The following is a 144179-nucleotide window of genomic DNA, read 5'->3' as shown; positions in this document are numbered from 1 at the left end:
TACGGTGGAGCCGAGATGGGGCCAGTTTTGGAGGATGCATTTGCCAAGTAAGGAGGGAGATTTTCTGGCAGGAAGAATAATAAGAGGCAGATTTCTCTCTATCCCAACACCACTCTCAATGCCAACCCTTTTGGTGCAAATCTTTCTAAGAGATTTTAAATCCAGCTTGCGTGCGTACGGTAAGACAGCAGTTCCTCCAGGACGGAGCTCCGGTTTGGGACCATCCGTGCATCTTGCTTCTTCCCTCTTCCTCCTGTGTGTGATCTGGTCGCTCATTCCCCCAGGCTGAAAGGACGGAGGGAAGATGGAATCTGAGCCAGTCCGTTTTGCTGCTTGTTCGTGGTGCTGGTCAAATGCTTGCGGGGTGGAAAGATGGAAATAAATGTGGGGGCGGGGGGAGGGTTTCTGAGCGCTACGGATTTCATTTTCTCAAGTCAGCTCTGCTTCCATTAGCACGGATAATTCAGAGTTGGCTGCGTGGGTTTCCGTGGAATCGGATCATCTGTAGGGAGATGAGAATTTGATTCCCGCGTGTCTCTATTTAGACGCTAAGAAACAGCCTCCTTGGAAGCTTCGTGTTGCTTAATTCCGAGCAAACTGGAAGTGGAAATGAGAGGCGCTAATGAAGACATTCGTTAGTTCATTATGGAGGAAATCTCAGTTAACAGAGAACTGAAAGAAGGCAATTTTCCTGGTCTCAGGGAAGACCCCAGGAGAAAGCAGGATGCATTTGCATGCGAACGTAGGAAACATTAAAAGCATAAATCAAGCATGAGATTCGTTTACAACCTATTCAATAATGTTTAATAACTTAGGGTCTTACTCTCCTCACTTCCCAGGAACCATAGGAAGACGTATGGTACCATATGCCCGAGAACTCGGTGAATGAAGATGGCCTGTATTTGTGAATTCACACTCTGCTTGTGCCTGAGAAATTACCCTGAATGACTGTAATGCGTGACCACCATCATGTATTAGGGGTGTGGGGACCTGCGCTGTATTCTCTGTACCGAGGGCAAGCACCTCAGTGACCTTGAACGCGCTGTGCTATTTCCCAGGGGTCAGACCCCCCGCAAAGGTGTCCGTGAGATTCTCACCGTCCCCTGGATGTACTCCGGACACTCTCCACCCAGAAGGAGGCCATCCCTCTCCTTCTCGACAGCCACACGGCTCAGAATAAAGTGACTACGATGGTCCTGCCTGCGGGAAACGTCTCCGAGTCCATCCCAGCGTCCCACGGATGTGGCAGGCCAGCCGGGCCACCTGGAACACAGACCGGGTCATCGCCAGCCAATCCAGAATAGGGGGGATCAGAAAGCGGTGCTTCCTCCCAGGAGATAAAGGAAGAAAAGAGGAACAGACAAAACGGCAGGCGTCACCAAATCATGGTTACAGTCGCTAAGACCTCCAGCAGCCTAAACAGTCTGTGAATTTATGGATAAGAAGAAGAAATAAGAATACACATATGGGCTTCCCTGGTGGCGCAGTGGTTGGGAGTCCGCCTGCCGATGCAGGGCACACGGGTTCGCGCCCCGGTCCGGGAAGATCCCACGTGCCACGGAGCGGCTGGGCCCGTGAGCCATGGCCGATGAGCCTGCGCGTCCGGAGCCTGTGCTCCGCAACGGGAGAGGCCACAACAGTGAGAGGCCCACGTACCGCAAGAAAAAAAAAAAAAAAGAATACACATATATTTATATATATATGCATAAGTCAAGTCTTTTAAAGATAGTGAGAGGGAGTTCCCTGGCAGTCCAGTGGTTAAGACCCCGTGCTTCTACTGCAGGGGGTGCGGGTTCCATCCCTGGTTGGAGAGCTAAGATCCCACATGCCTTGCGGCCAAAAAGGAAAGAGAGAAAGAGAGTGAGAAAAAACAAGAGCAGTGACATTATTATTTAGGGGGCAACATAGCACAGCTGGTTAGGCTGACGTGATGGCTTCTTTCAATCACCGGCTGCCACACAGAGGGCCATCCCCTCACAGCCCCCGCTACACCCTGCCTGAGCCAACCTCTCTGTCCTAAGCTGACCCTGAAGCTGCAGTTAGTCGAGGCCCTTCTCACCCTCATCTTCCGTAGGGCAGCTCTGGCCATCGTGCCCAGCATCACACAGGTCTGCCTACAGATCCCGCAGAAGCCACTGGATTCTCCCCCTCTCCCCCCATCCACTATCCACAAGAGAAGGGACGGTCACGGGCTGGGGAGAAAGTGGAGGGTAAAGCCTGGAGCTGGAGACTCAGGTCTCAGCCCTGCTTGTCATCCACGAACGGTGGTGATAAGCCCGTGTCACGCGGGGCCGTCTGAGATTCTAAAGCGGAACTTTACGAGCTGGAAATATATATACAAATCGCACATATAGCACTTGTGTAATTGCACTGACTCATCCAGAATGCGTCCCCACAGGACTTCGTTGTAATGACTACATCATGACGTGGTTCTCACTGTCAGGCTGTGAAGACCTGGGGGTCGGGACCACCCCGTGTTTGCTTGTGTTTCCCCAGAGCTCCGCGTGGCCCAATGGAGGGGATCAGAGCCTATCGTGTAAATGAGCCCAGGGGACTTGCTGACGTGTGTGCCCTTCTTCAACGAGACAGTCTCGTGCATCAGCTTTGACTTCCCAGAGTTTTCAAATAGGCTCCTGGGGCCGTGACTCAGCCGGCGAGGGGGACACACAGCCAAACCCCAGGAGTTCCTGAGTTCCTGTCCCCCCAGCCATCACAGACACGAGGGCTCCAGCGCGTCTACACCACTGTGGAGAAGCTCACGGCTCGTCTTCTCTGGGGGCCATGCCCACGGGATGAAGGGAAACTGGAAACTTACCAGTGTAAGGCATCAGACCCTTGTGGTTAAGTGGTGTTGTTGACGGTTTTAATCTCAGGGATGTGTTTACACTTTGAGCATTCTGCGTCTACCCCCGTGGGACATGGTAAGGCATAGACGTTTGGCCCTCATTGCCAATTCCTGGCCTGGGACCCCTAAGACCCTTGGAACTGCCTGAGTGATGGGGGGAGGGGCGTCTGGTGTTCATAACAAGCCCCTCTCACCACCCTGAGTCTGTGCCGATGAGGGGAGTCCCACGGGGCCCAGGAGAGGAGCTCAGGACCGGCGGGGGCCAGAGGGATGCGTGCGATTAGAGGGTCGGAGCTTTCAGCCCCAGCCCTGACCCTGGGGAAAAGAGGGGGCTGGGGACTGGGTTCATCCCCGACAGTCACAAAGGCGCTGGAGGGTCTCCTGGTTGGTGGCCACTGGAGGTGCAGGGGGGAAGTGCACCCAGGGGGCAGGGAAGCTCCCGGCCCTCCCGCCCCCTCGCTCTGTGCATCTCTGTTCCCGGGTTGTGTCCTGTCTAATAAACTGGTAAATGTAAGTGTTTCCCTGAGTTCTGTGAACCATTCTAGCAAATGACCAAATCCCAGGATGGGGCCGTGTGAACCCCTATTTATAGCCCACCAGTCAGAGGTACCGGAGCCCTGGACCTGTGATGGGTGTGATGGGTGTGACCCTTCACCGGTGGGTCCGCACCAACCCCAGGCGATCAGTGTCAGAACTGAGTTAAATTGTGGGACACCCAGTTGGTGTCCACTGAGAACCAGAGAACTGCTTGGTGTTTCCTTCACCGTCTTCTCTCCACGACGGTGTCAGGGCAGGACTTCCTGGGTCTCTGTGTGTGACACGGCTCACCCCTCCACACCTTGGCTCCCTCACCACAACACGGGGCAGGACAAAGGGTTGTCAGCCCTCGTCCAAGCCCATGGACACCCCTTCCTGTGACGGGGTCAGCTGCCCACACGCCCAGGGAACTTGTTAGTCACTCAGCTGCAAGGACAGGATGGGACCCACTAGATGCCCCGGGGCCCCTGCCCCTGCTCCCCCCTCAGGAGCTCCATGCAGGACCCTCCATCTGCAGGGCTCAGAGCCCCCCCACCCCGGACAGAGGCGAGGACACCAGGTGGACAGAGTACCTGCCTGAGAGAAGCTCAAGGAAGAGAAGACCAGATACATTTGTGCAGACTCACCAGGCGGACCACACCCGGAGGGGCTCTTGTGTGCACTGTGGACTCGGGTGAGGCTCCACCCACTGTCACATGCACATCGGTGGGGATGTTGACGGTGGGGCAGGCTGTGGCCGTTAGGTATACCGTTAGGTATCCTGGCTTCTGGGATCACTGAGGACAGGAAAAGATTAACCGAAATCCTGCTCTGTTTCACAGCAACAATGGCCAGAGAGGAGAGAATTTACATAGTTGGTTCCTTTGGAAGGTCCAGAGAGGTAAGGAACCACAAAATAGATAACACCATCAAACCTCACTGAATCCAACCTCCGTTTTTATTTAAAAACAAACAAACAAACAAAACAGCTTTGGGATGCACAAAAGTCCACTCTGCCACACACCCCCTAGAGGTGAGATGGGAGACCCCCATCACCCCAATTCCCCATCCTGAGCTCCCCCCATGAAAGCAAGTGGATTTTCCAGGAGTTTGTGAGTCAATTTATAACCCATTTTGTTTTCAAAGCAGAGCACATAAAAGTGGAGATCAAGGGTGCTGCCTGGTATCCGATATGAGGACAGGAAAGCCGCCAGAAGCAGCACTGCCTAGGAAGCGTCATCGTTCTTCTGATGTTTATTCTCTCTGTAAGATTTTTTTTTTAATCCTTTGCATAGGCTCTAACGAGAAACGCGTAGTTTTTAATTTCTGACTTCTTTAAGCTTCGTTTGAAAAGACTAACTGAAAAAGATCAAGTCCTTTTAAGTGACACGTCTGTGTCTGTATGATTTTGCTCCGTCTTAATTACAACAGGCAAGGGTGTCAGAACTAAAAAAAAAAAATGCAGCTTAATTCTTTCCGTTGCTTAAATTTTTTATCTACGAAACTCATTGAGAATGTTTTATTTCCATAACTGATCAATGTACTCAATCTCACATGAAATAAAGGCATTCTCATCGATTTGCTTAGAAAACTTTTAAAAGGCAGCCAGAGCTGGCTGAGTGATGTCCAAACCAGCAAAGGACCAAAACGGTGCTTCAGAGTCATAAACTGGCCACACTGGGAAAGTTTCATTTCCATAATGGATCAGCTGACTGATTAATCTCAAATTATATAAATGCCTTCGAATTGATTTGTAAAATCTTTAGAAAACCTGAGCTGCAAGAGTGATTTCAAAATCAACAAAGTGCTTGGTATGCGTAGAAATATTACCTGGAGGCACAGAATCACTAAGAGTAGAAGGAAAGGGGATTTTCAGAGCCTTCTTCTTTACTGCCCTTAACCCAGGAGAATTTAGTTAAGAACCCTCTCCAGAGTGGATCCTGTCCCCTTGAATTAGCTCATCCCGTGCTGGTGATAACGCTGGAGAGATGCAGTGAGCAGAAGGAGAGTGCAGGGCACCTGGAACTGCACCAACCCTTGGCTGAAGGCACTCCCAGCACAGCGGTGAGAATAAAACCCATCTCACGCGACTGTGGGAAGGAAGGATCACAGGAAACCAAGCATGCGAAAGCCTCCTGTACAAGAGCTGAAACCCTTGGAAACAGCACAAACAAAATGAGAAGAAAACCAGTAAGTTGCACAAATGCCTGTGTATGTATAGAGTATATACATGCATATGTGTGTTTAACACATATGAAAATATTACACGGGTCATACCATGAATATGCAAATCGTGAGTACAGATCTGTAAGAAAATATTATTATAAAGTAGTCAGCGAAATGTATGGCCAAGGACAATCAAATATTTTTTGTTGTTGTTGGTTTTGTTTTTGTTTTTGTTTTTTGTTTTTTTGTGGTACGCAGGCCTCTCGCTGCTGTGGCCTCTCCCGTTGCGGAGCACAGGCTCCGGATGCGCAGGCTCAGCGGCCATGGCCCACGGGCCCAGCTGCTCCGTGGCATGCGGGATCTTCCCGGACCGGGGCACGAACCCGCGTCCCCTGCATCGGCAGGCGGACTCTCAGCCACTGTGCCACCAGGGAAGCCCTGTCAAATATTTTTGATGATAAAACACCATGAACAATCCAAATGCCCAAGAGCAGAGAAATGGTTAAGAAGCAGGCATATTTGATCCATAGAAGAAATATTATGCCACTCAATGCGGCACTGCTGAGGACTACTAATAACATAGAAAAATTCTCATAAAGTGAAATGGAAAGAGAACATAAAACTAGGGAAACCATCTCTATGATTCTGGTCTACACACGACACATAGCAACAACTTTAGTTATTTCAACTTTTCATGTCCATTTATAGAATGGAATAACCTAAGCACCTATATACATATATTTTTAAAAGATGATTTAGTAGGAACAAGGATAACAGTGAAGATGTAGAAATCTAGGAAATTGTTTTTATGTTCATCAAAATAGGATAATATTGGTCTAACACGGGACAAAGGGAATGTCATATTACAAAATCCTACCTTCAGTCATTCTGGACCTGCAAAATTCTGTTTTGTTTATCATTAAAAACATTTGAGGGGCTTCCCCGGTGGCACAGTGGTTGAGAGTCCGCCTGCTGATGCAGGGGACACGGGTTCGTGCCCCGGTCCGGGAAGATCCCACATGCTGCGGAGCGGCTCGGCCCGTGAGCCATGGCCGCTGAGCCTGCGCTTCCAGAGCCTGTGCTCCGCAACAGGAGAGGCCACAGCAGTGAGAGGCCCGCGTACTGTAAAAAAAAAAAAAAAAAAAAAAAAAAATTTGAGGTTTTTCTTTCTCTGGGTATTGGTAAAATGTTTGAAAATTTGCTCTGCAACGTACCTTTGGGTGGAGGAGAAGACAGACCAGGAAGTTTAGTGTGTCTGCCACATGCCAAGTGAGATGCGTCTGGACAAACAACAGCCCAGAGGCTGCAGCGCCGGCAGCCGCCCAAAGGGCGTGGTCGGCAGAATTGGGCCCATTCTTAGATTACAGCTTAAAGAAATTCCAAACGCACAGAGGTTTTACCCGAGATCCTCAACATGGTTGGGAGAAGGGGCTAGATTTCACATGCACAGCATGTCAAATAGAACTTCAAGATGGGAGACATTTGTCAATGCCATCTTATCTCATTCTCCAAATGACATAATACTAGGTCAAAGGGTCAACTACCCCTACTTTATACAGGGCTAGTAAGACAAAGTTACTAAAACTGGAAAAAGTGACCCCAATTGCCATATTATAATTATTTTAAACATTCTCACTAGGAGATCTCTTTCACCTTGGAGAATCCTTTCCAGCTGTGCTCATTTCCAGCCGAATTTTAAAGAGGTTCCATTGCTCTTATCTAATACTTTTTTTAAAAATGTTTAAATGCTTTTCTGCTTCTCTAGAATCTGGAGCCTAAATCATAATGAACTAGGAATCAGAGATCCTCACAGATTCAGGACATAAGGCAGGATAAAATCTGCATCTCTTAAAAAATTAAGCAATAGTATAAAGAATTAAAATTAAGCAATAGTATAAAAAAGTATAAAAAAAAAAAATTAAGCAATAGCCTTTACCAGTGACTAGTAACCCGGAAAGGTCGTGACTTGGCCTCATCTGGAAACGCCCAGCTTCAGAGGGGCCCTTTTGGTGGTCGGTCCTCCTAGCTGTCCTTCCTCAGCCGTCTCTGACGGAACGACCCTGTGGAATTTCTCTTAGGAAAGCTGCTCCAAATACCCTTTAGTTGAATCATAACCGGATTTACAGCCTTTTCAATCTACCGTGGTTTAGGAGTAGGTATTTTCACCAAACAATTTTTTTTCCCTTAATACTGAGCTTACCTACTGGATAAGCAAAAGAGATACTACTGATGAAATGCTCTTGCAGTGCCTCAGCTTGCATTTGTCAGCTCAGTCGATAGTTGATGCCCCAGGGCCAAATAAAAAGAGTGAAATTTTCAAGTTTTTAGAGACTATCAAACTCTGAACGGTCAGCTCCTCCCGATAGAAATCTATTTTCATTTCAGTTTCTTCTGAGACACTTAGCTTCCAAACTGCCGTACTGAAAGTAAAAAGGAGGATAGAAGAGGGCGTATTGATGAAACACAACACAAATAATTCAAAAGCGCAAATGATTATACAGTCCCTGGCCAGTGGGATGGGAAGATGCTCAGTATACTTTCGCCTTGGCAAACGAGTCCCTGTCTCTACGTTGTCATTGCCCCATTTCTATTTTCTATAGGAAGTTTTGCATTAAGTCGTTGTGATGTTTCCATGCATCCTTGAAAACAGAGATTTATCTTACTGGTTAATTACAGATCAATACAGGTGAGAAATCACAGGCTTGTTGCTGGGTTACAATAGTCTCTCTGTTCCTGCCTCACAGTCTTTTGTGATCTCTCCTCAGTCAACACGGGATAAATACGCTTCCTGTCTGGAGAGTCAGACGGGCAGCCCGAGGAAATCCCAGTCACGCTGTCTCGGTGACAGGAAATCTCAAAAGGACGGTTATTCATGGTAGTTCTGTGCTACGAAGGCCCCACGAACACTGAACTAGCAAATACCTAATCATGGCTCATAGGGGAAACACGGGTCACAACATTTTCATCAGTCAGTCCATACAGAACCTGGTTTTATGTGGGCCTCTATTCAAAGACATCCTACTTAATACATAGCGTTGATTCATTAACGTGAAATCTCCGCTAACAGCACCATAAGCCGTGACCAGAGCAAGCTTCTCTGATGCGTGTTTCCCTGTGAGGCCCGTCGCAGCCTTCTTGTCCTAAGGGGCGCCGGCCAGCCCTGCAGCACGGGCCTCGGGGGCCACTGTAACCAGTGACATCTCCCCCAAAAGCACAAAAATGCACGGAAACTTGGCACTAAATAGACCACGAAAAGAACGGTTTACGGGATGAGCACCGCGAGTACTGAGTTTGGCGTCGCAAATGAATGTCGGCAATTAGGCTGGTGTGGAAAAGCGGAATCTGTGAATAATGGGGGTCAACCGTAGGTAACAAGGAAGTCAAGACACTCTCATGAAGACGCCTGCAAATGTGAGGGTAAACTACAGGTGTAAAAAGTATTAATGATGCTTTTCGATAATCCTTCTGGATCAAATCTACATATGATGCGTAAACCAAGACTTGGGTGGTTTCATTAGCGAAAGCAAAATGTGCCCCATTTTCTTCAATTAGTCATATGCATTGGGTCTCCTAAGTGGATCTGAGGCCTTTACAAAAGAAAGGAAGAACTCAAAATAACAATTTAGATCTAAAACAGGACAGGGACTATCAGAGAGAAGCAGAAGACATGGCTGTTAGGGGGAGCCCAAGTGAGTTTGTTGAGGAATAGGCAACGTGGACCTTGGAACGTGGTGATGGTAGCACAGGTGTATGCATGGGTCCATACCAAGCTGTTCATGTTCATTATGGGCAGGTCTTTATATGCCAAATTATACCTCAACAAAGCTGGAAGGAAAGCCGTAATCCTGTCATTCCCACGGTGTCTCTCCACAACACTGTGACACACGTACCCTAGAAACAAACCAAGAGCTCCAGTCTCTGAAACCCAAAACTGGGATTCTTTCCCAGCTTTCACAGAGGTGGGAAGGGAAAGCTATAGAAAGAATTATCTTATTTTCCCTCATCTTTGACATCTGTTCCTTTTTATCTAGTATTAAAGATTAATATCAAAATAAGTCACAAAGAAATATCACCCCCAAAATGTGAAGATCTACCATCATTCGTGATTCTGTAGCTTGTTTTCATTTTTTGTCTTTGTTTGTTGGGACTGTGTGCTCATACTGTTTATTTTGTATATATATGTGTGTGTGTGTGTACGTGTGTGTGTGTGTATCTCACCGAGTGGAAAAGTTTTCCCTTACTTGAAAATGCAGTTAAATACATCATTATTTCATGGCATCCAGCAAAAAGCAGCTACTTTCCAGTTACAATACTCCTTGAGTACTTTCAGAAAATGCTGATCTAATCCAGCTTTTCACTATACATTTAGAGGAAATATGCCCCCAAAAGTTAAATCACAATCACTAACCATTAAAGAACCTACTTCCATTCCTTCATTTTGAGCACTTTTTATGTTCTAGGGACTGGACTAGCTTTCAACAGAGAGAAGTGAAACCAAACTTACTCTTGACTACACTGCAGACCTTTCAATCTCCTGGGACTTAGTATAAAATAACTTCAGATAGGGTTTTGGAATCGTTTTCTATCAATTGTCTTTAAAGTGTGATTTAATAATATTCACTCATGACTCAATACTTTTATGAGCAATACAGATTATATTATCTAGGAATTTAGTTTTCTGCCAAGAAGAGTTAGTAGATCAGCAACTGATATCAACCAGGTGATGGAACAAGATCCAGTCTTGAATTCCCCACAATGTAAGTGGAAATTTCCATCACTCTGACTTTGCTTCCATCCTCCTCTCAGCCAGCAAGCCTCTGTCTCCAATCCATCCTCCCAGCTGTTCCAAGGCTGAGTTTCTGCGTCACTTCCTCTGGAAGCGCGGGCGGGGGGGGGGGGGGGGGGGGTGGCTTGTTGGGACGCCGCAAACCCTCAGGCAGGCAGGACCTTCTCAATGCCTGGGCGACACTCCGGGGGGTCAGTTGTGCAGGTGCACTAAGAACAATGCAGAGGCCTCATGGTACTTATTTGTTGATTTCTTTGTTGACACTGAGCTCCTTAAAGGCAGGGCTGGCATATTAACGGTTAACCCATGCAGAAAACAATAGCTGATTCATGTGAGCGCTTAGTGAGTGTTTCAAAATGGAATTAAACCGTGATGCTATTTACAGCATCAAAAAGTTGGCCTCCTAAGATAGCAGTTAAGATGTGGGCTAAACTGTCATCCACTGGGCACGTTAGTGATCATCTTTCTACTGGAAAGTTGGATGGAATTCCCCTCTAGCACACATTAACGCACATGTGGCCAACAGAGAGACGAACAGGTGGAAAAATCTGATTTTCTAAAAGGGCTCAGATGACCTCAGACGCTTCCAAAGTGCTCCGGAGAGACCTCTGCTCTCTGAGTAATGCCCTTGCCTTCATCTGAGCACCAGGTCTGACGCCCCTCCCTCCCCCACCTTCCCTGAGGCCCAGGAAGCCATCCTGACTTCCAGGCATGTTTGGGAGCCTCCTGTTTATCTGCAGGAGCAGAGGCAGCACCTCAGGCGATCTGCTTCCACTGGCCTCCTCCAGCCTTGGTCCCCCAGCAGCAGGTCCTCCTCAAAGACCTAATTCCTGCCATTATGCCTCCTTCACCACCTGCGGATAGGGTCCCCATTATTTGGTTTGAGGACGGCAGGAAGGGCAAGAGCAGGCTTTGTGGGGGTCTTGAAAGCCTCCAAAATCCCCGTTGCGGTGGCCCCGGTGGCTGGGTTGACACAGCATCTGTGTCCTGGAGTGTCAATAGTTGGCGACTCAGGTGCACGTCAGTGCTATTCAGCTTGTGAGTCCTCTGACCCCATACCCACCTGGAAGGTCCTTATCCTTTATCTCGATGGTCTAAGACACCTGACTGAAGATCCCTTCATCTCCATCCATCCTACTGGTCACAGAGCTGGAAAGCATTGTTTCCAGGGCACCGGCCGCAATGCTCAGCAGTAGCTTCCTGTTCCTCTCATTGTCCTGTACAGTAATAAACCTGAAACAGTGACGAGCTTAGATAATAAACACACACGGGTCTAGGACTCAAGTGCAAACAGCTGTCAGGCACATCCAGGGAAAGGTCTCAGTGTAATTGTATACTATCTACTATGGCAAGCAAGGAAGACGTGACTCTACCCCAAATTCTCTCACGGAAAGCGCCACCTCATCCCAAGAGGGAGGCTATTTTGGTCCCTGTGGATTCTGACTCCAGGTATAACTGAGTTTTGAGGTGGGGAAGATGTCACCCTAAAATCTAAACTGACTCTTTGGTTGGCAGGCAGGAAAGATATTTATAAGGTGGGGGAGAGGGCAACTCTAGTCTCCACACACCATCCCACAGGGGCAGTCCCAGTTACCCCAGGGACCAAAACAGGACAGTTTTCTAAAGAACAGGGGAACTGCCTGACCTGAAGTCGGCCTCGATGTTCAAGCTGGTATTTCTTAATTAGAGTGTATGGTAAACACGTCTAGTAGAAAACCTACACGGTATCTGTGCTCCAAAGAGACCCCAATCAGGGGGCTCCATTAATCTGCCCAAATGCCGGAGGCGTGCAGACCTTCACTGCAATGTTATCAAATAAGCACCCAGGTTTCAATGAAGGTTTTAAAAATGCGCACAGCAAAGCCCAGCCACTCTTACTGAGACTCTTGTACTGAGCACGTGTTTGTTAATCAGCGTGAAGCAGCCTTTGGTCAGCCTTCACACCCAGACTACATGTAGTCATTGTTTTTAGCTGGATTTTACACTCGGCACTGGTCCTTGGGGCCGGTGTGTTGGGAAAGTCCGTCTGTGCTGGGCTTGCCGTTACCATTTGGAAAAAGGGAAATCTAAGAGCAAGCTGAGGGAACCCAGGCTTGAGTCTGAAAGACGCCATGGGTTTAAATCAGCAGATGCATTACTGAGATGCCTCCCCTGGTGAGGTGCAATGCTCTCACCCTTCTCCTCTCTCAGCAGCATCTTTCTCACTCCCTGTAGAAACCAGAAGAGCTCAGGCCATGATGCTGTACGAAGCTGGCAGCAGATCCAGAACCTGAGTTCAGATCCACTCCATGGGGCGGGGGAGCTGGCAGCGTCAGAGCGAGATCCTCAGCTAATGTGCACCGTGGGCCATGGGCAGTGATGCAAAATCACCTTCATTCCAAGAACAAAACGTGCTTATCAAGGACCATCCTATATCTTCCCCCCATGCCAGCCCCCTCCTTCCCGCCCTGAACAAGACATCGGCAGAGTCTCTTGCTCTAAAAGCCTGAACCCCACTAGGCATCACCACACCTGTCACCTGCTTGGGGGACTTTAAACAAGAGTGGAGTGTGAGCCTGACACTCTCCACGCTTGTGAAACTGGGCAAATAGAGGCCGGGGTTCCCTGGTGACAAACACACAGGGCCAATCCCCGTGCAGGTCAGCCGGGCAGCAAGACACCTCCACAGATGTAGCTGATCTCAGCCCCCGGTGGCTATTTTATTTGCCCGGGCTGTGCAAGCTTCAAGGGGAAATTTAGACAATTTCCCAGAGTTTTCTTATGTCTCAGACACAGACTTGGACAGAATCACTCCATATCACTAAACAAATAACCTGTTAGCTTGTATTTCCTTTAATGACTTCAAGGGGCAATTTGACAGGACCAACTAAACCCGTGGGCTTCATCACGATCAGGAATTCTTCCCGCTCCCCTGAAATGTATCAAAGTGTTGCTCTCTGGGCGGGATTCCTATAAAATTAGCTCCATAAGCTCATCCTTGTCACTCAAAATGGTTTCAGGTTAAATCTAGGAGGAGATTAATTTGTTCACAGTAATGTTACAGATCTAATATACGAGAAGAGAGGTTCCAGAAGATGCTGAGGGGAAAAGGCTTAAAATGAGGATTGAATGACTTAGTGCAGGGTCTCACCGGCATGCCTCCCCTTGCCATGCATTTACGGGAGCGAAGTAATATGCTGCTGAAGGGCTCCTGCGCGTTCAGGCGTACGTCTGAAGGTATAGGGTGATCATTTTGCCTCTCTGGGGAAATGTGATGGTGTCATGGTCCCCATTTTGTAAAGGATAAAGGCAGCCTGATTGACAAAGCGATTTCCACGTTTCCAAGAAGCAGGGAAATCCCAGTGCTGGACCGTAGCCTCCATCCCTCAGAACTGTCGTGCAGAAGTGTTTGCAAGGGCGCTCACCTCTGAAACAGACATGATTGCTCGGAAATTGAGGTCACACTCGCTGAAATTGCCAGTGGATGTTCATCCTGTGAGAAGTGTCATTAAAGCAGTTGGGAGGCAGGAAGGCTGGAACGGGGTTGACACTCAGGCGGGATGCAGGACCTGACAGAGGAAGAGCTCGCTGTCTCTGACCCTCTACGTATCCCTTCCTCCAGGGAGAACACGTGATCCTAATTGCCAGATAAAAGGCGTGTTTCGTTTGTAAATTTTGTTTTTGAAAACAAGTGCTGAATGGTGTCGATGTTGATATTTCACTTATTTATATCACATGCATCATGCCTTTCGATTCCCCAAGAACCTTGCGAAGCAGGAAAGAAAAGTGTCTTCCCTCCCATCACACAATTAACGAATCTGGGTCTCAGACATTCTAAGTTCCCGGCACAACTCCACTGTGGTGAGCAGGACCCCAGGAGGGACCCGGCCACACGAAGGCAGCATCTGTGGACAGTCCCCTCGTGCTCCGCCAGAGGGACCACTTGCTGGGTGACTGTCCCCTGGACGACAGAGGACACTCAACGGGCAAAGGGCTGCTTGCGCCCATCTGAGCTGACCCCGGGTGGGGACACCGGAGCGTGACCGCGGCCGCCCATCCAAGTGGAGGGTGAGGGTCTGCACGGCCAGGAGATGAGGGGCGACCCGCTCCCCAGCGCACAGTGGCCCCGTCCCTCCCCCAGTCCCGCGTGTGGGGCTGAGATACACGTGGTTGAAGCACTTGCAGTTGCAGGAGCCGCCTCGCTAGGTCCCCGGCTATGACGGTAATTCTCTGTGTCACCTGGACGGGGCTGAGGGACGCCCAGAGGGTTGGGGAAACGGCACGTCTGGGCCAGGTCTGTGAGGGTGTGTCTGGAAGAGATCAGCATTCGAATCTGGGGACAGTAAATAGGATCAGCCTCCCCAGTGTGGGCGGCGGGAGGAAGGTAGAACTCTATCCCTGTCTTTTCTTGAGCTGGGATGTCCATCTTCTGACTGCGTCCTGGGGCCTTAGGATTTAGGCTGAGTTGCATCACCGCCTTTGCTGGTTTCTGGTTTGCAGACAGCGTATCTCAGCGTCCATAATCACGAGAGCCGATATTCTCCTAACAAATGTCCTCTTGTATCTCAGTCATCTATCTGTCTATATCTATCTGTCTCTACCACCTATCTAACTATCCATCCATCTATCCATCCATCCATCTTATTACTTCTGTTTTTTTGGAGAACCCAAGATGCTGGCCCTTGGTGTAAAGGTGACCACAGTGAAGAGGCCAAATGGGAAACTTTGAAACTACCCACAAGCCCTGGCCAAGATGTCAAATCAAAACCATTGTCACACCGGGGAACGGGGAGGGGAGTGGAGCTTAGGGCCCTAATTAAAGACGTAAAGTGGGAGCAGGCGCACCTCTCCTGTGGACAGTCAGACCGCACGTATGTCAGGTTTTGCAGACACCACGTCTCTGTGGCCACTGCTCAGCTCTGCACCCCAGAGATGCATAAACCCCATGAGGGCTGGGCTCACACAGAGCACTGATAGAACGGATGTGGGCTAGGTGGGGTCCAGTGGGCTGTCAGGTGCGCCCGGGGGGTGCAGGGTGGTGGTCCCCGCCCCACCCCCCTTAGCTTGCTGGGGACGGCTGTATGCAGGCCAACGTCTGTGGACCAGCCCGGTGTCACCAGGTAGCACCCAGCCCAAGTGCTGTTTCCACAGCAGATTCCTGAGGCCCTGGCCAGAAGGTGTGTGGCCATCGATTTGCTGAAGGCGTTCTTCCTCCTTCCAATTAGAAAAGAGGACGAAAATGGATTCACAAGGGACATACAATAATCATTTAGAGTCCTGCCTCAGGGCTAGGCTTCCTTGCCCATCCTCTCCCACATCACAGACCAGCCCTGTCCCTGGGAAACCCGACAGGAGCCACACAGGTGACTCTAAATCTTCCAGCAGCCACATTTTAAAAAGCAAAGTGTTAAATTAATTTTCACAATGTCTCTTACTTAGCCCAATACATTTAGGATATTATTTAACATGCAATCAATATAAAAATTATGAACATGGTATTTTACAACTTTGTTTTCATACTAAATCTTGAAAAACCAGGGTGTCCTTTGTCCTCAGAGCACCCCTCAGTTTAGACCAGCCTCGTGTCAAGTGCAGGATGGACCCGGGAGGCTAGTGGCCACCACTTGGACACTGACGCTGTGGTCTAATGGGGTCTGGACCAGCGGGGCAGCCCAGAGAACCCGCGACCCGCAGCACCGATGGCATCGTGCTGACCAGAGGGGACAGGATGCACACACTCTGGGGGAGGGACTGACCTCTGGGCCTCAGTTTCCTCTGACAATAATTGTGACACCTCGCCGTGGGTCATCATGGAAAGTAAATGACTTCATGTGTATCAAGTGCTGAGAACAGCACCCGGCACATTCTAACGTTCGCAAGTTCTTTCCATCGTTAACTGTGTAAAACGACAGGTTGATGAAAGAAGAAATATACTAATAAACAATTTTAAAGGGAAAAAAAAGTGAGACTCAAGCACTTTCATGTAACCCGAATCTGTCTGTTGCCCTTAACACCAGAGAATGAAAAGGTGAGGCTTGTGGGTATTTTCAAACTCAGCAACATTTACACAGCCGCACTTACTAGTTTACGATGCTTGGGCTGAGCTGTTCCCACCTACGTGGAAATACATTTCACACCAGTCAGTAATCCCAGTATCCCCACAAAACCACCTTCTCAGCCCCACAAACCATCTTAGGGGAAGTGGCCCAAGTGGGCCTGTGAGTCTCCAAACAAGCGTTACTTGGAAATAGAAGATCCCAGAGGCCCCCCGGAACCTGGGAAAGGCCTGGAATCAATTACAGCGAGGGAGAGGGAGAGGGGATCCGCTCTGGTGTTTATACAGGGCAGGAATTCAGCAGTGCCTTTGATTAACTGCCTAAGTAAAGACCAGGCTTAATATATTCTGGATCTGAAATAGAAAGGAGCTCAGCCTGACAGGGGATAATAAACCAACGCGAGCCATATAATGGTCTGTAACAGCCTTCCGAGTTCTCGGCACAGATCTGAAAGCTGGAGTCAAGTGAAAAGGAGCTTACATTTAGCGCTCAGAGGAGCCAGACGCAGGCAGGCACTGAGGGGCTGCAGAGCCGGGATGCTGCGGCCCGGGGCGCGTGGATGGGACTCTGTGGACCGGGCTTTGTCTTGGGTTTTCCGAAGAGGGTGAATGGGGAACTGATTGAAATCTCATCGTGCGTCTCCGCCTTCACACATCACTCCCACTCCGTGCCGAGCCTTCTGGAAACTTCCACTGACACAGTCTAAGGCCCCAGAAAGGTCCTATGTAAAGGAAACGGAGCACCTCTCCCCACTTTTGCTGATTTCATATTAGTTAACCACATAAGAACTTAGTAAGCATCCCACCTACTTCACTTCTGGGAGTGCCGTGGTCCAGCAGCCAAGGCCACGGGTCTACGGGAATCAGATGACTCTGAGCTGTTGGACCCTGTTGTCCATCACGGCACCCTGTCTCTGTGCTGCCCTCAGCCCTGCACCCCGGGACCCAATGCCTGCCGTCACCCTCAGGTTTCCAGATGCGGTGACTGTGGTTCCCTCTGTGAAGCCTGGCCTGCAGAGTAAACCACTGCCTGCATGCTAAGGTAGGTAATTAGAAATTTTGATATCAATACACATACCCCATCCATTCCCCATGAATGCCAGTGGATTTAGGGGTTAGAGGGAGAGAGAAAAGGCAAGCAAAAAATGCATGAAAAAATACAGCATGTGTAACATGAATCTATCCATATAAAATTGCGTTTGTGCCCACGTGGGTGCGCAGAAATTTGGGGATAGATAGGGCTCTCTAACGATATAATGCTAAAAGGAGAATAAACTTACTATACAATGTATATAGTATTTTGTTACACATTCAAGATTTTGTTAAAAATTTAAAAATGGATAAAACCCATCTCCATGCCTATATCTGGAAAAATGCTGTGTATCTCCAGTTTGATGTGATGAGGCTTAGTTATGATTCATCACCTAATGCATCCTTCAGGAATTATTAGCATAACGATTTTTCAGAGTACAAATAAGCAAACAAAGAAGAGAAAACACAGATAATTACTAAGTTATAAACAAAGCACTGGGATTTCCCTGGTGGTCCAGTGGTAAAGAATCTGCCTTACAATGCAGGGAACACGGGTTCGATCCCTGGTCGGGGAACTAAGATCCCACATGCGGCAGAACAACTGAGCCCGCATGCCACAACTACTGAGCTCACGCGCCACAACTACTGAGCTTACGCGCCACAACTACTGAGCTCACGCGCCTCAACTAGAGCCCATGTACTGCAAACTACAGAGCCCACGCGCCCTGGAGCCTGTATGCCACAGCTAGAGAGGGAAAACCCGCACACCACAGCTAGAGAAGCCCGTGCACCACAACAAAGAGCCCACGTGACGCAACTAAGACCCGACACAGCCAAAAATAAATAAAATAAATAATAAATCTTAAAAAAAAAAAAAACGCTATTTAAGGAGCACCTCTGTGCAAAGTTAGCTGCTGGCACCGGGACTCCAGATTGCACAGTTGTCGTATTCTGCAACTTTCATCCATATGTTTATCCACCCCCTTTTATTTATTCTTTTCTGTCATGAATATGCATCAGTTTCTCCTCAATCACACTCAGCTTGCTTAAGTGTAGCTACTCCTTTGAGATTTATGCTCATTTTCCGAGCGCCGAGCGAGGAGAACCTGCAGGAAAAATCACGCTACATGATTCATATCCTATCATAGAATTCAGATTATAGCCATAAAAATCACATCCCTGATTTGAATGCCATAATCTCAGCCAAATTTGAACAGATCACATCTGTTATCTACAGAAATAACCATGAATTACCTCTCAAAACAATTTTTCACATTCTCAAAGATACCACTTCTCTTCCTATTTATAGATATTTTTGCCATGAGATATTGGGGTATGCGCTGGGCAGCTAGGTTGATGGAGAAAATAATTTTTTTCCTGAATTTAATTAAACAGAAATGGATTGAGTCCGTACTGTGTGCTTGACCCATACTGTGAGCTGCAGGAAATACATTCCGGCCCATACGGGCTCCTCCCTCCTGCTCACCTGCCACGGTCACAACACCTGCTCTGCATCCCCTGTGCTATCACCAGTGCAGGCTGGTTGGGTTAAGTGATCTCAGGGACATTCTGAGTCCCACGAGATACCGCTCAGAGGTCACCCGGCCCAACATGAAAGCATGTGGGAAATCACAGAGAATAACAACCAGGGATATCTCTTTACTCCAGAGGATTCAGGGATCCCACCTTCACTGCATGAATCTTGACCCACAAGGGATGGCTAAGATCTCATGCTTAGCTGTTTGTGTCATGTTGTTTGGTAGCCCTTTTGGGGTTCACCACTGGGTATATGTTTCTGAATGCGATGACCTCTAAACAGAGCAGAGTTCTGCAGTGAAGCTTCTTTCCCACTGAGTGCCTTTTATGGTCTTTTAAAAAAATATCAAGATATCAGACTGCATCTACCAAAATATACGTAATTCAAGCTTTAATCGGAGGGAGACTAATTACTCCCACTTAGATTGTAAGGATAATGCACTATGTGTGCTGCCCTTCCTTAAAATGAAAGATTTATAGATCATTTTAAAGGCATTTTAATCATTTTCTTCTTTTTTTAATTCAGCATATTAATTTGCACGGACATACTGACAGCATTTAAAGTCTCCACGAACTTAGAGGGAAACACAAAACAGGCACTTTGATAATTCATTACGCTGAACGAGGTAGCTGGGGTGACGGAACGGGATGTATGTGCCTATAACATGGAAATGCCCTTAATTATATCAGGGGTCGCCAAACAAGCAGCTTGACAGTGAGACTAATTCTTATCTATTAAAAGAAAGGAGGGGGTCCGGTGAGGATTTCACCAAATTCATTTCACGTGGGCTCTCCAGCATTCCGTGACAGAGCTGCATGTGTGTTTGCTGTTTGTTTCGACTTTGCAGAAATGATACATTGAGCGCTGAGAAATGCACAAACGAAGAAAAAGAAAACTTAACTGGCTTAGGAGGAGGAGATGAAATCAATCTTTGGAGACTCTGCAGTGACCTTGAGCCGTTCTGGTGGGAGACGCTTTCCCCGGGTGAACTTCCCAGGAAGGACCGGGAGTGAAAGGAAGGGCTCCACGTGGCAGAGCAAGGGGTTGAAATGCCTCTCCTGTGCCCTCAGACTCTTTCCCCGGGTGAACTTCCCAGGAAGGACCGGGAGTGAAAGGAAGGGCTCCACGTGGCAGAGCAAGGGGTTGAAATGCCTCTCCTGTGCCCTCAGCCCTTCGCAAAGTGTGAGTCTTTATCTGTAAAGTGACCGTTCTTCCTCCCTGAGTTTTGTGGGTGTAAAGAAATGATTATTTGTGGATGGTCCCCCGTCTAACTACAAAGTGATGTGGGAAGAGGGGATGGAGGGGACTCCCCACTTCCCTTCCTTCCTCCCCTCCCTCTGCAGGAGAGGCTTCTGAGGGACAGAGGGGACCAGGGGGCTGTGAGCCCAGCTCTGGGGGAGGCTGACATGGCCCCTCCCCTCAGGAAGGTGCTGTTCGCATCTGCTACAGACTGACCAGTGGAGAATGCAGCTCTGACATCACCTCGCCTGAAGCAGCCCCTTGTGCCATGTCACCTAGCAGCTCTGGGCCAGTTCCCATCTGCACTTCAGCAAACAGCATCCTTCAGCCACATGGAACCAAAAGTAACCCAGCCCTTTCCCTGTGTCTTAAATTTGAGGAACCACACTTACTACTCACACCTCTGGCAGGATTAGTGTAGCCACCTTGTGCTAAAACTGTTCAACTTTTTTTAATGAAAATGCCCCTTTGGCTGATGGGAAGTAATTTAAATTCAAGATGGGAGTGAGTAAATAAAAACTATTGGGGGGAAATCCCTTACTAGCAAAATAAATAAACAAAAATTCTCCTTGAGGCTGTAAGAGGGAGCAAGGTTACATCCAGACAAGCCCATCTGTTTTACAGGTCGGCTTGATAAATGAAATCAGAGAAGGTTAACAATAATGTGATCACAAGTGTTCAGTCCTTCCCGAGAAGTGTTCACCACACAGCACGCTGCAATAAGCTAATTAATGACAATTCTTTTTATCTGTTGATGCATCAAAATGCATAGCCATTGCCTGTTTTTAAAAATAAAACGTTGATTCTGTGGGGCCTTTAGGGACTTTCCACCCCCTCACTTGTTCCCGTAAACCAACCTCTTGCGCCACTCCTTCTCCCTATCGAAACCAATTCTTCTCCCAATCGAAACCAATTCTTCTCCCTATCGAAACCAATTCTTGCGCCACTCCTTCTCCCTATCGAAACCAATTCTTGGAGTTTTTCAGTTGACGGGGACTTTCCAGCCAGCGGGTAATTTTCCAGTTGCCCGTGACAGGTATACGCCCTAACCGCCACAATGAACAAACAACTGTAACGGCCAGAAGGTGGGGCAAAAGTTCCTAAGCCAATGAATTCAAAAGTCACCACATTTACCCAATCATTGTGAGAATATACCCGCCCTATGAGTAAATAAACCTATAAAAAGTATGTGATTCCGCTTTTAGGGGTTCCCCATCGGCCTCCTGCGTGAGGTTCAGGGAACCCCGGTGCATCGGCTCCTAATAAACCTCTTGCGTGTTGCAACGGCTCTCGACTCTTGGCGGTTCTTGGGCGAGTTGGAATCCCTCGTAGACCGTTTGGGTCTAACAATTCTTCAACAAGAAAAATAACAGGAAATCAGCTGCTACAGAAGGTCCTACATGAGCATCGCTGCCCAGCACACTCCACACAGCCACTTCCTCCCCAGAGGCAGACACCCCCCAGCCCTGAAAGTGCACCCCTCTCCTTAGTAAGCCACCTTCTCATCCAGGTATCCACCCAGGGTCTGGGACCATTCCTGTCCCCGGGGAGGGGGAAGTGGGATGGAAAAGCCAGGGGTCCTTACTCAGGGATCCCAGCTTGGTCACGGTCCTTGCCGTTGTGCCCCAGGCATATTAAATGGGTCATAGCTTTGTCCTTGTGTCCTGAACAAACCATCATTCCATGTTTCAGCTCCTCCCATGGGCACTCCTGTGATTTCCTCATCTCCCACCCAGGAATCCTGACATCTCCTGGCCCATCTGTTTGCTATGATCCACCTGCCCACCTGTATCTCTCAACAGCCCCGCTCCCGGGTGGCCCCTGCAGAAGCCCTGGTGGACATTTCTGATGCTGAATGCTTCCCAGGCCTCACCTGCCCACATGGCCACCTGTTCTGGTTATAAAAGTTATCCTGATTTGACAGGGTCCCTTCCTCAGCACTTGAAGGGCTATGTTCTACTTTGGTAGAAATAGGACTGAATTGATGCCCTGCCATTAGGCCGTAGCGCTGCTAGGATTGCATCGATCTTCCTGTTTGTACTGTTTGTAACTATGGCCCCATCTTAAGTATTCCTAATTGAAAAACAAAGCCTCAGGAAACCGAAACTTAACCAGCCGCTCTCGCTTCTGTAACTATGCTTGCTGAACCCCCTTTTGCAACCATCCAACCAATCAGACGGTGACTAGTGTCTTTGTTTAAAAGTTAACCAATCAGTGACTAGTGTCTTTGTTTAAAAGTTAGCCAATCAGTACCCCCCACCCCTGAAGGTCGCGAGCTTGTTTGTACCTGTCTATAAAAGAGCTGTACTAAACTCCATCGGGACCTCTTAGCGTCACCGGCAACGAGTGCGCGGAGGTCCAGGTTCGAACCTGCAATAAATGACCCTTGCCGTTTGGCTTTGACTCTTGTGGTCTTGTGGAGGGGTCTCGTGACCGTAGGCATTTCACACTCAGCTCTGTTCCTACAATAGGAGGATGAACACTGAATCCCAGTTCTTTTCTTTTATTTTTTTTTTTTATTTTTTTTTTTTTGCGGTACGCGGGCCTCTCACTGTTGTGGTCTCTCTCGTTGCGGAGCGCAGGCTCAGCGGCCATGGCTCACGGGCCCAGCCGCTCCGCGGCATGTGTGATCTTCCCAGACCAGGGCACGAACCCGTGTCCCCTGCATCGGCAGGCGGACTCTCAACCACTGCGCCACCGGGGAAGCCCTCCCAGCTCTTTTCACTTGGCCCAGTACTCGCAGGTAATTCATTCCTTCACGCCTGGCAAGATCACAAACTATACTACAGACGGATTTCAGGAAGTCCATTTTTTGCATGTTTTGACATATCCTCTCATAAAATTTGCAAGGTTGGCAGGGGAGTAGAAAAGGAGATCCACGCGTCACATCACTAAATATAGTAAAGTGAAAGTCAAGCTACCTAGCAGTGAAGTAGAATGCTTTGGGGCCACTCCCCTTTACAGATACACTTTCATGAAATCCAGGAAGGGCTGGTTCTACCTGACAACTTGTTACCGAGTCCAAGCTCACTCTGCCAGCTGCACGACAAGCCAATATATCGGGAGACGGGGTGTTGAGGTAAGGAATACAGCTTTATTTGGAAAGCCAGCAGACTAGTGTCTCTGAAAAACCATCTTATCGGGCCCTGGAGGCCAGTTTCTTTTAGAGAACAGAGAAGAGGAGGTGAGTCAGTAAAGTAAAAAGGCCACTTATCTTGCAAAACATCTCTGTGGCCAGCATCAGGGAGGGGATGTGTTAATTTCTTCCTCTCTGCAGCCATTCACAGGTGGGCAGGGTCAGATTGTCTCCTGGTGAGCTGAACAAAGGCACTTTAGTTTAACATTCTGGCAGAGGGGCAGGGTTCCCTGAGGCAGGCCATTATGTATGATTATAATAACAAAAGCAAAGATTAAAGTCAAAGGAACAGATCCAAGATGGAGTCAAAATTGTCTCTTCCCTGTTACAAACTGTTGGTTTTCTAAGAGCTCCACCTGGATGGGGGGTGAGCTGCAAGGAGGGCTGGGCCCCGGCCCTACCACACCCTGGGCTTCTCACCCCAGGGTACTCCCACGATGCAAGTGGCATCACACACACACACACACACACACACACACACACACACACACACACGTGTCGATACCCAGGCTCTGTCCACCTGCAAATGGGTGCCTCTTGGCTGCAAACTGATGAAGAGATGTGTCCCTCAGCCAAGGGACCTAGGGAAGGAGCCCAAGAACCCCTAGAATCAAGGCCAATCTCCAGGGCATCTAAGGCCCCATGGGCACATCCCCTGGACCCCACCAGTCAGAACACAGCCTGAGAGGGTCACATCAGGGGTCAGGGTGGCTCCTGTCTGGACCAAGGACAGAACTGCTCTCAGAGACCCAGAGTTCGCCATCAAGAGAGGTGCTAGGACCACTGCCAGTGTCTCTTGCCTCCATCCTCCTACAGAGAGGGGCACCCTGGACCACCTACCACCTCTGCGTCACCCAGCGGTAACTTCCATCTGAAGGACGGTCCAAGTAACCATCGGACCAGAGGAGGGAAGCTGCCGTATTCAGAGGGCGCAAGGCGGGGGCAGAATGACCTTGTGCTCAGTCTTCATCCTGTCCTTGGTCCCAAGGGCTCCAGGGGGAGCATCGGAGCTGGAAAGAACAGAAGGACCCCCCGAAACACTGCAACCACGGGAACCTGGAGTGGGGGAACACCCTGGGGAAGCTGGCAGGGAGGGGGCACCCCTCCCGCAGGTGGCTCAGCGGGGCTCGGCTCAGGGACACCGGCTTTTCCAGGTCGGCAGCACTGGTCCTTGGACTGTAAACTCCACCACCGAGCGCACCTAGGAAATAGGGACTGCGGACGGGACTGCGGACTGGCCTGATCTCAGGGTCCCCTCCCCACCAGGGCGGAGGTCAGAACAGCTTCCTAGACCCTGGACGGCATGAGCTGGCAGGTATCGGAACAATTCGGGGCCGGGAGAAGTCCTGAGTGGGCTGTGCTGGGTGCACACGGGATAATATACTCACATATTCATACAGCACCGGCTTGTAAACCCTCGGGGAAGCAGCCGTTCCTGCACAGATACACACTTTTCGTTCTTTGGGTGTGTTTCATCAGAGGCCTCAAAGTCAGATAAATTACACCTGACCTTGGGAATGTATGCACTGCGCGTGGGTCTCGCTGAGCTGCATGCTTTTTGGAAGCTTGGGGGTTTTTCCTTTTCTTTTCTTTTCTGATACTTGACCTCTCACACAGAGGGCAGGCATCCTCTCACTCAGTGCCCGGTAGCATCACCAGCTGTGAAGCCCCGGGGGAGAACCCTCCAGGACCACTGCCCAGCCACCTGCCTGTCACCTGCGATTTTGCACGGAAGCCTCTGGTGGACGACTTACTCAGGCTGAGTGCCAGGCCTCCTGATGCCACCTGAAAAGATGCTTTTCAAGAACCAAGAAGAAATGAACGCATGTTTATAAACAGATAAAAAGAACTGCTTGGTGCACCAAGGGAGCTGGGAAAACCGGAGCTTTCACTGTTATTTTATGTTTCTGTTGCCATTTCACTCAGGACATACTTTTGGGCACTTAGCACATGTTTCAGGGGAATCACAGCCTGATGGTTTTATTCTTTTTTAATTTAATTAAACATATATGAAAACTTTTAAGATCGAAGCTATTTTCCCTTTTGTTACCTTTCCCAGTACATCAAAGAACTCGGCACCCAGAGAATCACTTCAGTGTTTTCTGAAGTCTTACTCAGGTTTCCTCATTGTCTTTGGACACTACTGAGCTCAGAGATAAATTATTTCCATATTCAATCGTCCGGTAAGTTCTCACCTCCGCATGAATTTCTGTGTGTTAATTTTTTAATCTTAATACTCCCTTTTAATTTTCTCTTTGACTTAACTTCCCCTCACCTTGTGTCACTGTGCTGTACATATTGAGAATTATTTCTAAACACTTTTGAAATGAGGGGCAGGATGGGTTGACTGACCAGATGAATGGATGAATAGACAGAAGGTAGATAAATAGGGTAGATGGATACAGAGGTGATAGACACCTAGACAGATGATAGATAAGTACATACATACATAGATGATAGATAGGATAATTTAAGATGTTATTAATCCTCTACACCCACGTGGAAGAACAGAAATAAAATTCTTAGCTCTGATGACGTGGTTTGAGAGGTAAGGAAAGGAGCACAAAAGAGGAAACTGGAATAAAAATGAGCAAGGATTTATTTTCCTTTTACCACTTTCCAGTATTTTTTTTTTACGATGAGCACTTATTACTTTCAATAGTTTAAAAAAGCAGAACATTAGACATATACATACTCTATAAAAATAAATGCTACATAGATAAAATATTAGAAATATAAAACCAATATAGGGTTGAAATGTAATATATCTTTGGGTTGAAATGTAATATATCTTTAAATTCTACATGTAAAATGCCACAAAGGCTGCACCAATTTACATCCCCACCAACAGTGCACAAGTGTTCCCTTTTCTCCACACCTTCACCAGCACTTGTTGATAATCTAATTTCTGATCTATTCTAAATTACCTCAGAAGACACCTTCACTATATACTCACTCATGTATATGTATATATATATTTCCCGCCCCCCCCCCCCGCTTTGGCCATGCCACCAGGTATGTGGGATCTTAGTTCCCTGACCAGGGTTCAAACCTGTGCCCCTTGCAGTGGAAGCGTGGAGTCCTAACCACTGGACCACCTGGGAAGTCGCTACTCACTTTATATTTGGAAGATAGAAGCACAAATGGATTATCTAAGATTGGAGACAGAGCAAACAGAGACCTACACTGATGTTTAATTCACTCTCCACAAAAGAGTTGAGAGACATGTATTTTCCAGCGAATTTATAGCAGAATATTAACAGTGTAATCATGGACTGTTTTCATTAAATGATTTTATTTGTGTTTGCTTAGTAGATAAGATTTATTGTAAATTAAATAAGGCCCATGAGATTTTTAAAATTAAATATATTAATCATTTAGAAATAGACATGTTTATGTATTTGGTGGGTACTTTTCTTTTTAAATAATGAAAAATAATGAAATCCAGAGGAAAATTTTGATCCACACAACAAAACATTAACCTAAAAATGGTACACACGCACATATATACGCACACATACACACACATACACACACATATACACACACATATATACACACACAAACACACACTTCTCATTTGCTTATTTTTTCCTAATTTCTCCACTTTCCCCTACTTTGACACAAATTTCATGGATAAAATTTATTTTTAAATATTATTTTAATTTTAATAATATTAATGATACTAAATGCTATTTTAAAGATTTTTTTTTTTTTTTTACAGCAGCTAAACAACCTGTCAACACCATACTTTAAGGAACAGGAATTATACTGCGTTGCAAAGGGCAACACAGGAGAAAGAGGCATTTGACTTTTAAAGGATGATTTTCCTGAAGTTCTGAGGCCAGAGGCCACGTCCAGACATGCTGGCTGAGATGACCTTGAACTTGGGAGTATTTATAGCCTGTTGAGTTACATAAGCCACACAAGCCTGCACTTCATCAGGCAAGAGCGCTGACGGGCACATTCCTTCAGGAGAACAAGCACGACAGCTGGTGTGTGTGGATCGTCTGTTGCTTAAGTTCCTGCTAAAACTGTCAGCCACACCCTCACCCTCTCCGCCGCCGCCGCCGGCAGAAAGTTGGCACAAATTGTTCCATAGACAGCAGTCTCTTCATTATCCTTTAGAGCAGCCCAGGACGGTGGCTGCTCTAAAAATAAAGCTTTTCCCCTCCTCGTTCTGAAATATGCAACGACAACACTGGATAAAAATGGCTAACGTTTTCAAAAAGACAGAAATCATGCTCCCTTTCAAAAGGATGGATGTCTGCTCCATCCTTTTTCCATGTCTGACTTGGAAAATTGGATTAAGAAGATGTCAGCTCACTGCTAAGTCTCAATTTCTTAGAAATGCAGGTAGCAGAGCTCAGGGAGAGGAAGTTAAATCACTGTTAAATCTGAAGTTGACAAAGTTTGAATATTCGCACGTGGTGACGTCTCTGTGAACCAAAGACTGAGGGGAGAAGCCATCAGTTTCAAGATCACGAGGCCCCGTATCTGCTCTGTTCACAGGGCAAGTTGTTTTTCAATCTCATAATAACCCTGCAAAGAGTTACTGTCTTGATTTTACAAATGGAGAGAGGACTCCAGAGAGAACAGAGGTGATTTTCTTCAAGACCCTGGCACCTCGATGAGGCAACGATGGTCATTTTTATTATCAACACATATTGTGATGAAAACAAACAAGGGATTAGTGATTCCCACTGAACTCTCAACATCTGGCACTTGAAACAGTAAACAGCAGGTGAGAGCAGCAATTAGTCAACTGGGATCACGTTCCCTCCACCAGCCAACAAGATGTTGACAAGGTGAAGACAAACCACAGTGTTTTAGAAGGTTCTAGAAACAGTCCACCCCAACTGGAGACAAATAGCTCCTGCACACCGAGTAGAACAATTGAGGAGAGCCACCTCCTTACAGCATCACTACATAACCTTTCCTACCATCCCCCAAAGATGAGATACAGGAGAGTTCGATGGTCGGGGACCCCTTCCAAAGGGCGTCAGCACATCATTATTAATAATCATTGCTTTATGTTAAAAAGGAAGTAAATAAAAGAGCATTTCCTGAATTTTCAACCTGTGCCAAAATTTCTCCTTTTTCAGCTACACTTGCCACCTCTCCGGTGTTCCATCCACCTCCTACCTGACAAACCAACCTCTCGTCGCTCAGGGGCTGCGTCCCTCGTAGACGCCCGAGGAGGCTCCCTGCCACCTGCACCTACGCTCCTAGGGCGCTGATTTTGCAGCCGGCTTTGCACACCTTACCTGCCTCCCCTGCTGGATAGAAAGGCTCTGCTGTCCTGAATAAATGACAAGAACTTCAAACCACAACAAAGGACCACGGATAAGGTAGAATGCACCGTAGCACTGATGCTCTAAAAGCTACAGCCCACCGTAGGACACAGGTGTGCCTGGGCTGGAGGAAGGCTAGAGGCTGTGAGCCCAGGAGGTGAAGGTGAAGTGGCCTCTATTCTCCCTGCTCCCTGAGTACCACTGGGAGGAGAGGCAGCGGGAAGGGATGGGAGATCCAGGGTCCTGGGAGCTTGGCAAGTGTCTTGTTCCTGCAACTTGCGATGTGGCCAGCAGCCTGTGAGCTCAAGAGGTCCCCTCTCCCTGGACTTGGGGGGCTGGCAGTGGGCACTGCACTGGACTTGTTCTACAACATTCTGTACACACCCCTGGGGAAATCCGTGCACTCTGAGGAAGTAGGACCTCCAGGGGCGTCGGCCAGTTTGGGCACAAGTACCCACAAGACCTTGAAGCTGCTGTGTTTGTGGACATACACACTGGACATTCCTCGGCTTGTGACCAGCGTCGTCAGTGGCCATGCGTGGTGGACATGCTGACCTCTGTGTTCAGCCTGTACTTTATGGTTTGAGTTTATGTTTCTCTTCAGAAAAGTGTTTCCCCTGTTGGTACCTGCTTGCCCAATTTAGCCTTTGCTAATTGGGTCTCCACCATTTAGTGTTAAAGAAATAGGATAAATCGGCTTGTTAGAAAGAAGATTATAAACAGGAGAGAGATAATTATAAGGTATCCATTGTTAGCTGACAAGGTTAACTGTTCCTAATGGTTTTTCATCGAGTTTTAATTACACACAATCGGAAGGTGGTCTGCCTGGTGGTGGGTGAAGTAACCACAGGGAAAGATTCTGCAAGCCCCTTAAAATCAGGAACAGAAAACTTCAAGAAGCCAAATTTACGTGGCAAAGCCACGCATCAGATGTTTGAAAGGAGAGGTGGTGGGTCCAGGAAGAGGGAGCCTGCCTGGGGCCACCTGGAGGCCTGTGGCTGCAGGACAGGGCTGCATCCTGGGGAGACAGACTCGGAATTCCCTCAGGACACTCCCAAGGCGTCATCATCCTGCATCTTCCAGCTTGAGGGCACATTCCCAGGGGCCAAGGTACCACATAGTCTCACAGTTTTTCAGTGAGTTGTAGATTCAGCAAACAAAACCTTTTTTTATTTACTCACTGTTCTCAAAGGGTTTACAAATGTTTATTAAATTGAAATCTCACAAACTTGAACAGGTGAGCAGTTCCATGGAACTGGAAATTAAATTGTTGAAATTGACAGGTAACGAAGCTCCTGCCTGAGTATTCTTCTCATTGGAGATACAGAGCGTGTCAAGGGGAGATGACGAGCTAGCTGAGACTCAAAGCTCTGCTGGGCTAGTGAGGGTTTCCTGTCTCTGAATAGATGTGGTGCATTTCATGTCCTCCTTCATCCTTCTGCCTCTGAGAGGATGTGAGGTGGCAGCTACATCTTCATCGTGCTTCCACAATCCTGCTTGTGGACCTGCTGGTTCGTAAATCAGAGAAACTGAGTGTGAGTCCATCCCCTTTCCTGGGCAGCCTCCATTTCACATGATTATTCAAGTTACCATCAGGTTCCTGGTTCCCACACGGCACTGGACCACCACTTGGGAGCACCCATCTCTCCGTCCCACAGGTGAGGTCTCCAAGGTCCCCAGCACATAGCTCACGTGCTGCCCACATTGGACTCAAGACCTCAGACCCCAAAGCCTCTGCACTGCGTCCCTGCCTTCACGGAGGACGGAACCTCAACAACGAAAACACGAACGTGGGAAATGCTCACTTATACCATCTCACTCAAACACTTTGGGGCCGCTTTCCTGTTTTGATGTGAAGAACAGCGTCTTTCGAAAGAAGAAAAAGAAGATAAAACTTATTTTATCCTTTGTTTCTCAGTGAGTGGCACCTCCACTGACGATGATAAAATCATTAAGTGATCAAGTTTTCTCATTTAGTCAAAAAACCATATCCAAACAAGGGGCAATACGTAGGTTATGGTATTTGGTTGAAGTAATCAGAGGAAATACCGCAAAGGCTGTATTTTTCCGTCCATGGAATGGGGAGATTCTAAGCGGCTTTCTTGTGCCTGTAGATATGGTGTTTTGTTGCTGGTGGTGGTTGTATTTTGCTTTCTTTCTGTTAACCCAGGCGATTCAACCCCGGCAAAGGCACCTGCAGCACCCGCCTTGGGCCCAAGACCCTGCTCATCACCTTCACATGATTTTACTATAAGAAAAGGCGAGATTCATCTGCTCTTTTTTCCCTTGATGGACAAAAAAAAAAAAAGGTAAGGTTTTATTTTCAACTTAGTTACAGCAGGGAACAGCATTACCTCACCTGTTTCTTTTCCCCTGGTAAAAACTACAAGAAAACAAACCTTTTTTTTCTTTAACCCTTAGGGCAAATCTGTGTCCAGGTTAGTAATAGCTGTCTGGGGGAGATCCCCTTCCTACAATCGAAAAGGGAAACGTGATTCGCTATTTCTCTTATGCGACAAATCGATGTTAAGAATAACATACCAGGGAACATATTTTATTTACATTAGTTTAAGAAATCTGTCCCAGATCAGCTCAAATGCCTGCAATGATCCATTTCCATGAGGCAGCGGCAGGCAGTTTTACTCCGAGGGCAGGGGTCTGACTTCACAGCCCTCATACACCTGCCGCCCATGAGTGCCTGTTTATAATCAGGAGCCCAAGGCCAAAGAAGGGGTCACTGACCCTCATCTAGCTAAGAAGTGGGGTCCAAACTAAAGCGGATACCTGCCCTCATTCCCGGAGAACGGCTGTTTTCGGTAGGTTCCACCTCCTTGATTTATTTGATTGTTTTGTGGTCTGTACACGATTCATATCTTTTAAGCCAAGTTAAGAGGGAATTTCCGCTGCAAATAAACACAAGCTGAATTGAGGGTGATGGAGAATCGGGCTAAGGGGACCAGGGACCCCGTCCGCCCCTCCCAGCCCAGCAAGGACCAGCCAGCGGCTGCTTGCCTTTCTGGAAACCTGTCCAGAGAATGCGTGCTGTGTGTCTGTAGCTGAAACGTGAGGCAGAATAGCAAAGAACAGCAAAGAGGTCTGTCTCCTGAGGCTCCAGAGTAAGTGGTAAACTCACAAGTTAAAGACGCCTTGTGAGTCTGAGTTGAGGGCAGATGGCACATCGATGGAGCAGCAGAGACACAACGATGCTCAATGCTGATAGCAGAACAACTAATTAATCCCGGAGGACGATGCTCTCCAGCTCCCCCAGGGAGTACAATTTAGCTCCAAGCTGCCGTTTTCCATTACTCCGCAGTATCACTGAGAAACATTAAGGTACATTTTCTGTTTGTTACACCAGACGTTATACAAGCAATTTTCTCAATGTTGCCATACGTGTTAAGATTGAGTCTGGTTCGTGTAACCACACTGATCACGTAGAAGCTTTGGACCAGCAGACCTGGTTGATCTGTCAGACTGTTTATCATTTGATTTTTATTTCTTGTCCTCACAAACTATAACGACTTCATCAAACTTAAAATATATTTATTCCTTCAAAGAAGAGTCCCAATTTAACCATTATTACCAAAAAATTGTGTAAACAAATAAACAACAAAATTGAGGTAAATTTTGGAAAAGAGGGCAGAAGAAAAATAAACGCTATCAAGAGAAGAGCTCCTATTCAGCGTGTCTGTCTTAAAGATCATGTGAACTTGATCTGGGTGGAAAGGTCAACACTGAGGTTCTAGCGCCTAATTCTTCTTCTTTTTCCAGGTACAACTGACGAAAAGTATACATATGAAAGATGTACAACGTGATGATTTGATACTACATATGCAGGGTGAAATCATCACCACAGTCAAGCTAATTTAACACATCCATCCCCCATGCAGTTACCTCTTTTTTCCTTTCTTTCTTTGTAATTCTTGAGGTTCAAATGGTTGTTTATGTATAAAGAAATCAATGTCTGTGTTACCACACTGATAGGCCTCAAGGGAACCCTTAGCTGCAATTTTGGAAAAAAACCCCATTTTCTTGACTAGATTCAATTGAGACCACATCATTGTAAAAATGATGCTGATTGGCTGAACACAGAAATAGAAAAAGTCAATTCTCAAAAAATTATTTGTAACAGTGTATAGAAGGAAGTGGGAGTGAAACCTCAGGAAAATAGATCAGAAAACGTAATAAGCCACAGATCCGGAAAGAACGGTGTCCGCCACACCACCAGCTGGGAGCCAATAGGGAGTGAAGTAATGGGCACAGATAGAATCGACATGAATTCTAAGATTCTGGAAGGGCTGGGGTGGCCCTCTAACTGGGGATCTTTTTCAGGTGGGAATTCCAGCAACATTATGTAGATGCCCCTGCGAGGAAGTATGACCCAGCCAAAGCCGTTCAGGTGAGGGGCCAAAAGAGTGGGCTTGCGGGAGGGGTCCCTGTGGGGCTTACATCTTCCAGAATGAGAAAAGCGCGGAGGCTCCGACAGGTTCCCAGCAGCTATGGGCCCAGATAGAATTGAATAAGAATAAGAATGTGGGATGAAACAGAATGTTCAGGAAAGGGAACACAAACAGTATTAGAGGGATGAGAATATGTGCTTCCTTCCGGGGATCAAGAATCCATTAACATGGGAAATAAGGTACACGACCAGCGCTGTACCATCAGACTCAACACACCTCATAGAAAATACGAGCAAACACTGGTTCCAGGAAGAGGTGATGGTATAAAGTGGCTTCCAGCTCTTAGAAGAATCGAAAAACGGCTCCATGGACAAGGCATGATGTGAGGGCTCCTCTGATAAATGGAAGAAGGGAGAAATAGAGGAGAGGGGCATTTGGGAGACAGAGCAGCTGGAGGGAGCTCCAGCAGAGAAGAGGGTTAGGACCGACGAAGGGCAGACGCTCTTCTCCAGAACAGAGGTGGAGTGTCAGGGCAGCCCTGACAGACGGGCAGGGCTCCTCTAGACCACGTGTGTGCAGAACGACACAGTGTGTTATATCAAATGAAAGGCAGGCTGAGGATCTGCAGAAACAGGGAGTCGTGTAAAGAGATTTGAACAGTTGCTTTCTTTCTTTTGTTGGGTATGATTCCATTTTTTTAAATTGAAGTCTAGTTGATGTACAATAGTATATAAATTACAGGTGTAGAGCATAGTGAATCACAGTTTTTAAAGATTATACTCCATTTATAGCTATAAAATATTTGCTATACTCCCTGTACTGTACAGTATAACTGTGTAGCTTACTTTATACATAGTAGTTTGGACCTCTTACTTCCCTTCCCCTGTCGTGCCCCTCCCCCTTCACTCCCCCCACCCCCACTGGTAACCACTAGTTTGTTCTCTACATCTGTGAATCTGTTTCCTTTTTGTTATAGTCACTAGTTTGTTGCATTTTTTTTAGATTCCACATATAAGTGAGATCAGACAATATTTGTCTTTCTCTGTCTGGCTTATTTAACGTGGCATAATGCCCTCCAGGCCCATCAACTTTGCCGCAAATGGCAACATTTCCTTCTTGTTTATGGCCGAGTAGAACAGAAACTTTCTTTATCAATGCTTTGCTTCCGGTGATTAATTGTGCAACAGGAGGTTTTGGGAGGAGTCGGAGGATGAGGGCCCAGGGAGGAAGCCAGGGAGAGTCTTGGTCAGAGGGATGAAAGGCTTGAACTGTAAGGGCACAAAAAGATGGGAAAAGGGAGTGTCAATTATAAATGATGAGATGTTCACATTGCTCCTGCTCTCTCACCTGCCCCTCAGCCAAGGCCACTCTCCATTCCGGAATCCGTCACAGCCTCAAGGAAGAGAAGAGCCTCTCAAGGATGGTCTACATCAACATTCAAGTAAATACCAAGATGTAGGCTGACTATCAAGTGAAATCATTTAGTTAAAGAACATGACATTTGGTAAGTTAAGAGATCATCTCTCTGGGGTATTCCCGGTGGCACAGTGGTTAAGAATCCGCCTGCCAATGCAGGGGACATGGGTTCGAGCCCTGGTCCGGGAAGATCCCACATGCCGCGGAGCAACAAAGCCCGTGCACCACAACTACTGAGCCCGCATGCCACAACTACTGAAGCCCACATGCCTAGAGCCCGTGCTCCACAACAAGAGAAACCACCGCAGTGAGAAGCCCGCGCGCCACAACGAAGAGTGGCCCCCGCTCGCTGCAACTTGAGAAAGCCCGTGCACAGCAACAAACACCCAACGCAGCCAAAAATAAATAAATAAAATTTAAAAAAAAAGAAAAGAAATCATCTCTCTGCAGAAACTCCCACTCATCTTTAAGTAGTGTCCCAGACAGAAAGCTCGTAGCAGACAGCACTACGAGAAATCACGTCTGTGGCCTAGAACATAATCTAAGATGGACTGGACGGCCAGAAACGCTGCGACCCACATGAAGGGATCCGCATGTGTGAGAGCCCATGTCCCCTGCGTTACCCTTTAAGGCTGGGACTTAATTAAAACACGTCCTCACCTGCCATCTTTATACTCACACTCCCTAAGAGTGCCTTTCCGAGAAACATGGCAGACAAGGGTAATGCAGAAAAACTCCTCCTACAGATACCCAGAAGTGCTGTTACTACAATTTTTTTTCATATGTAAAGGACTGTGAAGCCCCTGGTGGCAGGAGCAGAGGGCCTGGAAACGTGGCCTAGGCCGGGGTCCCCAGGCCTCAGACGGCGGCTAAGACGCACTGCCAGCTGAACACGGGAACTTCAGGCCTAAGGAGTGAATTCTTGCTGGAAAAATGCAACGTTCGCCGCCTCCATTGCTTCATGCAAAGCCGTAATGAGCAGCGATCACATGAACTGACCGCTGCGCGGTGGGGGGCGCGGGGCTGGGTGGTCCCAGCGCTCCCGGGGTGAGGGGCGAATGAGCGGGTGACGAGCGAGCACATGGCTGGAGCCCGACAGATCATTTTCTCAAAAGACCATAAGGCAGGTAGCAGTGGCGTAGGAGTGGGAAATACTTAAGCATCCCTTTACTTAGGTAGCCTAGTTGATAAACAGGAGCACTTGCTTTTTTTTTCTTCTTTTAATCTTTAGAAGGGAAAACAAGGAGACATATTGCCCGGGCGTTTTCTTCCAGTGGTCAAAAGAACTGGGGCATCTAAAGTCACTCTAACCACCAGATGACAGCCTTGAGCGGGGTCTTGAAGGGGTGGGGGCCCCAAGGCCCCGGCCACCAGGTATAGCAAGCACCACGCCCACCCACCGGCTGGAGCAAGCGCCGCCCACTTGTAGGAAAGGCCCCACCCACCTTCTGGAGAAGCCCCACCCACCGGCTGGAGCAGGCTCCCCCACAGCAGCCCTTCCTTTCCCAGCATGGGCCGCCCTGGGGCTCCCGCCTCCGTTCACCCAGAGCGCTGAGCTGTCTGGGGCCTGAATGCTCAGAAGCTTTGTCCCTGGATTCCAGGTCCCTTCTAGCCCCTTTGCTGTCCCCAGGGTCCTGACTCCCTGCCTGGTTAATGAACGCCCTGCTGAACTTAAGGCGTCCTCCATCCCTTCAGAGCCGGCTTCCTGCAGGTGGCAGGTGGTCTCAAAGGCGACCTGCTTCTCTGTTTCTCACCTGGTGGTCTCCGGGGGTCAGCCATCCTTTACCACGTTGTGATCTGGTTCTTTAAACGCTCTCCGTGGTTCAACTAGGACATGGGAACAAAGCCAAAAGCATGGACATCCTGGACGAAGGAGCCGTCCCTGAAACCAGAGAACTTGCTGGAGCCCAGATTCCACCACGCCTCCGGCAGCACTGCAGGTGTGTTTGCCCAGCCCACCTGTGCCTGCACTGCATCCGCCCTCCGCGCGCCCACTGGCTGGCAGCTGAGGTCTTGAACTGACTCCTCGTCAAAACGACAGACAGAGAAGCTGCTGTCCTAAAATTCAGATCTGAGAAGTACTTTAGGCAACTTTTGAACTGCCTGAAAAATCCCAAGAACCTGTTGAAAAGGAGTCTTCTGGAGAGTCCCGCATACGAGACGAAAGCTGAGCGTCATGCTGGCGGGGCCCGAAGTGTGCTGGGGAGCTGGTGATGCAGTGACACCCCTGTGGTACGTGGATGGAGCTCAGCTGGAGAACTGCTGGCCCCACGTTTACAGATTAGGAAACTGAGGCACAGAAAGATAAAGAAGATTTGCCCAAGGTTGCTGTGCAGCTGGGTTCCGACAGAGCCAGGACTAAATACTGAGCTCTCCCTGCGATGCTGTGTTCACCGCTTTTCTACGGCAATGTATTAAAAACAACGAAAGAAACGACGTTTGCATTACCGGAGAAGCGGAGGAACATCTTTAATAAAATAAAAGCAGATACATTAGTGTGGCTGGGGAGTGAGAGCTGGAGTAGGGAGCGGAGTGATGAACAGGAAGCAGAGGAGCAGACATGGTGTGGCCTTGGCGTCATAAAGCTGCTTTGAGTGGGGACTGTTTATCTTCATTTTCGTTTTTAATATACCCCTTTTATATGCCCCCTTTGTTTAAAATATACCATCATAATTCTATGCAAAAATGAGGTTTAAATGGATTTTCAACTATCTTAAGCCAGAAAAAAATAAAAAAAGAGATTGTTATGTGTAATCTTTTGTTCCATTTCTTATTTAACTATACGTCCAAGGGGCAATAAAAATTAAAAGGGATCCCTCAAACTAACCATGTTTGTTCACCATGAGACAAAAGGTGATAGGGATTGCTAATGCCCCCTGGCAGCCTCCTCTCCCAAACATGCATTGTGAAAAAGTCCTTTGAAAAATCGAGAAGCAGGGCAACCATTGAGAAAGTACTCAAGGACAAACAAGGGCACCTGGGAGATCACAGCTCCCCGAAGATCCAGAAACTCCTCTGGTTCAGATCCCACCCCCTCACCCGATAGCTCCGCAGCATCATTTGCTTCCCATCATCTTGGGAAAAATTCCAATGCTGTAATTTACTGCTTTGAAAAATGAGGGCGCCTGCTGCGTTTGACGTGCCTCTTTGAAACACGGAATATTTAAAATTCATACCCCAAACTTAATGTATAGATAGATCACATCTTTTTATGACTTCACTGATGTAATGAGAGCCTTGTAATATCTCACAAGGTATGTTTCATTCCTTCTAATGTGTCTCACGTGAAGATTAAGAGGCTGTATTATTGCCTTCACAATGCCCTGCTATTTCCTGGACACAGTAATTGACCGGACCTGTCCATGTCACTGGGATAAGCATAATGCCTTTAATAATTTTCCATTCACTAAGCGATGTGTTTGCATCAAAAAGATGGATCTGGTTTGCCCGTGCAGGCAGGCGTTCGGTACCTGTTCTCCGAGTGCCATCTAGAGGTTTCAGGGCCCCGAGCACAGGAACTGACTGGGAGAGCTTTCTCCACGTTCATTAATTTAGCACTGAGAGCTTGTTCCCGAGGCTGAGAACTAGTATCTCTAAGAGCTGGGTTGTCTCATCACTTCACTCCAAGCGGGCACTGTGGGAATGCAGCCGAGAGAATGCCGGCAGAAAGGGGCTGAACCTGGGTCTGGGGCAGATTCGCACTGAGGACAAAGAAACCCTTTGAAGCCGCCAGTACTCATCTGAGCTTAAAACCCAGCGCCGCGGAGAAGCGGGCCTTGGAAAGGCTGTTATATTGAGTTCTTTTTCCAGCAAACAAGATGCACATCAAAGGTGATGCGAGGAAAGCAAAGGCTTTTATGAAAACCCTGCCGGTAGTGCATCCTTTCAGCCCACCTGCCTTCTGAGTGACCGGCCACCATCCTGTCCCCCTGCCCGCGGGCGGCCGTGCTGCGTCTCTGAGCTGCAGCCCGAGGGGTCACAGGTCACGGGAGCTCCCGTGCCATCGGCTGCCACTGCCCGGAGGGACCACGGTCGCCAGGCTGGTGTGTGAGGCTGATCCTGCCGTGTGTTTGCGTGTGACGTGGCACCAAGTGGAGAGAAGTGTGAGGCCAGGCGTGGCGCACTGCTTCACACCAGAGCCACAGTGTGACCTGCAGTGGCCTGCGAACGTCCGTGATGGAGAGGTAAGCGTGACCCATGTCGCTATGGAACTATTGCCACGAATTACCCACAATCCCCTCTTCTACTGCTGAGGCAGCAAACCCACCATTTTGAAGGAAAGGAGGTACGAGCCCAGCATCCCCAAGCAACGCCTTAGTTTGAAACGAACGCTTAGGGATCGTGGGGACAGAGAGGCAGACACCCTCCTGCGGCTCCGCAGCTGCACGCAAGCAGCCGTGAGGGCGGGGACGGGCCCCGACTCGTGGGAAACTTCCCTGAAGAGAAATGGTGAAGAGCGGCCTCAGATTTGACATAAAATCACAGAAAAGATGGTTGAGAAAAAGCAACAAAGTGTGGATGAGGAAAAAGAGGAAAAAAAGCCAAGAGGAAAGTAATCTGGCTTAAATACTAAACGTTACTATTAAATAGTCACACAGTGATGGTCGTAATGAGAGCAAGCACGTTCGCAGCACTTGCTGTGCACCGGGCACCGGCCCCAGCGCCTTCTCTGTGCTCGTCACGTGACCACCAAGCTTCATCCGGAGCCTGGGGGTCAGGTTCACCACTGTCCCCGCTTTACAGCAGACGGAGGAGGACCTGAGTCGGTGACTGTGCCCAGCGCCCAGAGCGAGGGTGGCAGAGGCAGTGTCCTCAGAGCTCAGGCGTCTGGGCCCTCTGGCCCCTCGGTGCAGAGGCGCTGGGAGCTTAAACAGGGACATGGTGGGGGGATGGGGAAGGGAGGGCGGAAGAGTTGGGGCGGGGAAAGAGGGATGCTTATCTCTAAAGAATAAACTAACCGGCGGCAAATCTGACCTGAACTCCCCGGGCTGTGGTTGCCACTGGGAGACGCCTGGAGTGACGCTCTGGCGCCCACAGAGACTGGGAGACGGGGGCCCTGTCCTCCTGATGGTCGCATCGCAGAGGGGCTCCAGGGCCCAGGCTGTGAAACCGGCAGAGGGGAAGGCTTCCCTGCATCTCTGAGGGAGTCACAGGTTCAAGTCGAGTCGGCGGGGTGGGGGTGGGGGGGAAGCCTGCCTAAGGTCACCAAACGGAGGGCAGCCGTAGGGCCGTCTGGGTCAGAGTCTGGAAATTTCCAGACGGTTTAAAGAGAAGACGCTTTGGAACTGGTGGGCCGTCGGCTGGCCACGGTGGACGGGATCAGTCCAGCGATGAGACCACAAAGTGGCTTCATGAAATTACTGTGACTTCTGCCATCTTCCCACTGGTTTCTCATAACTGTCCAACAATCACATAATAGCCAGTAAGTCAGTTAAAAAATAACCAAAACACAGAACACAAAGTGGGACCTTCCTCTCTTGACACTGCCTGACCATCTGCTGAGGACCTCCTTTCCCAACATCCAGCTTGGAAAGGTGAGCTGAGGTCAGGCCCCGCCAGGCCTAGGCTCCCCCGTTCCTGAAGAAAATAAGGAGAACCGCGCTGGTCTGACCTCCATAGACGGCCCCCCTTACCTCTCCCCCCTGAGAATGCGAAGGCATCCCAACTTCCCAGTGTCCTTGATCACATTCCTAATGCAGCTCTCACCCTTGCTGGGAGCCCACCTTAACAGAACCCCAACTTCTCTCAAGCACTAGCCCAGAACCCCAAACGTGAGAAACAACTTTCTGTGAAGTAGAAACAAAGCCTTCACTCTCCGGTTACCGACTTTTTCCCCCCGTCGACAGACACACAAACGGACCTTCACTTAGTTAAAAAATTGTTTGAATCCATTTTTTAAAAAACACTTTCATAAGTATCCAACCACTAACGAGACACTCTCAGATATGTCACAAATGTACGTCTGCTCATTTGTTTCATGCCATCGTTAATGCGAGTGTACTTTTTATGAAATTTCTCAATCTATTTATGGTTTTTAATTTTCTAAGTCATTGACGTTCGCATGTGGATTCCCACTGCACTTCTGGGTGAAAACGTTTCATGGGAAAAAAACCACACGTTGTACTGAAAGCAGCACGTTTGTCACGGGCTGAATGAGGCAGACGTATGAAATACAAGCCCTAGTAATGGCGTCATTCACACTGTCCACCATAGGGGTAACTATCCAGCACGGCCTCCTTTTCTGAAAACGGAAATGCAGGTGGGATCAGCATAAGGAATGGGCTTCATTTTCATGTTTATTGACTAAAGAAAGTGGCAGATCCTTTTAGGAAGGGCGCTGGTGTCCAGGATTCACCTGACAGAAGGTGAGGGGGACGGAATCCTATGCAATCAGGACCCGCCCTGGTCCTGGGCGCTCTGACTGCAGGAAGCTCTGCTTTGGCCCAAAAGCCCTTCCAAAGCTTGAAAAGCGAGCCACGCAGCTTCCTTCTGGCCAGGCCCGAGGGCAGAGAGGTGAACGTGAATGAGGTAACTTCAAAATTATTGCTTAAAAATAGGATATGGGCAATCTCAATGCCCAGTTTGAGAAGATGCAAAATCTCTGTATTTCCCACGTGAGTTGAACAAGATAACACAGACGTTTCCCCTGGGTGTATTGAAATATGACTGACGTATAACATTGCATGAGTTTCAGATGTAGGATGATTTGACACGTGTGTCTGCTGTAAAACGGTGACCCCGCCATAGCCTCAAATCACATAGTTACTCTTTCTTTTTCGTGGTGAGGACATTTGAGATTTGATCTCTTAGCAACTTTCCAGTATGCAATGGAGTATGATTAACTATAGTTGCCATGCCGTGCGTTAGACCCCCAGAACTTACTCATCTTGTAACTGGAGGCTTGTGCCCTTTGACCAACATCTCCCCATTCACCCCCCAGCCCCTGGTAACCACCATCCTGCTCTCTGTTGCTGAGTTCAGCTTCTTTAAATTTCATGTGGGAGATCATTGAGTGTGTGTCTTTATCTGCCTGGCTCTTTCATTGAGCATAACGCCCTAGACATCCATCCATGTCGTTGCAAATGGCAACATGTTATTCTCTTTTATGGCTGAGCAGTATTCCACTGTGTGTGTGTGTGTGTGTGTGTGTGTGTTCACAAATATGCATCACATCTTCCTTCTCCACTCACCCTTGGTGGGCACCCAGGTTGTTGCCATGTCTTGTCTATTGTGAATAACGCTGCAGGGAGCATGGAGGTGCAGGTATCTCTTCAAGACAGTGATTTCACTCCCTTTGAACATACACCCAGAAGCAGTGACATATTCTTTGGGCGATAAGCAGCTAGTAGGAATGTTTAAGCTACAAAACAATGTTTCGGTCTGTGGTCCCCTTAGTAGGTCCTGTCTCAGCTCTGGAAGCTGACGTCTGGTAACATCATCAGTTTGGTAAAGCGTCATTTTTACAAATGCCGAGTCACACTTCAATCCTTTACGTTCCCACCTGCTCAACCTGTTCTCCTCCCAGATGAAGTCTTCTTCCATGGTTGATTCATATGCATTTATACCTAACAATTCTCATGAGGTGGCCAGAGAACTAGACATTTTTAACTGATGGTTGATTTCTTTAAAAGCCCCCATTCCACCCTCACCTACCACATTTCATAATCATGAATCTGAAATTCACTCTTTCTATAACTGAGCTATCAGAATGCATATCACACTCGCTCGTAAAAGGCATCATTTCCCTCCATTTTTGTAGATACAAGAAAACAAGACTTAAAATAATCCAAGTGTGTGGGGGGGCGGTGGGACGAACTGGGAGATTGGGATTGACATGTATACACCAATATGTATAAAATAGGTAACTAATAAGAAGCTGGTGTATAAAAAAATGTACACCATTTATGATAGGATTGCAAAAAAAAAGAAAAGGTACATGGGAGGGTATTTTCATCTGTCTGTATCTGATTGTGTTTTATGTTTTTATTAAACCTTTACTCTACCTTAAAAAAAAAAAAGAGTACCTTATGCTATGATAATTAAATATTATGTTTTCCAAAAAAAAAGAATCCAAATGACTTGCCCGTAGTAAAAAGCCGGCCGCTCACTGAGCTGGAACTCGGTGCTGGACCTGGGCTCCAAGCACTGCGTTTCTGCAAGGAGTCGTCCTTACCAAGGCCTGAGGTCGTGAAACAGAGGCAGATGTGTCTCATCACGAGCTTTCATACCGAGGCAGGAGTGAACATGAAGCCACATGTGAACCTGACACCTGCGGTATTAGGGGACAAAGGTCACCGCAAACTTCAAATGACCAGGAGGAAAGTCCTCACAAGATTCCAGCCTGCGGATGCTGAGAGGTCGGAGGTACGGGTGACACCCAGACAAAACCCCCAGAAAGGGGACTCCCCACACCAGGTGCCAAACACAGAACATGGTATTCAAGCTGAATTTGGACAATTTGGGAATAAGAAAAAATAAGGACAGTAAAATATTACAATCCACTGAATAAAACAGGAACCCGTAGGTCCAATCTGAGGATGATAGATAAATACAGACATTCACATAGACATAAACACAACACATAAACCCACGCCTGACGGGGAGGGGACCCTTGCTCAGAGCCGGATGCTGAGTAAGAAGCCTGGAGGGTGCAGCTGTCGGAAGCATCACCCTCCTCAACCATGGGAACGAAGATGGATTCAGACGAGACTTATCAGTGGGCGCTAAAATCCGGTGGGGAAGCGCCGAGGAGCGGGGTGTTTACATGGTCCTAAAGGGCCCCCGCAGATGGTGGCCTGTGAGCCGCACGGGGACACAGAGCGGCTGCCCCGGGTCGCACGATGGAATTCAACTTCCAGTGAAGGACGGTGGGATACTGTGCTTCTGGACGTGCCCCCCGGGAGGCCACCGCACCCTGTGGTAGCGGGCTGGCTGATTTTGTGTGTCACCTGGGCAGGGCTGAGGGATACCCAGAGAGCTGGGAAAACAGTGTTTCTGGGCGTGTCTGTGAGGTCGTGTGTCTGGACGAGATCAGCGTCTGAACCTGCAGACTGAGTGAAGGCCATCCTCAGTGTGTGCGGCCTCATCCAATCCACTGAGAGCCCGGACAGAACAAAGAAGCCGGGAAAGGGAATTCGATGTCGGTCTGCGCCCGCCCTCGACTTCGGAGCGCCTTTTTCTCAGGTTCTGAACTCAGACCAGGAACCCCATCCGCCCCAGATTCTCAGGGCTTGGGACCCAGAGGGAATTTTACCACGGCTAAACAGAAATGACTACTTAAACTAAAAAATAAGCAAGTTCTTTCTAACTCAATAAAGGTCAAATATAGAGAAATCTGCCTGGGTCTACCCTTGCCAACGATGTTCTCGGAAACACTGGTGGGCTTTGCAGTAATAAGAAACTCAGCTAAAGATCACCTGTACAACAGGAGAGGTCAAAATGATTTTAAAAATTCGTATCGAGACTCACAGAAGCCTGCTCAGCTGGCTGGCATTATGAGGGACGTACTTACATTTCAGGATTTCTTTGATTACCTTAGAAAAATATAATCCAATGTCATAGAGCTTGGATTGGCCTTAATGACACAGAGAGAGAATATTCTGGACTCTCAAAGCTTTCTCTGTTACGGAGCAGTATGTTTAATACAAAACTAAAATACGGAGATAGGATTTTTACGCCAGAGGAATTTCAGCCTCTTTCCAAAAAAGGGAAAAAGTTCAAAGAAAGGATATGTTCATCCCACACATTTTTAAATCTTCACCAAGAGATCTTCTGTAAACAGCCAAGTTTCACTTTTCCCCCCATGACCACTACTGTGGTTGTTTCAAATGAGTTTTCTTCCCTTCGAAATGCCTTAATGAACACACTCAAAAAGGATGCGGCCCTCTATGTATTGTGTTTTCCTGACAGTGATTTTACATCCAGTGGACATTTCTAAGCCCGCATAAGACGTAACCTTCCCAGTCCAGTAGCCTCGGGCCCAAGTCCTGACGGGGAAGCTGCTGAGGGTAGCGGGCTGTGCTGGGAGTCTGGTCCCCGCCCCAGGCTCCCGGCTTGGGGTGCATCACCTGCTTGCTGTGAAGCTGCACCGTGACCCGTAATTAAACAAGCCAGAGGGGAGCAGGCAGATGTGCCGGGGACGCGATGGTACAGGAGAGACACCGCAAGTTGCCTTTTAAAGTTTTATTCACCTGAAGCAAGAGAGAGCTGAGAGTATGGAGGCACACACGCTATCCCACCAGCATTTCAGAGCCCCTAGGCCTGAGGGCACTAGAGGGCACGACCCCAGCACAACGTCAGCTCACCTCCAACCCACCCCGTCCAGCGCCTGCAGACACAGTGGTGCAGCCTCCCGGAAAACATCCACGTTTCAGCTTAGAAGGACAGAAACCCCTAATCGCCAAACATGAAGACTAAAACCGTAACGCACGATTGACTATCAAGCCACGCTGGACGCCGCGGGCCCTTGTCACCTGCTGGGAACAAGCACCTGTGCCGTCTGTCTCCTGGGCCGCCCCTCACTGGGTGGGCGAGGACGCGGACGCGGGGATGAGCTTGGGCTTGGCCTGCTGGGGCAGCACCACCTCAGGGATCTTCTCCCCGTGCTTGTATACGCTGACCGTCACGTCGATCTTCTCGCCCCCGTACTTGTTCTTGACATGGATGCTGTACTTGCCCGAGTCCTCGGAGGTCACGCCCTTGATGGTCATGCTGACATACTTGGCCTGCTCCACCTTGACCAAGAAGTGGTCGCTCAGCTCGATGTCCCTGTCGTTCTTGAACCACATCACGTCTGGGTCCGGGTTCCCGAACACCGTGCAGGTCAGGTTCAAGGTCTTGGGGGGAAGGTGGGCAGAGAAGGGAGAGTTAGAAAAAGAAAAGCCTGGCGGCCTCCGAGCAGCCTGGGCCCTCCACCCACTCAGCTATTGATCTGCCCTTCAGGACATTTATTTAGTCAACACGCTCTTTATGTATGTAGGCACCACACTAGACACCAGGGATCCAAAAAGAGCAGGAAGTTCACAGCTTCCTGGGGCAGCTGGAGAGAAAACTCAAAGGTAACCTTTTCTATTTATTCCCAAATCTAATCCATGTGTAAGTTGAATAAAGAATTTGAAGGCAATCAAGCTCTGGGTTTTTCAGTAGATATTTTTAGCCTGGTTCTAAATTTCCTTTATATTCAGACTCATGGGTTCCCTTTACCAGTTCTTCTGGCAAATCCAGAAACTGCGTTGTCTTATGATAAACTGCATTGTGGACACTTAGCAAAGCATGCTTTCGGTCCAGGATAAAGTAAAAACTAGTGCTAAATCCTCAATCCATGACCTGCAGGTACAGCTCGCCAGGTTTCCCTCAGCTGCTAACGAAAAGGGCTCTACATTTTCGTGTTTTGGCCTAATAAAACTTCTCTCAAGTAGCTATGTCCCCATGACACTGAGATGGAATCACTCAAGCACCCAGAGAAGTACCAATTAGATATCAGTAATTCCAGTGACAGGTGACCGACGGTAACTCCAATAAATGGTTTCCCTTATACACCCCAAATGACCTTGACAACTGGAGCGGAGATTGCTCTTTTTATTTCACACTTGACAAGGCGGCTCCCGCCTTCACACGAGGCGGGTGGGTCGCGTGGGCGAGGGTGTGGGTGGGGCCCACCTGCCCCTTCATTCGCGCCCTCGGCCGGCCCCCGGGGACCCGTGGCGTCAGAGCCAGGTGGACACCGGGGCTGGAAACACCGGGTGTCACAAACACACCATGTAATGTATCTCCCCATGGTGGGAAAGGTGCTCTGTGTGCATTTGGAGGGTTAGACTATTCCCTCCTTTGAGGACACAAGTTTCCCAGAGGCAGCCTGGGCCCAGCAGGACCCAGGACGCCCCCCTCCACACCGGCTGCTGGCACTGGGCCTGCCGTGGGGACCCCCCACTTCGGCCGCCCTCCCTGGGCACCCCGTTGCCTGCCCTCACCTTTCCCTCCATTATGGTCACCACGTCGGGTAAGCCGCCGAGCACCTTGCCGCGATCTGCAAAAGCAAAGCGACTCTGCTGAGAAAACCGTCCACGGGGACGATCCTGGGGGTCGGGCCCTGGGCTGAGCATCGAGGCGCACAACAGGAGCTGGGAGGAGAGCGCTGGCCCGGGAGAGGACACGGGGCAAGGCACACCGTAGCGGGGACCCGTGCTAAGGTGCAGGGTGGGAGCAGGGGGTAAGTGACTCCGAGCACGGGGGTCGTGAAGCGGTCGAGAGGAAACGCGGCCGTGAGCCAGGCATGAGGAGGAAAGTCTCACCAGGGGCTCAACACAGGGCAAGCCCCGTCCTTCTGTAATTTAGTCGGGAACTGGGGGCCTGGCCTCTAGAGAGGGGATTTTGCAGGGGGATGTACTGCAGGTATATTTTCATTTTCTGTCTACTGTGATGCTCTGACATCGTAAGTCCCGCCTGGCTGGGCAGAGACAACCCCCCCCCGTCAGCCAAGGGCCCAGCCAGGAGCCCGCCTGGGACCTATGCCGACAGCCCGGCCAGGCCCGGCCTCCTCCGCCTGCCCCGCCCCCGGGGAGGTGGCCCACCTCTGCCCGAAACACCCGGGCCGGGTGCCCGGAGGCTCGGGGCAGCCCTGTCGCCCAAAGCCCGGCAAAATCACTAAAAGCAGCCAATCGTACGTGTTCCCTCCGCCCCGCCTGCCTTTCCTCTGGAAACCCCAGTAAAGGCCGTGGCCTCAGTCTTCCCTCCGTCCTGTCCTCTGCCCCCTGACCCCCTGGCCATCCTCCCACGTGCCCGGAGTGGCCCGGCCTCTAGGACCCGAGAGCCCAACAAACCGTCCTTCCTGGGCCTGTCCTGAGCCTCCTCCGGCGGCCGCTCCTGACTGACCAGCTCGTGAAAGGACACAGAACAGGTGGTGGAAGGTGAAGGCAGAAAGGAGGCCGGGGGGGGGAGGGGGTGGCAGAGCTGGAAGGTGGGCTGTGGGGAAGCTGGGGATGAGCAGCTGAGAGCAGCAGGGGCTGTGGACAGTCCTGAGGGTTCCCAAGCGGGCAACAGGGTTTGCTGTCTATTATTTAATGCATAAAATGAACACCCTTAAGTACAGACCCTCTGCCCCACCCAAAATAATGTTTTGTGCTTGTTATAATCTAACATGTACTTACTTTTCTCTGCAAAAGCAGCTGCCCTGAAAATTAAAGGGGGGCAGAGAACAGAGAATAAAAGAGTCATGAGCAAATGCTATCAACCAAAAGCATCACACATTTCAGAGGTTTCTTAGAGATTAAAGCAAAATGAACAAGGAAACGTGTTTGCTTCTCCTAGAAGAACACATTCGGGTCACAGGGTCTGAGGACCCGTATGGATGTACTTTTCCTGCCATTTCCCACTGCCCTGTCTTCCAGCTGATAAAACTCACAGAAAAGTTTCTTTTTTCGCCAGATTACATTGGAGATTTTTAGATATTTTTGAAAATGTTGGTATTTGATTTACCTAAATCGTCCATTCATCCATTCAACAAATATTTACTGAATAACCTAGTATGAGACAAAGACTGTTCTCCGTGTCGGATGCTCTAAACTTTACACACATGTTTAGAAATCCCCAGTTATTCTTTAAAAAGTTGCTCTAAACACTGGGATATTGTTCAGCTAAAAAGAAATGAGAATTTTCTGTACCTTCCTCTCAATTTTGCTGTGAACCTAAAACTGCCCTAGAAATATAAAGTCTTAAAAAAGAACCTAAATATATAACATTAAAAAATTGCTCTGTGTGATGTGTTGCTATAATTATACCTATTTCAGAAATTCAGCATTTAAATTCATTTAAATTAACCCAGGGTTGGGATTCCCTGGTGGTGCAGTGGTTGAGAGTCAGTCTGCCGATGCAGGGGACGCGGGTTTGTGCCCCGGTCCGGGAAGATCCCACATGCCGCGGAGCGGCTAGGCCCGTGAGCCATGGCCGCTGAGCCTGCGCGTCTGGAGCCTGTGCTCCGCAGCAGGAGAGGCCACAACAGTGAGAGACCCGCGTACCGCAAAAGCAAACAAACAAAAAAAACCCCAGGGTTATTATAACTCTAAAATTAATTGATAGATGCATTTACAGTTTAGAAGAATGCCTTCTTCTAAACACGGAATGGCTTAAATTGTTATTTTTAATCCCAGTTCCTAGGAAGATCACATTCCTTGGGTCAGCTAGGCGTCCACAGATGTTCCCACACTCAGCCAAGATGACACCACGTCATCTGGACCCCAGACGGAAACATAATAGCCAAGCATGCAAATCTTACTTGAGCTGCTGGAATTCGGCAAACGCTTCATCAAAAGCTGCAAGGAAATATTTTGTACATTAGTAACCGTTGGAACGTGCTCGGCTTTTACTCATTCCCTTAGCTGCTCTGCTCGTGACTTGTTTGCTTAATGACTCAGCCAAAGGAATAAAGTAATGTTCTCTGAATGAAAGTGGTAAAATCAGATAGCTTCCCTCTCAGCATCCTTGATCACTAAGCTAATCCCTAAGTACAAAATTACTAGGTGCTAAAGAATAATGATCTTACCTTGACCGGACAAGTCAAGTGACCGTTGATGGGTATCTTGGCCGTCAAAAATCTCGAAGGTGTATTTCCCTTTATCCTTCTCGGTGGGCTCGCAGATCTTCAGCCAGGCCATCTCCTCACTCCCACCAACTCTCATGTGCTCACCTGATGCAATCTTAGCATCCCTTTGAAAAAGTCACGGGGACATACTCAATTTAGAATCCCATATTATATGTACAATACCTGTGGGGCAATATTACACATCTTTCAGGGAGAGCCTCCTCTAACTGGCTGGAGCTGGTGTCATCATAGATTTTTCTGGATATTATACATTTACTAACTACATCAGCAGCTCAGCTCTGAAAACCTTCTGAAATTAAATCTGATACTTAGTTTTTAAAGATACCTTGTGGTTTAACATATGTTTATTGATAATAGGTAATAGACTCAAATACTCTAGACTGTATGGCATTTTTCTGCTCAAAAAGTTAAAAATAGAGTCACCACGTGATCCAGTGGACGCACACCCAAAAGAATTGACGGCAGGGGCTCGAACAAATATTCGTACACTCACGTTCATAACAGCGCGACTCACAGTAGCCAAAAGGTAGAAACAACCCAAGTGTCCATCGACAGATGATGGATAAACCAACTGTGGTCCATCCATATAATAGAATATTATTCAGCCTTAAAAATGGAGGAAATTCTGACACCTGCTACAACACGGATGGGCCTGGAGGACATTATGCTGAGTGAAAGAATCCAGTCACAGAAGGAGAATGACCGCGGCATGGGCTCAGCCAGGACGAGGGGTGAACGCTGAACTAGAGGGGGAGTCCACCAAACGCCAAACCACACACAACCCGCTGGGCGCCCTTCTCAGAGCCCTAACCCCACCTGGGCTCTAGCGCAGAAGCCCACGGCCCCCTGAGCCAGCATGTGCACCGCCTGGCGCGTGACCCTGAGCTCAGCTCCAGAAAGGAGCCACCCGCCTTCCATCCTAAGCCCTGACCTGAGTTCTGACCCTGCCTCTGTCACAGCCACGACGCCTTGCTGGACTGGGCACAAATGCTGTTCCCAGACACCATGTGAAGCCACCCGCCAGCAGAGGGCCGGCAGCAGACCCCCCCGCCCACCTGGCTCCCCCTCCCAGCTCAGAGCCCCCAGCCTGGCTCCACCCCTGGAGTGAATTCCAGAACCCTCTCTGATCAGCAGTCCCACCCTCACCCTACACCCGCTAAGGCTGGCTTCTGCTGAATTAGCCAACTTATAAGAAGGCAAACAAGTCCTGGTAGCAAAGCACAGCTGCTGGCTGCACTGAATTTGTTATCACTGTTACCCCCTAGACAGTGACTTTGGCTAGAAGGACTATTTGTTTGTTATTGTTTTGGGACTTAAATGGGCCAAGTTGGATAAAACCTCTTCCTTGGTTTTATTATTGGATCACAAAACATGCCCAAATCCCTTCACTCCCAACTAAATTTAAAACATCTTACGTTAAGGTAAGAAAGAGGAGGATGGAAGAAAGCCTAGGTGTGTCTGCTCGTTTGTGCGAAAGAAACCCAGGAGATGGATCCCTGCAGGGTGTGGGGAGGGGCTGGAGGAGAGGGTGGGGAGGGGTGGTGGGCAGCCCCGCATCTCCCCTCCCGCAGGGAGCTCCAGGCTTCACTGAGATTTCAGGGGCCTCTGCATGTGAAATTTCCTGGTTGAATTAAAATCCAAAGCGTTTTCTTCTATAAAGAGGCCACGCGGCATCTTCAGCGGCTGTGATGCTTCTAAGTCTTCAGTGGTCCATACTTAGCAATTGGAGGTCTAGCCCTTTCTCGATGACAGAGTAATTTCACCTTCGAGCAAGAGAACAAAATCCTTTTGCGAAGGGATCTGCTGAGTTCCCCTTCGTATGCTTCTAACTTGTTTGAGACAGGTTTCAGCATTTCTTCTAAGTGGTCCTCGATGTCTTTTTTTTTTTTTTTTTTTTTTTTTTTGCGGTACGCGGGCCTCTCACTGCTGTGGCCTCTCCAGTTGCAGAGCACAGGCTCCGGATGCGCAGGCCCAGCGGCCATGGCTCACGGGCCCAGCCGCTCCGCGGCATGTGGGATCTTCCCTGACCGGGGCACGAACCCGTGTCCCCTGCGTCGGCAAGCGGACTCTCAACCACTGCGCCACCAGGGAAGCCCGGCCCTCGATGTCTTACTCAGCATTTCGTCAAAGAACAATCGGCCTTGCTGACGCCCACATTTCCCCAAATCCTCACCATTCTCTACTGATTTCTCGCCACCCACTGGCACAGAATGTTCAGGTCCACAGCTTGAGTCTCCCTTGGGCGTCCCTGACTCTGTTAGGTGGGCCATTTAGCATCCAGCAGCACATTGTATTTCTTTCTTTTTTAAAAAATAAATTCCATTATTTATTTTTGGCTGTGTTGGGTCCTCGTTGCTGCACGCGGGCTTTCTCTAGCTGCGGCGAGCGGGGGCTACTCTTCGTTGTGGTGCACAGGCTTCTCCTTGTGGAGGCTTCTCTTGTTGTGGAGCACGGGTTCTAGGCACGTGGGCTTCAGTAGTTGTGGCACGCGGGCTTCAGTAGTTGTGGCACACAGGCTCAGTAGTTGTGGCTCCTGGGCTCTAGAGCGCAGATTCAGTAGCTGTGGCGCACGGGCTTAGCTGCTCCACGGCATGTGGGATCTTCCCGGACCAGGGCTCGAACCTGTGTCCCCTGCATTGGCAGGCGGATTCTTAACCGCTGTGCCACCAGGGAGTTCCCGCAGATTGTTATTTCAACAAATGTGTTATATTATTCTCTATTTTTCCAAGTATTGCCTCACAAGAACTTACTTAATAGTCAAATAGTGAAAAGTAACCAAGGTTATATTTCGGTGATAGAATATAACTATAAAATAAAGTTTAACATAGCATTGAATACTATGTAATAGTCAAGTAGTAAAAAATAACTAAAGGTTATATTTTAGTTATTAAAGAACTGAAGAAATACTTGTGTTGATTCTGCTTGGAGAAGAGAAGGCATGGCAACAACCACACTCAGGAGTCCGTGGAAATCTGCAACACGACCGCGAGCTCTGTTGGTCTCTAGGGATGGTTTCTTCTGATACAACTTTTTTGATGAGGCAGACGTGTGATCCGAGCCCTTATCTCTCAGTCTGTCTGTCGGCCTGCAATCAGTCCCCTCCTTTCAGCTGGATGGCCCTCAGCACCGTAGTGGCCAGAATCAGACCAACTAGTGTTCGATCCCTGCTCTTTCACTTACTAGTTGTGTGACTTTGAACAAATGATTTATCTTCCGCTTGCAAAACCTCAGTTTTCACATCTATAAAATGTAAGTATTAACACCAAGCTCATGGGGCTTTTGTGAGGGTTAAATGAAATCATGGGTGTGAAGTGTATAACACACGGTAACACAACATACATGTACCCGCGTGCCCGGGGACGTGTTCCCGCGGGATGTGGCATGTATTTAAACTCTGCACGCCCGGCACCCAGCACAGAGCGAGCCGTGCCCTGGGAGGCAAAGCTGGAGAAGCAGTAGCCTCCTGCAGGGGACAGACGCGTTTACCAGGGAAGATAAGACCCTTATCACAGCTGCACACAACTTACTGAAAGATGATAGGCTGTAAATAACAAAGAAGCCCAGAGAAGGAAGTGATTCATTCTCCATTTCCAGGAGAAGGTCTGATTCAGCTAGAAATAGACATTTACTCATTGGTTTTAAAAAATATATCCTTATCAACAATTACATCACAAAACTACACCAGAGTTTCAATCTTCAAAGCTCCTGTTATTGGAATCCTCTAGAAAAAGCCACTTCCCCACAAACCCCTTAGTATGGGACCTGCAGTGACTGTACCCGATACAGATTTCCATACTAACGACCAAAAACAGAGATGCAGGATTCCAAACACAGATGCGCTAAGACGTCAGTACATCTTCTTAGTTTATGCTTCTGATCATAACTAACAGCTAAGACAAAAGCATAGCACGTCAAAATGTAAATAGGGAAAAGATATCCCAAGGCATTTATCCATTCAGCACTTCGGTTTACTCACGAATAGATTGACCTCAATAATGCTTTTACAAGTAAAGTAGTCATAAGCATGAAGTTTGCCTTTTGAAATGTTAATTAGGGAAAATAACATCTAAAGGCACGATGTGGATGCTCTGAGGTCCCAGTCCACGGAGGAGCAGATGACTTTGGTATATGGACATCACTGAAAACTTGGCCTGCAAGTGTTGCCCATGTCCTCAGGTTAGAGACAGACACCACAGTCCCCGTTCCCCCTCTGACGGGGTGCATTAGAGATAACCCTGGGGGGATGGTCGGAAAGGCAGACCCCTGGGGGCTGGGGGCAGGCACTCGTCCACACGCTGTGACCATAATGAGAGTCTCCAGTGTTTTAGTAGCGAACATGCCCACCTGGACAGGCAACCAGCAGCAGACATGAAATACAGAGAAAACCTGCTGTTTGTACAGGGTTTCATCCCTCTCGCTTTCTTCTTTTACGTACAATTAAGTTTGTTTTGGTCCTTTTCTCTTTAATCAATCTAGTGAGAAACCAACAGACTGGAAATCTGGAGCACCTTTTCCAAATATTATTTTTCTATTAGCTCTGCTGGATTCCAGACAAAATGTGTGTCACCAGTAATTATCTTTCTCCTTCTCCACCCCCCACCCCCTGCCCCCCCAGTTTCTGTGATGGTCCCGCCCCGAGCCCAAGGCTGTCATCATTTCTCAAAACTACAAAGTCTTGAGCAGACTTGGCTATGAACACGTGTCCCAGCCGTGAGCCCTGGGCACCGCCCCATGGATGGCATGGCCACAGTCCACGGCACATGGACACTTACTTGTGGTACCAGTTCACTTTCATTTCTTCAGTGAAATATTTCATGAAACACTGAAGTCTTATTTCTTCTGAGGTGCAGAGTATCTTCAGTGGAGAAGCAGAGGCTCCTGCAGAAAATAAAACATACTCAGCTCTGAGGAAAGCCGTCTGTGCTGTGTGAGGATGGACAAGCCCTGTGGCCAGGTTACATCCTGCTGTAAATGCATCCTCACGCATATATTCTAACATCCGTCAGCCACAAATCCTTACAATTTGCCCAGGCCATGTTCATTCATTAAATAAGCTTTTGCCACACCAAAATTATCTGAAAATCTCTTTGACGACAGCATCAAGGAACTCAAATGGCCCCAAGAAAATATTCCCTAAGGCACTTCTCACATCCCTGACCACTTCCATCCAGTCATTACCACAGGAATCAACTTATAAATTAGACCACACACAAGCTTCCCACATAGATGAGATTCCAAACTGACGGGGTCTGCCCTGTCTGCAAGATTGCACCCACCTTCTTGCATCTCCCCACTCCTTCTTCCTGGCATTTGCTAAAATAACCTTTCCCCTGAAGGGAATGGAGCCTCTAGGCACTCAATCCCTTATAGAACTTTCTGGAAAATCCATGTAAATGATGCAGGGATGGGAATCCCCTCATGGAGCTCCGTGGCTGGAGCCTGTCTAGCTGAATGCCCCACCTCCGTGGCCTCTGGCGTCCTCTTTCTCTCTACTCCTGCCCAGAGAGAAAGGCAGAAAATGATTTTTCCGAACCCATTCCTCCGCTTTGCTTCTCCCTACATGGGGGAGGGCAGTGGGCTGACCAGATGCAGAGGGTAACAAGCTGCACATCCCTGAGCACAAAAATACGGAAATGTTGCAGTCTTAAAGAGGCCAAATAGCTTCAAGTCGAGGGTCATTTTTCAGACTACACTCGCAGTCGATAAATGATCACGAGCCCACAAGGTTTTCCAATCAAGTGGGGAGGAGGGAAAGGTACCATCCATGAAACAGACAGACAGAAGGAGAGCAGTTCTCAGCTCAAATGCAAGGATGGTGTCTGGCACTTTCCCTAAATACTGAGAATCAAGCCCTGCACACAGAATTAAACGCTACCCCACAGAACCAGATGGGTTTCATTTCAGCTAGAAAATCAACAGATAATTAACTTCGCCCACCACAGGGAGGAAAGGATGGCAGGATGCATGTTCCAAGTAATCAGATTACAGGAGCCTGATTTCCAAGAATGATGCTGACCAGGGCAACGTGACCTAGGAAGCTGTATCCCTATTTTCTGATTTTATATCCGCTGCTTCCTTACTGAGCCTTGATTTTGAAGGCTTAAGGGGCATTTGTATCTTATTAGACAAAATTTAACCAGATAGGTATTTAATCTACACAGTCGCCACACCAAAAGTAAGTTCTGCCATTGGTGTTTTCTGTTTCACAACTGATTCTTAAAGTTATTTGATTAGACATTTCAGAGTTCTATAAATATTAAAAATGAAGGTATACAGTTTAAGCTTGGCCCCTTTTAGGCAAAATACACCTTAGACATTTTTGTAAAATTGAAGGATTGCCAACGTTAAAGAGCTGGGTGGGTAATGTCTTAGAATACACATCTCGTGATGGGGGGGAGTTCCGAAGTGCCATAGAAGGAAGGCTGGACTCCTAATCTAGGGACACGAGAATACTCTGCTAGTGGTTAACTGAGTGACCCAGGACAAATCACACAACTTCTCGGTAACCAGAGTCCTCATCTAGATAATGTGGGTCTCTTCCAAGGTTCTGCAAAAATACAAAGAGTCCCTCAGCACGTCTTGTCAGATACAGTTAATGGAGATGCCGAAAACCTAACCAAGGACTTTGAGTCTCCAATTGTGCCTTCTCCATCTCAAAAGTCAGCATGGAAATGAAGAGAAATGTCAAAGGCATGCACACACATACACATAAAGCATCATCCATGCAGAGAACTGTAACTTTGGCATCGACTTTTATAACGGGTTTGTTTGCAGCCAGAGAATTACAGAACTTTACATCTGGATGAGAACTTGGATGTCACCTTGTCCAAATTCCTTATTATAAGGATGAAGAGGTTGAGGAAACCTAACTCCCTCTATAACAGCAGGTTTGCTTCGCAGCCAAGCACAGCCTTTAACCTTCGGGACACGAAGAACAAACAGTTCTGTTCTGTGGGCTGCTAGCTGACCCGGCAGGAAAGCCTCCTACACTCTGCCACCCACAAGTCACTGCAGGATCCTCTCTGTGGGATCAGGGTCGGGAAGGAGGAAGCCCGGGAGGCTGACGTGAGGATCCCATATTTATCCAAAGCCTCTAGTTGGCCCTGAAATTCGAACAAAATTTGGGGGGGGTCCCCAAGAAGAGCCACTGATTGCTTCCCAACATGCAAACCCCAGAGGCTGTTTGGTCTTAGAAGCTCCGGGAACACTATCTCCCCACACCCCGCCCCCACAAGCTGTGAAGGGAAATTTGGTTTAAAAGCCAAGAAAACGAATAGGGAAATGTTTCTGTGCTCCAGGAAACAGGATCACTGTTTTGACAGCTCTCTACTTGAAAATTCAGAAGTACTCCTTACATCAGCCCAGTATTACACCTGGTGGAGCTACAGAATTTGACCTAAAATGCCTCTCCCGGGTGGAGCTGGACCCTCGTTCAACAGGCAGAGGCCACCAGGCACCCAACACGCATGGCGAGACCGTGACTCACGTCACAGCGTCCAAGTGACTGTGAGCAGAGCACGGGGGACGCGTACCCATCTTCACTCCGGTTGTTTCAGGAGCGGCGCGCTCAGCGCTGTCTGCTATCGGTTAGACCAACTCGGGGCTGCATTAGGTCTAAAAAGCCACTGATTGCAGGTGACAAGAGCCAACTTGGAACCCGCGCAGGAATCATGGCGTCTTCGAGGATTAAGAATATTCCTGGGCGGCGGGGGGCAGGTGGAGGAGAAGTGAGGGTGTGTGTACATGTGAGCATGTCTGAGTGTGTGCCTGGGCTTCAGCACCCCCAAGGGCTCTCAGAAGACACAGAAGAGGCAGAGGCACAGCTTCCCTGAGGTCAGAGGTCAGAGGACAGAGGACGGAGGTGACCGAGGTCCCTGATGGATGCAGCAAGGGGACGTGGGAACCACAGACGTCACACCCGGACCGACACCCCAGGCGGCCACGACACCTCAGGGCTGCGGGGAAAGCCCACTGCAGCCTGAGCGGGACGGCCGGGAAGACGGGGCAGCTCTGGGATAATGGGCCACGTGCGTGGGCTGCTGCGGAGAAGCCCCCGCTTGCTACTAACACATCCACCTCGTAGATCGAGTAACGCTTGCTCTGCTCCTTTCCGGCTGCAACAGCACTGAACATGCAGCGTCCAGCAGACCCAGGGCCTGGCTCCTCGGGAGGACAGAGGCTGAAACGTGATGCCGTGTGTCCCGTGCCTTCTCTCTGCCCACCACACTCACTCTCAGTAAGACGCACGTGGTCCTTCCAGGCTCGGGCATCTGGGACCCAAGATCACGAGAATACAATAGGAAACTACCTTCTGTGTTGCTCTGTGCCCTTCACTGGTCCCTTCACTTTTTCAAGACACCACGACCATGCGCACCACCAATGTTACAGGTCACGTGACGCTTTAATGCAAGGTCATCCCATGGAGCATAAGCGTGAAGCCGCCTTTCAAGCGGCTTAATGTACCTTCGCAAAGTGGCGTGTACACCATGGAGCGGCATTCGGCCCATTAATAGTATCAGCAGTAAAACTCATTCAAAATGTGGTCACCTACGCGACAAGCAAAAGCAAAGAGCGACAGTCTACCTTACGGGGACGTTTCGAGAGAGTGATGAAAAAATAAACGTCAGAAGTTTTCCAGAAGAATGACCAAAAACCCTTACGGGGCAGCAGCTGAGCTCAGACCTGGGAGAGATGTGAGCTTCTGGTCCTGACTCTAGCTGCCAGAGCCCCGTGGTTAAGCCACCTAACTGCTCCGGGCCTTAGGTGCCTGATCTGATGACATCAATTAGGTCACCTCTAGAAAGCCCACAGCCGTAAAGTTTTATAATCAGCAGAAAGCCCTCTACAAATATAAGCTATTATTATCAAATTAATAACCAACATCTTTGTTCTCACAGTTTCCATGGAAGGGTAAATAGAGAGGAAGAATTTATCTGCAAAGCTAAGAAGTGGTTTAGTATGTATTAAACCAGACACAAAACCAGAGGCTTCAAAATTCATCATCGCTATTCAGCATTTGTAACGCAGACGCTGAGAGCAATTATGGACAAAGCATCACGAAGTGGCTAATTAGGGAGTCCAAACTGAGTTTGTTTTGTCTCTCTTCATATTTTTTTTTAAGAAAAACATATTCTGCATATAATGCCGAAAACCCCTTTAAAAAGCATCACCGAGGTGGTCAGATAACTGTTCTGCCGTTGAATCTGGGGCCTGTTCACAGGAGATGCACTGTGGTTCCATTAGCTGTGGAAAATGCCCTTCTCGGGAAATAGCAATTTTAGCACCAAAATGACTTGAAAGTTAGAAGGCATTTACTTACCACAGACTCTACTCATGGCCAAAATCATATCCTCGTACACTGAAAGGAAGAAGGAAACGTATCATTACGATGTCTAATTTTATCAGCAGCATTTTCATGTTTAATTAAATTGGTACGGGAAATCAGGATGTTCATTTGAAAAATGAAACATTAAAATGGCGATAGTTATCCATAAAAGGCTCATGTGTGGCGATAAATCCTTCTAATCTATTCACTTTTTAAACAAGGAACATTTTGCTCGACATAAATCCGACCATACATTTAATTGAACCTCTTCATCACTGTTTTGATCACTTTAATACATTTGTCACAAGATAGAACTTGGCTCCTGAAGGTGAACTAAGACAGCATTTCATTGAAGCCCAGAGTAATATCATACCTTGTTCTAAAACACTCAAACAGCTTTGAATGCAACTCAAGTACAAATCTATTTTCTCTTCCTGTGTCCCCACTTAAGAAACAATATGTACTAAGGATACAGATGCTGTGCCTTTATCACACAGTTCATCCTGCTGGCGAAGTGGATTTCCTTTTAGTAGAAGGAAGAAGGTTTTATTCTACCTTTGCCAGCTATCTCAAGGACAGACACATCTTGACCTCTCTCGTCTTTCAAGGTTGCCTTATATTCACCATGGTCCTTCTTTGACAACTGCAAATAAAACACATCCCATATGTACATAAAACTGACGCCATGATACAAAATGTAATACAGGCTGATACATTCTCTTTGCAAACCATGTTAATTTAGGAGGCAAACTGGGAGATAATGCAGAATTCACAGGTTGTTTGAGAGAACTTTCTTATCTTGTTTCTATCTCTTTTCTTTAACACAATGTACCTTTGGTAGTAACAGCTCACAGACCCCCTTCTCCAGATCAGGCAACTTTTCCGTTTCATACAGAGCATCATCCTTTAGCCATTTGAAAACGGTTTCCTTCTTGGTGTTCGCAACCTACAAGACAGGAATCTTACGTTGAGTATGTGAATCGCTGTGGCTCATGAGAAAAAAGTCTACTCTGATTGGAAATCACAGACCTAAAAAAAACCAATTTTTATTATGGACAGTCTCAGACAAATGCACATGGGAAAGCTGTCGGTTCTAATAATAGCAAATACATTTCTAAATTTCAGCTTCTCAAATAATTAAGCCCTGACAGTTCCATTCGGAAGAACAAATGATTCCTCTTTGTGCTAACCCATGAAATTAGATGGTGCAAGGTTTTTTGGTTCATGTGAGATGTCAATAATAAAGACAAGATGTAAGCAGTGTATTTTAAATTTATAAATAATATAAAATATCATTACTGGTCTATAAAACTGTTGAGTGACTGCTTTTTTGGCAACATGACATTGCGGACACACAGACGCAGGGGAAAGAAAGTTTAACACAAAACGAGCCCACTGGGCACGAGGACTTTCCTGCTACTAAAATCCCTCGAAATTCAATCTCTGTCATAAGCCTGAACTCGAAACTCAGCTTTGCAGAATTCCAAAGATGAGTAAGCGTCTCAAGTCGCATGCTCTGACCTACACGTCCCACGAAGAAGAATTATTCTGGCTCTGTTGGAGCGGAACGTACTGATCACATCGAATTGTGTGACACGGACCATTCTGCATTCACATCCCATACAGACTCAACAACAGAGATGTCAGCGACAAAAAACAAATTAAAAACATTGAGAGCACGTGATTAGTTCCGAGAGTGTAGCAGTGCAACGTATTTTAGACTTCCCGTAGCAGCTACGTCAGCTGCTGTCGTTGGTGACAGCCCTGGGGGACAATCCCCAGACGGCAGGGCTCCGCACTGGCACACGGGGCACAGCAGCATGCCCGATATGGAGAATAATTCCATAAATGTTTCAGAGTAAGTGCAGGGCTGTCTCCCGCTGGTCTGGGAGCTAGGCTCTTCCTCCTGAAGCCAGGACCACGTGGTGACAGTCAGGATGGAGCGAAGCTAAACAATCCCAGCAGACGATGTCCTTTGTCCTAACACCTCAAAATCTCCCTTGTGTCCGTTTCCACGCCAAGCCAATCCCCGACTCTCCCCCACCTTAATTCAGCACTGCTGCCTCTTACTCTCATTTTCCAAGATACTTACACTGTCGGTCCTTGGGTGCTAAATAAAAACCTTTCCAATGACCTTCAGCCTCTGTTCTCTAAAACCTATATCCTCAGTTACTTTATTTGTCCTGTAGCTCGGGGTGCAGGTGGCGGGGAGGAGGGGGGGGTGTCTTCTGTCTCCAAATAACTCATTTGTCGCTTCTCTGAACTCTCTGCAATGTCTCTACCACTTTTTCTTTTTCTTTTCTTCCCTCCTTCCTTCCTTCCTCCCTCCCTCCCTCCCTCCCTCTCTTTCTTTTCGGCTGCATTGGGTCTTCGTTGCTGCGCGAGGGCTTTCTCTAGTTGCGGCGAGCGGGGGCTACTCTTCGTTGCAGTGCGTGGGCTTCTCATTGTGGTGGCTTCTCTTGTTGCGGAGCACGGGCTCTAGGCACGCACGCTCAGTAGTTGTGGTTCACGGGCTCAGTAGTTGTGGCACGCAGGCTTCAGTAGTTGTGGCGCACAGGCTTAGTTGCCCCGTGGCATGTAGGATCTTCTCGGACCAGGGCTCAAACCTGTGTCCCCTGCGTTGGCAGGCAGATTCCTAATCGCTGCGCCACCAGGGAAGTCCTCTACCACTTTTTCAATACGCGCACCTCACATGCACGTAAGTATCTAGGAAAAGGTCACAACAGTATCACTCCTGAGACCCGGGGCCCTGCCCGACTCTCACGGTGTCTGAGTGTGCCCTCCCCAAAGTTTTACTGGAGGTGTGTGAGAAATCTCTCTCCCAGATTTCCTTCCGTTCATGACTGAGGTTTCTCTTGCCTTAAACTTTTCTTTTAAAAGATGGTTTTCTGTAAAGTTATAATATGAATACGTCCACACATTGATTTTTCTCCATGTGTTTTGTTATGTAAGTAAATAGAACAATAACCACCTGCCAAAGTATTATTAGGCAGAAACCTATGTGGAAGAAGGGTTCACGGAACCCCAGGAGTGGTGGGACATGAGTATGCAGGCTAGGTGGGTTAAATTGCAAAAGGCTCACCTCTCAAGCAATAGTTATTCAGTTTCTCCAATGTCTGTGTTCAAAGACATATGACTCACTTTGATCAGGGAACTTAAAATATTATCAAATATTCACAGGAGGGCCTACACCGTGTCAGAGCACATGGGGAGCCTATTTGTCCCACCGCCCTTGTGAGCATGTACTCAGGACACCCTTGTCAGAAAAAAGGCCAACTGACCACAACATAGCCGCTGCCTTAGCTGACATTTACCACCGTGTATGTTTAAGGTGTACAATGTACACAACTTGATACACGTATACGTTGCAAAAATGGTTCCCACAATGAGGTTAACACATCCTTCACCTCACATGGTTACCACTGTGCGTGTGTGAGCGGTGAGAACACGCAAGGTCACTCTCTCAGCAACCTTCAAGTATATAATACAGTGTTATTAGCGCCAGTCACCACGCTGGGCATTAGACCCCAGAACTTACTCATTTCATAACTGGTAGCTTGTACCCTTTCACCAACATCTCCCCCACCCCTTAGCAACCACCGCTTGTTTCTATGAGTTTGGCTGTTTTTAGATTCCACCTATAAGTGAAATCATGTCGTGTCTGTCTTTCTCTGCCTGACTTACTTCACTGAGCTTATTTCCCTCAAGATCCATCCATATTGTTACAAATGGCAGAATGTCCATCTTTTTTATGACTGAATAATATTCCTCTGTGTGTGTGTGTGTGTGTGTGTGTGTGTGTGTGTGTGTGTCACATCTTCTTTAGCCATTCATTCGTCAGCAGACCCTTGGTTGTGTCTTCGTCTTGGCCATTGTGAGCAATGCTGCTACGAACACATGGTGCAGGTGTCTCTCCACAACAGTGACATCACTTCCTTGAGATGGACTCCCAGAGCTGGGATCGCTGGATCGTATGGTAGCTCTATTTTTTTTTTTTTTTTTTTTTTTTTTGCGGTACGCGGGCCTCTCACTGTTGTGGCCTCTCCCGTTGCGGAGCACAGGCTCTGGATGCGCAGGCTCAGCGGCCATGGCTCACGGGCCCAGCCGCTCCGCGGCATGTGGGATCTTCCCGGACCGGGGCACGAACCCGTGTCCCCTGCATCGGCAGGCGGACTCTCAACCACTGCGCCACCAGGGAAGCCCTGGTAGCTCTATTTTTAATCTTTTGAGAACCTCCGTACCGTTTTCCCACAGTGGCTGCACTGATTTACATTCCCACCAACAGTGCATGAGGGCTCCCTTTCCTCCACAGTTTTGCCAACATTTGTCATTTCTTGTCTTTTTGATGATGGCCATTCTGACAGGTGGCCTTCACCCTTGATTTGTCTTCTGTTTTCCTGCTCAGCGTCTAAACATGATTGAATGTCCCCATCCAGCCAGCAGGGAGAGAAGGACTTGACCCCCACGTCCATGACCCACTGGGACTCCCAGGGTGTGATGGGCTCAGCTCAGTCTCCACCCATCTTCCATCCCATCAGCCAGCGCCATTCAGACTCCCAGCCCCCGGCCACCAGCCCACCCGGACAGGCGGCAGGCCCCGCGTCAGCCCTCGCCTCACTCAGGGCGCCGCTGTGCGGTCTTCACTCCTTGAACTCCTCACCTTCCTCATTCCATGAAGCCACTTCTTGTTTCTCCTCTTACTTCTCTGAGGACTTCCCCTCGGTAATTCCCTTAAAAACCCTTCTCTCCTGTTCTACTCTGACAACATGATATTTTCCAAAATTCTCCAAGTTTCCGTTATCTTTCTGTCTCCAAAGGCTGACCTTCAGCAAACCTGACCCACGGGCGTCGTGCTCACCGCCACGCGTGTCCTGCTACCTCATAAGCCTCCACAGCAGAGCTTCAGCTTGCTGTGAGGGTCGGGCTCACGGTGCGCTGGTTATACCATATCGCCTGTGCTACAGGCGTAACCGACGAAGTACTTGCAAAACTGAATTTATCCTCAAAATCCTCAGACTTGGTCCCGCCCCTGCAGTGCCGGTTAGTATCACAGCACCACCTGGTCTCCAAGACAGAGACCTAAGATCGTCCAAGACACTGTCCTCGCTCACATCCAATTACTCACCGACTCCTGCTGGAACCATAGCTCCCCAACAGTCTTCCAGTGTATCTCCCACTCTGTGCACGTGACCACTATGCTCGTCTGAGTTCCCATCTCTCATTGAGTCTCTTGGGCAGCCTCCCCTCCGGCCTTAAGAAACAGCCAGAGTCATCACGTTCCTGAAAACCCCAAAGGCAGGCTCCCCGCCGTCTGCAGACCAGAGTCCACCTCTGCCCTGCTGGATGCCCTCTGGTCCAGCCCCCAGCTGTCTTACCAACCTTATGTATTTCTTATTGTGGTAAAATACAGATGACATAAAATTTACCATCTTCACCATTTTTAAGTGTACGTTTCTGTGGCATTACGCACATTCGCGTTGCTGTGTAACCATCACCACCGACCATCTCCAGAACTTTCTCGTCTTCCCAACCTGATACTCTGTCCCCATTAAACACTGACTCCCTACCCCCATCCTTCAGCCCCTGGCCCCCTCCATCCTACTCTCTATGAGTTTGACTGCTCTAGGGACCTCACGTAAGTGGAATCATACAGGGTCTGTCCTTTCGGGTCTGCCTTATTTCACCCAAGGATCATCCGTGTTGTAGCAGGTAACAGGATTTCCTTCCTTTTTAAAAGGCTGAATGACAGTCCGCGAATTTACCACATTTGTTTATCCATCCATCGATGGGCACTTGGGCCACCTCCACGCTGGGTTATTGTGAATCGCACGGCCACCACCATGGTGCACACGTATCTGTCTGAGGCTGGATCGTATCGTAATTCCACCCATTACTTCTGAGGAGCTGCCATACTGCTCTCCACAGCGGCCGACTCATAATTCACCCTCTAATGCTGCGGCTCCTAGTTTCCCACGTGGCTGTTTCACAGTTCAGCCTGTGGGAGCAGTTTCCACCCTCGCCGGCCTGTATCCTTCCCAGTCATCCCCCCGCACTCACTTCAGGACCACCCTCGTCGACCTGTATCCTTCCCAGTCATCCCCCACACTCAGCTCAGGATTCACCGCTTTGTTGACTTGTCTGCTTGTTTTCCTCTCTTGTCTGTGAGTAGCTTGGGAACAGAAATGATGCACGACCGAGCTTTCCCCACAGCCTCTTCTTCTACAGAGACAGCCGTGTAGCAGGGGCTCGTTAACTTAAAGTCTGTTCCCCAAAATGCAGGTTTTTATAGTTAGTAGTGATTCAGGCTTACTTTATTACTGAATTGCTCAAACAAAAACTTAAAAGCATCTTATCCCCCAAACATGCCTTTTATTTCCTAAAGAAATCATATGAGCAGCATAGAAATTACCAGATACATTTCACCATAGCATTCTTTCCCATATGTTCACTTACTGAAATCTTAAATAAGTATTTTATAAACTACCTCCTTGAATCTTCGTTCCGTTGCCCCTGTAATCTGTTGACAGAGACCACAGACGAGACTGAAAGTCTGAGTACCACCCCGCCCCTAATCCAACCCCCTGCGCTTCACCACCAGTGCGATCTGAATGTAGCTGCTCCCTGACTGTCTCCACTGTCACGAGAATGGGAGTCTCACTCTCTCCTGGCTAGAACCGACTCCTCACCTTACAGACCAGCCGGACTTCACAATCTTCTGTAACATCCCAGTGCAGATACTCAGCGAAATGAGGGCCTGGCAGGGAAAAGGGAAAAAAGTTTAAATAAAGGAAAAAAATGTATACATATACACACACACATACAAATGCATTTTGGGCGGAAGAAAGTAGCTGTTCAGTCTGAAACCAAGATAATTTAATAAAACTAATTTTCAGGGCTCCGCAGTCAGGGTGTTCAATACCGATACTGAAATCTCTATTTCTAGCTGGGTGATGCTGTCTGATCTCTCCTTCTCGGTGATGTCTAATAGCTATTGCTCTTTAGCAGGAAGAATAATGAAATATTATATTTTTTTCTCAAGACGTGTGTTTAACAACATCCAACAGCATGGTATAAAAAAACGTTAAAATAGGAGAACTAATTGAGGTAAGATGAAGAAAAAGCCGTTTGACCTAGCAAGTATGTCAACAAATGATATTTATATAGCATTTGAAATCAAAGATTAATTTATATATCTTTCAAAAATATCATTTTTACTTAATATAAATGCAGAAGTCATATGCTAATAATACATTCAACACAAAAATACAAAGCAGTTTTAGAAAGTATTTATTGATTTCTTCCATATAAATACATCCTACAAAGTTGTAGGAATCACATTGTAGAAAAAAGATCATATTGTAGAAATGAGTAAAATAAATATTTTTGACTACTAAAAATAACTTAAAACAATAAAAATAATGTCTTCATTTATATTTTAAAAGCTGTATTCTAACTTCTTTTCAAAAACTATAGAAATCCCATATAAAAAATCTTTTTCAAATAAACCCTTGGGTTGTAGTTCAGTTTCTAAAATGTATCCATTTTCCTTTGTATCTAGTTAATATGCATTTTTATTTTTTACTTATTTATTTATTTTTAATATGCATTTTTAAAACGATATATTTTAAAAGTATTGTTTGTAATTAAAGTGAAAACATCTAAAAGTTGAAAAGTTCACACACTTTTAAGTAAAATAACAAGCTCCTGGCTATTGGAACTGGGTCTACTGCCCTCTCTCCGTTTCTCCTAATAATCCCCCCAACTCACCCACCCCCATTCTTTATTCCTTTTTGTCACAATCACTGGACTCCATCTGGATGTGTAATGGAGGCACCCTTTCCTTATCACTGCAGGAAAATACCAACACTCAACAATAGATTCCAGGGCTTTTCAAGGTAGAGGCAAGAGAAAATACCGATGAAATAATGGGAAAGGTCAAAGAACAGAAGAAAATCCAAACTTCTACAGCTAAGAAGTGGTCTGACTTCTCGATCACTTAAAATCGAAGCTAGAGTCATTGGGCATTAAGTAGGATCTGCTCCAAGCAAATGCTCAAATCCTAAACCTTTGTCTTGTGCTAGTGGTGGGGAAGCCAGCCAACCACCTACCTTGCTTCCTGAGAAATTCCTTTCTTTGAAATTCAGCCTCTTCTAGGACAGCCTTGAATGCTAAATCCAATATTTGAGGGGAAACAAATAGAAATGAAATACATTTGCTTCTCTCTGGTTGAAAGAATTTGCTTTGAATTTTCCTTTACAGACACACGAAGACCTTCCACACAGCATACCGTCTCCGATGAGAACCAGAGAAGACTGACTTTTTGCTTTTCCGTCATGAATCTGCACAGTGTAGGTGCCTTCGTTTTCAAAGGAAAACTGATCCATCACCATCTCGATGAGGCCAGTTGACTTGTCACACTTGATTCTGTGTGTCTGGGAGCACAGAAGGAAGGGGAGAATTCCACCATGAAATTCCTCCCTCCAGTTTTCTCGCTGGCACCTAACGGTTGCATCAACTATTGTATCTTAAGGGATCATGGTGCCCCAAAAACACACAAAAAGAAATTTCAGCCACTGAACCTCTCGGTGAACCAAAGAGCAAACGAGGGACCTCTTGGTGAACCAAAGATCAAACGAGGGACATTCGGCGATGAAGCCCTAGGTCTGCGTGCGGAGTGACCTGCACACGAAGAACCCAGCAGAAACTCTGCACACTCCTCGGGAATGTGCACCTGACGTGAGATAACTCAGCACACGGGGGAAAGAGAACGGGGCGCCCTTGGCCATGCCCGATCACAAAACCACAGGCAACAACCAACCATCTCCACAGCCGCGAGGGCTTCAGTCTCGGGGACTCTGGGGACACGGGCGCCACGACTGGTCGCCCCCACTCAACACCGCCACCAGCACCAGGGTTGAAGGTGCCCAGGCTCTGCATCCCCCATCCGGGCAGCCTCCAATGGGGACCCTTTCCCGGTGCCGCCCGTCCAGAGCTCACGCCTCCCTCAGACTCTGCTCTCATCGCTTGTGATGAGCTACAGAGACTGACGTGTCGTTGCGAATGGACCATGTCTTGTTATTCCACCCTTGGATACGACATCTGCAATCAAGCAGGGGTCAGGGAGGCAGAAGGAGCACATCCAAAGAATGACTCGTCTTCGATGCAGCCATCATTCAGGGCAAGGACAGCACAGGGACCGGGGCTCCCCTCAGGAACACGACTCACACCACCACAGAAGGGCTGCTTCCTCTGGCCTTGACCTCCCCAACGCTACGCCCAGAATGAACAAAAGCATGACAACCTTTGCTGGTGACCTTTCCTGCAGGCATTCCTGCTTCCTTCCAGAGGAGCCCAGCTGGGATTTATGCAAAGGCTTTCCAGCCTGAGTAATGAGCCGTCCCAGGAAGGTGGGGCTGTGGGGTGAGATGAGCGAGTCATCGCCAGTAACCTGTGGTCAGCAGCCAACAAACAGGACGAGAGGGAGGAAAGGCCACTCCTTGCCCCGAGAGCCTGCACTCCTTCTACAGCCCTTACCTTGATGAGACTATCACAAAGAACTCCTGTCTGCGGGTAACTAACAGAAAATGTGTGAGATCGGCCTTTTTCTGACACATCGTGTGTATTTATTTTCACAATGCTCTTCTTTCTCTTTCAGGTGACATTTATATTTTGGATTCCAAATGCCAGTGTCACAAGAGAGCTGAGAAGATGGATATTAGCAAAATAGCACCTTTGTTCGACATCCCTAAGCCCGTTTCCCTCAGCGTCGGGCATCGTTTCTAAACCCTCCTGCCTGACGTTGGAAGCCGCACCTCTGCTGTCTGACCCCTTCCGCTTAATCCAAGTGTATTTCCAAGATGCCCTGTGGCCACTCCCCTGGTCAGCCCACCCTCCTCGCCCCCCGGCCCCCCACCTTGCTAGCTCTCGCGTGTGCAAGCTGCAGGGCCCACCTGTTCCGGGGCCCATTTTCTGCGTTCCTCCTCCGAAGGAGAACCCAGGAATCCACTGCTCTTGAAATCTCCCCTAACTACTCCAGCCTCTCCACACCCCCACCTTCTCTGAATCGGTGCTCGCTGTACTGTTTTAACACGCTCTCCATTCTGTATTTTTTCTATATCATTCTCTGATTGAAGCTGTATTTCTTCAACTCTGGGATAAGCTCCAGGAGGGCAAGTTTACGTCTCATTTTTCTAGGCTACGGCGGACAATCAAAAACCACCTGCAGACTATAAGCTGCCGTCCACAGGGAAAGGAAGATGCGCGTCTGAGGTCCCAAGGGTTAACGTGATGCCTGAGGTTCTGTTTGATCAAATATGACTTTCAGGTTTTAAGTGAATAAAGCCCACCCCTGCCCACAGGCCCTGACTTCCAGGAAACATAAAAAAATCACCTGGAAATCGGAAACTCCAATATTGTTTCAAGTAAGTAAAGCATACACTGTGTACTTGTACAACATCGCTTAGATTTTTTTCTCGATGGGAACTTGGTGTATATAAAGTGAGACAGAGAGAGCAATGAACGAGAAGGCGTGAGCTCAGGAGATTACATTTTGAGAGAGAGAGGCCATTTCAGGAGGCGGTGCCGATTACAGGAAGCCACGGCAGCAGGACACTGCTCCCTCCCCGGAGACTCCGGTAGTTCTCGGGGGCTGGGCAAAGAACAGCAGTCTGAGGGCTGCAACAGGTGTACCTCGCCGGGGTCCTTGAGTTTCTTTGCAGTTCTGAGTATTTGCTTTTGAATACGGGGAGCAAATTTCAAGTTGATCAGACAACGGTGCTGCTCTGGGTCTGTAAGACGCTCGCCCCCATCAAACATCTGTGAGTAGAGGCCTCTAGGAACCTGCTCTAATCAGGTCTGAGAAGTGAGAAGGAACCACGCTCACCAGCCGGATTCTTAACAATCCAGAGCCTTCTCCATTTTCTCAGCTTCTGCACCGCAGGCTCTGGGCAGGTTTGAGCAAAGAATCAGGCTTTTGGCGATCGCCGTTATGCAGCGAGATGATGGTCAATGATTTTAAGGGGGCCATAAATACAGGCTATTACGTGACTTTCACAAAATAGCATCAATCCCCACGTGGAAAAGTCACCTGTGGATTGCTAATTAAGGAAGGAAATAGTACAGCCGTATTCCAAACGATGAGCCAGGTAGCAAAGACATCCGTATTTAAAGCAAGCTCTCCACAGCAGGTAGGGCTGTTAATCAAAAGATGTTCTACAAATAAAGTGCAATTACACTAAATTCCATTGCATTCCGTAGCATGATCTCTGCTCAAAGAAAATTGTCTCCGATTACCTCGATCATGCGATGCTCTTCCATACACCGTATCCATACTGTGGGCTTTTTCTGCAGCCAGGAGGAAACTGCATGCTTTCTACTTACTAGCCAGCTCCCCAATTTGTACGGTTCTCCAAGGATGCCATCATTCTCATGGGGAAGATGGACTGGATAAGAAAACTCACGTAACCTTTCTCCATACACGATTTCTGCCCAAGGGAGGTTCGTCTAACTAGGCTTTACTAAAAGCCCGTCAGACACAGAGGCCAGACTAGGGATGAGGTGCCCAGCTCATAGGGAGAGTGAGCGGGCCGCGCACCTGGCGTGAGCAACCCCTACATCTCAACCATCCCGTTAATATCCATGCAGCAGACACGCCGCTGAGGCACTGAGGACTCAGTGGGATAGCTAAATAGACACGATGCACTGGGTATCAAGGGAAAAGAGAGCGGAGGGGGTAAAGATGGTGGGATGTGAGAGACCCCAAGGGCACCGCTGAACAACAAAGAAAGGCTCCATCAAACAGGTCGTCTTTTAACTGGGTTCCCAGTTGCGCTGTAATAATTAGACAAGAGGACATATATGGAGACACAATGTGCCACAGGCAAAAAAGGAATCCTCGTAATATCTGTCAGCTTCATTCTACACAATTAAAAGTAGAAGAAGGGCAAAGTGTCTGTATCATAGCATCCTACACATTTTTCTCTGTTCAGATTTGCCAGGCCAAGGGGGCAGCCTAAAAGCTCAGGGAAGGTGCAGAAACTAATTTCCCAGCCGACGCCTTCCATGGGCAGCTCTCAGTGGGAGGGGGGGCCTAGGGAGGCATTGCTCACATCAGGGCAAAAATATACCCCTTCAAAACTGTCATCAAGAGTGAATAAACTGATCCATTGAGGATAACCGCCACCCCACATAACCTGAACCTTTTCATAACACCGCGTCTCTAAACGTAGTTGGTCATTTTTTAATTCCAACAGGCTTGGATTTAAAGGCCTCCTGATCTCTCATCTAACCGAGACCAAATCTCTGTACATTGCAAGAATCAACCATCTCTCATTCTCATTCATGTTGTCAGCCTTCTACGCCCCAACTTCTACAGCTCGAAAAGGGATGAAGACAGACCCAGAATACTGACTTTCAGGAACTGACCTTCCCAAGTAATACCTGGCCATCTCCAAAGCCAGAGGCCACGCACACGTGAACTCACCTCGCTGTCACTGACTTCTCTGTCATTAATGATAAAGCGGTAGCTGGCGTCTGGTGATAAGTGCTCAGCCTGCAGCCAGAAGCGGACCTGGCCCTTATCAAAAATCTCATAAGCTAATTCTGACTTCAGAGGAATCGCTGCAGGAAGAAAAGAGATCACAATCAATAATGCGTGAATCCTTGTGAGAAGGAATAGCTGTGTACTACAGGAAAATATCAATCCTCATTATTAAATTTTTGGAGGCTGTGAAACCCCGGAGTATTGAACTGGATTATGAAAACCAAAACAAAGAAATGAGACTCTAGTTAGCCTGGCGCTGCATTCAAAGCCTCCATGCCCCGTGAAGCCTTGCACATGCACGGTCTGCTTTCCTGGTGGGCCCGGTGACCACAGATGGATATATTCTTTCTGAATTCAATGTAATCCAATAACTGAAGATCCCATTTGATACAATTCTCACTTGGATTAAACAGCCACACTCAACCCGAAATCCAAAACACTACATGCAATGAAAATTGCTACACGTTACAATATGAGCTAATACTTGTTTTGAGCGAATTGTTGACAAGTGTGTAAAAGCTGGCGCACAAAACGAGGCCATCCTCTCCCCAGAGCGTCCCTTCCAGAGCTGCACGCGGTAACGAACATGCCTTCCCAGAGCACAATCCTGCTCTGAGCTCCAGGCTCACTTACTGGGATTTTTTATCTCATTGCTCAGCGTCACCAAACGTTCCAGCTCTAAAATTAAGAACAATACAATCACTGGTTTTGACCTGTACGTTCAGAAGCTGGCTTAAAAGCAAAGCAGAGATTTGACGTCACATCACCAAGTTTAATTTGAGGCTGTGAAAGAAATTAGAACTGGGAGTTAAAAGGAGACATGGGATAACTGTAACTTTGAATACTCCCTCCAGTGAATGACTGCCTGCAACTAAGATCCTCACCATTTGAAGAACCCACTTACTAACGGGACCCGTTAGGACGGGTTAGGGCAGAGGTCCCTGGGAGTGGGGGGCACTGGGGGGGCAGGTGTATTCCTCGAAGAGAAGAAGACCTACAGAGGGGGTATGTAAAGGGACCCATTTCCAGATCCTCTAATTCCATATGAACTCTTTCCTGAAATTGGTCGTTAAAAGCGTCCTGCTTCAGTACCTCTCTCACCCACCCAGAATTTCACTGTGGTGTATCATCATGAATTTAAATAATAAATAATAATGATACATTAAAAAGTAAACATGCACTGCTCCTGAGACTCCCAAGAGCAAGTTAAGAAAAATTGAAGGTTCTAAACCACTTCTTTCCTTTTCCCTCCTTCCCTCCCCCTTCCTTCCCTCCTTCCTTCCTTTCTTCTTAAAATTAGCATTTAGAAATGAGACCATGGTCACCAAGATCTGTATGCACCTGTTTATTTGAAATGAACAATGAAGCAGACTTTCTGTGACCAGAAGTAACTCCACCTAGACGGCTGATTTGAGGGTGAGGGCTGACACCCCCATTAGGTCTCACAGTGGGAACTTCCATACATCAAATGAGCTAACGATGCAGCATCAAGGTTTTGCCTGAAATGTACCTGAGGTCCATATACAGCATAAAATGTGCTGGAAATGCTCATCCTTTGCAACGATTTAAAATTAAGGTGAAAACGTCATCTGCAAACTTTCAAATGGAGCGGAGGAGTACAGCACTTGTCAGAAGTCTTTAAGGATGTTTTGCTAGTAAAGAGCTGGGTGAAGGCCACTGAGTGAGGGTCAGAAAGGGCAGCTTAAGATGAAGGTGAGCAGATTCCGGTCCCTTCCCGCCCTGTCTGTGAGCAGTGAGCTTGCCAGGGAACCCAGGAAGCAGAGATGGTGCAGCCCCTCTGCTGTTCTACTGCTGGTCCCGTTAAATGCACATGGGCTCACCCCAAAGCCCCCAACGTCTGCATGGGACCTGCGGACGCCTGCGGCCATCAGACCCTGTCCCCTCCCCACCCATCCTAGGCGTCCCCCCTTGTATCCCTCTCCTGGGACCACACCCTTCACTGCAGCCAAGCAAGATGCCAGCTGATAAGGAAAGGATTAGACTGTCAAACTTAAGGCATTTTAACTGAGGGCCCTCAGAGACTCAGAAGCTTTTAAAGGCCCAACATGGAGTTTTGAGGGTTCTGTCCAACGCTACACAGTTCCGTCCACATCACTGACAAATCATCGTACAAACTTGTAAAACTGGCTCTGACCGGCACGGGGTGGTAGATAAGGGTTGGACACAAACATCAACCCAGGCAGTGGAAGAATCTTCCTCCCAAGGCCAGTTCATTGTCTGGGGGACTCAGACCCGGGCACCTGCCTAAGAGAAACGGCTGCTTTTCCCCGGGTCAGAGTAAACCGACTTCCTTCACTTCATTCTGCTGTTTTCTGTTTACAAGAGAGCGAGTGATTTTAACTATGGAAATTAAATATTATTTCACACACATAAAAAAATATATACATATAAATGTGTGTATATATATATATACATGTATGTGTTTTCTTTCATCATCCGATTATTCGATTATTCCATGTTGGGAGAAAAGGGAGGATTCTTGCATCTGTGAGCCTCTCATTAATTTTACAGACTTATTTGCTAATATGCTACTTGCCAAACTAATGAAATGTAACTAAAACTCACCTCTAAAAGTACAAGTGGAAGGCTATAAAAGCAATATATACAGCAAGAAATAAAATACTCCCGGACCAGTGATTTCTTTAGTGGCTAGAGTACAAACTCAAGAGTTTGTGTAATTTCCAAAGTAATTTTTGGCTTTAAAAAAGGATTCCCCACCCCCAGCCTCCTGCAAACACACACCCCTTTTCTAAGCAAATCAGTCTTTTCTCTGTTAGGGTCAATCTTTGAAAATGTTATAAAACCCCAAAAGGGAAGCCTATGTCCTACAGGTGTTACCTTTCTCATCCAAGACAAAGCTGGAGGACACACCATCCGTGTCACTGACGGACACAGAGTAAGTCCCTAAGTCCACTTTATCCAGATTCTTAAAGTACAGCTTCGAGCTGAAAGGGAAGGAAAGCCGGTATGTTAATTACTGTGTTTGCAGGCGTTCCTAAGAGGTGGTGATTGCCAACTCCAGAGTGGAACTTACTGGTCCCCCACGGTCTCGACCTTGAACCTCTCGTCACCTGCAATGTCCTCGTAGGATTTGCACCACGTGAAGTGAGAGGCGTCCGTCATCTCCTGGCAGTCAAAGCTCAGGTAGATGTCACCTTTTTCATCCACGCCCGCGCTGATCTCCTTGGTGCCTGCAGAGCGAGAATGCCAGGGAGCATCTTAGGAACACAGTATCCTTCTGAGTCTTTTTTTTGGAGGAGGGATGGCCCAGGCGGAGGGCTTGTTTTACATCGAATCATCAGGTTTTGCCTAGGGTCTACCCAGGACATCGGGCAGATGTGAAAGAGCGAGCCCTCTGGGCAGCTGATGGAAAGCAGAGAAGTTCAGGTTTGGGTTTTAAGTCATCACGTGTCTGTCCACTTCCTTTTCTGCATCCAGCACCACTGGAGAAAACCCTCTGGGCTGCCAATCCCGGCCATAACGATCCTTTTGCCCTTTGGGATCTGACCCTTTGCCACTCCTGGGGGCCCGGGCAGCGTGGTTAGGGCACTTGTTTCCCACACACCCGGGCTCTACTTTCTCCACTTTTTCCTTCGGGGGATTGTTTTTGTTTGTTCCTTTTTGACCAAGTGGACACCTGGCCCAACACAGGCCAGTCAGCATCTGTCCCTTAGGAATCAGAACTGGAGGAGACACGCCGGCCTGGGCCAGGTGCACACAGATGCGTCCCTTGCCAGGAGGACAGAGGAGCACAGAGCCGGGTGGCAGGGTATCCATGGAGCCAATCTCCAGGGAGGGGAGAAATCCAGGGAAAACATGGTTTCCGGAGATCCTTCTCCCCACGTATCCCGTGAGCTCACCCCCCTCCCCTCGGAAGCAGTTCCCCGCCAAGGTCCCCTCAGCTGGGCTCTTACTACTTTTAACCAAAAAGATTGCCAGCGGCTTTATAATTTCTGATCAAAACTCAGCAGAAACATAAAAGACCATCGTCATCCCTGCACGTTCTACTGAGGAAATGAAGACCCCGCCACCCTTGCAGAATGACCTCACGTGCCCCTTGCTGCCCAGGATGCTGGGGGGGGGGGCGTGCAGTGGGTCTTTGAAGACATGCTGTACTGCGTCTGTCAATCCAACTCCTTCTATAAATGTGACGGGTACCGTCCATGCATCCGCCGTCCATTCACACACACACACGCGTCCCTCCTCCCAGATCACCCTGCTGTGAGGTTTGCCCTGCTAAGAGCCGAGCAGATGAGGCTCACCTGGCCTGGCCTCCACAAGTACCGGCTCTGACGTGTCTGAGGGCTTCCCCACCCCACTTGCATTTACTGCCCGGACACGGAAGATGTAGGTTTTTCCTTGGTGCAGGTGGCAGACCTTGAAAGAAGGAGGAAACATCACGTGTGAACAGACAGATGAAAATGACTTCATTCTTCATCACTTTTTATTACAGACGTGTTTTCTTTTTACAAATAGCCTATTCTTCCAGTCGGAATAGCCGTACAGAGGAAGTGCAGAAGGGAAAAGGAGACGGGCTCATGACCTCACTTGGTCATGACCTCACCTGGGGAGAATAAACAGGGTTGCTACTATTCTGATATATCCTCTTCTTTGTTCTTTGCATATTTTAAAGCAGAATTGAAATCATATCATCTAGTTTATAATCTGGTGTTGATATTTAACATAATTCTACGGGAGTAAATATCATTTCACATGTGATTTTTTAGTTTGTGCAAAATATCCTATCATTGGGGCAATATCAAAATTAAACCCATCTTGGGCTTCCCTGGTGGCACAGTGGTTGAGAGTCCGCCTGCCAATGCAGGGGACACGGGTTCGTGCCCCGGTCCGGGAGGATCCCACATGCCACGGAGCAGCTGGGCCCGTGAGCCATGGCCGCTGGGCCTGTGCGTCCGGAGCCTGTGCTCCGCAACGAGAGAGGCCACAATAGTGAGAGGCCCGCATACCACACACAAAAAAATTAAACCCACGTCTTATACATCTACAGATGATGTATATTGTAATCTGCATTGATAACCAAAAATAAAATGTATATTAGCTAATTTCTAACGAATTCATTTAGCTGGATTCTGAGGAGTTTTTGTTCGTTCAGAAGAAGACACTGATCTTGTTTCATGTTGTCCAACTGCCCTCCAGAGGCTGCTGCCCGTTTACCTGTCACTCAGGTGCGGCCTTTCTTTAAGGAAGCACGTTGCGTCTCTGTCTAAATCACGCCCCAGAGCCCACAGCCCAAAGAATAAAGCCTCTGACGAGGGCAGCTGGGTCCCCAGGTCTAAGCCACTGTTACCACTAACCTGACCCCAGTGACTGGTGAATTGCAGGTGCTAAAAGGAGAAGTATTTGGAGAAAGAGGGGACAGAGAAATTACACATCGTAATTCTGTCAAATGTGTTTACACTGTGTGTACGTGTGTATGTGTGTTTATCAGAGAGACGTGCATCAGCGATCACGTGAACTGAGTGAAGTAAACATGGGCTTGGTGCGGAAAGACATAATTCTAGCATCGCTGTGGAAGGCACATCAACACAGTCCATGACCGTGAAGTGTCAGCACCATTGGGGGTTGTCAGACGGCAGGAAGCAGAGGAAACCCATCCAGATGGTCCCCACACGCAGTCGCTCCCCGTGTCCACGGAGGGGCGGGTACCTCCTTGAACCCCGCTGGCTGGCAGCAGGGGTACCAGTTTATGTGCACAGCTCCCTGGGGGGGCTTTGAGCTAGACCCCCGACAGGGATGAAACACGTTCCCCAGAAGACAATGCCTGAGAAGGTGTACCGTCACCTTTAGGTAGCGATGTGCCGTGGTGGCCTCGTTGACGGTGATCCACTCTTCGGAATCCTCTTCCTTAAGGTCCACGAAATACCCAGAGATGGGGCTGCTGCCAGAATACACCGGGGCCTTCCAGAGAAGCACCAGGGACGTGTCCCGGACCTCACAGAACGTCAGGTCGTAGGCAGGACCTGAAAAGTCAGGTGAGCCCGTGGACTAATTCACGAGTCCACACGCTAGCCCGGGACCAGCAGGTATGTCTCACAGAGAGAAAGGTGTGCAGGAGAGGATCCTGAGGTACCCACCCACCTGCTGGGCTGGAAACCCGGGAATCACAGGACTCACCCAGGGAGTCTGACCACCCGGGGAACCAAGCTCTCACCAGCTCCACCAGCCTAGTACCCCAGGCCCGCCTGTGACAGTAACCAAGCCCAGGTCCAGGGGAGCCTTGAGCAGTAAAGGCAGGAGGGGTCCCACCCTAACCAATCACTCTAAGCCCCCAAAAGCCCCTGGGAACTTCTACAGCTTCTCCTTTCACTGACTCTTCCAGGGGAAAAAATTAATTTCATTAAAACAAGTATCCCCCACCCCCAAAAAATAAAGAAGAAAAGGAAAAGCCATATCATCTGGCCACAGAATTGAACAATCGTCTCAGTGTTTAGAGCTTTTCAGCTTCAGCTTCAGGTGCGTTGTTTTGTCTCACTTTGTGTTGTTCAAACCGTGAGCGTATTATCCATGGCATTAGGGGTCCTGATGGACCGGATACAGAGAAATCGATGCCCAGTCCCCGCAAGTTTGTGAAAACAGTTTGAAAATGTGGAGCCCTGAGTAAATGCAGAGATTTTGTCAATGTTCACTTTAGAACCAGAGGCCCCAAGCTCCCATGTGCTCTGGGAGGAGGAGACCTGAGTGAATACACAGTCAGTAAGGTCCTGCTGTCCCTACTCTGGCCCAGCTGGAGCCTCTCCTGCTGCGAGCTGGCCTCTCTCCGCCCCTTTGGGAGAAGTCCACCTGGCACAGGCCTGCCCTGGACCAGCCTCCGGCCACAGCATCCTCGACTCGGGTGAGCAGCTGGGGGTGGGTGGCCCCACAGCCTCACACGTCAGTGCTAATGATTCCGTGCCTGTCACTGCCCTACCTGTGTGTCCATGGCCCAGACCACAGGGCGGGGCCACCTAAGGCACAGCTCTGCCCCGGGCCTGGCATGTGGTAGTGGTGCCAGGATCTGTGCAGAGTGACTGAAGCCTGCTGGCTGCAGAGGCTGGGAAGGCCTGGGCTGGCGCCACGGAAGACCCCCTCTCCGGCCAGCCCTGCGTGTGCACGCGAGGTACCCAGGGGTGAGTCTTGGAGAGACCGTCTTACCCGGTTCCGGCGCCGTCCAGGCCTCGCACTTGAAGAGCTCGCTGGGGTCCGACGGCTGCCCGATCCCCACGAGGTTGGTGGCGGCAATTCTGAACTCGTAGAGTGAGCCTTCTGCCAAGCCCTCCACCTATTCAGAGGATGTTTAAATTATAGATGAACCCACAGACGTAGAAAACAAGCTCATGGTTACCAAAGGGGAAAGCAGGGGAGGGATAAATTAGGAGGTTGGGATTCACAGGTACACCCTCCTGTATATAAAATCGATAAACAACAAGGACCTACTGTACAGCACAGGGAACCACACTCAGTATTTTGTAACAACCTATAAGGGAAAAGAATCTGAAGAATACATATATACACATATGTGAATGTATAACTGAATCACTGCTGTACACCTGAAACTAACACAACATTGTAAATCAGCCATACTTCAATTTTTCTTAATTAATTAATTAACAGGTGAAACAAAAGCTGCGTTACGACCCACGATCCATCGGGGGAAAGGGGGTATTCCTGGTTGATTTATAGATGGAATGTGAGGGTGAGGGACCTTGTCAGTAAGCCGAGTACGTGTCTGTGGAAGGTTACTGATCCACCTGCATGTTGCAGTCACCACCTTCACCCCGACACAGTTTGCCTCATTCACTCCATAAACCCTCCCCCCGGGGATGGCGTGATGACCCAGGCAGGAAGACAGGCTCAGAGACAAAAGCCACAAGGAGCCAGTGGAAGAACGGTGGGCGGGACCTGACCTCGGGCCCAGGCTCTCCACCCTCCACCCTCCACCCCCGGCGGCACCGCACCTCGGGTGTCAAGGGCCCGGGACGGGAAGCATCCTCGCCGGGGGCGGTGGGGAGTGACCTGTCTCCTCCCCGCACACTGGCTGGAGGCCCCTGAGGGTCCACTCTGCCTGGTCGGTGCCACAAAAGATGGAGGGAAGGCCCTGGACCAGACCATCAGCCCTGCCTGGTAGCCCGGCCACTGGATCAAACACAGCATCTGGATGACATCGTCTTTGAATACAACAGCTCCCAAAGCAAGCACGAGTCACGTGGAGCCGCTTTACCCCCCGGAAGGCAGGTCTGGCCTCGTAGAATGCCGGCATTCAAAAAGTACGTGGGCATTTCCTCCAGAGTTTGGGACCTGACAGCCAATAGTAAGGTGTCCGGGGACAAGCGTGAACAAAACACCAGGGTCTTCGCACCGAGCCTGAATTTTGGCAATACGCGTCATACACAATAAAACGCATGAGAAATACGTATTGCATAAATATAGGTATTGGCACAGAATCTTGTACAAGACAGGGATCAGACCTCCTCTCCGCCTCCCGCAAAAAACCCCTCGCTTTACCGCGTGACTCCTGTGGATGAACAGGTGGGCGTGCTGCCCGGTAACCGCGTGAGCTACCGTCACCGACCCGCGTGACCCGTTAAGTAAACACCTTCTCCCTCATCTCTCACGGGGAGGAGTGGGGGCTCAGGGAGGTGAGAGCTGTTGCCCGCGGGCTGTCGAGGGCTCGCCTGGCGACTTGGTTCTGCTCTTTCTTACTCCAAGTCCATGTGGCTCGCGCTCCCTGCACCCGGATGGAACGTGTAGTTGGGCAAGAGGCTCACTGGGAAGCCTGAGCACACGCCTTCCTTGGGAAACGGGGACAAACAAGCAGAGGAGCCTCGATCGTCCCCGTCTCCTGCGCATCCTGCCCCGAGGCTGAGAGCTCCAGCCACCGGGCCGGAGGCCGGAAGCCGCTCACAGCAACACCTGCACCTGCAAACGACCCACCTGCCGGCTCGCCTCCTCTGCTTCACTTCTCAAAAGAAGATGCTCCGTGGCCCTAAGTTCTCATGGTGAATTGTTTCATTCGTTTTTGTTTCTGTGTCAAATTGCCTAATGGCACTGAACTCTGAGACACAGAACGGGGACCCTGCCCCACATGAGAAACTGCCTGTAAAAGGGAACGAGCCCATGAGCACCCACCGTCAGGATCCTCTCTTGGAGAGGTGAGGCGTTGACCTCATGCCAGTTCTTGTGGTGAGCCTCTCTCTTGTCTATGTAGTAACCGAGGATGGGTGAGCCACCGCTGTACTTAGGCCTCTTCCAGCCCAGGGTCATGGAGTGGCCGTCACAGTTCAGAAGGGTGATCCCGTAAGGATGGGACGGGACGGCTGCAGGAAACACATCGGGAAAGTCACCCGGATCTTAGTGCAATAATCATTAACCTACTGCGGCCGGCTCCAGCATCTCAGAGGGACGGGCAGCAACGGGAGACGGCCCTGGGTGCCTGTCCCCTCTGTCCTGTCCAGGTCTCCCTGCTCACCATCTTCGCTTGTCTTTGTCTCTTCTTTTAAAGAGAGTAAGTTTTTAAAAAGCTTCTTTCGTATATATTGCAATTTCTAAATACATCTTCCGATACACACATCCATACATACATCCTCCAATATTTCAATAATGCAAAGGCCAAGAAGGACACTTGAGACAAAAGACTCTCCCCCTCCTCTAAGGAAAACCTTGAGAGAGCAGCTTTCTCCTCACGCCCATGAAGAATGACAACCTCACCTTCCACAGCCAGTGATGACCGATAGGCTGAGGCCAGTGAGTCTTAACTTCCCCCATAGTTATAGAAACTTCAGATTAATTCAAATGAGTACGAATTCAAGTTTCCCTTTTGAACACCCTGCTCGGAAATGGACCATCTTTTCCTAACAGGTTGAAGAGGATGTGTCTCTGCTTCCCCCCTCCCCAACTCCGAGCAACCTACGTCCAATCAACCTCTGTTACCCGAGATACAGGTACCCGGGAATGAGCTGGTCTTATTGCATAATTGATTGGCTTTCCTTTAGTAGGAATGACTTGAAGAGGCTAGTGGTAATGTTTGAAAGTCCCTCCTGGGAAAAACTGATAGATTATAATGAGCTTAAAATAAGAGTTAATCTTTTACTATATTGCCCACCTCAGTATCATCAGATTTGACATTCCTTGGAAATTCCAGTAACGTTATTTTATCTATTGTTAGACGAGAAATCATAATTTCTGAAGATACTTTTAGATTTAGTTGAAGACAAAAATAAAGAGCAAAACATTTCTCTCAGAAGTGAAAAGATAACACTACGATTCAAAATGTGTCTAAGAGGCGATCGTGGTCAGAATAATAATTTTGAAAGATCACTATTTATGAACAAAGCCACAGAGTTACATAGACATTTGAAATCCTCTGGAATGACGTTAAGTTCCTTGAGCTAAGAATAGCTGAAAAGGCCATCGACGTTCTGTTTTGAACACACCGATTTTGAAAAGAGACGGTCACACCCTACAGCATACATTGTAATGGGGGCACGTGCGCTTGGAGACCAGTGTGACCTCTGATAATATTTTCTATTTTCAATTTGCATTTTACTAGCATATTATCCTTTCTGCCTCTCACACTGGCATTTCCAAGCCAATTGATGAGAGGTTTCCACAGAACTGCATGTTCTCTGTTCAACAATTTACATCCACTTTTCCCCTCCGGTAATATTCTAAACGGCATCATAAAGGTTTGTTCACGCAGAAATGAAAACATAGTGGAGAACCGAAAGCTGGCACAGAGTCGCCCACGAATTACTTACTGAGGGCGGCCTGGACTTTGATGATGTCAGACTCCTGAGAATTCTCACTCGTCCCAACAGCATTAACGGCTTTAACTCGGAAGATGTACTGCTCGCCGGTGGTTAGGCCGTGCACCACAAACCTGACAAAAACACGAATCGGGGGCGTGAATACAAGGCTCAACGCTTTTTCTTCCTACAATAGACACAGAGAGCATCTTGAACACGCCACGAACATCTGTCACTGGGACTGAAAAGAAGTTTACTTCTTCGAGTGCCTCATGGATGCATATTAATTCCAATCAACACGCCACGTCCACACGTAAGCCAGCAACAGCCAACAACTCTGGGGCTGAAGGGAGCTGGACTCGGGGGTGGCAGGGGCACCAGCTGCTGCCCGCGGGCCCCGGGGGTCGTGAGAAGCAAAGCCCTGGAAATCCTGAGTGACCTCACTCAGTGCCAAGGCTCCCCCTTCATTTCCAAGCCCTCTGGTTTTGTCTGCATCGAAGCTCTATTCTAAAGTAGGGTTCCTCTCCTTTCCTAAAAGAACCCACGTCCGTAAAACTTAGGGAGAAGGAGTGACACCACACTGGATAAGATTTGGCTTGGAGACCGGCTTGGACACCTAACAGATCTTATGTCCTCAGTCAAGTTACCTAACCCCGGAAAGACTTTGTTTTCCCATCTGTGAAAGAGGATCATAGTACCTACTTCTCAGCACAGCCACCTCGCACATGGTAAGTACTCAGTAAACGTGAGCAATAGTTATTTATCTCCGAGTCTGCAAACATGTATCAGGCATTCACGAAATTCCTGCACTAGAATATTTGAGGTGTTTTGTTCTGGGAGCTCTTCCTGCACTTGCTGGCGTGGACTGTGCATAGCATCTAACTTTAGCGTCAATTGTGTCTCTTCTTTTCCAGCCACAGCTTTTCCCAATTTATTGGTTTTTAAAGAGTGAAGAGCGAAGGGTGTCAGAGACGTCATGGATAACCCGTCCGCAGTGGAGGATCTGACAGCTATTTTCCTAAGCCGTCCTGCGGGAACCCTAACACATCCAGGCCTTCCCTGCAGGCCGTGAGACGGGAGCAAGTCCGTGTCGGCAGGAAAGATGCTCGGCCCCACTGCAGGCAGAGCCGCCGTCGCCCCTGCACAGGAGCCTCTCTCCACCCCCTCCCTGGCTTTGTGCAATTGTGGCCAGAGGGAGGGCCTGTCAGCTTTGTGAACAAAGCAATTTTAAAAGTTCAAAACATCAATACAGAGAAATAAAACACCCTTCCCGTTAACTCTCCTGTTCAGGGTAAGTCTTAAACGCTGAGTATGTCAGAGGAGATGCTCTGGGGCTTTTCTTCATCGACAGACAAAGCACTTCAGCCACGGGGTAGAACTAGCTCCCCAGCTTCCAGCTCTGCAGCCCCCATGTGTGGGTGAGGAACCCGGCCCGTGATATGGACGTCACAGGTGTTCCTGCCGTGGCACCTGCACCCGAAGGCCCCGTGGGTCCCGGCGGGGGGGGGGGTGTGCTTCTCACGTTTTCTCGGGGGCAAGGATGTCGGGTGGAGGGGGACCCGAGCAGGCAGCACCTGTTGTAGTCGATGGGCTTGTGGTTACAGGGCTCCCAGACAGTGGACCCGGCCACGCAGCAGTCCACGTAGTAGCCGAGCAGGTCCTCCTTGTGCTTCGGCTGGTCCCACTGCACCACGACTGACGTCCTTGTGTTCCGGGAGGTAACGACGTGGCCGGGGGCTGAGGGGACCACTGTGCAGGGGGGACAGGGACACAGGCTCAGCGGCACGGGAGTCTGGGGGCACGCCAGAGACCCACGGGCCCTCCCGTCCGCAGAGCTTGGGGCTTTAGATGAGATTTGGACAAGGAAGACGGTGCAGGTCAAGGGGGCACCCAGGAGGTTCCGGGCAGTCCCTGTGCTCTCTGTCTCCAAGTCGCTCCCTTCCGAAGAAAGAGATTCCCATCACAGAATCTCCTGCCCCTGCCGCCCCTACAGACCCATCCACAAAGCTCCCCCAGAGATGCACGCGCTTTGCTACCCGGGAAGGAACTATGTTGGAATATAAAATTAGCCATTTAAAAAAAAATAGGGCACAATTCTATCAGATTCAAGGGACTGCAAGGGACTCAGAATCAAACCGTGGATTTCTCCCCTTGCACAATTCAGAATTTCTCTAATCTGATCTGACATCTTCTGAGAGGGAACTTCAAGCCATATGGGCAAGAAACCCTGATGCATTTAGGGTTAGGTTTTTTGGGTTTTTTTTAAAGTGGCCATTGCCTAAAAATATTGCTAATCCATTGATTGGTTTCATAAAAAGAAGATGGAACTTTGGAGAAATGTTGACCAAAACAAGGCAGAGAGATCTTCATCTCTTGTAAAATGGAATTTTAAGGCAATTTGAATTTTAAATCACGTGCGACACTAACGTCTTTATCAACGCAGGTGATGGTTGTCCAACACGGGTGACGTTGTTCAGGGCCTATCCTACAGTTTGGTCACTTGCGCTAACAACTCACCAATGGTGTCCTGGGCCTGAATGGGGGCGGTGATTTCCGACGGGTCGCTCAGGCCATGCTTATTTGCTGACAACACTCGGAACACGTATGGTTTCCCCTCGGCAAGATCGAAGACAGCGTATCGGGGGGACCTCACGGCCGTCTGTGCGTTCTCCCGCTGCCAGCTTCCGCTCCCGACCACGGACTGCAAAGACAGGGGCCTCGATGGAGCCATGCTCCCCAGACCCGCATGGGGGGGGAGGGGATGCTCCGCTCTGGTCCTCAATTACACCGCGGGGGACCCACAGCCCACGGCACCTCCGGGGCCATCAATACCTCTGTTCTGAATTTTAGGAAAAGGAAGCCAATTTGGAGAAGGAGGTGAGAAACTACCCAAAGTTGGAAATGCTACCAGAGAACATTTTTACATGAAAGCCAATAACCTATGGAAATCTTCAGGGAATCAATACATAGGTCGTAGTTTTAGTAAAGACAGGATGAACTCTAAACAATTAGAGATAACTGAGGAGCAGACGTGTAAAATTCCATCATAACTGCTCGCATTCCAGTTTAAACCTTTTGCTCTTTCTCAGCTATTATAGTAATAACAAAGGGACAGCAACCTAAATGACCAGCAGTAGGGTAGGTACATTATGATACAAAATGACACATACACATTAAATGTAGCCATTTAAATTATTGTATAAAGATCTTTACTCAGAGGAGAGGAATTGTATCATTTTGTTAAATGTAATACAGGATGCCAGTTGTATGTATGATATATCAAGATATAAAAACCGATGGAGAAAAAGACTAACTATGTCCCACATGTTAATAATGACTATTTGGCGTGATCAAATTACTGGTGATTTTCATTTTGTTCTATATAACATATACGTGTTTTCCAAATTTTCTACGCTGCGTGTTTAAGTTTTATCATTGGCGATTACTTTTAAAACTGGGATTACATGTCTAATTTAGTTTTTTCCTATAGAGATAAGCCCCCTTTGTGAAAGGAACCCTGAGGTAGTAAAAGTTGGGTGTACACTGACCCCACTAAGGCCGTCAGAAAGGACTGGGAAAGCATTTCGAACAACCCAGGCTTCTAGAAATTAGATTCCTGTTGAGAGAAGTCTTCTCTCATTTTAGCAAAAGTGAAGTGGCTTTCTTGGACTGACGCAGGCGTCCACAGTCAGAGGCCCCCTTGGGCCCGAGTATGTTCGCCATCTGGAGAGCAGGGGGAGGGGCAGCAGGGGAGCCCTGGGCACACTCAGCTGGGCCGATGGGAGAAAAGGACCCTGGGGCTGAAGGAGGCAAGACAGGGAGGGAGTGGGGAAAACACTGCTCGCGTCTTACAGCCAAGCTTCTAGAAAAGCTATTGCCCATCTTCTAAGCAGGGGTGGAGGAAGTTCTTGGGGTTCTGCACCCCAAGAACCGCAGGGCACCACTGCCTTCACCGCAGCCAAACTCTCAGCACATGAGCCCAACGTGGATAGGACAGGCCGTGCACCTTGGGCTGTGGCCACACGTGGGCTTTCCAAGCAGAGCTCACTCGGGGGAAGACGCGTGCTTCACACTGTGCTCAGATGCCAAGCTATTAACCGGAGTGCCGCCGTTCCTAGCATCTTGTGCCTCGTCCTGACATAAAGTGGAAATACAGGACTAGACAGAGGACGCTGACTCACAACCATTCCTGTGGTTCCTTTTAGGCCTGATAGGAACTAAGGCCCCCAAAGACCACCTTGGATGGGTTGGGGCAGGACCGTCCTCCGTGAGCAACAGAGAGAGGTGGGTGCCTCGCCCGGCCAGCTCACTGGGGAGTAGCCCAGTCCAGCTCCCTCCCGGGCTCCCTGCTGCCCCTCCCTCTCGGGGTCCCTGGACACCACGGCTCCCCTCAGGCTGTCCTGGAAGCTTCCTCTCCCTGATCACACACCCTGTATTGCTGCTCACCACCCGTGGCAATGGGTAGGGAATGCAAGGGTGCCCTCGGTGAGGCAGGCCTCTTCTTTTTTTTTGCGGTACGCGGGCCTCTCCCTGTTGTGGCCTCTCCCGTTGCAGAACACAGGCTCCGGACGCGCAGGCCCAGCGGCCATGGCTCACGGGCCCAGCCGCTCCGCGGCATGTGGGATCTTCCCAGACCGGGGCACGAACCCGCGTCCCCTGCATCGGCAGGTGGACTCTCAACCACTGCGCCACCAGGGAAGCCCGAGGCAGGCCTCTTTTTAAAAGTGGGTTTGCTAGTGGGGGGTGAAATAGGGGAAGGGGAGTCAGAGGTACAGACCCCGAGTCCTGTAGTAAATAAGTCGAGGGATATAATGTACAGCAGAAGAAAGATGTTCAATAATACTGTAATTACCTTGTATGGGGATAGATGGTGACCAAACTTGTGGTGACCACCTCATAATGTATGCAAATGTCAAATCACTACATACTATACCCAAAACCAACATAATGCTGTACACCAACCACGTTTCAATAAAAAATAATTTAAAATTTTAAAAGATTTTTAAATGTGTTTGCTGAAACTTGGTCTTTCCGGCACTGGGTAGGTGAGTAGGAAAATGTCTCTAAAGAGGGCCTGAGAAAGTGCCTTTCCTCCTGGAAGGGCTGACCACTAGATTTTCATGATGCAAAACAACAAGCTGGCACCCAGCAGCAAGAAGTTAACACTTGACTCTGCCCCCAGGTAAGCCTTGCAGGTAAGTAGAGAAAGCTGAGGGTCATTATACCGTCTGGAGCCTGAAAACCGTTCATTTCCATTCTGCCCTCCTTCACCTTGTTGTATCACACATTACTGCTGTATGAGACATATATGCTCACATTAAGAGTTACAGACTTTATGTGTATATTACACGTATTGGATTGCCTAGTACATTGTAATATAAATTTAGTATCGCAAGACCACAGTTACAGGATTCGTATGGTTATCTAGGTTTTTCAACAACGGTCCACAGCCCAATCACAGGCCAGCGGTCTGAATGACTGTGTCACACCTGCATTTTTAGTGCAATTGGACCGACCAAAGCAGGAGAGAGAACACGTGGCACGGAGTAAGGATACTGTGTTTGAAATTTAGTTGGTGATGTACATTCAGTGTGTGTGTGTGTGTCTGCAACCCACAAACTATTTCTTCCTACGCGTCCAGATCTAAAAAGTCTGCAGACCAATGATTCTGTGTAACCCTTCGCCATCGGAAGTGTGAATTCCTCAACACGACCGCCACCAAGTGGCCACTCGGCTTATGAGCAACCTGAGAGCAGGGGCTGCTGTCCCCCTGCCCACATCCGGAATCCTCAGAACTTGGGAGCCTAGAATGTTCCAGCAGGAAGAAAGCTGGCGGCTGCCTCAGTGCGAGGCCCTCGTGTACAGCGGGGAGCCGGGAGCCTGACTGGCCCCCGCGGGACAAGCTCCTCGGATGCCACGCCCCTCGCAGAACCCCTCAGGCATTCACAGCTCCGCCAGTGTCTGCAGCTTCACGTTAAATAACTGACCTGAGAGCTGCCCATCCTTAAAACACACGACACAGCACCACGGGAAAGCCTACAGAGATCTGCTGCTTCAGGAAACCCACCCGGGGTGTACCTTCTCAATGAAATACATCAGCGGCTCCTTGCCACGGGGGGCAGGTGGGTCCCAGCTGAGGACGATGTATGTCCTGCTGATTTCTGAGGCGTGGACGTTGGTGGGAGGTCCTGGAACCTGAACATCACCTGGAAGAGGAATCAACACCGTGAGTGCTGACAGAAGCCAGGTCAGCCCGCTTGCCGCAGCCCATCTTGGGAGCACGACCCTCGGCTACTTTACAGGCATTAAAGGCCTCACGTATCTGTCGGCTTTTGCTTCATTTCTATTCTGGGAAAGCAAGCAAACTGCAAGGACTATTTTTCCAGAGCCAAAGTATAATGAACTGGTAAAGATCGTCCAATTACTTCTGTTTCCAATATAAGCCAGTTCATAAGAAAGGAATCTAACCCAGAATTCATCCAGAATTTCAGTTGGAAGTGGGAGAGGAATTTACCCAGAAGAAACAGGGCATTTAACCAGAAATGCAGCTCTGACTGTATGGGGAATTTGTGCAGAGAAGGTACCAGCAATGGTGTTCTGCAGCAGGGAAGCCTTCCAAGATGGGGGTCGTACTTTCTCTAAGGGCCCTCTCTGGTTGTTTTCCTCCCATTATGCCCTCAAAGCATGGAAACAATATATCGACTTCCAAAGCACATGGCTTCCCTTCCTGGGTAGATCTGTTCCACATCCACAAGCATCGCATCTATGTCTATATACTTAAAATTCCAGCGTGATACCAATTAGCAAGTAACTATAATAGAACAGTCCCATCGAAGAAGCCCACTGCGTCTCTTCTGACACACGTCTCTTTTTAATAAAATGCTAGGTGGGGCTTCCCCGGTGGCGCAGTGGTTGAGAGTCCACCTGCCGGTGCAAGGTACGCGGGTTCGTGCCCCGGTCCGGGAAGATCCCGCATGCCGCGGAGCGGCTGGGCCCGTGAGCCATGGCTGCTGAGCTTGCGCGTCCGCAGCCTGTGCTCCGCAACGGGAGAGGCCACAACGGTGAGAGGCCCGCGTACCGCAAAAACAAAAAAAATGCTAGGTGTCAGGCGTGTTATGTTTGGATGTGAGAACTTTTCATGAGGGGCGGAGGTTTTCCAGACGCACAGTCCCAGTCATTGCGACACAAGATATTATGAGCTTCCAATTAGATTAGCACGAGATTAAGATGGCTCAAAACGTCCCCAGGACACCTGGGAGCCCTGCTGAAGATCCAATGGTTCCCTCTGGACTTCACTGCCGTGGAGGAATTTAACAGCCGCGTGGAAACGGCCCAAACAAGCCTGGGTTTCATTTCATAAGAGTCCTGTTACCGCGCTCATCACATTTTACAGGCAACAGGGGCGCAGAGGCACAGCCGTGGGCTTACCCAGGAGCATCTGGCAAATGGGCTGGGTTTCAAACAAGGAGCGAGAGAATGTCCGGAAAGGTGCCAAGTGTGCCGGGCAGAGCAGGGCCCCGGCACACCCTACACGCCTTCTCTGGATCCACCTGCCGTGTCCACACCTAAAGAGACCCAGGGAGAGGCCCTAAAGAGAGAAGACACAGATCGCCCACCCTTGATGGTGCAGCCAAGCTTCCAAACTGAGTGGTGGTGCACCTCAGAGGTACCAGATGACGCAGCAACAAACCAAGGGGGCAGAGGGGAAATGACGCACGTGATAAAGCAGTGTGAGCGTGGGGACACACCAGTGCAGAACCGCCTTTCCTGCACGTTCAGCTCCGAATGCCTCGCTGTGTTTAGACCTGGCACGTAACTTTGAGACCCAGAGGAAAATGGAATAAGGAGCACTTTATCTGAGGCCAAGACAAGAAGGAAGAATCCAGCTTTTGTCGGCAGGGACTCCCCGATCCGGGAGGATGCTTGGGTTATGCGGACTCTCCGCCCCACCCGGGGCCGTGCACTAATGAGCCTTGGAGATCTGCAGATGACCCCAGCCCCAGACAGAACAAGAGGACATGCAAACTGGCCCCGGGAGCCAAGGGGAGGACCAAGGAAGTAAACTGATGTCTGTTACCGACATTCCAACCGCTGAGAGGATCCTCAGAGAGAGAAAAAGCAAATGGAGGCAAAACAAAAAGAGCGGCCACGGCCACGTGCCTCACGGGGTGTGCTGACCACAGCGCTGCTTGGTGGCGGGTCCTGCGCTTGCCTCTGCCTCCGGGTCATGAGCCTCCGGGTCTGGAGCCTCCGGGTCTGGAGCCCTGTGCTAACGAGCCACGTCAACACCGGATGAAGGTGGACATATGAGATGGAAACGCAGCTCAGAAACGAGCTCAGGAAAACGCAGTGCTTTCCCAAGATCACACAGCTAGTGGGCGGCTCTGCAGGGGTCCAAGCCTAGGCCTTCGAATCCCAAACCCAGCTTTTTGTTCTATTGACCACAGCCTCCAGAACCTGCCCCAGAGACTCGCCTCTACGTCAGTGAAACATAAAGTTTGTTCGGAGTTGTTAGAACGCCCAAGAGGACAGAATTCACGAGAATGAACAACTGTAAATGAGTTTGCGGCATTTGGAGCAAAGGATGAATTCAATGCGTTAGCTACAAATGACCTTTTCCAAACAGCGCAGTAAATGCTTGGATATATAATAGTAGAACAAAAACCATCTCATCATATCTGCGAGAGCCTATTCTGGCCTTTCCAAGGATGAGGTGTCTACTTTTCCATGGAGCAACTCAAGAGAGATAGGAAGATTTGGATGATATTAAAAGGAGAGCATGGATGTTAATTTAAATGTTTGTAGGAAGACACCAACCAAGAGTAAAATGATTAGAAAAGATCAAAAGAGGGACCTTCAAGATGGCAGAGGAGTAAGACGTGGAGATCACCTTCCTCCCCACAGATACATCAGAAATACATCTGCACGTGGAACAACTCCTACAGAACACCTACTGAACGCTGGCAGAAGACCTCAGACCTCCCAAAAGGCAAGAAACCCCCCACGTACCTGGGTAGGGCAAAAGAAAAAAGAATAAACAGAGACAAAAAGATAGGGACGGTACCTGCACCAATGGGAGGGAGCCGTGAAGGAGGAAAGGTTTCCACACACTAGGAGGCCCTTGGCGGGCAGACTGCGGGTGGCGCAGGTGGGGAGCTTCGGAGAGGAGACTACAGCAACAGGGGTGCGGAGGGCAAAGCAGGGGGATTCCTGCACAGCGGATCGGTGCCGACCGGCACTCACCAGCCCGAGAGGCTTGTCTGCTCACCCGCCGGGGTGGGCTGGGCTGGGAGCTGAGGCCCGGGCTTCGGTCAGAGCGCAGGGAGAGGACTGGGGTTGGTGGCGTGAACACAGGCTGAAGCAGCCAGTGCGCCACAGCTAGCCGGGAGGGAGTCCGGGGAAAAGTCTGGACCTGCCGAAGAGGCAAGAGACCATTGTTGCAGGGTGTGTGAGGAGAGGGGATTCAGAGCACAGCCTAAACGAGCTGCAGAGACAGGCGCGAGCCATGGCTAACAGCGCGGACCCCAGGGACAGGCATGGGACGCTAAGGCTGCTGCTGCCGCCACCAAGAAGCCTGTGTGTGAGCACAGGGCACTCTCCACACCTCCCCTCCTGGGAGCCTGTGTAGCCCGCCACTGCCAGGGTCCCGGGATCCAGGGACAACTCCCCCGGGAGAACGCACGGTGCGCCTCAGGCTGGTGCAACGTCACGCCGCCTCTGCCGCCGCAGGCCCGCCCCGCACTCTGTGCCCCTCCCTACCCCCGGCCTGAGTGACCCAGAGCCCCCGAATCAGCAGCTCCTTTAACCCCGTCCTGTGTGAGCGAAGCACAGACGGCCTCAGGCGACCTACACTCAGAGGCGGGGCCAAATCCAAAGCTGAACCCCGGGAGCTGTGCGAACAAAGAAGGGAAAGGGAAATCTCTCCCAGCAGCCTCAGGAGCAGCGGATTAAAGCTCCACAATCAACTTGATGTACCTGCATCTGTGTAATACCTGAATAGACAGTGAATCATCCCAAACAGAGGTGGTGGACTTTGGGAGCAACTGTAGACTTGGGGTTTGCTTTTTGCATCTAATTTGTTTCTGGTTTTATGCTTATCTTAGTTTACTATTTAGAGCTTATTGTCATTGGTAGATTTGTTTATTGATTTGGTTGCTCTCTTCCTTTTTTTTGATTTATATATACATTTTTTCCCTTTTTTTCTCTTTTTGTGAGTGTGTGTTTCTTTGTGTGATTTTGTCTGTATAGCATTGCTTTTACCATTTGTCCTAGGGTTCTATCTGTCCATTTGTGTGTGTGTGTGTGTGTGTGTGTGTGTGTGTGTGTCTTTTTTTAGTATAGTTTTTCATGACCGTTATCATTGGTGGATTTGTTTTTTGGTTTAGTTGCTGTCTTCTTTCTTTTTTTAATTACTTTTTTATTTTTAATAATTTTTTTAATTTTAATAACTTTATTTCATTTTGTTTCTTTTCTTCCCTCCCTCCTTCCCTCCCTCCCTCCCTCCTTTCTTTCCTTCCTTCCTTCCTTCCTTCCTTCCTTCTTTCTCTCTTTCTCTCTTTCTCTCTTTCTTTCTTTCCTACAGGGTCTTGGTGCTCTGGCCTGGTGTCAGGCCTGAGCCTCTGAGGTGAGAGAGCTGAGTTTAGGACATTGGACCAGCAGAGACCTCCTGGCCCCAAGTAATAGCAATCAGCAAGAGCTCTCCCAGACATCTCTGCCTCAACACTAAGACCCAGCTCCACCCAATGGCCAGCAAACTCCAGGGCTGGACGCCCCATGCCAAACAACTAGTAAGACAGGAACACAACCCCACTCATACTAACTTCAAAGACACCCCAAAACACACCACTGGACGAGGCCCTGTCCACCAGAAAGACAAGATCCAGCCTTATCCACCAGAACACAGGCACCAGTCCCCTCCACCAGGAAGCCTACACAAGCCACTGAACCAACCTCACCCACCGGGGACAGACACCAAAAACAACGGGAACTACGAACCTGCAGCCTACGAAAAGGAGACCCCAAACACAGTAAGTTAAACAAAATGAGAAGACAGAGAAACACACAGCAGATGAAGGAGCAAGGTAAAAACCCACCAGACCTAACAAATGAAGAGGAAATAGGCAGTCTACCTGAAAAAGAATTCAGAATAATGATAGTAAAGATGATCCAAAATCTTGGAAATAGAATGGAGAAAATACAAGAAATGTTTAACAAGGTCCTAGAAGAACTAAAGAGCAAACAAACGATGATGAACAACACAATAAATGAAATTAAAAATTCTCTAGAAGGAATCAATAGCAGAATAACTGATGCAGAAGAATGGATAAGTGACCTGAAAGATAAAATAGTGGAAATAACTACTGCAGAGCAGAATAAAGAAAAAGGAATGAAAAGAATTGAGGACAGTCTTAGAGATCTCTGGGACAACATTAAACGCACCAATATTCGAATTATAGAGGTCCCAGAAGAAGAGAAGAAGAAAGGGTCTGAGAATATATTTGAAGAGGTTATAGTTGAAAACTTCCCTAACATGGGAAAGGAAATAGTCAGTCAAGTCCAGGAAGCACAGAGAGTCCCATACAGGATAAATCCAAGGATAAACACACCAAGACACGTATTAATCAAACTATCAAAAATTAAATACAAAGAAAAAATATTAAAAGCAGGACGGAAGAGCAACAAATAACATACAAGGGGGGCTTCCCTGGTGGTGCAGTGGTTGAGAATCTGCCTGCCAATGCAGGGGACACAGAATCAAAATCAAAAACACTGATTTCTCTTGCATTCCTATACACTAATGATGAAAACTCTGAAAGAGAAATTAAGGAAATGCTCCCATTTACCATTGCAACAAAAAGAATAAAACACCTAGGAATAAACCTACCTAAGGAGACAAAAGACCTGTATGCAGAAAACTAGATGACACTGATGAAAGAAATTAAAGATGATACAAACAGATGGAGAGATACACCATGTTCTTGGATTGGAAGAATCAACATTGTGAAAATGACTACACTACCCATGCAATCTACAGATTCAGTGCAATCCTTATCAAACTACCCCTGGCATTTTTCACAGAATTAGAAAAAAAATTTCACAATTTGTATGGAAACACAAAAGAGCCCGAATAGCCAAAGCAACCTTGAGAACGAAAAACGGAGCTGGAGGATTCAGGCTCCCTGACTTCAGACTATACTACAAACTACAGTAATCAAGACAGTATGGTACAGACACAAAAACAGAAATATAGATCAATGGAACAGGATAGAAAGCCCAGAGATAAACCCATGCACATATGGTCACCTTATCTTTGACAAAGGAGGCAAGAAATACACAATGGAGAAAAGACAGCCTCTTCAATAAGTGGTGCTGGGAAAACTGGACAGCCTCATGTAAAAGAATGAAATTAGAACACTTCCTAACACCATACACAAAAATAAACTCAAAATGGATTAAAGACCTAAATGTAAGTCCAGACACTATAAAACTCTTAGAGGAAAACATAGGCAGGACACTCTATGACATAAATCACAGCAAGATCCTTTTTGACCCACCTCCTAGAGAAGTGGATATAAAAACAAAAATAAACAAATGGGAGCTAATGAAACTTAAAAGCTTTTGCACTGCAAAGGAAACCATAAACAAGACGAAAAGACAACCCTCAGAATGTGAGAAAATATTTGCAAACGAAGCAATTGACAAAGGATTAATCTCCAAAATATAGAAGCAGCTCATGCAGCTCAATATCAGAAAAACAAACGACCCAATCCAAAAATGGGCCAAAAAGCTAAATAGACATTTCTCCAAAGAAGACGTACAGATTGCCAACAAACACATGAAAGGATGCTCAACATCACTAATCGTTAGAGAAATGCAAATAAAAACTTCAGTGAGGTATCACCTCACACCGGTCAGAATGGCCATCATCAAAAAATCTACAAACAGGGCTCCCCTGGTGGCGCAGTGGTTGGGAGTCCGCCTGCCAATGCAGGGGACGCGGGTTCGTGCCCCGGTCCGGGAGGATCCCACGTGCCGCGGAGCAGCTGGGCTCGTGAGCCATGGCCGCTGGGCCTGTGTGCCTGGAGCCTGTGCTCCACAACAGGAGAGGCCACAGCAGTGGGAGGCCCACATACAGAAAAAAAAAAAAAAATCTACAAACAATAAATGCCGGAGAGGATGTGGAGAAAAGGGAATCCTCTTGCACCGTTGGTGGGAATGTAAATTGATACAGACTCTATGGAGAACAGTATGGAGGTTCCTTAAAAAACTACAAATAGAACTACCATATGACCCTGCAATCCCATTACTGGGCATATACCCTGAGAAAACCATAATTCAAAAAGAGTCATGTACCACAATGTTCATTGCAGGACTGTTTACAATAGCCAGGACATGGATGCAACCTAAGTGTCCATCGACAGATGAATGGATAAATAAGACGTGGCACATATATACAATGGAATATTACTCAGCCATAAAAAGAAAAAAAATTGAGTTATTTGTAGTGAGGTGGATGGACCTAAAGTCTATCATACAGAGTGAAGTAAGTCAGAAAGAGAAAGACAAATACCGTATGCTAACACATGTATATGGAATCTAAAATAAACATGGTTCTGAAGAATCTAGGGCAGGACAGGAATAAAGACGCAGACGTAGAGAATGGACTCGAGGACACAGGAAAGGGGAAGGGTAAGCTGGGAAGAAGTGAGAGAGTGGCATTGACATATATATACACTACCAAATGTAAAATAGATAGCTAGTGGGAAGCAGCCGCATAGCAGAGGGAGATCAGCTTGGTGCTTTGTGACCACCTACAGGGGTGGGATAAGGAGGGTGGGAGGGAGACGCAAGAGGGAGGGGATATGGGGATATATGTACAGGTATAGCTGATTCACCTTGTTATAAAGCAGAAACTAACACAACAATGCAAAGCAATTATACTCCAATAAAGATGTTAAAAAAAAAAAAAAAGAAGCCATTGCTAGGAGGGAAAAACAAGTATCGTATATTAACGCATATATGTTGAACCTAGAAAAATGGTACAGATGAACCGGTTTTGCAGGGCAGAAATTGAGACACAGATGTAGAGAACAAACGTATGGACACCAAGGGGGGAAAGTGGCGGGGGGGTTGGTATGATGAATTAGGAGATTGGGATTGACATATATACACTAATATGTATAACATGGATAACTAATAAGAACCTGCTGTATAAAAAAATAAATAGAATAAAATTCAAAAATTCCCCCCAAAATACGTATTTTATACAGGCTGGTCTCCTGCAGCAAACATCTCTTCCAATATAACTGGGCCATTTTTTACTCACTCAAACATCTGTGTTATCAGCTGTTTAGGAGGTCATAACATTCACCTTTCCTAAATTGTTTTCTTTTGTTACTTACTTGTTGGGCATCTTTCCCAGTTTCTGAGTTTTTCTGGAAGCAGAGGTTTTAACTAAGACTTTATTTTATTTTTTAAATTTTTATTGGAGTACTGTTGCTTTACAATGTTGTGTTAGTTTCTACTGTACAGCAAAGTGAATCAGCTATAAGTATACATATATCCCCCCTTTTTTGGATTTAGGTCACCACAGAGCACTGAGTAGAGTTCCCTGTACTCTACAGTAGGTTCTCACTAGTTATCTATTTAATACATAGTATCAATAGTGTATATATGTCAGTCCCAATTTCCCAATTCATCCCACCCCCCCTTCCCCCTTGGTATCCATACGTTTGTTCTCTACATCTGTGTTTCTATTTCTGCTTTGTAAATAAGATCTTCTATACCAGTTTTTTCAGATTCCACATATATGCATTAATATACGATATTTCTTTTTCTCTTTCTGACTTACTAATTTTTAAGTTTTCACTCACTGTCCTCTGTGAACTGTAGTGACAATTCCAATTAAAATCTTTGGATTCCTGGTTAATGATGCTAGATTCTACTTCTCAGTAAATTTATATTCCCAGATATCTAAGGGCTATTAAGAAGAAGTGTGCACAAAATCCAATGGAAAAAAGGAAATGCAAACTTTCAAACCACAGGGACATTATTTGATAGGAAATCTAGTCCCTTTTAGTCAAAATGTTAGAAATAAAATTTTTGCTTAAAAAAATAATAAAACAAAATACTGTTCAGTCGTGGAGTCTGGGAGAAAGGACCCCAGCCTCGGCCAGGACTCAAGTCTCAGGTTGGGTCTGGTTACTCCTCTGTAGGTCCCCGAGGATGCCTGAGAGACCCCACATGAAGCCATGAAGCCAGGACTCCACTGACCTCCACTCTCACTTTCATTCCCGCCCTCTGCCCTGCTGACTTTTTAAATTCCATAGACCTTAAGCTTGACCCACAGTTTTTATTTTTACACGTGAAGAGTGTACCCACCACTCCCTAATTACAACCCTAAATCCCTAGGGTATAAGCAGCTGAAAGGAAATGGTAACGAGTTCCTTACCTTCAAGGTCCTCCTGATAGATTACGATTTCTTTATCTCCCTCCCAGTGGACTGCTGCAGAGAGAAAGGTCAGTGCTGAATTTGACGTCCAGAAAGCGCTGGATTCCCAGAATCACCTTTTTTTTTTTTTTTTTTTTTTGCAATACACGGGCCTCTCACTGCTGTGGCCTCTCCCGTTGCGGAGCACAGGCTCCGGACGCACAGGCTCAGCGGCCATGGCTCACGGGCGCAGCCGCTCCGCGGCATGTGGGATCTTCCCGGACCGGAGCACGAACCCGCATCCCCTGCATCGGCAGGCGGACTCTCAACCACTGCACCACCAGGGAAACCCCCAGAATCACCTTTGCATTACGATGACAGCATTCGCACTACTCTGAGGTCCTCAGAGTTGCTGTTTTGGAAGTGGTCTCAAAGAGATCCAGGGCTTCTTGGCTCTTTGTACTGGATTCAAAAGGCCACGCAGGGGGCTTCCCTGGTGGCGCAGTGGTTGAGAGTCCGCCTGCCGATGCAGGGGACGCGGGTTCGTGCCCCGGTCCGGGAAGATCCCACATGCCGCGGAGCGGCTGGGCGCGTGAGCCATGGCCGCTGAGCCTGCGCGTCCGGAGCCTGTGCTCCGAAGACCACGCAGGTAAGGAAAATGCAGTGACCCACTTAAAACCATAATTAAGGGCCCAATCCCGTTAAGGAATCTGGGTCATGTGAAATTAAAATTCAGAAAGGGAGGGGCTTGGCTTCAACGCCTTCTGAGTCTCATCATGTGTTGAAATTACAACATCAGTGGACTAAGAAAAGTCTAATTCTGAACCAATTTAACTGGATTTCAGTGAAGAGCCTTTGGAAGATGAAGCACCTTCGTTTCAAGGTGTAAATGTCAGCCTGGCATCCCCACCCCTAACGTGACCTTGACGGCCACCCGGAGCCCATGAGGCACAGCTGTGCTGTGCTCAGCTCTGAAGATGTTCTCGAGGCTCAGATACAAGATGGGGGGAAAAGAGAAAGAACAAATCACACAAAACTGCTGGAACTTGAAGTCTGCGCGCCCTACCTTGTAACGGTTTGAGGTCAAGGGGGTCGAGGGCAGCCACAGCCTCAGAGACTCTGGAAGGCCGGCTGATCCCTGCATTGTTGACAGCCCGCACGCGGAAGATGTAGGACCTTCCTTCAAAAAGTCCGGTTACGGGGTATTTACAGATCTTCACGGGGCGGTCATTGCACTGAACCCAACTGTCAGTTCCCACTTCACATCTTCAAATAAAAAATAAGAGTAGAGAATAACAACTATATCAGTCTAGTAAGTATATAGAGCTGTATACATACATTACGCACATATATTATATATATATATATCACAGTTATAACAGGAGAACATCTCCCACTGGTAAAATGAATGCTGTCGAAATATTGATTTACACAAATAGTAGTATAAATAAACTTTAAAAGACAGAGCTGTCTAGGAAATGTAGTATATACACATATACATCCCTGAGTCACAGCTGAAGCTCAATTCCCCCCTTCAAAAACATCTAGGCAAAATCTCCTCCAAAGGTTATTTCAGATCTATCCCTGACAGTTCTCTTTCAATTTACACCACAGAATCTCTGGGTGCCCCTAAGCTCCCTGGCTCGTCTGCTGCCTAGGCCCAGGAAATCAACGGTTCTTCACCCGGTGTCCCAAAGACGCATCTTTCTCCACCGGGTCACAAAGTGAGTCCTCGCTGCGAGGCTGGCTCACCATCTGCTCCAATCGCGTTAAGATGTTTCTTTCTAGAACACTTCTCATGAGGAATTTGGAAGTCTTTCGGAAATATTAAGTCCTGACCAGAAATCTGAAAGTGTAGAAAAGATTGACCTCCATTTTTCCCAGGTTGAGCAATGTCAATACAGAAACTGCATGTCAGATTCCTGCTGGCATCCTCAGCCCGACGCCACCATGCCCAGGCCCTCGTCCTCGGAGGGAGGAACGGGACTGAGCACAGACCTGCCGGCCGGAGCCCCATCCCAGCCCCAGGCTGGACCCTCAGCGGAGCCTGCAGGCCGGGCTCAGAGCAAGCCTGGAGAGGCAGGGTGGGATTTGATACTGGTGCCAGTTAGGCAAACTGAGCCTCAGCCAGCACACAACGGAATCGCGTGTGGGTACACAAGGCCCCGCCTGGCAGGTGATACTTTCCAATTACCCAGCCAGGAGTGACTAATAACCAAATAGTGAAGTTACCTATATCCCATCAAGAACGGCGTCACAAACTTGAGATTAGAGAAATACCTACACACCTCGTCCTGGGTAATACTCTTTTGAGGAACGTTTCCATCCCCAGAGGAATCAGTGGACACTCACCGATCAACAAAATAGCCGATGACCGGGCTCTCCTTGGTCGTGTTGGGTGGCTTCCAAGTTACGATGACATAATCCCGGTTTACATCGTGGCACTGCAGGTCCATGGGCGCGCCAGGGGCCCCCGTGACCAGGGGGTCAGCGTCTGGGGTGGGAGAGGAGAGGGGAGTCACATGATCAGGGTCCTGGGTGCGGGGGGGACAGCTGAGGCCAGCTGACAACTTCTTCAAACTCAGTGAGCTATCTGCTTGCTCTCCTCCCCCGCCTAGTCCTCACGCCCTTGATGGACTGGTGACGAGAGACAAACATGTACCGATGAGTCTTTAAACTCGAAACACTCTGTCCTCTATGACACACTCAGTCTGTGATTTTCCGTAAACGAATCCAAGTTGAAGTTCACCTTCTGCGGATGGCATGTCATCACATTATGTCATGTCGTCCAAAACCGACCGATGTAATGATAATAACAATGAGGCCTTTTGAACACCTGAGAGATAGTACCTTAGACACTTGTGTGTTTCAGAGTCCTCCGAAGGTCTGAGGACTTAGATTTTTTTTTCCTGCAAGTCGAGAGCACACTTTGGGTCCGTACCCATGCATCCCTTCCACAGCCAATTATGGTCACAGTGCAATTACGTTTGTTCTCAACTGTTAATTACGGCGGCACTGAAGGCCAACAGAGCTATTTAGAAAGTTAATACACGGCACATTTAATTTCCTCATGTAAAATGTGTATTTATTCAGGACCTAGGGCAGCTGGACCTTAGCAGTATAAGCACTGTACACTGCCCTGTTCCCACCTCCTCAGCATATTAAAAGCTAAGGATTTCTTCACACCAAGTCAAATATTGTCTCTCATATTCAAAGTCCTCAGAAAGTTGTCAGAACACTTAAACTCCCCATACGTGCATTGTTTTCTTCCTGCTGGCTGCGCAAGCAAGGCAATGTCAGCTACTGCATTTACTGTGCTTTCACGCGGCAAAACACCTTGCTAGAAGGCAGGCACGGAGAATGGAAGGCACATTTTAACGCCAACTGAATAAAAATGGTAAAACTTCGTGGACGTGTCTAAAACCCCAGCCTTGCAGGTTTATGCTGTCTGGTGGTGGGTGGGGGTGCTTGTTGGCACTTTTTTCTTTTAAGTTAAAATATTCCCGGATGATACAGCCTTTCCATCATGCATGGATCTAACTGAAATGGTTTGGAAAAAATAATATACTGACAGTGTTATTCCAGGCACATATAACCTGGAGCCCGAGATGGGCATACAGGTGCAGGAGACACGGAGAACAGGGCAGGTAAGGCAGGGGTGGGGAATGGAGGGCAGAGTGGCCAGGGCCGCGGGGAGAGGAAGAGGGGCGCCCCAGTCAGGAAAGCAGCCGCCGGACACCCAGAAGAGACTGGTGTCCCGGGGAGGGGCCGGCCGAGCCTCAGCCAGGAGGGGCCTCTATGCCCGAGGCTGTGCACAAGCTAGGGCCGGTACAGGGTAAGGGCTTGGCTGGGGGGCACTCGCTGCCCCGCACACAGGGCTGGGGCTTCGCAGGGGTCCAGCTCCTGCTTCCCAGAGAAGTGCCCAGGCCTCTGCGCTCTACACCTTCATTGGAGAAAGAGAGAATATTTTCTTCCAAAACTGCTGTAAGAACTTTAGATTATATATACATATGTGAATATGTATGTGTGTGTGTACACATATACATACACATATATACACCTGTATGTGTGTATACATATATACATATATATAATATTATATATAATTTTATCCATTTTATACATCCCTTACATAAAAGTATGTATATGTGACATACACATCTACACACGTATGAATATATACACCTACAAGCCTATATATGATAGGCATTTATAGATAATACATAAATATCTATGTTATACATATATGTAAAGATAAATACACGTATATATATATAACATCGACCACTGTGCCTGGGATATCACGAGCTTTGTTTTCCTTCCCATGAGTGGGATGGACAGGCTCTCATGGGCTGCTGGGAGGATGAAACATGACAACACGCGTGTCTCCTGGTGTAAACGCCCCGGAGGTGTGGCCCCCGTGGTTACTGTCTTAAACACACATGTGACTGAAGTCAGTGGTCATGACAGTGTCAATCCTTCCTGCCATGGCCCTGGCCCTGTCACAAGGCCTAATTCTTCCAGAATCAGCAGTTCGGGGCTGTTCACTCCAAGGAGTCATCCTACGAATTCCAGCAATTTCTCAGCCACAGGGACACAGAGCTCCGCCTCTGCTCCATCCCCAGTGACACCTGCTTATGTCACGGATGCAATCGGGACGCGCTCAGGAAACACCTCCCGGTGGTCAGGCCATCTCCGGGGAGCAGCTTGGGCTGCATCTGGGCCCCGTCCCACCCCACCCGTAGCCTGCGCACCTCGGACAAACAGGAAAGCGCTGTGGTCGCTGACCCCTCCCCTGGACACGATCCTCAGGGTGTAGAGACCCTCGTCGTCCTTGTTGAGGTGGCTGAAGGACAGCAAGGCCTGGCCGTCCCCAAAGAACATCTTTATCCACTTGGACTCCTTCAGCAGCACGTCTGGAAGACGGTCAAGGGAGACGGGCTTCAGGGACATGCGGGGACCTGGGGCACACGCGGAGGACAGAGGTGCCCACCAGCCTGACCCGGAGCACAAACACACACGTGGGGCTGGGGGGACCGGGACACGTGGGACAGGAGAGAGGTCAGCACACGGAGTGTGAAAGGCGGGACTCGTCTGCAAAGGGCCCTGCTGCGGCTTCGAAACGCACTTCACCCAGACGCTGACACCAGGAAGTCCCCCACCAGCGTTCCTTAGAAATTAATAACACAGTGCCAACAAACCAGTCAAAAGGCAACGAAACCAAAGAGGCAAATTTCGGGAGAAGAAAGGGAAGTGACGAAAAATACTCAACACTGGATATCAAGGAGACACAAAATAAAATCATGAGAAATTATTGTTCACCTACTGATTTGCCAACATCCATAACTGCAAAGTGCAGAGAGGACAGCCTGTCAGGTGCAGCCTTGAGCCTGCCTGTTCCATTCGAATCGGCCAAGACTATGAAACTGCGGGTCCCCAGAATCCCGGGCACTTCCTAGTCACGGGAACACCTTCTAAGATCCATGCCAACATCCTCTGGGAATGTTAGGAGAACTCTCCTCGAATCCATTTCATTTCCAGAAAGGGTAACTTAGAATCTTAGAACTTAACTCTTAAATTAGAATTGCAAAGGGTAAATTTATCTCCTTTGCCACCACAAAGAGGCTCTCTCCCTTCCTCTCTCCCTCCCGGACCATGAAGATCAGACACAACTATCCTATTCCAACCGAAGAGCACAAGCCCAGTGCCCTCGGATCCCAGCAGCGGACTCCCGGGGGTTGCAAGGTCACAGGCATCTCCTCTGCACCTGGGACGCGTACCTGTTCCTCTCCTCTGCGCTTGGGCCCAGGGGTCCCCCTCCCCCTCCGCCAGCTCAGAGCTCTTCTCATCTGTCAACGGCCTATTTTTTCTTTCCATAAAGCTCTCCATCATCACCGCAAACCTGCTTTCTTGGCTAACTTTAACAGTGCGCGGGGCCAATGCCATGCGTTTGGCAAATTATCACAGCCTGTTCTGGGACAGTCCTTATACTTTACAGAGGCTCTGCTTTACCATTTTGTGTATTTTCCCCAACTGGATTATAAACACCTTATGGGCAGGAATGGCGTGTGACTCTGTGCTATTCTGCATTGGGTTAGGCCCTGAATAAACACAGGCGGAATGTTCTGTGACTGAATCCATAGGGAGCAAGCTCCCTCAGAAGCAGCAGCCAGAGATGAAGCTCCCTTCCACAGTCTACCCACACACACCACACACACACACACACACGCACACGCACACGCCACACATACACACACACACACGTCTCACACACACACACACGTCTCACACACACACACACGTCACACATACACACACACACACACCACACAGCTGCACAGGGCAGCCCATGCTGGCTGGCGGAAGCAGTGGAGCAGGGCCCCGGGAATGGGGGGTCCCAGCCCTGCCACTTCCCGGAGGTCGGGGGTAGGGCGAGGAAGCTCCTTGTCTCAGCTGTCCACGTATGAGGGGGTTGACAACACTTCCCTCCCAAAGACCTGACGAAAATCAAGTGAGTTATCACACTCACAACAGAGTCGGGACGCAACAAGCGCTAATAAGCGGTAGCCGCCGTTCCAGCAGAGGAAAAACAGAGAGACACAGACAGCCCGCTCATTCCTCCCAATCACACGGAGACCCCCTTTATGGACCCCCATGGCTCATCTACCTCCAGGCCTCCCTGCTAACCCCATTCCCAGGGAAGTTCAAGGTCAACGCGTGTCCAATCTGCCCCAGGCTCGCCTGCTTTGCTGCCCGCGGCTGTCACGGAGGTGGAGAAAGCGCCAGGTCAACACTAAGGCTCAAAACTCACCATGACCCCAGTGAGGCCGGGGTCCGAGCCCAAGCACGGCGGGTGTGGGGGCAGAGCGTGCAGGAGGCCGCGACACTCACCGTCCCGGTACCACTCGGCCCGCGGCTGCACCCGCTTCAGGTCCGGCGTCACCAGCAGCGTGCACTTGAGAGCCAGCGTCTCGCCTTCCCTCCGGAAGGTGACGCCGAATTTCTCCAGAAACTGGACGTCGAAGTGCATGTGCGGGATCACGGAGGGCAGGGGCACTGCACGGGGCAGAGGGCGCGGTCACACAGCGGGCCGGCTGGGCAAAGCGGGCCCCTCACCACCGCCTGCGCTCGCATCCTCACGGGCTGCGCTGTGGCCCGAGCGCCTGTGTCCCCCCCGTTCTCAGGTCGAAGCCCCGCCCCACGGTGTGAAGATACTGGGGGTCGCCATCGGGTGATTAGGCTGGATGAGGTCGTGGAGGTGGGGCCCGGGATGGGGTCCGTGCCCTTGTAAGGAGAGGACGAGACCACAGCCCTTTCTCTCAGCTCTTCATGAGGACACGGCGTCCCACACCTGCTAGCTGGGACGCGGTGTCCTCTCCCTGGTGGGCGTCTCGCCCTTGGACCTCCAGCCTCCAGAACTGAGGGAAGTAACTGTGTGATGTTCAAGACCCAGGTGTGCTGTTTGTTATGTGCCCGAGCTGACTCAGCCACTCCTGAAGAATCAGAAAACCAGCGTGGAGTGGAATCTGGTCATTTGTGCCAAAGGAGGATGGAAGGCGGAGTGAGCAGGGGGTGCGTGCTCTGAGCCACGTGCAAAGCGTAAAGGGTTTAAATTCTGCATCGGCCCCAAGATGTGTGAGCCCCTGAATCCATGGCAGCGACGGTCAGCACACCGGCACCAGCCAGGAGAAAGGGCCTTTTGCAATACAGCTTGAAAAGAGATCTGATACTTAGAAAATATTTTTCAATGATATGCTATGTCACTACACATTTTTCTGCATCAAGAAGGAACATAATCAACTTACCTGTGATCGGGAGCCCCACAGAATGCAACGGCTCCTCGTCACCTCGGAATCCTGCAAGACAACTGACGATCACGGCGGAGAAAGAGGACAGAAGGTGGGGAGACAGTGCCCCATCCCCGCAAGACGGCAGACTCACTTCTCACCACCACCGCCGCATTGGTGGACACCTGTCCGTGCACGTTTGTCGCCACCGCCGAGTAGGTCGCAGTATCGTCAAAGTCCGCCCTTGCAGGGAAAAAAGCAAGACAGCGTCCTGAACGTGCTGTCGGGGGCCGGCCTGGTCTCTGAGAGTCAGTGACCCGAACTCGAGCACAGCCTTCCTCGACAGCAGCTCGTGTGACCTGGACCCCCGGTTCGTGAGTGATTTGTTTGAGAGCAGTGCCAGCTCTGCCCTCGGAGCGAGGTATTAACTACAGACACGGGCGACGTCTGATCCCGTACGATGCCTTGGCTTTGGCTTTGCGGGGGAAGACAGTGTACTAGCACTTCTGGAAATGCTGAACCGTACTCTCAGAGAGAAGCTTGTATTCCCTCTGGTTCCGTTTGTCTTCCTGCAGCATCCGTGGTTTTATCTTGTCAATGGGCAGCTCCAATCGCCTCAACCTCCAGGAGAATCAACCCCACCTCCCTCCCCACCAGGAGTTCCCTGCACAGAACCCCCCAAAGCAATGGGATCGCCCAGACAGGAAGCACCCACTCGTGGGCATAACGAAGGTGCCTGGACTGGACCCACCTGAGGCCTCCGGGCCCGGAGCGTCGTGAGGGACGCGTGTCCACCCCCGGGAAGGACAATGGCCCAGGGACCGCGGAGCCCAGTTTCTCAGGGGTGGGGCTCCTCAGCTCCCCACGTCCATCCCACGGAAGCCAAAGCTTAGCTTCTGGCTGTGAACTGTCTTCCCACCAGCTTCCCCCCAAAACTTGACGTGAGGACTCTTACTCAACTGACTCTCTGCTAGTTACTTTCCGTTGGCTACTCTGTATAAAAGTCTCAAGTGCCCAGCAAGACAGTACTATTACCCTATTCACTTGGAGAGAAAGTAGAGCCTTTAAGAAGTTGGGTAAACAAGGTCCACAAAACTCTGAACTCTGCAGCTTTCTGGGCCTTCTGCCATCTCTCCAGGCATGGGCATCACAGGCATAGTGACAAAAACACAGAAAAAGTTTACTCAGACTTCACGTTTAGATGCTTTAAGCGTCCAGTGACCCAGAGACAAACCCATTCTTTGGAAGCCCTTCGTCATCTTATTGTATTTTCTATTCCACCTGGAGCTGAACATAGTTTCTTTGACCAAAATATACAGTGTCTCCAAGAAACGAGAGAGAACATTTCAGGGACCCACGCTGCCTGGGAAGAACCCCGTCCCTGCCCCGACGAGGTTCTAATCCAGTTCCACTGCGCCCGGCGATGCCACCTGGCCTCCTGTCACGGCCGCTGCTCAAGGGAGAGAGAGCCGCTACCGCAGATGTTCAAACCAGTGCATTACGGTCAGGCCAACCTCAAGGCCCCTCAACAAAACTGCAGCTCTAGCCTGAACGCATCACATTCGTTTGCCTTGCCGTGCCATTTCCACATACACTGTGGGTACAGCGTATCGCCAGGGGCAGAGTAAGAGTGACGGTACAACACGTAAAAATCCCGTAACCATAACACGGACGCTTTCCCCATCACTGGCCATTAATGTTCTCTGCTGATCTCCACACACACTGAGCATGCGCGTACACACACACACACACACACACACACACACACACACACACACACACACCAAACAGGCCACAGCAGCTACCTCTGGGAACACGGCTAGGGCTGGGGGTCGAGGGACGAGTGGAGAATTTCTTCTCTTCCATAACCTTAGGCTTCGCTTGGATTTTTTTTAACCTTGCCCTTGGGTTATTTCTTCTAAACAATGAAACCACTGTGTTTTCATAAAAGCATTCTTCAAACAGGAAGTATTCTTCTGGGATTAGCCCTACAACTTGCTCTACAAAGATCCCTCCCCACTAGGGGGACTCACCCTCCCTGCAGACCGGAGGGTTGGGCCGCCCACGGGCATGGGCTGGGGAGTCGGGAGCCAGAACAATGCAGGGGAGAGGCAAAGGCTCCTGTACAGACTGCCGCACCAAATCCCCCGACCTGGAGGCTGGGATGGAACCTGACTGTGACACAGACTCAGAAGTAGGAGCCGTAAGGCAAAAACAGACACCCCACCCAGAGCCGACAGACGGGGCAGCCCAGCACAGGAAGTGGCCCTCCCCCTGCTGGACCTGAACCAAGGCTGTCCCCGGGCCCAGCTGGTCAGCGTCGCTACCCACTGCTGAGTGAGGAGGTTACTGGTGCCTGAAGGACATCGAGTGCTCGAGAAGACCGTGCACAGACGTCACTCAGAGTGTGTCCATCCGTCACCATAAACCTGTTTCCGTCTTCTTCAATACCTCCCTCAAAGGCCTTTCTGGATGTTACTTAGTCTCGGTAGTCTCCAGTGCCCCACAGTTTTCAAACCAAATCTCCCAAACGTGCTACCAATTTCTTCTTCAATATGAATTTCAGCAGTTTTTTAAAACAACAGTAGCAACACGCCCTGGACACACCACGCACTGGCCATTCACTGAAGCCCAGACACAGCTCCGTGCCGCACGCGACGGCCCTCAGGCAGAGCTGCTCACGCCTTCCCTGCTTAACTGAATTACACTCTGAGATTTCAAGGTCAAACTTAATGTTCCCATTTGCGACCACTAATCGCTGTGAATCAGGACTTTTCTTCAATATTGTGCAAATCAGAATAAAAGCCGGGGCAAAATTATGTTTACTCGGACTATTACAGGACTGCAGTCGTCAGCCGCAAGTTCTGATTTCAGGTCTGTGCCCTCATCAGGCCAGCCTGATAAGTCTCATCTACTGACTTCCGTTGCGGAGCACAGGCTCTGGACGCGCAGGCTCAGCGGCCATGGCTCACGGGCCCAGCCGCTCCGCGGCATGTGGGATCTTCCCGGACCGGGGCACGAACCCGTGTCCCCTGCATCGGCAGGCGGACTCTCAACCACTGCGCCACCAGGGAAGCCCTACTGACTCTTTAACAAATAAATAGTATGTATTTAAAACTTCTCAAATACGTTTATTGAATACCTACACTTTACTTGGGGGACACTGACGATTAAAATAAAACAATGCATTTGAAAACACTCTGCAACTGTATAGTACTGTATGAACTGTATATATTATTAATTGAAATGTATAGCTGAATTCTTGGACTGAAGTTCAAAAGAGGTTCCCTTTCCCTCCCCGGAGAAGGTCCTCTCCTTTGCCTTTACATTCCAATGAAACAGCACGGATTTCTAAGCGTTTTGAGAACCGCAGTGAATCGCTCTCCATCATTTCTTAGCTGAGGACAGCTGGAGGAACCCAAGAAGGAGGCTTGTGACGCAAAGAAGGGGCAGAAGAAGCCCTAGGCACCAAGCCCACCTGGACAGCAGCATCTCCCGCCGGAGTCTGAGCTGCTCTTCAGTTGACTCACAGAATTAGGACCCCGGAGGCAGACGTACCTAACACTCTAGCGCTGATAGCTGGTCAGGTAACTAGTTAGCACTTGGTACTTAGCAGGAGGGACCAGGCTGGGGAAAAGGTGCCTTGGAGGCAGGATCTTGGTGCACCACACACGTGCACACCTGTTCACGTGCACCTATGCCGAAGAGAGGTTCCACGGGGTCGTCTGATTTGTAAAGAAGCCCATGCCCCCTAAAAACCTCCAGACCCACTGATTTACTGCTACAGAGCCCAGGCAGGGCGCACCCGGCTGAGGGAGGATGCAGGCGAGAGTTAGAACTTCCGGTTATGCTAACTTTTGTCTCGTTCTTTTTGCACATCTCTTTTGTAAATGTTTTACATTCTATAAAATACAGTAGAACATATACGGATTATAAATAAACACACGTGCATGTACTGGGGGAGGGTTCATATATATTTGTTGGCTGCCCTTGCAGTGGGTGGGCTGCAGGAAGCATGGCGCCTGGGGACACCGGACAGAGGACACAGCAAGGGACCAGGCAGGCAGGACTTTGCCCAACTTAAAATTCTGCTCACAGGTCACTTGGAGACCCACATGCCTGACCCACAGCCCAGGGGCCCCCAATCTTCCTCTCCTGCCCGAGGCCATGCTAGGAGAAGCACTTTGCCAGCCCACAGAGTCTATTTCGAGCCTCTACTTCATGCTGTCAGAAATTGCAAGTGAGTGATTAAGGGGCAAACGGGTTTATTTTCTGTTTGGACCTCATCCCAGAATAGGCAGAGGTGGTATCCTTTGGTCTCAATTTTTACAAACTTCCATGGGGCACGTTTGCAGCCCAAAGTCTCCATCTGAAGTGCTCCCAAAACCACTCCAGGGGAGAAACTAATAACACTTCATCTATTTTCAAGAGGGGCAGGCAAACGTTTAAGTGGCACATGAACTTCTCTTGTGTAGTCAGGCCCCATGTACTCAAACTCTTAAGCGGTGTTAACATGGGATTTACAACTTAATTCAAAGTAGAATTTGAATATCAAAGTCTAAAAATAAAGTGCAAGAAGAGATTAGCCCTGGAGTCGCCCTGCGAGGAGTGGGGAGTGCAGAGAGGTGAGGTTAGAATAAAACACAAGAGAGGATGTTCTAAGCACCTTTATAAAAACACGAGAGCAGCATGAAAATTCTTTGAAGAAATAGAACTCACCCTATGAGTCCCAAGAGAAAATCTTATGAGCGTATAAAATCGTTATCAATTACAGCTTAAATTCGAACAGTACCAAAGGGAACTAAGCTCTCTTTTCGGCACTTCAAGAATTCGGCGACAGTGGCCAAAGAATATTCATAGGAATAAATGTCACTCTTGTAACAGAAAGAGCTCATTCCCCAGCCAGTGGAGCAAAGGAGCCAACACTAAGCTCACCACTTAGCCAGCCACAGGTCAGATGATGGTAACTCAGCAGTTTGGAATGAACAGCTGAGGTCAGCTGTAATTTGCGGGCTTCCCCCTGGCTCTTTTTTCTGAAGACTCTCTACATTTCATCTGTTAAGAATGTCCCAATGTGGGTAAGAATACTGAGAGAAAAGTTAGTCTCAAAAATTTCCTTGTCCCAAATGCCTTAACTCTTGGCAAGCTGAGGCAAACTCCAAGTAATATATCTGAGGATACCTGGATATATTGGGGCCTCACTGATTTAGTTCCCATGGTTCAAAGCTTCTCTTATTCCCAGTACAAATTTAAAAGTTGCCAACATAGTGTGAACAGGACTTTTTCATACTTGAGAAAGGGAATTCGTTTCTCTTTTCAAAACGATGACTAAAATTCAGCTTGCAAACGAACCAGTTGCTAGGGCACCCCAGGTTAGAAAAGAGTCACCCCACACACACACCAAATAAAAATACTCTTCAAAAGAAGGAAAGTTTCTCTTTCTAGATAGTATGGCTTACTGCCTGTGGAAATTTCTGGAAATTTTGGAAATTGAAGGAAAGTGGGATGCCTAGACCCCGCCCACTCTCAGCCTTCCGCACCCCAGCTGACGCAGGAGCCCCCAACCCTGGGGCTGATTCCGACCCCTCTTTTTCACTGACACCCACATCCAATCCATCAGCAGATCCTACTGCTCTAACTTCAAAATCGGTCCCCGCCCACCTCACTGGTTCCACCTCATCCACGGCGGTCCAAGCCCCACCATCGTTCTTGAATTTCGGCCAAGCCGCCCAAGTCTGCCCTACTATCCGTTCGCAGTCAGTGACCCTCTGGAAACAGATCTTTCACTTCCCCTTTGCCCCCAGTAACAGCCTTGTGACGGTTACAGGGTCCGGGGTGATCTTCACGGCGCTGGCGACATCTCTACCCTTCTGTCCTATGACTCCCACCAACTGCTGCAGCCCTGGGGTCCTGAAGCTCCTTCTCGGAGCCTCCGCCCCACGCATGTGTCCCCTCGTCCATCCCCTTAGATGTCTTCTCCTCTAAGGCCTGCCTGGCCCCCCTTTAACACCACACCCGCCCCAGCACCAGGCCATATGCCCCGACCCCTGCACCCAGCATCGTCACCCTGATCTACTGTGTGATTCCCTTTTTATTACACTTAAGGCTTGCCGCCATGTTCTGGACCTCCAAGTCAGGAATCGAGGTTTTGGTCGCTTTAACACAAGTTCCTAGACTGTGGGGCACATAGTAGGTTCTCAATAAACAGTGCCAGTGGGGCCCATGGGGCCAGGGCCTCCAGCTTTTCTAAACAGCCTCAAATTTACCTAGAGAAACAAGGCTATGACTCGACACAAATCTTAATCTTAACTGTAACCTGTTAGCCTCTGTCTTAATTAATCTGCATAATGTTACGATCTTTTTGTAAAAAATAAAAGCTGTGTGTACAGAAAAGCAGAGAGCAAATGAACAGCGGAATCTCACTTCTGTGAAAGAAAAATCAAAACGTGCTTGTACGGTTCTACACGTGTGTTGTGTAAGGGAAACGGCAGTGCTGTAAGTACACCAAAATACCGACCCTGGAGGTTGGAAATATGGATGAACTTTACCTTTTCTTAGTTATCTGTATTTACTGCATGTTTTCAATTTGCTACGAGAATAAAATAAAGGTCATATTTCCCTGAAGAGTCGCGCTTAGGAACCGTTGCCCAAACCTGCAGGAGATGCAGCCCGGCTGCTGAGCAGGCTGTGAGGGTGTCTGTGTGTTTCCCCGCGGCCCTCACACCTGGCACTGCCGTCCTTCCTTAGGCCATTTTCTCCTTTCGTTCCCAGCACAGGAGCCCCGCAGAACCAACCACTGAATCCACATCCCTCTGGCCTGACCCCAAGGAAACAAAGGGAAGCCTCTACCACCCATATTTAACTCAGAAACACCAGGAACGTCACGTGGAAGTCAGATGTGCTGTGAGCTGCCCGCCGCTTCTGTGTTTGGGAGGCTGCTCACCTGGGCAGGTGCTGGGGCGCGGCCGTGCCCGCCAAGCCCTTACCTGTTGATCTCCAGCGTGTGCACCCCGTACTTGCTCTCAATCCTGTACTTTCCCGGCTCCCCTGCCTGGCAGACCAAGCTGCCGTCTTTATACCTGAAAGAGGGAAACACCTGTCTGAGCATAAAGGCCGACTGGCTGTTTTGCACGTGTCCCCACCTTCCTGTTTCCCATCCCCCGCCGCCCCTCGTGGGCGGGCGGGCGCGTGCGCGCGCGCACACACACACACACACACACACACACACACACGCAGCACATTTTCGCTCTGCTTCTGCCTGATTCACCACTCGGATTGCAGGGCGGGAGCAGCTACGGGAAAGGTTCAGAGCCCACTCTTGGCTGTTTAAGGGGAGGTGGCTCTTGCAGAACTCAGACTACCTGGGCAACCCTCAACCTGCATGGGACAGAGCGTGGGCCAAAGGTCCCCTGGAACTTGTCAGGAACTCTGGATACATCACTCCAAGGACAAAACGTAACCAGTGCTGGTTAGGCCCTGGTCCAGCCTCTGGAGGGAGGCCGCAGTGTAGCCGGAGTGCACGTGGAGAGACCCAACTGCTCTGCACCCTGCCTGGAGGAGGCTGGCCTCGGTGTCCCCCCAGGACAGCAGGGCCACGGCTCCCCCTAGGGCAAGGGTGGGCGGCTCTCAGCCTCCCCGGCCCGCCTCGTGAGCAGCCAGAGGGCGGAGGCACTACTTTTCTGCTCTACTGCTGAGAGCCCTAACCCAGGACGCATGTGAAAGCACAATGTTGTGGCCAACGACAGACCCTGGGGACTTGGTACCAGCAAGTGGGAAAATAAATGAATATACAAGTGAGTTTTAGCAACATACGTTGAAACTAAAAGTGTCGTCGGTGGGGCTTATTTAATTTTCAATGTCACAAGGCTCAAGGAACCCTCTCACTGTGGTTCCAGAGCCTTGGAGTTTAGGGTCTCCACTTACATGAGTAAAAGCAGAGCTGCAGGTAAACACAGGTCATTTCCGGGAACCTGGTTTTCAATAAAAGTCCTCTGGAAAATCATTTGGCTCAATTGCACTAAAATGAAAACGCCTGCCTAGGATTTCCAGGGGCCTCTCCGTGTTTTCATGCACGCATTTCCTGGTGAGTTTCAAGAGCATTGGTCCCCGGAGTAGGTGCCGCGCGCTCCCTGCAGGTGGATCTTCTCCACCCGCTCAGGTGACTCAACGGCTGCAGATCCTTCAAAGGAAGAGCAGTGGGGCCTCCGCCCCTGGGAGGCGCCCCCACTCACCACTGCACCACGGGGGTTGGGAAGCCCTGCACGGTGAAGCACAGCTTGACAGACATCTGTTCCCAGATGGTGTGTGACCGGAGCTGCACCAGGATCTCAGGGGCTCTGCTCAGCCGCTCCTCACGTGAGTGCCTCTCCCAGGCCAGCCTGTCGTCCTGCCCAGGGAAGCAGCACGTCAGGGTGCCAGGGGCGCGAGGCTCCCGCCACCAGGCCCGCGGGCATCGTGCTGACGGCACAGCTGCACCCGGCACCCGCCCACCCCTACCGTGTGCTGCAGGGCGTATCTGTCCACGTGCTGCAGGGCGTATCTGTCCAGCTTGTCCCGGGCATGGGTGCGGGCCAGGTGCACGTCCTCCTCCAGCTGGGCCAGCTCGCTGAGGAAACGCTCCCGCTTGGCCTCCCCATAGGAAGCCACCAGTGACTGGTACCTGCAGAAGCCAAGACGCCACAGTATTCTCGGGACACGTGCAAAGGGCATGTGGTCACTGAGGGCCTGGGACCAGACACGCGGTCCCCGGGGACTTCTTAAGTGGGCTCGAGGAGAGGGCGGGAGAGAAGCTACTTCTGCTTCTTTTGCAAGCTCTCCTCTGTGCGGCGACACACAGGACCCACTCGTTTTCCTTAGAGGCTGCCGTCTCTGAGTGAATTTAAGACTGAAGTGAAGCCTTCTGAACTAATAGATTCAAATTAAGAAATAAGTCTGTATTCTAGAAAAAGTAAAAGGATACAGCCAGCAGCTTCTTAACCTGTCGGGGCAGAGAAACGAGGGGCACCTCCTTTCCGGCCCGAGGGCCACCTCTGTGGGCTCCGCAGGTTACATCCTGGCACTGCCCGGCCCAGCGGTGCGTCCAGCCACCCTGTCACCCCTCCCCGGCCCCATCCCCTCCTTCACCACCGCGTTCCCGAGGCCCCGGCAGAGCCAGAGGCTTGCTGTTCCCTGGGCTGCCTGGGAAGGGAAAACGACAGCATCAAGTGTGTAGCCGGGGAGGCGGGGACCAGGTGGACGCGGCTCATAAAGGTGGGGTGTCAGACTGGAGGACTTTCTGCTCTGTGTGGCCCAGCGGCGTGGGGAAAGCCGTCCTAGAACCCGGGCAGCTCCCCCCCATCCCCAGCCTCTCCAGCAGCCCTGACTACCAGTCGGCGCTTCTCCAGACACAGCGCAAATCGCAGGCCTGGTGTCAGGTGTCCGGGAAGTTGGAGATTGAACACAGAGTTTCAGGAAACTCTGCAGCTTCTTCAGGCAGAGCCGTGGAGACAGGAACTATAATAAAAGCTAAAGCCCGAGCCAGTGTTCATTCAGCCTCGCCTTCACTTCCGACCAGCCCAGCCCAGCCCACACCTGCCTGCGTCCCCTCCCCGGACACATACCCACAATCTCCTCGCTGCTTAGAGGTCGTCTCCTCGCCCCTCCGGCCTTTCCCCACACCCTCTGCTCATGGTGATTCTCCACGGAGGAGAACAAGCGTCTAGGCTTTTAGGCACGGGTGCACACACATCACGTCACCCTAATCCCAACTGCCCGGCTCCCCTTCACTCATGGAGCCACACGCACAGAAATGATTTTGTAGGTCCCGGTGGGAGAAACAGCGAGCGCCTTGCTAAGAGGGCTCACAGGAACCAAGCTTTCCTGTCTGCAGTGAATCCCACTAAATGACGGCATAAGCAAAGGCAAATCTCTATTTGTGCCGCAAACTGTCCTGATACGCTTAAAGGATCAGAAGCCCCACCTGGACCTCGTTTAGAATGTCTATATGAATGGCACTTGTCAATAGCACCGCCAGTCCCGAAGGTTTTATAATAAATATTAGAACTAGAATTGCTCCCCCTGGCCGGCCCAGCCCCAAATACTGTGATCTGGGACATTGAGAAGGCACCCCTGCTAGTCTGTGATGGGGTGACTGTGACACTGCCCCCTTAGGCAGAATGACGTCACTCATCGTGCATTTGCCCTAAAGACAAGCCCCTCGGACAGCTGCATAACGCAGGGAGGCCCACTTCTCCCAGGACAGAAGTAGAGGCATCAAAGGGGCATTTCCAATCCCCTGTATCTTCCAGGAGGACATTTCCAGACCCTTCAGGGCACGCCGATGCCTCATAGGTATTTATTTTACGTGAAGACTCAGCTTAACTCAAACTGATGAACCCATAACTTCATCTCTCTCCAAGGACCGATTTGTCCTGTAGGTTAAACTCATATCTGCCACAGGAGGTAAGGAATAAATACGTACTTTCAGGAAGGCCAGCAAGAGTAGTGAATTATCCTAATAAGGACTGGAATTCATCGAACTCCTCAAATCACCCTACACCGGGCTCCCTCGAATGGCAGGGACAGAGCAGGGGTTGCTATAAAATCTCCATTAACTCCGGCCCAGCTCACCAAAACCTCCAATTACTTAGATTTACTTTTAAAGGAGGAAAGACCTAATTTCAATAAGACCTTTCACATGGGAGATATGCACATGGGTTGTGAGAATAAAATACCGTGAGGGTCCTAAAATGCAGAATCCCAAAGCATGGGTGCTGGGCTCCGTGGAGAGCGGACACAGCCCTGACCTATATCCACTGTGCTTGCCCAGAGGGACTGACATTTACCCTGGGCTCCAGGGACACAGTAACATTATAATCAGTCATCAAGAATCAAAATACATTCTTGAGTCAGATTTGCTATTGCAAGAGTAGCTTCGTGTGTTTTAGGAAGATTTCCAACAGCCAGGATTGTCACAAAAGTCATTTCGGCTGAGCTACATCCATCATCGTAACCCACTCCCTGACTGCTCAGATTAATACAAGCTTCCTTTCCCCCATTTATTTCACCCCAGGAAACTGAGGAGTAGGAACTTTATGGGATAAGATCACACCAAGGTATAACTGATTAAAATAAAATTATAAAGCTCTGGTCTTCTCACTCCCTGTGCCAAAACCTTAAGCATAGTAGAACCCTTTCTGAAATAATCCAACACATAAAAATCCAATTTCTTAATGTACACATTCTGAAGTGATTCTTTTACAAAAGAAGTCTTCACTTGACAATAAAATAAATTTTCAGGGCAAAATTCCCATAAGGCATCTAAAAGATGATTCAAATTTTTAAAAAAATAAAGGTTAATCTTTTCAGCTATACAATATTTTTACTAAACAGATTCCTTAGTCATAGTGCAACTTTCAGACTGAAACACATTGAGCCAAATCTCATTTTCCTTCCGGTTTTGAGCGTTTTAGCGATACAGAGAAAACTTTCTAGAAATAAGTAGGAGGAGAAGGTGAGGGGGAAAAAATAGAGCAGATATGAAATGAAGCATACATGAGACGCTCAAGTACTCTGCTCTGAAAAGATCCAAGTCAGTTGACCACCTGTTTCTCTGTGATCTGGAAATAATTTTAAGACCGATGTTCTTAGTAACCCACCCCATTCCTGTGACATATTCCCCATGAGCTGAGTCTGTAGAAATGTGAAGCATGAGGGTCTACAGAACGCCCTCCCTTCAGCTCTGTGTCCACACGGACGCGTGGCTGGAATCCTGGCCTCTCTTTGGAAGATTCCCCACTCAAGTCTCAAGCCTCACAGCTGTTCCTTAGTAGCCGAAGAGGCTGGTGGTGGAAATTCGAAAACTCCAACTCAGCCCTTTAGGTCTTTGAGGCCTCCGAATGTGACCAGCATGCTTTCTGGAGAAAGGGAGTGAGTCTGGGGGCAGAGGACAGAGGCCTGAGGCCAATCCAGCTGCAACGTGTGGACAGTGGCCGTGGGTCCTCTGGACCGCAGGGTTCTCTTCTGTACGAGGATGCAGAAAATCCATCCCCAGTCGTTTCCTTGTCGGGATGAATCAAGATGATGACGGTGGAGAATAAGAATCGACTGAAAACGGTCGTGCGTGGCTTTCACTGCAGCAAGTGTTCCCTTCCCAGTTTGCACATGTCCCCTTTCAGCTATGCCCCCCGCCTCATCCTCTGACCGCAGAGCCCCTGCCCAGGCCCCAGGGCAGCGCGCGGCCCCCGGGGCTGGCCCAGCGGCAGGCAGAGAGGGCAGGGCGTTACCTGTGCTTCCTTTCCTGCTCGTCCTCTTCCAGCGCGGAGCTCACCCTCCTGGCACATAACCTGCAGGTGGTCCCCCCCGGTGCCGTCTGGCTGGACTCTCTCTGCGAGGACGACTCCTGAGTGACAGATTTCTGGGAAGACGTCTGGGTGGAAGCGCGCCTTGGCGAACATGGGAAAAGTCACATGTGATGGAGAAGTGTAAAAATGCATCGTCACAGACAACATCACTCCCTTTCCACGCCCCCAAACTATCCTCGAAATGCAGGTCACCCACACCTGCACATGCGGACACACACACACACCCCTAAGTGTGGCCTCCAGCCCGACTGCACAGGCCCATCCCCCACAGGGACGTGCCCCCAGACTCAGCTGCAGGACACCCCTGCCCCTCCCTCAGGTCAGCCAGTGCCTTCCAGGCCCTGAGGCTGCTGGGAGGGGCACAGAATGTTTGGCTTTGTTTGTTACCAGGATGGCAGCTAAGCACAAAGGACCACAAGCGGTTCTAAATACAGGGGCTGGGGACGGGGACCTGAGGCCGGAGCCCGTGCCCGGCGCCCACCTCCTAAATTAACACCGGAGAAACGTGGGCGGCCAGGGCATGTGCCGCTGGCCCCTGCAGACGCAGAACCTCAGAAACTCACAGATGAGCCTGCGGCTTGACACCAGCCTCTCAGGCAGTGAACAAAAAGTCTACCTTCGGCAACATTATTATTAAGGTAGCAAAATTATCATTGAGATGGGCTTCCATCCCATCTTCACTCGGCCCCCATTAACTTCTGTCCCACCGACATGCTTTCCCATGGGTTTCCTTCTCATCGCCCTCGCTGTTTGGTGACCTTTTAGATTCCAGCTCTGGAAGGCATGTGAAGAAGAGTGAAGTCAAGGAGCAATTACTGAAGGTCCACGACTCATGAGCTAAACCAGGGGCTAAGAGCCAGTCTAGCAGGACCTGCCGGGATCTACTAGGATCTGCCAGGACCTGCCACGATGCCATGCAGTGCCCCACATAAAGTTTGCTGTGCAGCCGGGTCAGCCACGTTCCCCGTCTGGCTCTGGACACGGGCATCGGGGAGCACGGCCCTCCCTACCTCCCCGGCTAAACCAGTTCACCTCCAGTCTTCAGGGGACTGGATAAAGCTTCTTGCCTTGAAATTCAGACAAAGCTCGTCATCAAGGCTCGGCCTGCCCCCATCAGTGAATTACAACTTACTTTTTCGCTGTGTACTCATCCACAAGGTACCTTGTTTGAATATTACGGTATGACTGGTCCAAGTGTTTGTGTCTCTTTTGGTAGAAGGGCACAGCAACAAGCGACATCTTTGTGGACACCTAGGAAAAAGAGTAACAAACAGAGCAGAGGTCCTGGAATTTCTCAAGTAATCAGGCTCCTGCAATTCACACTAACCTTTTAGGTTGTTCCAAAGAGGAAAATCAACTCCAATTAGCAAAACCCTTGTGGGGGAAGAGAATGTAAGAAAGAGTCTATAAGAGGAAATAATCCTGGACGCCTATTAAGTTCCCTGGGACCTGACTTCATTTCTTGTTTGCTTCCATAAAAAGTAGAAGATTGAGCCGCACGTTTCATTTAATTGTAAACCCACCCAATGTCTATAAACTACCTAGTTTGTTCAAGGCAACCGTGAAAAGCAATGTGAGCGATAAGGATAAAAATAATTAAAGCACAGGTCACAGAAGTAAGCAAACAGAATACAAGAGAGGAGGAGATAAGAGCAAAGGAGACGCAAAACGTGATGGGAAGTGACGGGGCGGGGGCGGGGGCGGGGGGGGGGGCGGCGCACGTGGCCCAGGGCCACGGCAGTCAGAGGCCCTGAAGCAGGTGACATTTGAGAAGAGCCCAATGGACTGGGGAGGTGATGGGCGGAGGTGGGGCGGGCAGAGGGCATCCCAGGGGCAAAGTGGGAAGCAGGAAAACCCTGGGGCTCAGGATCTCGGGAAAAGCAGACAGGAAACGTCGCCCCGGAAAGCACGCAGCCACATGGAGGTTTCGGCATCCACGCAGGAGGTGAAGACTCTCCTGCTCTGAAGGGGGGTTTGAGAACAGAAAGGTCTCCAGGAAGCCTTCCAGACCCAGTCCCCTAAAATCCCATCTCACTGGCTACTTGTCGGCTTGCTTGGTTGGGAGGGGCAGGTCTGGGGGCTGAGCCCAGCTCCAAAGTCTGGGGGAGGCGGGGAAGTGAGCGCTCTTTGGCTAAATTCTCCCCAAACAAGAAGTCTTCGAGACCCACGCTGCAGCAAGGATGTGGGGATTTGAAGCAGTGCAGGTATTAGACGGCCGTTTACTGCACGTGTTCACCCAAATAAGTAAAATGCCAACTTACCGGGCTGCATGACTCTCTCTAAAAAGGGACGCAGCCAATGTCCCTAAATCCCTGTGATTTTTTTTATTTTTATTTTTATTTTGCGGTACGCGAGACTCTCACTGTTGTGGCCTCTCCCGTTGCGGAGCACAGGCTCCGGACGCGCAGGCTCAGTGGCCATGGCTCACGGGCCCAGCCACTCCGCGGCATGGGGGATCTTCCCGGACCGGGGCACAAACCCGTGTCCCCTGCATCGGCAGGCGGACTCTCAACCACTGCGCCATCAGGGAAGCCCGCCCTGTGATTATTAACCTCCCAAATAAAGGGGCACAAGAACTCCTCCAAACCCGAGCTCCATTTTTGTCCTCTGTGTTGAAATTGGAATAATCTGCCCCGATTTAAAGAAGGATCCTTAGGAGGCCTCACAGCACAGCCCCAGGGGACACGGGGGTGGAAACGGGCAGAAAATGCCAGGTCCTGTCCTGAGACGGGCCCTCACCCTCATTCCTCATTGCAGCGCACATCTCTAAGCAAATGTTAGAAAACCTTACAAGCATAGAATTTGCTCGAAGTCTATGTCTCAGGATCCGTTCCCTTTAGACTGTGATTTCCTAGAATCACAGAATTATAGAGCTTGGAAAGATCCTTGGGGATTATCCAAACCCCTATTCTATGGGGGAGGACGAGTGGGGCAGGGGACCCGACAGCCAGAGTGGAGAAGTGATTTCCCTAAAAACATACAAAAAGTGCCTGCCCATCCAGAGGCCACCAGACTTCTCTTTTGGGGTCTTCTATACTTTTCCACACTAACTCATCTCAAAATTCCCTCCTGAAAACCAACTACCACGTCTCCATTGAGGGTCCAGCGTGTGTCTTGCATACATTTGACTATAAATATATAATAGAATGCTACACCTAAAAGAACCCAATAAAAACATACCCCCTCCATTCCACCCCCGGTTTGAAAGAGGTGCCGTAACGTTGAGGTCAAGAGCACAGGTTTGGACACCTGACAGGCCTAGGATTGACTTCCGACTCCAGCACTACCGTGAAGTGACCTTGGGCTGACCTATCATTTCTCTATCTTGGACGTCCTACTGAATCTGCACGGTGCTGGCACCGCGCTTGGCAGGGAGGAACAGACGACTGGGAGCCGCCCCTGGCACACTATTGTTTGCTGTTGTTAAGCTGAATGCTGCAGGTGTCTTATCACTAACACTCGCACGATATCCTCGACTGCATCTCTGGGATCTTCCAATGAGTTACTCAGGGTGAATCTTCAAGGGAAGCTTCCGCCCATAAGGTACGCACTCCGTTGCTGGGGACAGGTCACTGGATTGATGTGTTGGGGCACACGGGTCACCACTTGGAGCCAGTTTCATCTAGACGCCTTCTCCCATCACCCCTGCACTCATGGAGGAAAAGTCAGCTACAGCAGAAAAACCCAGAACAGCCCCTGCACCTGCTGTTGCACCAGTGGTCCTGTCCCGTCACAATATTTACTTACATCTGTGTGGAGTCACCCTTCAGATCCGGGTGTGTTTCTTGGCAGAGGGAAGAATCCAAAAATGGCCTAGGTGACCGGAGAGGATAAGCTATCTCGACATGTTTAGAGTGTGGCAGCTAGCACCCTCAGAGCTCCCCCTTGGTGGGACCCTGCTCCTGCCCGGAGCCAGCGCCCTGCGGGCTCCGAGTGCAGTCAGCACCCGGCGCGTCCTGGGCTGACGTGACGCCAGTGTGGCCGCTGAGTCCTCACGCCTCCTGCCGGGAGCAGGCGCTTTGTGGCGATCAGGGGCAGGGCCGGAGTCGAGCGCACGTGGTTCCCGCGCTCTCGCTCTGACCGTGGACTTGCTGGAGGTACGACCCCCAGGACACCATGGGACCGCGGCGGTACCCAGGGCTCAGCCCACGTGATTCTCTGCTAGCTGAGTGGACGTGACGCTGACCCACCCGCACTTGGAGCACCTGCACTGCCCCGCGCCGGCCAAGCCTGGACCGGGGGTCCATTGCATTTCAAGGACACAGACATCTTAGGGACGCCTGCTCCGGGGAAGGCAGCAAACTCCCACCTTCTGTGCGTGGGGCCCCCTGCCCGCACTCACTGACTGTATGAGCCTTAAGCCCAGCCCAGGTGCACAGGAAGGGCCACCACATAGCCCAAGCCCACGCCAGGCCACCCATTTGGGCTCTGCTCAGTGGACCTCAAATTCCAGAACCTGGGGACTTCCCTGGTGGCACAGTGGTTAAAAGTCCGCCTGCCAATGCAGGGGACACGGGTTCGAGCCCTGGTCCGGGAAGATCCCACATGCCGCGGAGCAACTAAGCCCGTGAGCCACAACTACTGAGGCTGGGTGCCACAATTACTGAAGCCTGTGCGCCTGGAGTCCATGCTCCGCAACAAGAGAAGCCACCGCAATGAGAAGCCTGCGCACCGCAACAAAGAGTAGCCCCCGCTCGCCGCAACTAGAGAAAGCCTGCGTGCAGCAAGGAAGACCCAATGCAACCAAAAATAAACAAATAAAAATTTTTTAAAAATTCCAGAATGTGCCCGGGTGTCCCTGTCTCCACTGGGGACCTGCAGACAGGGGGGAGGACGCCTCGTGGAAGCGAGTTCCCTGCAGGCTCAGCATGGGCTCCGACCCCCCTCAGCCTGGGGCCGTGAGGGGCGTGGCCAGCTGTGCTAGGGGGACCCCACTGAGAGGAGGGTGTGGTGGGCGGTGTGCACAGAGCTCTCTCCACTTTCTCCTCTTTAGGGAAACGACCCCCAGCTGACGCCTCAAAACACAGGGAAGACAGCGGCCCCCAGCACAGTTCTGGGGGGTGAGTCCGCATGGAGGGGGCATCGGGGGCGGGATTCCAGCGCTGACCCTGCCGCCCACCCAGCTCTCGGGTCTCAGTTTGTTTTGCTGAGAACAGAGGGGCCAGAGGAGGAGGCAGGAACATTCCTTCAAGCGCCAGCAGCGCCCGGATCTGTGGCCAAGTTTAAAACCACCGGAGGCAACACCGCTCCGCCCACTGACCGCCCTCAAATACCACAGAAGCAGAGTCGACCTTGATGAAACACACAGGTTCTGGTGTTTTCAGCAATCGTGAGTGAATTTACACAACTTGAGATGCATCACCTTATTCTGTCCTGGTTCAAATCTCGACCTTTCCTATGAGGAAACCGCTTCAGGTGATGAAACTAACCCTCAGGTCACTGGTTCCCGGTGACGAAGCCAAATTTCCAACCCTGCATCTGACTCGGCACCGGGCTGCTTCCCACCCATCATCGCTCCTGACACGTTTGGGAATCATGACACTGAAATGAAACGCGAGCCTGTCCTCTAGCACTGGGGGCCGTGCGTCCGTGACAGGCTCCATCCTGATCCCTTCCTGCGAGGACTATTTGGAACCGATCTCTCATGTCACCAAGAAGAGTTTTAATCTGTGAAAACGTTTCAATGAAAACACATTTACTTCCATTTAATAAAAGAAATTGTTGTTTGTGCAGCTAAAGTTGTTGAAGTCCATGAACACACCAAGTTAAAGCTCTTCTGGAGAAACAGAAAGGGCACAGCCCCAAGGAACTATGCCCTCAGTTCCCAAGACGGGTTCCATTCACATCGGGGACTACTTTCCCCACGGTTTTTCCAAACTACTCGGCTCCAAAAGTAAATATAACTGAGCACAGCATAGCTCTCAAAATCCTCACCATCCGACGTGGCCTGACGTCTAATGTCTGTCAGCCAGCTTCTCAAGTGTCCCCCAAAGAGCCTCTCAGCCCCAGGACTGAATGTCTTAGCAGGTCGCTCAGCTACCTCTCTCCCTGAAGCTCCAGGGTTCTTCCAGGGAGCCTGATCCATCCGGGCCCAACGCTTAAGCAGGATCAAATTAGATGGAGAGACAAGATAATGTGCTGCTTCCTGGACAGACGCTTTCCAGCAACCCAGCGACTTACCGCATTTTTCATAAATTGCGAGAATTAAAAACAAATCAACGGTTACACAAATATTTCATCCCATAAACTTTACCCACAGGTTCTCCTTGTTTTCACATGGGTGAAGGTCCCTAATTCAGAGTTAGCGTCATGCAAATTCGTTGCACATAGAACCCAGACTTAGTCCAGTAAATAGCTACTCTAAATGATCTTTGCTGCGTGTGCTCTTCGACGCCTGTCTTACTTCTACTCAGTGAGGAAGGACCTTGAGACCAGGAGGTGGAGAGAGCTAAGCATTTCCAAGCACTGAGACCCCACGTTCCTGCCTCGCTGCCTCTCCCGGGCCTTTTGGGTGCAGGCATCCAACTCCACTGCCTTTTTCTGGGGCAGCGTTTCAAGAGCATGACCGGAGGAAGCGCAGGCTCTCTTAGGGGAACCGAGCCTGAAAATCCTGCAGGATCATAACGCATGAAAAAGCACAAAGGAGAAAAGCGTTATTGTGAGGTGAGAACTTAGTGACAAGAAGTACTGTTTCTGTCCCCTCCCCTAGATGCTACAGTCCAGGTCTCAGCTGAATAGCCCTGCTTGCTTTCTGTTTCTCCTAAGAAAATACCCAATTTTATTTCACACCATTTCAAACCTGCCCTCTCCTGACAGAGGCTCTTATTTCTGTGACTCGTGAAAATTGCAGACATCCATCAACCAACTCAGGGACCCAAAGGAGATGCTGCAAAAACCAGGGCTAAAGTGCGAGGGCTGGGAAGGGGCTCAGAACCTCCTAACAACACAGAAAGTATTCAAATCCAGTCAGAGAAACACAGACCTTGGCTCTAATTACTGGCTGACTTTCTGCATGGAGCGGAGTTCGTTGGTTCCCATGGCTTCACCCTGACACCCTCCGCTTAGGAAATCTGAGTGCAGCCAGCTTCTGCACGCTACCCTTCCTTCCTCCAAAGCCTCACGTCAGAAAAGGAAAGAAGCGGAGGAAACTCACCGAGAGAGAAAGGAAGGTGGCGAAGAGGAGAGAGCGTCTGCCTCACGGGCTCACCGGGCTGCAGGCTCCAGCCGAGGGAAGCAAAGCACGTCTCCCTCCAAACGTCCAGCCTCCCTCCCATTTATGGCTGAGGAGATGCTATTTATAGACCCTTGGGAAGCCTGGCCCCTCGCTGATACCTGCATCATAAATCATCAGCCTGCTCTTAGGAGGGAAAAAGTTTCATTCGAGGCGGAAAAATCGAAAAGTGAAAAGCATCCTTCCCAACTCACAAAGTGCATGTGACAGAGAAAAAGAGGGCAGGGCCCTGACATCCCCCGCCTGCCCTCCCCAGACTCCGCTGCATCCCGAACATAAATTTGCAGACTTATCTTTAATGCTTTGGGGCTAAAGTTTCCCTGGTACCTAAACGGACACTCGCAGATGAGTCTCTAACACAGACTTGATTGCAATAAGCATTCCACCGTTTTGACACCAACCCCCAAGAGTGCTGTTAGCCGTGGATGGAGGGAAGGTGGCCTCTGGAGGGGTGTGTGTGTGTGTTTGGTTGGGTTTTTTAAAATTTATTTCAGAGATGACTCAAAGCTCTGACTTGGTTTCATCCTGGGGTTAATTTAGCCAGAACTTCTACCTAAAAGAGGACCCATGCCTAGTCGGCAAGTTACGTCTTATTTATAGTTATTTCCACCGGCGTGTGTGGCATCTAACCCGCCCAGATGACTGCAGGGTGCAGCATGTGTCCAAGTATAAATAACACACGACTGGCATGATTGATCAGGGCTGTCACAGGGAGCCTATCGCCGAGAGGCGGGCCGAGTCGGAATGCCCCGCCTCAGAGGCCAGAGCTGACTGCAGCCGTGTCCCAGGCTCGGCTGCAGTGGGGCTGTTTCCTCGCTGGCACAATGTGTGTGAGAACAACCGGCTTCTGCAAAAATTAGTGAGAATAATATATAGGAAGTGCCTGGGAGTCCAAAAAACTCCCTGTTCCCACATCTGGTTTATCAGGAACGTAGCCAAGGACCAGCAGCACAGGTCAATGGATGAGCGAGATAAATACCACAAAGGCACACAAGACAGGGAAGCAACCCCAGTGCCCATCGACAGACGGATGGATAGAGAGGACGTGGTACATACATACGATGGAATACTACTCAGCCATAAAAAAGAATGAAATCATGCCATTTGCAGCAACATGGATGCACCTAGAGATTATCGTACTAAGTCAGACAGAGACAAATACCATATGATATCGCTTATATGTGGAATCTAAAAAAATAGTACAAATGAATCCATATATAAAACAGAAACAGACTCAAAGACATAGAAAACAAACTTATGGTTACCAAAGGGGAAAGGGGGGGAGGGATAAATTAGGAGTTTGGGATTAACATATACACACTATTGTATATAAAATAGGTAACAAACAAGGACCTACTGTACAGTACAGGACCTACTGTACAGTACAACTATATTCAATATCTTGTAATAACCTATTGAGAAAGTGGAAAATAATCTGGAAAAGAAATATATATCGATATATATGCATGACTGAGTCACTCTGCTGTACACTTGAAACTAACACAATCTTGTAAATCAACTACACTTCATTAAGAACACAAGATATCACCAAGGCACAGAGTAAAAGCTGTTTACTTCACCATCTGAGCATCCTTGCGTCCTCTCCATCCAGCCATTCACTCTCCTCCCTAAACACTGCCATCTATGTTCTGAATGTGGGCTGAACCTGCAAGCAGACAGGAGCCGAAGAGACGAAACCCGGAGGATGTGGTCAGAGGTGCGAGTTACAGCCACCCTGCCCGGCTTCCCAACCACAGGGATCCCTTTTTTTTTTACTGAAGCCACTTGGCATTGGGTTTCCGTCACGTGCAACCTAAAGAATCCTGACTAATGCAAAGAAAAGCTTCAGTGATCTTACTTCTATAAATTTAGCTAAAATTTGCAATAAGATAGAGGGAAAAAATGATATCAAGGAGAAATGGCAGAGGACATAAAAAAGGAGACTGAAAGCTAAAACATGGCGTCAGAAACGTTCTGAATCATGGAAACCTCGGCGTCACATGGATTACGGGGCCAAGTTAAGTCCTAAGGATTTCATGAAATTATAGCACAGGGCCAAAATAGATACTCAATGCAGAAAAATCTGTTAGAATACTTGAAAAAAGTAAAATTATTCTAAGATATTTTGTTAACTTCCATATATTCTGTCTCAGAAAGCACCAAAAGAAATGGTCTAACGCAGTTTAGAAAACGTCTATCCAACTGGCCGGATATTCGTGACTATTTCACGTTGCAAAGATTGAAGGCCCGTCAAAAAGAAGCTTCCAGGCTTTGGCGAGAACACGAAGCAGAGCATCAATCACGGTGGAAACGGCGCTGCTGGCTGCCTGGAACGTGTGCTGGCCTTTATCTCCTCATGTCTACGGTGGGTCCCCCACTAACAGATGGCTGCCAGGAGGGGCGCCCGGAGAACTGGGCCCCCTTAGCCCCAAATACGCCAGCTCTTTCTCCCGACTGCTCATCTCTCTGTTGTTGAGGGTTTCACTTCTCACCAAAGAGAACTGATCCTAACATTCTTGCTGCAGTGGCCCATCCTGAGCCTCTAAGCTGGACACATGCACTGCCCAGCTCACCAGCCCTGCTCAGCCATCTTCCCAGCAGAGGCCACCTGACAGGCCCCACAGGGGAAGGGGGCAATGCCCATCACAACTCCCCCATGAATTTCACTCCCTTCAGACTGCTGGCCTGCCTGCATGGGGGCTTAAGCCTGTCCCCCCAACCCTGCCCCTGCACCCTGTGCCCCTGGACCCTGCCCCCTGGACCCTGCACCCCCGACCCTGCCCCTGGACCCTGTGCCCCTGGACCCTGCCCCCACTGGACCCTGCCCCCCCTGGACCCTGCCCCCGTGGACCCTGCCCCCCTGGACCCTGCCCCCTGGACCCTGCCCTCCCGACCCTGCCCCTGGACCCTGTGCCCCTGGACCCTGCCCCCCCTTGACCCTGTGCCCCTGGACCCTGCCCCCCGACCCTGGCCCTGGACCCTGCCCACCCTGGACCCTGCCCCCGTGGACCCTGACCCCCGACCCTGCCCCTGGACCCTGCCACCACTGGACCCTGCCCCCCTGGACCCTGCCCCCTGGACCCTGCCCCCCGGACCCTGCCCCCCCTGGACCCTGCCCCCCAGACCCTGCCCCCCTGACCCTGCCCCTGGACCCTGCCCTCCCGACCCTGCCCCTGGACCCTGCCCCCCCGACCCTGCCCCCCCGGACCCTGCCCCCACGACCCTGCCCCCCGGACCCTGCCCCCACGACCTTGCCCCCCCTGGACCCTGCCCCATGACCCTGCCCCCCCTGGACCCTGCCCCTGGACCCTGCCCCCCCGGACCCTGCCCCCCCGGACCCTGCCCCACTGGACCCTGCCCCCCCTGGACCCTGCCCCCCCGACCCTGCCCCGGACCCTGCCCCCCCTGGACCCTGCCCCCCCGGACCCTGTGCCCCTGGAGCACAACCATCCTGTGAGGCAGCTGCTCCACTGAGGCAGGCACGTCCTAGAGGAGCTCAGTAAATGACTCACCCAAGAGAAACCACAGAGCAGGATTTTAAACACCAGCTTCCTTTCTGGCCTACTGTCCATGTTCTCAGCTGCTCCAAAGGGCAATCAGAATGTTCTCAGCCCTCTCAAACAATCCCACATTTCAGGCAATGAAGCAGCACCTCGAATGGTAAGCAAACCCTGCATATGAGAAACAAGAACCATAGACCCGGACAACTCCATTAGGCCATCAGCCCCATCACTGGCCCTCCCTTTCAAGCCCTGGAAATGTGAGTACCACAAAGGAGGTACACTTGGAGAAATGTGCTTTGTCCTTCTCTCTCTCTTCAGAATGTCTTTCTTCCTAGACATGTGTGTCTGTGTGTTCCATATTTGGATTATACGGGAGAATGGTTTAAACCTCAAGAAAAGCACATGTCTAGATGAGAACTTTCTGAAAATGTTCGTTGTACGAGTGTGACCTTGTTCAGGAGATGAAACCACCCCCTTTTTAAAATATCTGTGTTCAAGAAAAAAGACTACAAAATGGAGAATTTCATCAGAGAACTGGAGTTTATTTTTTTAATAACATAGATGTTTTTGGTAAGGTATCCTTTACTCTTTTTTTTTTAATTAATTTATTTCTTTTATTTATTTATTTTTGGCTGTGGTGGGTCTTCGTTGCTGCGCACGGGCTTTCTCTAGCTGTGGCGAGCGGGGACTACTCTTCGTTGTGGTGCGTGGGCTTCTCATTGCAGTGGCTTCTCTTGCTGCGGAGCACGGGCTCTAGGCACATGGGTTTTTGTAGCTGTGGCTCGCGAGCTCTAGACGCAGGCTCAGTAGTTGTGGCACACGGGCTTCGTCGCTCTGCGGCATGTGGGAACTTCCCGGACCAGGGCTCAAACCCGTGTTCCCTGCATTGGCAGGCGGATTCTTAACCACTGCGCCACCAGGGAAGCCCTACTCTTCTTTTTTTTTTTTTTTTTTTAAACAGCCGTTTTTAGAGCAGTTTTAGGTTCACAGCAAAATGGAGTGGAAAGTATGGCGGTTTCCATCTACTCTGGTCCCCCCACATACACACCCGCCCCCATGACCAACACTCCACAACAGGGGTGCCTTTGTCACAATTATCACTCCAAGTCCTCTTACATTAGGGGTCCCTCTTGGTGTTGTACTTTCTATGGGTTTTGGCAAATGTATGACATTTATTCACAATACAGTATCATATAGAGTAGATTCATCGACTAAAAATCCTCTGTGCTGTCTATTCATCCCTCCCCCCAACCCCTGGCAACCACTGATCTTTATACTGTCTCTACAGTTTTGCCTTTTCCAGAATGTCACACAGTTTGTGGACTTTTCAGGTTGGCTTCTTTCACTCAGTGATATGACTTTTCATGGCTTGAAGGTTTATTTCTTCTCAGTGCTGAATAATATTCCATTGTCTGGATATACCACAGTTTATTTTATCCACTCACCTACTGAAGGACATCTTGGTTGCTTCCAAGTCTTAACAATTATGAGTAAAGTTGCCATAAACTTCCCTGTGCAAACGTTTATGTGAACATGAATTTTAACTCGTGAAACTTGTTTTCATGAGTTTTCCAACTCATCCAGCACCATCGCTGGATCATAGGGTAAGGGTATGTTTAGTTTTGTGAGAAGCTGCCCAGCTGTCTTCCAAAGTGGCTGTATTCCCGCCTCTGCATCCCCGCCAGCAGTGACGTGGGTTCCCGTTGCTCGGCACCCTCGCCAGCATTTGATGTTGTCAGTGATCTGGATTTTGGCCCTTCTAATAGGTGTGTAGTGGCGTCTCCTTGTTTTAATTTGCACTTCCCTGATGACATGTGATGCGGAGCATCCTCTCATATGCTACTTGCCATCTTTGTATCTTCTTTGGTGAAGTGTCTGTTCAAGTCTTTTGCCCAGTTTTTAATCAGGTTTTTCATTTTCTTTTGTTGATTTTTAATAGCCCTTTGTATATTTTGGATGGGTCCTTTATCAGATATGTCTTTGGCAAATCCTGCTCCCAGTCTGTGACTTGTCTGTTCATTGTCTTGACAGTGTTCTGCACAGAGCAGACATTTTTAATTTTCACCAAGTCCCACTGATCAATTATTTCTTTCATGAATCGTGTCTTCGGTGTTGTACCTAAAAAGTCATCGCCATGCTCAAAGTCATCTAGACTTTTCTCTTAGAATTTATTGTTTAAAAAGAATAAAACGAAAATTCTAGAACTGAAAAATCCAACTACAGAAATTAAGAACTTAATAAACATTTTTAACAACACTCCCTTTCTCTCCTCCGCTCCTAAGGCCAATATGCCCCCCTGTGCTGTGGACCCCATCCCTCTCATGTGGAATAATCTCCAGAGCTCATAGAGGGTCAGGAACACTTTGTGAGCCCGTCAGCCAGAAAGGAAAAGCTCACTGTTCACGGGACATGTGAAGAGGTCCTCAACAGGGCACTGACTAAGCAACACATCAAATTACCCTAAGGTAAGGCTGCTCTCACATCTCTATAAGCTCAAGAAGGAGGGAATGCTAAATAAAAACACAGACGGTATCGAGAAGATCCAAGTGAAACTTTTAGAAAGTTCCACATCTGAGGTTTTTCAGGTGCTGATGGGATTGACGGCACATTACTTCAGAAACAAATATCGCTGAATACTGAGGATGCGACGATAGAACATATACAAGATAAAATACACAGAGAAGAAAGATGGGAAAAAATAAAAAGAGCCTCAGAGAGCTGCAGGACATCTTGAGGCAGGTGATTACGCACATGGAATTCGGGTCCCCAAGGGATCGGGCTGGACAGAAGAAAATATTTGAAGAAATAACTTGCAAAATGTTCCTAAAACTGCTAAAACTATAAACCCACAGACACAAGAAGCTCAACAAACATCGACTTCAAGAAACATGGATGAAACTATGCAAGTCATATCGGTATCCAAGTGATTAAAGTCAGTGACTAAGAGGAAAGCTTAAAAGCAAAAAGAGGAACAAGACATTTTCTGCAGAGGAATGAAGCTAGGAAGGAGTTTTCACGGAAACAATGCAAAGGACAGTATTCAGCCAAAAGAAGGAAAAAACCTTTCAGAAACGAAGGCGACCCCCGCCCATGCACACACACAGCCAGGGTGCTGTGAGTGGGAACCCCAGGAGACACCCCTGTCTCATACCCAGGGTGTCAGCCGAGGCCCGGGGGGCGCCTGGTCTCACCCTCCTGTCTGCTCAGGGTGCCCACGCTGTCGCCCCGCAGCCGCATCGCTACCCGAACGTCCTTCCAGCGTCCTCCGGCCGTGGGAACAGGGCCCCCAGCCCCACACGCGCTCCAGCTGCAGCCTCGCCCTCCTGGCCTGACTCCCAACCTGCACATGCTCGCATTCCCCGTTTATCCCCTTTCCATTCGTCCTTTGGCCTCTTCCAATCCACCTTCTGTTCCCATCACATCACTCACCAAAATAGCTCTGTCACCCATGACCCCGTGTCACCACCTCCAAGGGACGTGTCTGCTCTCAGGTTCCTCAACCTCCGGCCACCGTCTGACCCCTACGGCCACCTCCCTCCCAAGACATGCGATCCCACCGTGAGATGTCAAAGCTGCCCCAGGGCACTGCTCACGGCCCCTTCTCTTCCCAACTGGGCCCCCTCCCCTTACCCTTCGGAGGCTCCACCTGGAAGCAGGTGCCTCCCCGGGCGGGGGGCGCCCAGAGTCTGTGTCCAGCTGCCCTCCCTCCCCCATCGGAAGCGTAGATGGAACCTTACATTCAACAAGGCGAAGACTGAACTCGGGCCCCCTCCTGCTGCCCCGTCTCCGTGTCCAGCGGTCCCCACCCCACGAGCAGCACGAGGCAGGGAGCACGGGCGCCTCCCCCAGGCCCTTCTGATCCTGCACAGTCTTCCTCCTGACACCCTCAGTCCCGCCACCTCGGACCCCCTCCAGGGCCATCGCCCCAGGCCGTTGGGACCGGCTCCCGCTGAACGGCGACAGCCTCTCTACGCGCCCGTCCTGGCTCCTCTGACGCGTACTCTCCAGACCACGCCCAAATAAATGTCTCAAAAGGCAAATCGGAGCAGTCACCCCACGCCCCCTCAGAGCCCTTATGTCTTAATCTAAAGACCAGCACCTTGACGTCTGAGCCCCGCCCACAGGGTCCTGGCTGGAAGGCTCCAGGTTGGTTGCACGGCCTCCCTCTTTCCGCTCAGGTAACCCCTGTTCAGACCTCATCTCGAGCACCCATTTTTCAGGCGCCTTTTCCGAGCCCAGTCTGAGTGGGGTTCCTCCGTTACGTCCTCCCCAGGGCCCTCGCTGCGACTGGTACCCGCACACGCGCACTGACTCGGGCGCCGGTCGGGCTCGCCCATCTCACCGGCAGAGTTCTGAGCACCGGGTGCTCTGCTGGCCATGAAAATACAGGGGCTCAGCTCCAAACCCACTCAAAAAACACTCTCAACAAAGAAGAGCTTCCTGTTGAATACACCAAACTAGTTAATGTGCCTCCTTCACTGTGAGCAAGGAACTGTGTGGTGACCCGACCAGTGTGCTCGTCCCAACACCAAAGCAACCGGGTGGCCTGGAGCATTTCTCTGTAATGGAGCCCGAAGTTTTTCCATCTTTTGTAAATCAAAACTAATCCTAGGAAACCTGGCCCCAGCTCTCGGCCTTGTACCTTGCAGGTATCATGTGTGCATTCTCTTCCGTGTCTACTCCGTCGCACTCCTCACCGAGATGGGGGTGCCGGGAGCCCCCAGGGCCATGGGTGACATGCAGCCCAGCTCACCCGGGGTCAGATGTCTCCCAACTCGTGAGGTTCATCTGGACCAGACAGAGGATAAAAATTGGCTTAGCAGAGGAGAGACCCAAAGAGGCTACGAAAACCCATGTGGGAGAAGAAAGGCTGACGTTGAAGTGGCTTATAGTTGTCAAGGCAACCACAGATGTCTACGTCTTGGCAACGTTCAGTATTACAATGCGATCCTTAATGCAATATTCACGGCTGTGTTTTAAAACTCCGAGAACTACCACCTGACTGTTAGAACTGTACCCTGTAGGCCTTTCTTCTGAACCAACTGTCCCCAACGGCCAAGGACTGGTGCAGAGACAGGAGCTGGTTTAGATCTGGACTCTCACTTTGACCAGATCGTGCCTGGCCCATCGTACAAGCTCAACGATATATTTTTACTAAATGAGAAAGCATGGCCTTTATCCTGTAGACGCTATTTACGGGTTCCTGTGTACAGCTATGGCCCTCGATTAATGGGAAGTTTATCTCTACCCTGTCATTAAATAATCATAGCAAGGGCAGAGGAGGTAAGACGTGGCCAGAGGGCCCTGAGCTGTTGTCAAGGGCACTGGCTCCGGGCCTGGTTTTCCTGTTTGTTAATCTGTTGCTGAAGCTGCGTGCCTTGGGCAGACTCTCTCCACCCTCCCAGGCCTTGGCTTCCCCACTGGGAAAGTGAGACTTAAATTAGATGATCCTTGTCTAAGCCCAGATACGCTATGATTTCAGTCCTGAGCGATCACGCCAGGAGAAGAGAGCCTCACCCACTCCAACACGGTCGCCAGCAGCCTGGCCCAGAATAGGGTCCGAGAAACAGGAACCAGAGCACAGGACGGTCCTGCCAAGAGGATTCTGACAGCGCTTAATGGCTTAAAGATCACCAACAACACAACAAGCCAGGTGCTTGTAAACTAGAGGCTGTCGTAAAACAAAGGCGGGTGGAAAGTGCAGGCGTGAGTTCAGCTGGCAGGGACCACCTGTCCTGTGCACAGCAGGAGACAGACCGCGTGCCCCTGGGCTCCGGGGGGCTGCACGCGGTGAGGACAGAGACAGGCCCAAGGCCAGCCCACGGAGGACGCTCAGAACCAGACAGAACATCCCGTCCGGCCCTCACTTCACCCTATAAACTCAGAAACTGAGGCCCAAAAAGGTTAAAAAAAGTTGGCAGGGTCACATGCCTTGCATGGGTTTGAACTAAAATTCAAATAGCTTTATTTTCAGGCCCTCACGATTTAGCCTCCAGGGAGGAGTTGGTTCCTACAGTGGGTGTGTGAGGCCAGGTCAAGGTCAAGGTGACGGCCACGACCAGTTCAGCAAGTGACTTGGGCCACGACCCACTCAGGGAAGCCACAGCCAGGGTGAGTTATGGGGTGATCCACACACAGGTCAAGTCTGCTGAGGGGCCAGGCCCACAGGACGCATCCAAACATGGGCTCTGAGGTCCAATTCTTTTTTTCTTTTTATTCAAGTATAATTGATGTACAACGTGACATGTTACAGGTCTACAATATAGTAATTCACAATTTTTAAAGGTTACACTCCATTTATAGTTATTAGAAAATATAGGCTGTATTCCCTGTGCTGTACAGTCTATCCTTGCAGTTTATTTTATACCTAATAGCCTGTACCTCTTACTCCCCTCTCCGTATATTGCCCCTTCCCCCTTCCCTCTCCCCGCTGGTAACCACTAGTTTGTTGTCTACATCTGTGAGTCTGCTTCTTTTTTGCCATATTCACTAGTTTGTTTTTAGATTCCACATATAACTAACATTGTCCAGTATTTGTCTTTCGCTATCTGACTTATTTCACTTAGCATAATGCCCTCCTAGCCCACCCATGTTGCTGCAAATGACAAAATGTCATTTGTTTATATGGCTCAGAAGTATTCCATTGTATTTCTTTATCCATTCATCTGACGATGGACACTTAGGTTGCTTCCATATCATGGCAATTGTAAATAATGCTGCTATAAACATCTTTTCTAATTAGTATTTTCTTTTTTTTGGATGTATACCCGGGAGTGAGATTGCTGGGTCATATGGTTGCTGTAGTTTAAGTTTTTAAAGGATCCTCCACACTGTTCTCCATAGTGTCTGCACCAATTTACATTGCCACCAGCAGTGCACGAGGGTTCCCTTTTGTCCACACCCTCGCCAACATGTGTTATTTGTGTGCTTTTTGACGATGGCCATTCTGACAGATGTGAGGTTATCTCTCACGGTGGTTTTGATTTGCATTTTAAGGTCCAGTTCTTCCTAAGCACGTGGAGGTCAGGAACAGGCTCTAGAATCCAGTGTGGCTCGGTTCTCACCTCCTTGTTCCTGAGAGCAGACACAGTCAGTGCTGAGAACCAGGGTGACATCTGGGCCCAGAGACCTGCTCTGACAATAACTAGGCGTTTGAACAAGACAAGGCCTGGAAAACCACAACGGTTTTCCCCAGGACGTTCAATTCTGTGTTTACTTGAAATTAAGAATATGTTTGTGTTGGCTCCCCAGGCTTCCTGGAAAACCCCAGATTCTCCCATTCACAGCCATGTGTCCACAATTCTGTTATAATGAAGGACCCTACAACTTATCACCCAGGCTGAAACCATATATGGAATCTAAGAGAAAAAAAAAATGTCATAAAGAACCTAGGGGTAAGATGGGAATAAAGACATAGACCTAGTAGAGAATGGACTTGAGGATATGGGGAAGGGGAAGGGTAAGCTGGGACGAAGTGAGAGAGTGGCACGGACTTATATACACTACCAAACATAAAACAGATAGCTAGTGGGAAGCAGCCGCATAGCACAGGGAGATCAGCTCGGTGCTCTGTGACTACCTACAGGGGTGAGATATGGAGGGTGGGAGGGAGACGCAAGAGGAAGGGGATATGGGGATATGTGTATATGTATAGCTGATTCACTTTGTTATACAGCAGAAATTAACACACCATTGTAAAGCAATGATACTCCAATAAAGATGTTAAAAAGTAAAAGAGAGCAATGACCATAAAAAACACTCTGAGACAACAGGCATGTACCTACTGTCACCTGGGGAGTCCGATTTCATGTGTCACCCGGACGGGGCTGAGGGATGCTGGGAGAGCTGGGAAAACGGTATTTCTGGGGGCGTCTGGGTGGGTGTGTCTGGAAGAGATCAGCATTTGAGGTAGTAACTGAGTAAGACCACCCTCCCCAGTGTGGGCGGCTTCATCCAGTCCTTTGAGGTCCTGAATAGAACACACGAGTGTAGGAAGGGACAACTCTCTCTCTCTTCTTGAGCTGGGACGTCCATCTCCTTCTGCCCTCAGACGTCGGGGCCCCTGGTTCACGGAAATTGCACTTGGACCAAGTCCCACCACCGGCTGTCCTGGTCCCCGGCTTGCAGACGGCTGATGGGGGCGGGGAGCTTCTTGGGCTCTGTAACCCCACGGGCCACTTCCTATAATAAACCTCCCCTTGTGCCCATCTGTCCATCCGTCTGTCCTGTTGGCTGTCTCTCTGGAGGACCCTGACTACCACACCCTCACTACAACCAGCATAAGCTCAGCCCCACGAATGGGGAAGTTGTTACCTCACATCTTGGGGAAGCAGAACCGTTTGGGGGCCCAGATGTACTTCATAAAAAGTGAAACACTCGAGAGGTGCTCTCTCTGTGAGGATGACTTTTTTCCTCCAAAAGACTAGTATTTTTCCTTCAGGTCTGATTGAAAGCTGAGCTCACAGGGTTTTGCTGTTTTCCCCACGAGCGCTGCACTTTCTTTCTTTTATGCTCATGAGAGCTTTCACAGAATCATCTCACTTGATTTGAGCGTTACGTTGTCCTCCTTCTTTAAAAGATTCCTTTTCTCATCACAGACTATTTTACTTGGAGAAGACTCTGAGAAAAAAATGTACAGCTGATGCCCCCAGTGGAAAATACCCTAAGTTCATGGAACGGTTATTTACATAAAATTCTAACTTCAGCCAATTAGGTATAAAACTGCAGACCTAGGGCCTGCAGCAGGCCTAGGGCCTAAAAGTACTCAATTATTCATAAATTAAAAGATGACCTTCCGGGTTTCCCTGGTGGCGCAGTGGTTGAGAGTCCGCCTGCCGATGCAGGGGACGCGGGTTCGTGCCCTGGTCCGGGAAGATCCCACATGCCGCGGAACGGCTGGGCCCGTGCATGAGCCATGGCCTCTGAGCCTGCGCGTCCGGAGCCTGTGCTCCGCAACGGGAGAGGCCACAACAGTGAGAGGCCCGCGTACCGCAAAAAAAAAAAAAAAGATAACCTTCCTGAGTTGAATTTGGCACTGATTTTAGAAATTTGAGCAAATTATTTTAAATAAGGCTATTATTATTCTTCCCCAGGAGAGGCAGAAACTGTGTCTCATTTTCTTTTTATTTTAAACAACTATTCCTGGGGCTGGCATAGAATAGACACATGATAAATACTCCTTATTTGATTGTTTGAAAGAAAATTAAATGAACTGACCTAAGAGATGTGGTCCAGTCAGGAGTGGAACCTGCTTTAATGCTGTGAAAAGTAAAGATACAAGTGTCAACTCTTGACTTTTTTGACGTACAAATGAAATGATGTTAAAGTATCAAAGATTAACAATATATAAACATTGATTATTATTATTACCCCATTCTAGTTTTGTAATTCAGCGTTACATTTTATTATGAATTGTCTGCAGGTTATCAAGTAGTCCTTTAGCTCAAAGTTTCTTGAACGTTTTAGTCAAACTTTTTGGACCCCTATGTGCCCTTAAAAATATCCCAAACAGCTTTTACTTATGTGGGTTATATATCTACCTACATGTACCACACTAGAAATTTTAATTCCCTTTAAGGTAACGAAACCTAACCCATTTTATGTTAACACAAATAACATATTTATGAAAAATAACTGTATTTTTGAAAACACAAAAATAGGTAGAGTGGCTCTCTTTTATGTTTTTACAAATCTCTCTGACGTTTGGTTTAAGAAAAGAAGAGACAGCTGAGGGTGTGTTTCTGCATTCAATTTGTTGCAGTCCAATTCTTGGCTGAAATGTGTGGGAAAGATCCAGTCTCACGTTGACAGACAGTTTAAGACTGTGTGGATCTTAGCAGCCTTTTCAGAAGTGAATAGTGTTTTCTTTTACTGCAAACACCCTCTGGTAATTTCTTAAAGATTAGTTGCAATGTGGAATCCGAAACCATAGCAATGACCTTCACACGCCTGTTACGTTACATCCTTTGGCCTCTCTTGCAGCTTGGATGTGCCTTCTACCCATGGACGATTTGTAACATCCTGTGTTGGCCACTGGAAAATAAGACTTCACTGAATTTACACAGAATCTTCCAAATCCCATCATACGGTAGCAAAAACTCACACTGTCGATATAGCCACCGACCTCATCAGTATTATGAAAATGATTCTTGACACCCAGACTCTGTAAGCGGGCATCAGAAACTTCCTGGCCACTCGGGACCACATTCAGAAGTGCCGTTTTAGCCTCTGCTGAAGCTGCGAACCTTCCAGGCTTTGGAAATCGTGACAAAGTGACTATTCAACGTATGGCCACTAGAGGGCGCACAAAACTGGCAGAACCGTCAAAAAATGTATTCATACCAATTTCTTTAAGAAGAAATTCAAAAGTGTTTTATAAGAGAGAGGAAAAACACCATAAGCAAATTTAAATAATTATATTACCAATAGTCTTTTGCAATTTTGAAAAACAGTTACATTAATCCTAACTTGGTTCCAGCTAGTCACGGTAGTTGTGTCAGAAACACATCAGTGTAAAAGCTCCAAGCTGAGTAACGGCAGGTTAGTTATTTGTAGTAACTCTTATACTGAAAGTAAGCCTTTAAAAATCTGAGGGTGTGTGTGTGTGTGTGTGTGTGCGCGCGCGTCTGTGTGTACACACTGGGACATTCAATTTTATGTGTTAACTTGGCCAGGCCGTGGCACCCAGATGTTTGTTCAAACACCCACGTAGCTGTTCCTGTGAAGGTATTTTTTGGATGGGATTAACATTTAAATCAGTGAACTCTGAGTGAAGCCGATTATCCTCCGTGATGTGAGTGGGTGGGCCTCGTCCAATCAGTTGAAGGCCTTGATAGAAAAAGACCAAGGTCCCCATAAACACGGGGTCCGCCAGCAGACCCCCTTCAGGCTCGAACTACAGCTCCCCCCTGGTCTCCAGCCTGCCGCCTGCCCTCCAGATGCTGGACGTGCCGGCCCCACAGCCGTGCAAGCCAGTTTCAGTCTCTCTCTAGCTCGGTTTTTACACTGATTTTATGTGTTACATCCTGTTGGTTCTGCTTCTCTGGAGAACCCTGCCAAGCACACACATGCACACACGCGCACACACACACAGGCCGACGAGGAATTCCACAAGGAACAGCAGCCTGAAGCGGAGGGAATAAGGAAGCCCCGTCCATGACGGCTGGTCACACGTAACTGTCATTTGACAGCCTCACGTAGAAGGCAGAAATCAAAATCCCACGTCCGGAATGAGGTGAGGAATCCGGTAGGTGACCCCCCAGGAGCTCCCCAGGGACCCCCTCAGGATGGGGACACGGTGGGTGCAGTAGTACAGCCTCAGGTCAGGTCCCGTGTACCCTCAGGAGGACAGTAAGCCCTGACCTTGGCTAAAGGGAGTCCCACCCACCCACCCGACGCCCCGCAGACGTAAATGTAAATAACATCTGAAAAAGGGCATCTCATCTGTGGGGAAAATTATTCCTTCAAATACTTTTCCAAATACAATGACTAGTATCTTGTCAAAGATAAAGTAACGTCCGTGAAAACTACCGACGGAAACAGATCCACAGAGACTTCACTTATGGCCACCGTCGGGCAGACTGTAACAAAAACGCTACAGCCTCAGCCGTCAGAGAAACGCAGACCAAAACCACAGCAAGTTGGCCCTTCATCCCCTCCACGGCAGTGAGCAGGACAGACGGGGACAGGCCGGGGGGCCCCGAGGAGGAATTTCAGTGATGCACCCACGTTGGCGAACAGTCTGGCCGCGCCTCAAAGCATCTGACACAGAGACGCTGGGTGAAACGATCACGTGTCCACACGACACTGGGATCCCAGCGTCCCCAGAAGCATTCCTCATAATATCCCAAAGAGTGGAAACAACTAACTGATTCATGGATAAAACAAAATGTGGTCTAATCACAAAGACCACATGTTGTGTGATCCCATTTTATGAAACGTTGAGAACAGGCAAATCCACAGAGGCTGAAAGTAGATTCGTGGTCGTCTGGGGCTGAGAGATTGAGGAAAAATGGTACAGGGTCCCTTCTGGGGTGATGCAGATGTCCTAAAACGGACTGTGATGGTTGCACAACCCTGTAACTATACTAAAACCCATTGCATTTTATACTGGAAATGGGTGAATTGTATGGTATGTGAATTATGTCTCAGCAAAGCTACAGTGGAGTGAAAAAATATGTGAAAATGTTGAAATAAGTAAGAGACAATCCTGAAGGTATGTAAGATAACAGGAAAACATATCAGATTTTAAAAACAACTAAATAGAGCTTTTAGAAATAAAAATTAAATGACCAAAATCAAAAACACAATGGATGGATTTTACTGCAGAGCTGGCACAAAAATATAAATATGTGGCATTTAAATCAGAATAAATTATCCAGAGGCAAAAAGTAGACAGATGCAGACAGTGGAATTTTTCCAGAATGGATGAAAAATACCAACCCTCAGACCCCAGACTACTAACATATCCCAAGAAGATTCAATGGTAGAAATCCACACCTAAACCGATCATAAGGAAACTGCAGAAAACCAGATACAAATTAAATCCTATCAGAAGGCAGAGGAAAAGAAGGGATTTCTTCAAAGTCATGACGTGTGGGAATGAGCTGACCTCTGACCAGCCACAAGGCCAAACGGCAACCACGGTGCACAGAGAGCACACAGCCACCAACTTAAAACTCCACAGCCAGAGACGTGATGTTTCAAGAATGAGGCAATGTCAATGGTTTTTTCAGACAAAGAGAAAGTAAGACATTTTGCCACCAGCAGAAAATACTAAAGGACGCAATTCAGGCAGAAGGAGCATAGCCGGAAGAAAAGTCTACAGGACAAAAATACATAAGGGACGGAGAAAGTAAGAAATGGTCCCAACTCTACATAAACGAACATCCATCAAATTCATGGAAATTTTTTTAAATTGGGATGAATTTTTAAGACTTTCATGACATCCTAATGGGGTATTTATGAGGAATGGCCCATACCACCGGAATTTACCTCATTGGCAGGACATATTTATTTTAGAAAAATTAGGGAAAACTGCTCGGGGCATGCATGACCCAGGGCTGTGTATTCCTTCAGGCCAAGTTCAGCGGCCTTTAAGCCAAAATGGCTTTTACATTTTTAAAGGGATGTTAAAACAAAACAAACAAAAACAAAGAAGGCTATGTCACAAAGACCTGTAGGTCCACCAAACTTAAAATACTTATTCTCTGGCCCTTTACAGACAAAGCTGGCTGACTGCTGGTCCAGATCATCTAAGTTATAGGATGGTGTTTTTTTCTTTCCTGTCGTAGATGCAAAAAGTTAATTAAAAGAGCAGTTTGTTGTCCTCAGGAGGAGAAAATGTGTAAAGTGTGCTGAGGGTAAGCGGTAGGAAGTCGACTTATGAATTAACCCCCCAGGCGCCCATGCTGACCTGCCACCTGAAAGGGGTGTCCCCAGACCCCTGTCGGGTAGGCAGCCAATCGGCATCACTATTCGCCTCACGCTTCTGGCCCTCGTGCCAGAAAGCACAGCTTTCAAATCTTAAGTGACACATAGAAAGTCTATCGTGCAGGACTTCCCTGGGCGCAGTGGTTAAGAATCCACCTGCCAGTGCAGGGGACACGGGTTCGATCCCCGGTCCAGGAAGATCCCACATGCTGCGGAGCAACTAAGCCTGTGCGCCACAACTACTGAGCCTGCGCTCTAGAGCCCGCGAGCCACAACTACTGGAGCCCACGTGCCACAGCTACTGAGCCCGTGAGCCACAACTACTGAAGCCCGGGCGCCTAGAGCCCATGCTCCGCAACAAGAGAAGCCACCCCAGTGAGAAGCCCGCGCACCACAACGAAGAGTAGCCCCCGCTCGCCGCAACTAGAGAAAGCCTGTGCGCAGCAACGAGGACCCAATGCAGCCAAAACAAACAAAAAAAAAGTCTGTCGTGCAATCAAGCAAAGTCTAGAATCACAATGACCAAGGTGTGTGGATTCAGCGTGAGTGTGATGCTTTCACTCTTCCTAAGTCAAGTGTGGAGGATGAAGCCATGGGAACTGGGTGACTTACCTCCCAAAAGTTTTCTTCTCCAAATAAATGGGAAAACCAATGATGACTTAATGGCAGCCCAGAATCTGTATGTATGGATTTACATTTGAAAATACAAATGAAGCGTTTTAGAGGTAAACCCTTCTAAAAACATTTGAGGGTGTGACGGAAGAATGCAGTATAAACTCTACAGACAGTCTCTGCATAGCCAACCTGGGGGCGTCACCTTTCAAGTGACAAGTCAGCATTGGCTCCCGGGGTTTTAATTAGTGCCTCGACCCCTGCCACATACGCCAGCTCTCACCACACACTCCCTTTGCCTGAGAGAAACACTACATCCCAGGCACTAGCAGGGGAAGAAGGATCTAAAATATTCTTTCTTCTCTCCAACAATGTCAATGCAGTTCGTGTTTGTTGCACTCCTCTATCAAGCAACCTAATTTTCAACCACGTCAAATATTTACGTGAAGAACATTAGCTGGTGTGTTAGCTGGGAGTTTCGGGATAATTAGCTCAGAATGATCTATAACATTCGTAGTAATTACCCTGCTACTTCAGACAGTCCAGGACCCCATGCCCGCTGGAGGGCTCCGTGTCCCAGCGCTTACTTATTCTTGCAAACAAAGAAGAAACTGGGCTTGTGTGCTAGGTTTTCCCGCCAGCAAAATTCTGTGTTGAAATAGTTGACCCATACCAGCTGGTGTACCCAAGACACTACATAATTTTTTTTTTTTTTTTTTTGCAAAAACATAACCGTGCTCCCGGAAAGGCGGTGACGTTTCAAAATCCAGCCCTCTCTCTGGTGCAGGCTGCACAGGAACCCAGAGAGAGAAAATGGCCCTAAAGATGTACTCCGGCCCCTCCTGGCACAGATTAGGAGGCTGACGTCCTCAGGAATGAACCCGGCTCACCCAGAGCCCGTGGTACCCACATCCGCTGCCCCGAAGGTCCCCATCACTTCTCTGGGTCAGCTTCCGGGAAACCCAAAGGGACGGTGTGCCAGCTTCCTTGGGCCAAGTTCCTCCGTGAGTCTTTATCCTATGACCGCCTGTCATTTGCCTTTTAAATTAAAGAATGGCCGCCACATGTAAACCTTTTCCCCCGAGAGAGAAGGATGCTCCAGAAATATACCTACGGGAATATTCGCTTACTTAACTTTCAACATGATTTGAAATTTTGAAGAGAAAGATGTTGGGTTAACACAGATGAACAAATCCAGTGCGTGAGGGGGCCAGGCCCTCTGTTGGGGATTAGCCATTTCAGACAAAATGTGCATTACTTCTGAAAAATCATCTGCCAGGGCCAGAGAGGCCCGTGAAAGGAAGGGCCCAGGACACGGGGGTGTGTAATGAAGAGGACGTGGGCCTGACCGGCCCCCTGGAAACCACGTGGGCCCTTCCGAAGCCCACACCTGTCCGCCAGCCCCTGCTACTATGCACCCACTATGTGCGGACACTGTTCACATTTGTGGTCAAAACACCAGAGGTCACAGTAAGACAGGACCCAGAGAGTTCACACAAACATGCTGGCTGGTGGTCTGCACTGCGGGGAAGCAGCGCAGGGAAGGGGCCCAGAGCCCGGCCGGCTTGCGGGCTTGGAGAAGCAGCTGGAGAAGCATCTCGTCAGAAGGAGATACTGTCGGATAAATGAGACAGAGGCATCACTTCCTCAGTATTCCATGAACTTGTGGTTGCCAAATGGGAACACTTCCTCGAGTGTTCTGCTTAGGTTCCTAATTTTTTATATTATAAATCCTGGATATAATTTTTCTAGCCTCCTTAATAACTGTGGGCTGCTATGTGGGATTTTCCAAAAGGCCCCTATTGATAGCAGGAAGCACGTTTGTTCACTCCTGAGGGTGACTTTCACACACCGTGGTGGGCACACATGAAGGAGCCTATCGTGTGTCGTGTTATTAACAGAAATGTGTGTCCCTGGAGGATTTAACTGGTCGTAGGGCGTGTGTCACCTTTGAAAATAGAGATGCATCTCTATTCTCTAATTAACAAGCATTTATTGTGTGGATGCACTTTAAGTAATGTTACGTGTACATAAAAGGGTTTTGAAAGTATCTTACATGCCCTGATCTATGTTATAGTAGCTGTAACGTCATTTAAAACATTTGGCCCTTTCCCCAATTCAACGTCCTGAGTATCCAGTTCACACTTGGCTCTAAAGTGTAATGTCTCCTGTTGTCCAGCAGATGGTGGTATTGGACGCAGCGCTGCCCATCACAGCC

General features: G+C 49.1%; 1 protein-coding gene across 1 annotated transcript; it reads right to left on the bottom strand.

Moving 5' to 3' along the window:
• Positions 1-44918: 44918 nt before the first annotated feature.
• On the bottom strand, positions 44919-118423 carry MYOM2 (myomesin 2). Its single transcript, XM_065899870.1, has 36 exons — positions 118317-118423; positions 117107-117265; positions 113367-113502; positions 113075-113229; positions 111830-111922; positions 104998-105086; positions 104862-104912; positions 103948-104112; positions 101811-101972; positions 99409-99550; positions 98123-98322; positions 97078-97131; positions 87705-87832; positions 84144-84327; positions 83201-83375; positions 81639-81760; positions 80011-80198; positions 78037-78163; positions 76687-76865; positions 75147-75261; positions 73919-74075; positions 73723-73829; positions 71497-71541; positions 70804-70940; positions 66610-66754; positions 66431-66490; positions 65009-65076; positions 59155-59268; positions 58878-58965; positions 58317-58355; positions 53770-53875; positions 48938-49101; positions 48671-48707; positions 47547-47569; positions 46371-46426; positions 44919-45236 (listed from the first exon to the last, which is right to left on the bottom strand). The coding sequence occupies exons 1-36, from the start codon at positions 118421-118423 to the stop codon at positions 44919-44921; spliced, it is 4395 nt and encodes a 1464-aa protein (XP_065755942.1).
• Between the last annotated feature and the right edge of the window lie 25756 nt (positions 118424-144179).

This window comes from Phocoena phocoena, chromosome 21, assembly GCF_963924675.1.
Source record: "Phocoena phocoena chromosome 21, mPhoPho1.1, whole genome shotgun sequence".
Taxonomy (NCBI): Eukaryota; Metazoa; Chordata; class Mammalia; order Artiodactyla; family Phocoenidae; genus Phocoena; species Phocoena phocoena.
The sequence above is the reverse complement of the archived record's forward strand: the minus strand, read 5'-3'. Positions and strand labels throughout refer to the sequence as shown.

Coding starts and splice junctions, on each gene's coding strand:
- MYOM2 (XM_065899870.1), bottom strand. CDS start 118,423: ATGTCGCTTGTTGCTGTGCCCTTCTACCAAAAGAGACACAAACACTTG. Junction 75,262..76,686: donor CGGCACATCGCTACCTAAAG/GTGACGGTACAC, acceptor CCTTCTTTCAAG/GTCTGCCACCTGCACCAAGG. Junction 46,427..47,546: donor AGCTGCTTTTGCAGAGAAAA/GTAAGTACATGT, acceptor TTGCTTTTGCAG/ATCGCGGCAAGGTGCTCGGC.